A 144,179-nucleotide genomic window follows, 5' to 3' on the forward strand; every position below is an offset into this window, starting at 1 on the left:
TTGAACGCTGGAACTCTCGACTTCCAAATCAGCTTATTTGGGAAGACGTATTCACCACTAGACCAACCCGGTGGGTTACACAAACACAACTGCACTCACAATACTGCACTTCAATAAAATGTATACTGCACTGACGCGTAACCACCTGACAAACGGCAGCAACAATCAGTAGTAACATATTCATCCACTAGTTGCGGTAGTTGTGTGAGAGTCTTTCATAAATAGTGTTGGGTAGCGGTTCCATTATGGGTTCCGTTTTATGTTGCTCACTCTGTACAAAGTTAAACACCAAATTTTGATTAAATATCTTTTCTAAATTAGATGGTATGAAGTTTTAAGTAAGTAAAAAGACTTACAGACAGACATATGGAAAAATGATACATTTTTTAGATCTTTTTTTAATTTTGTAATATGTAGTATCATACTTAAAGTTTAATTTTTACTTCCTTGTACGAAGTAAAGGACAAAGATTTCGGTTTTCAGATTTCAACTGAAATATCCATTTTGAACATCCCTGAATCCATTTTGACTAATTTCAGCGTGACGTCTGAACGTACGTACGTATGTATGAATCTCGCATAATAACGATTAGCCGTAGGATGTTGAAATTTTGGATTTAGGACTGATGTAACATCTAGTTGTGCACCTCCCCTTTTGATTGCAATAGACTGAACCAAAAGTGTTCAAAAAAGCTCAAAATCCAAAACATTTTGGTTTTGGACTTCTTAACTGCAGTAATAAGCCCTCATTGAGAGCTGTTCAACGATATATCATAAGTGTTACTTATTTTCATTGGTTTCAGAGTTATAGCCAAATAAAATTTTAATTAATGAAATGTTTGAATCTCAGGGGAAGGGACATCGGTTCGAATTACATTTCATCTCAATTACAAAATATTCAATCCCGTAGAAAAGAAAAGAAAAAATAATAATTTCATTTTTCCTAATAAGCCTTTCATGGAAGAGAATTTTATTCCCGAATATCATTTTCAGGAGTGGTGAGGGACTTCATCACTTAGGGTTAAATTTTAAGCTCGTCCGAATAACAGGAAACTTCAAAATCAACGTGAATATTTTAAATGTTGATTTCAATCTGTTTTGCCTTTGTTTTAGGTTCTGCAAGGTAAATATATTAAAAACAAGAGGAAATACAATAAAAATAATATAACTGCTACAATATTTACCACCAGTAAAGATTTTACTACATCTTTAAAAGTGTTATCTCTCTTTATATTCCTAAACTCTTTTACTCAGCCTACATAAAAATGCACTACTGCGTTTAATTCAACCTCTTATCAGTTATATTGATAAGTCACGTACTACCCACTCGTTTGTTAGTTGGTTTTGATATACCACTCTTCCAATTGCTATAAGTAGCAGTGTTGCCAGATTTATTTTCTAATAACGTTATGTGTTCGTACATAAAAAATGCTAGTATAACGTTTTTTTATGTTTTGTAACGCGCTTACAATAACTATCATTATTACACACACTGGATGGCGTTGTAATAAAGTCTGTTCAACACATTGCCTAATAAAAAAATATATATTTTTATTACTCTTTAAATAATAACTAATAATAATTTTCCATTCATATTACCAACAATAAAAATAAAAATATTCTATTTATTCTTATCATAAAAGTTATACTATATCTTTTACCGATAGGTTTAAAGTTTATTTAATTACTTGCTTAATATTTACAGCAAAAATAACTTTTATTATTATTATTATTATTATTATTATTATTATTATTATTATTATTATTATTATTATTATTATTATTATTATTATTATTACACAATTAATTTTATGTTAACGTAAGAAAATTTGGTTAAATTTCTTTTTAAAAATGTTGAAAAATCCACTTTTTAACATATCTCAATTTTGCGTCCTGTATAATTTATAAAAAGAATATAATATGACCTTTTGACTCAATCTTATAACTAATTTCATTTTTACTTCCTTGTACGAAGTAAAGGAAGTATTTTGATCTCAAAAATTTCGGTTTCCAGATCTGAACACCCCTGAATCCATTTTGACTAGTTTCGGCCTGACGTCTGTACGTACATATGTATGTATCTCACATAACTCAAAAACAATTACCCGTAGGATTTTGGATTTAGGACTGTTGTAATATCTAGTTGTGTATTTTTTTTGGGAATAGAAGTGAATATTAAATAAAAATATTTGCTAATTTGTAATCTAGGTAATAAAAATTTTAATTTCAGGTACAACACACATACGCACAAACGTATGTCTGACAAAAATAAATTTTTTGGGTTTGAGAGCATTGAAATAAATTTTTTTTCGCACATTATTTACAGTTTATTTAAATTTATATTTTTGCTAATTCTTTTTAAATGTCCCTTAAGACGCAAAACATAAAAAATACCAGTTTTTTCAGATTTTTTTTTTATCAATACATGCTGCAAGAGCAAATATATCAATATAGTCAGGAAAGTAATAATTGTTCTGCAAAACTTGGTATTTTTATTGGCTATGCAATTTTGATATGATATGATATAAAATGCCGAATAGCACAAGCTAAACGAGCCTTCAGTAAGAAATATAATTTGTTTACATCAAAAATTAATTTAAATGTCAGGAAAAGATTTTTGAAAGTGTATGTTTGGAGTGTCGCTTTATATGGAAGTGAAACTTGGACGATCGGAGAATCTGAGAAGAAAAGATTAGAAGCTTTTGAAATGCGGTGCTATAGGAGAATGTTAAAAATCAGATGGGTGAATAAAGTGACAAATGAAGAGGTATTGCGACAAATAGATGAAGAAAGAAGCATTTGGAAAAATATAGTTAAAAGAAGAGACAGACTTATAGGCCACATACTAAGGCATCCTGGAATAGTCGCTTTAATTTTGGAAGGACAGGTAGAAGGGAAAAATTGTGTAGGCGGCCACGTTTGGAATATGTAAAACAAATTGTTAGGGATGTAGAATATAGAGGGTATACTGAAATGAATGACTACTAGCACTAGAGAGGGAATCTTGGAGAGCTGCATCAAACCAGTCAAATGACTGAAGACTGAAAAACAAATGTAATTTTGGTGACCGGGTGGTTTTAGGAAAGTCTTAGAGCCTCTTCCACTATTTTAGATAGTATTAAGCAATTTCACCATCTCTTTTTATCTTTATTGATTAAAACATTTCATTACTTCTGTTGGTAGCACATACAGATATTCCCTTCTTCATATCTTTTGCTGGTTTAGTTTCCGATTTTAGGAAAAAAGTGGTTTTGTTAAGCGGTACCGCTTTTTCATTTTCTTCAATTCGCTTATTCATTTATCTTTTTCTATAATTTCTCATCGGTAGTTCTTAATAGCTAATCGTATTCCATATTTTCCTTCCCTTCCTAAATCCAAATAGGCTTTCTGTAACAATCCTCATTTTTTTACTCCGTCTTCTTTTCAGAATTCTTAGAAACTTTCCATATCGAAGTGAAATTTTTCTGTTATCATCTTTATTCAGCGAACTGTAATGATAAATATACTCATTACTAAAACATATTTTATTTTATACTTCATTCATAAAATGCTGTATTAAATATCGGTATAATTGTATTCAATTCTATTAATAAAATTTCTTAATTCATAGTTAATTGCATCAGATAAAAAAAAACACAATTACGAAAAATATTTATACGAATCTATAACTAAAAAAAGAAACGAAACCATTACTAGCAGCTAACTTAGCTTTAATTTAAGTTAAATTACAATCAATTGATGAGGATTCAAGGACTTTGGCATATTAATTTGTATATCGGTCACTATAGGGGTCAATTGGCTTTATAAGTAAGCATCTCATGAAATCTTCTTTCCTTATTTATATTAAGTGTCTGTTTATTATTTTTATAATCTTAAGTATTATTTTCTTCTAAACAGAATTATTTAAATTATTTTAATAAATAAATGATCAGTTTAAGGGCAAGCTTATTTAGGGTTTTTAATTAACAAAAATTTATTTAAACTTAGACTTTTTAAAATCGATACCGAATTTATAACTTTTCAACTCTTAATTAGGCATCGATTTCAAACTAAAAATTATTAAAAAAAAGTGGCTTTAAAAATATTTATTAAAAAGAAGGTTGTTTTTTTTCAGTTTTTTAGTTTAATTTAATTTTTTATACTTTGGGTAGAATCACAGAAACGCTTTTCGGTTTTTTTCATAAAATACTTAAAATCAATCCTTTTAATAGAAATTAAAAAAAAAGAATGAATAGAAACAAAGTAAAGAGACCACTACTAAGTGTGAGTTACGTCTCTGGGGAATGCAGTAATGTAAATTGTTATAATCGAATGAATAAGTGTTATTATTGGCTTTTATCATAAATTTTTCAAATAATTTTTTTGAATGGTTATATGAAAATATCTAACAACTTCGGTAACGAGCGGTAGAGTATCTGCTTTTCAACCTGAAAGTTCTGGTTTCCTGGAATTCTAATCAGGCATAATATTTTTTTATACGCAACAATATTCATCTACTATTGAAGAAACTATAATTATAATTTAGCAAGTGTATTTTTGCCAACAGAGTAATAAATATCCAGTGTTAATCGATACGCTATTCAATATATTTACTATTCATTCAATGATGACAGTAACAACATGAAAATTTCATGAAAATTATCTTTTAAGATAATTGTGTAGGTAATCTAATTTTTGTTTTTTAAAAAAACTTTCATTTAATTTTTGTAACCGTTGTTCTAGATTTATTTCTGAACTTCAGAGCATAACACAGATAATATGACAGATATATTAAATAAAAACATGAGATGTTATAAAAATAATATCAAAGTTCATTAATTTTGTTTCGTGAATTATACTTAGAAGAAAAATAAAATTAAAATAAAACGGCTAATGGAATGAAGGTTCCTGGTTGAATAGGAGTGTAATATATTTAGGGTATTAATGTATTTATGTATGTTTGTTGCAACGTAGCAGCTAAACGGCTGAACCGATTTAGATTCCAACGCGACTAAACCCGGGTTGGAATCTTTATGTTATTGGGGGTGTCATAAGCTATGTATCAAAAACAAGTATGTATAATATATATATATATATATATATACATAGGAACACTTTGTATATACAGAGTGTTTCTGAAATGATGGACTGGCTATACTATTTCGGATTCTACTTGTAAAACTATCAAAAAATATCCTTGGAAAAAATGAACATTTCTTCTTCCTTTTCTCTCTGGCCGTCATTTTGTTATTTTTATATAAAAATGTTTATCTCAAGTTCGGATAGACGAATCACATTAATATTCGGTAACCGTATTGGTAATAAAGTTTTAAAATTAGCAAAAAATCAGGAATTAAATATCTTCGCAAATTGCAAAATGGCGGCCATGTTTATTTTTCAATCCGTTATATTTCCGTAAATATTATTTTATCAAAATTTATGATATTGCATAAAATATTAAGCCTTTTATTTTAAACAAAATGACATTTCATTTTTTAAAAATCGGTTAACAAATAGACGAATTATGGCAGAAAATTGATGTAATTTTCTGTCTGTTTTTATGTCTTCCATTTTACGTTCAGTTCGATGAAATATTAATTATTTTTATTTATTGTTGATTCTATTATTGTAAATTAGTATCAAAATGGATAGGATTAATATTAATTTCGAAAATGGATATAGACGTTTTAAAAATACTACATTATTAGTGTTTTTTTTTCTTTTAATGTATATTTATCGATATTTTCACTGATAATATATTGATACTTATTTTTGAAAATTTGATTATTTATTTAAAATAAAATTAAAAATCATATTTATTAATTTTATAACCGACATTATATTTTTGTTTATTACTTTAATGTGTAAAAACTTTATTACCTAAATGTGTAAAAGAGATTTGTTTATATACTTAATTATGAACCCTACCTCTAGGCAAATAACGTCAATGAAATAAAAACAAATTAAAGAAAATTTTAATTTATTAATTGAGGCATTAAATAAAACTTTCTAAAAAATTAATTTCATTTTTTTTCAAATTTACTTTTTAAAACGAAAATTAAGAAATACTTTTATTTTTGATAACACCTGCGTACGAATATATACGTTTGTATAGTAAACATTGAAAGTAGGATTTTAAATTTATGTAAATTCATTTAAATTTGTTATTTCTAAGTACGCTCTGTATATTTAAAAATAATACTTATTCTTAGTTGTGTACACGGAACATTATGAGACGCAACGAACGTAATACAATTGAAATTATTGCATAATCATTACAAGAGGTAGGAATACAATTATTTATTTATTTATGTTAAATTCATAGGATGAATTATTGTAATTATCAAGGATATACACGTTGTGTTACTGAAAATAATAATAGTAGTAATATTCATAGAATTAAATATTATATTGTGCTAATGGTATTTTTTTATTTTTTTGTTTTTTCCTCGTTAAAATTATCTTCAGCCATTTTTACTGTAATGTATTGTTCTTACAAAGTTTTTTTTTTATCACAAACTGTATTGTGAGGTCATTTTCATATCACTTCCGTAAAGACAAAGTATAATCAGTAAAAAGTAATAATAATAATAATAACTCAAAATATAATATAAATAATAATGGAAAGCAAATTTATGAAATGAACGGGTTAATCTTTTATTTAAAAAAATAATTTAACCACTTAAAAATAAAAGATAAAATTTAATTATTTATTTAAAAAAACAACGACAATCAACATAATGAACTGTTACACCACACAGCATAAAAAAGGAAATTATTTTGTATTTACGTTTATACTTTTAATGAATATATCTATACAAATAAACATCAATTTTGTCTAACCTAACCCTACCTATTATATAAAATTAAGTAAATATATTATGTATAGGAGAAAACTCGATTTATGTATTAAAATTATGTTTTGACTTGCCTTACCGATTTTAAAATGTTATATATTATTTTGCATACCGTACGATGGCTTCAATGTTGAATAGCGATTCTTAATGCATTTCATTAGAGTTGTCTGTTGCCTGGTATCGAAAGTTTATTCACACATCCGTATAAGTAGAAATATGAATAATCACTCATATTGTGAATAACTCTGTAAAAATTATATAAGATTTAAAAGGCGGCGGCAAAAAGTCATACGATTAACTCGGTGGGTGTCATTTAATATCTAATATTTGAATTTTCATTAAATGCATGTGTAAATCCGTTAGAAGAATCCTTTGAACATTGCAGATCATCGAGCCAAGTGAAACTGAATGACGATGGCAGATCGTTTGGGGTTTCGCAGAGTTGTAACTGTTATGTTGTCGACGTATATTTCTTTATTTACCAGGAGATTTCTCGTTCAAATTTTATTAAGATTCTTTAAAATTCCACAGGCACACTTTAATGATATGTACTGATGGCACCGGATCGCTCAGATGGATATTGTAATGGCATCGAACTAAAACTATCGCATCCATAAAACTATAGCCTTTTTGTACGGAGTGGCGCACGAAACGATCAACATTAGTTTTGGCAATAATTGTTTAGGTTAATAATTTAGCCTAGCCTTATTAACTTCTGAAATTTGCTAATTTAGATTATTAATGTATTCCATGTTGGCAGAAGTGACAGCAGTTCATGAATATTAGTTTCTTCTCTTTCAGAGTGCGGTGTTTGTGTATCGTTTCAAGATGGCTGACAAAGGAAAACTGACTGTTGAACAGCGTGTAAAGACCGTGTTGTTTTATAATGAAAAGAAAAGTGTGTGCTTTTCTTTCATTTCGAAACACAAAGACGGTTTCGTGCACATTTTTTAAATCGGTGGTCGCCCTCATTTAAAACAATACATAGACTTTACTAAAAATTTAATAGTTATGGTTTAGTTTTGAGAATAAGCGCGAATGACCTGCCAATGTTCGCTCTCCACAGAATGTTGAAGCTGTCAGAGCAACGTTGCTGAGGAGCCCGGACAAAAGAACAAGAAAAGCAGCAGCACAACTTGGGGTTTCTAGGCGATCTGTGCAGCGAATTTTAAAAACCTATTTGCATTTCTATCCGTACAAAATAACAGTGTTGCCTAAATTAACGGTTGACAACAAACATCAAAGAATGGCATTCAGTATTGTGGAACAGCGTTTGGTTTTCAGATAAGGCATTTTCACTTAGATGGGATTTTTAATAAACAAAATGTGCGTTTTTGGGTTTCCGAAAATCTACACGTGCTTCATGAAAAAGTGCATCACGCTCAAGAATTACGATATGGGCCCCTATCTCAAGTTATGGGGTAATGGGCCATTCTTTTATGAACAGACAATGAACAGTGAACGTTATCTAAAGATGCTGCGTAATAATGTTGTTTCTCAGTTTCTTGCAAAAGAGTTTCGATTAGAAAACGAGTGGTTCATGCAGGATGAAGCCAGACCGCACACAGCTTGTTGTTCTAGACGTTTTGCATGAAACCTTTAACGTAAATGTCATTTCAAACCGATTTCCTAATCGTTTTGCGTGTGGACAGATGTGGTCCCCGAACAGTCCTGATTTGAATCCGTGTGATTATTTTCTTTGGGGATTTCTAAAGTAAAAGATTTTCCCCAAACATACTCGTACAGTGACGTACAGGAACTGAAAGTGCTAATCTTTGAGGCGTGCATAACCGAGGATATTGCCGTCGAGTTAATAACAACGTAGCAGTTCGTGTTGAAGAAGTTATAAGACGTAATGTTGATTTTTGGTCTGTGTAATCTTCTTGTAAATATGTAAAAAATAATTTATAAATTTTTGAAATTCCGAGTTTAAAGCGTAAAATGGATTTTGAATTTTTTTTGAGACCCTGATATTTTTTTTAATTTCTCGATAACAAATGAAGAAATCAACCTGTATTTTTATGTGTGTAATATTCACGTAAATATATAAAAACTAATTTCGAGATTTCTCGAAATTCGATTTTGAAACGGGTGAAAAAAAATTTAACAAAAATTGCAATTTTTCACCATTTTCGATTATATTAAACGAGATATTCGTTAGATTGGGGTTTTCAAATATTCTTCAGTTAAATCTAAAAACCATTTTCGGTTTTTACTTCCTTGTACGAAGTAAAGGAAGTATTGTGATCGCGAAAAATTTTGGTGTTTAGATTTCAATGGAAATATCCTAAATCAATTTTGACTAGTTTCGTCGTGACGTAAGTACGTACGTATGTATCTCGCATAACTAAAAAAACGATTAGCTAGAGAATGCTGAAATTTTGTATTTAGGACTGTTGTAACATCTAGTTGTGCACCTCCCCTTTTGACTGCAATCGACAAGGCCAAAAATGTGTGTACAGTCGTCAGTCAGACTTCTAAATAAAGCGGGGTTTCAATTTTGAACCGTTTGTTTAACCCTCGTTGAGAGATTTTCAACGATATATTTATTTTGGTATTTATTTTCATCGGTTCCAGAGTTATAGCCAAATGAAATTTTAATTAATGGAATATTTTGATCTTATAAGAGGAAAGCACATCCTTTCAAATCCGACTTCACATACACTTTTTTTTTTGTAATTTAAATATATTGATTTATTAATAATTATTAATCTCCGATTGAAAAAAAAAATAATGAAAAAATCAGACATTAGTGAAATAAAATTTGATGTACTTTTCATTTTAATTCAAAATTTTTTACAGTGCTTAATAGTTATTAAAAAATCAATATATTTAAATTAAGAAAAAATAAGTTAAAAAAAAAGTACATGTATATGAAGTCGGGTTCGAACCGATTTGTGCATGGTTATGGATCCCACACGTTCTCACGTACACCACATAACTACTTGAGCGATGGAAAAAAAAAATTAATATATAAACTAATATAAAATGCCGGTACGGATACCACAAAAAATATGATATGATGCAATATGTTGTCCACCACAATGCATTTGTGTAACTGTCCACTTTTTTAAATAATTGTAGGATTGTATCTCACTTTCAAATTAAATAAGTTTAAATGAAGTGCAGCAAAAAATGTGTATATGTAATTTAATAGGCGTACAAGGAAGTCATGCGGCCAGTTAATTTTTTGTTTTAATTTCCATTTAATTATTAGTGCATTTATTAATTAGCGAGTCATAAAGTGAATGACCATTTTATACGAATAAACGTTATGGTAGTATTTATTTGAATTATATTTATATGCACTTGTTGTTGTGAATATTAATATTGTTGATGATGTTTATTCCTGTAAACATCATCATTAAATAATAGGTCTATACCCTAAAAATTAAAATAATTTATAAATAATTACTCATTTTTTGTGTTCATAGAATAGCTAAGTAATTTTTTCGCATTGTTGATTAATACTCAATACTAATGTTTACTTTTAATTTTCAATAAACTGATTTAGTTCAATACTTGACGTATCCCGGTAAGAATGATATAAACCCACCGGCATGGTCTAGTGATGAACGCGTCTTCTCAAATTAGCTGATTTGGAAGTCGAGAGTTCCAGCGTTCAAGTCCTAGTAAAGGCAGTTATTTTTACACGGATTTGAGTACTAGATCGTGGATACCGGTGTTCTTTGGTAATTGGGTTTCAATTAACCACACATCCCAGGACTGTACAAGATTACACTTCACTTACACTCATACATATCACTCGCATGAAGTAAACCTGACGGTAATTCCCGGAGGCTAAACAGGAAAAAAGGAAGGTACGAATGATATAGGTGTATCCTTTTGTAATGTGTGGCGTGTTTTGTGTTTTTTGTTAGTGAATCTTTTTTTTTGCAATGGTAGAATTTAAACCCGTAGTTAAGAAAGGAAGCTCGTAAAATAGTTAATAATGTATACTATTTTATGAAGAAAGAAGCTATAAAGTTAGGAAAATTAGAAGATGACAAACACTTAATAAACATTAAAAAAATGTGAAAAAAAAACCGCTCCAGTTTGTAGGATTCAAAAACTGCGAAAAGAAATGGAGGATTTTTTTAATCTGAATTGCATACGTACTCATTCAACACACCAAAAAAGCATAAACAACGTTGAAAACCAGTTAGTGGATTAGACAATTTTGATCAAGGCATTGTAAGATCGGTTAACGAGTTTCACGCAAAACATAATGAACTGCCTACATTATATAAATTACGTGAAGAGCTTTAAAAAGTACTCGATCTAAAGGTTCTAAAACTACATAACAACAGCTGTCCTGAAAGACTTGAGGTTTAAGTGATGTAAAACTGATAATAATAGGAAAGTTTTGATTGAGAAAGAAGACATCAGGTGGAAGAGAATAGAATATTTAAGAAAAATGACCGATTTCAGAAAAGAAAATTTTCGACGACAATTGTGGTCCGATGACAATGGTACAGGAATACAAATACCTGTTGATTTGTTAATCATGATTCACGGTGGAGGAGAAATAGGGTTTGTTCCGAACGCGATGTTAACTTGGAAAACGAATTGAATAAGTGGTGACTATCACGTCAACGTCAAGAACAACAATTTTATGAAATGTGTATCTGAAAAATTAATTCCTGATCTTCTCCAACAGTCAGTGGTTTTATCGATAATACGCCATACGACAATTCACTTCTAGAGAAGTTTTTCTGAATTCAAATAATAGGAAAAATGGCATGATTAATTGATTAGAAAAGAACAATATTCCGTGTAATAAAGCAATGTTAAAACCACAATTGTTTGAGAAATTCAAAAATAAAGTACCGTTTTGATGAACTATTAAAAAAATACGAATATCAGGTTCTGCGACTTTCACCTTACTATACCGATTTAAATCCGATCGAAGTGGTATGATCGGCTTTGAAAAGATATGCTGGTAGTAATAACACAACATTTTTAATGTCAAATACTAAAAAATTAATTGAGAAAGTGAATAAGGATGATTGGAAACCATATTCCGTACATGTAAAAAAAAAAGCTGAAACAGAGTATATGAAGATATGGAATCGTTAAACGACGAAATACCGGATAAATTTGTCAGACGGTGGTAGTGGAAGTGACTGTTTCGATGAAGGCACAGAAGACGGTGAATTTCAACAAGAACTTAATACAAATTTCAAGTAAGTGTTAATAATAATAAAAATAAATACAAACAACAATGAAAACAATCGTACAAAAAAGAAATTGAAAATTCTAAATAATAAAAGATTCTGAATAAAAAAATTCTAAATATTGTACAAAATAAAATTGTACATCTGATTTAGTGTAATTACAGATACAATACACATTTAAACACTAGTTAAGATTTTTTTTTTAGTTTAAAAATACATCTAAATTAAAATTCTTGTTTTACAAAATATTTATTTATTGAATTATTAATATTAATTACGTAATAATGAATTATAACTAATAAAACGATAATAAATTAAATGTACATAAATAAAAGTTCAACGATTATTATTGTCCTATTAGATGGGTGTAAACGTTTTCAGGTTCGGTAGTAATGCAGTCTCTACTTTCTTTAATACAAACTTTTATTTTCATTGTATTCACTATATATATATATATATATATATATATATAATTAAGCGGCTGAAATATACGTTTGTAAATAAAGTATGAGACTAGTTCTTTTGGCAGCCAAAGTGGCAGCACTGTAAAGTTACTAGTAAACATATGATTATATGAACAACTGATTTATATTTAATATCTTTAGTTTACTGTTGCCATGTGAGACGCAAACAAACTTTTCGTGAAACGAGTTTTTGTTGTGCGTTACAAAAATGAGTGATACTAATTATGAGCAACGTTTTGCAATAAAGTTTTGTGTTAAACTCGGTGAGAATGCTACTGAAACTTTTTCAAAATTGAAAAGGGCATATGGAAATGACGCTCTGTCACAAGCCGAAATATATAGGTGGTTTAAAGTGTTTTTAGATGGCCGGGAATCAATTGAGGACTATCCACGCTCTGAAAGACCGTTAACGTCAAAACGTGGCGACAATGTTGACCGAATCAGATAGTTGATACGGTATAACAGGGGATTAACAGTCAGAATGATTTCAGAACAATTGAATTTGAACCGTACCACAGTCCATCAAGTTTTGGCAAACGAATTGGATATGAAAAATTTTGGGCAAAATTGGTCCCAAAAAACCTCATTGTTGAACAGAAAAACAACAGGGTGGAAGTGTACCGCGATCTTCTAGGACGAATTGAAATTGATCCTGATTTTCTAAAAAAATTTTACTACTGGTGATGAATCTTGGATATTTGAGAACGACCCAGAAACAAAAAGTCAGAACAAGGAGTAACACATTTCAAATTCACCTCGTCTCAAAAAAAAAAAAAAATGATCAAATCAAAATTGTGCTAATTTGTTTCTTCGATAGTAATGACATTGTTCATAATGAGTTTTTGCCTACAGAAGTGACTGTAGATCAATATATATACCGAGAAATTCTTGAAAGACTGCGGTAAAGAGTTGTTCGCGTGAGACCAGCCATCAAAGATAATTTGGATGCTGCATCATGACAATGCACCTTGTCATACTGCACTCTCAATTAATGAGTTTCTGGCAAAGAAAAACATTGCTGTAGTTCCTCAACCGCCTTATTCATCTTGAGTCCCTACGACATTTTCCTGTTCCCGACTTGGTGTCTTTTGAGGTGTTTTTTAAACACCTCAAAAGACACCATTTTGGAACAGTAGAAAAAATACAAAAAAAAAAAAAAAAATGTAACCGACCGGATATGTGAACAAGGAACTCAGAAACCGGATATTCCGGTTTCTGAGTTCCAACACTGCTATGAAGAGTGGGAAAACCGTTTGAAGCGTTTCGTGGCTTCCCTAGGGAACTATTTCGAAGGTGATGAGTCAATATATAATTGGATTGTAAATAAAATGTTTTTCTGAACCAGTCTCATTACTTTATTTACAGACCTTGTAAAGTAGTTAATCAGGATAATGGGTTGACAAAAACTCAACAGTTCTTTACCTATTTATTATTCAATTTTATTGTATTTTACGTTAAATAGACTGAAATTATTTTTTGTAGAAATTAATACATTCTACATTTCAATAGGTTGATATTGTGTAGTGAAAAGACAAATAATAATCTTTCTCCTTAGTAAGCTTGTCTATGCCATTTTTATGTGCTATTAGATCGTCTACAGCTATTGCAGATTGACATTGTGCTACGTAACTTATTATTTATAAAAGTTATACGTTTGATTTGTTTGCTCGGGTAATAATCGATTTTCATTTTCGTTGCCAACTTTATTCCGGTAAGATTTAAATAAAAAAATAATTTCAGGAAAATATCGTTTAGTTTATAAAATAATTTTATCTTTTAAATAAGATGAATAAAATGCATTAATATAATTATATTTAAAAATGAAATGTTAACGACTGTACAGTAATTATTTTAAAGGTTTTTCTTACATTTTGAAACTTGTAATTTCAAGGTTTAATGTAGCCTAAATTATTATTAAAATTTAATGTTTTGTTTTTATTAACGCGGAAGAACTGAATTTTTCCGTATTAATATTGTAGGAACTACATACTGATAAATCACTAAGGGACCTTCATACTGTTGTTTTACATCAAGAATTATTGTGGGCGTTTCAAAGCGTTCGTTTGCCCATGAAAAAATATTCAAGTGATTGTGTTATCGAAAATAATTGTTGCATGTATTTACATTTTTTCTATAACTGATTTAAAACAATGTTTTTTTTTGTTTTAAATATACGCGTAGGTTTGTATAATCATAATTATCAAGTTAATTTAAAATTATTTAATTTTTTCCGTATAAACGTATACTTCTCTGCAGTTTCCTTATAATTCCTTTACAAGTTTTAGAGAAGGAAACATACTGGAGTTATAAAAAAATGTTTTTTTACCGGCTACTATATAATAAAAACGGAAGTAATACTGCCGATTAAAAAATTAGTCTTCCTGCTTTTTTATTATTTTCACTTTAAAAATACTAAAATTTAGATTGCAAAATTAAATTAACCAACATAGGCGTGTCTATATAGCCTATAGGGGCCCTACACCTACAATCTTGTACGTCTCTGACTTTTACGTGCAAACAAAAAAACACAAATGCATCATCATGTATGAAATACTTCCTGAAATATGTTGGTGTCAACATATATTGAAACTATACGTGCTTATATGTTTTAAAAAACTTGCTTGTATAAACAAGATGACTAACATGTAAAAATAACTAACTTGTATGTGCATACTTACTTTTGGCATTTTGTTTGTACAAACATGTTCGTGGTAATCAAGTCGGGTTTGCTTTTGTCGCTCATATTTACTGCACATTTTTTCTTTTTTTTAACTCCGTATCCACCGTTAAGCATTCTTCAGAGGATGAGATGAATGATTTGTAGCGTGTGTGAAAATGCCATGCCTGACCGGGATTCGAACCCGTGGCCAAGTACTGTATAGTACATGGCTGTTTTCTCTAGTCTTCTTTTTTTTTGTCGTTTTTTTCTAATTAATTTTTTTTCCTCGATCAATTTAAAATGAGTGACAAGAAGTTATCCTAAAGAATTTACTGAGTTATATCGTCGTTATCCTTGTCTTTGAAGATAAAAAGTAAGGAATATAGGAGTAGGATCTAAGGAACACCGTCTATTTCGATATCGTAGAAAAAAATGAAGGAAACTGAACCAAGCGCGGGTAAAAAGCTGGTCATCCGAACTGCATTCAGAAGAGAAATAAAAAAAGTTGACTCAAAGCGCAGTGGAGCTTCCGTTTAAGATGTGTACGAGCCCCGTCTCTGGTTCTACGACTTTCTTTTATTTACTGGGGATCAGGAAATACAATGTTCCTGATGAAGATGGACTAGAAGTACAAGAAGAGGAAGGAGAAAATAACAGAGAAAACATTAGTCAGGTATGCAATTAAATATTCCAAATATTTCGAAAAATCTGATGTGGATATCACATCAGTTCCTTATACGCCTATTAAATTAAATTTACACATTTTTTTTTTTTAAATGAAAAGTACGTAACATTTTATTTCATTAAAAACTTCTGAAATTTTTTCTTTCTTTTTTTTGTTATTGAATTATTATTCATCGTAAAACTTTAATTACAATGAAAGGTTAATAATTATTAATAAATCAACGTATTTAAATTAAAAAAAAAAAATATATGTATATGAAGTCGGATTTGAACCGATGTGCCTCCCCCTTTGTAAGATCCAAATATTTCTCATTAATTAAAATTTTATTTGGCTATAACTCTGGAACCGATGAAAATAAGTACCACATGATATATCTTTGAAAAGCTCTCAATGAGGGCTTATTACTGCAGTTAAGAAAAAGTCCAAAATCAAATTTTTTTTTATTTTGATACTTTCGGTTTAGTCGATTGCAATGAAAGGGGAAATGCACAACTAGATGTTACAACAGTTCTAAATCCAAAATTTCAACATCCTAAGGCTACTCGTTTTTTAGTTATGCGAGATACATACGTACAGACATCACGCCGAAACTAGTCAAAATGGATTCAGGGATGGTCAAAATGGATATTTCCGTTGAAATCTGTAAACCGAAATTTTTCGCTATCATACTACTTCCTTTACTTCGTACAAGGAAGTAAAAATATATTTACAATTTTTTTTTGTATTTACAATTATGTTGCGATATGGTATTTATTTCAATGATATTTTTAATTCATTGAATTATTACAGTAATTACAGAGTCGATGACAAAAACGTAACTTTAAAGTTAGTTTTTAAACTTTTATAAGTTTATAAACATTTCTTTAAATTTAATGACTGGAATAAATAATAAGTACAAAAAGTTATGGTATTAGATCTTGCCACAAAACGTTTCCTTCATTATTAAAGTACTTTGAAAAACACAGTCCTTGGCTTGGCTTCTTTGCAACACGTCTGTAACGGCTTACATGAAGACTCGTAAACCAATTATTTTCCTCCAATCAACCCTCCTTGTTTCACCATTCTCTGTATTTTCTAAATCCAAATTTTGTGGTGGAATGTAGGATTGCCTGGCTCTACATTTTAGAAAGATACGTTACTAATACGAATCTGCAACAGTTTCGGACCTTAAATTAATTGTGGTATGAAAAATTCTGAACCTTGAAGCGATTATGCCAAATTTGTTTTCCGTGACACGTCTCACGAGATAATTTATAATTAAATATAAGTTCATCCCTATGAAGAGTAATGTTTGGAAACGGTTTCATTATGTAAGTAGATAATGAGAAAGCACTTTCTCTAACAATCACGTACGGTAAAAGTTTTTTATCACCAGTGTTTGGTAGAGGTGATGCCCTCGGAATCTGAATATCATTTCATTATCCATCAACTTTTTATAAAACTTTGTGAATTCAATGACACCTCCATCAGACACTCTTCCATTAATTCTCACATCAACCATAAAAAAATTCGTAATTGAGATTAACCAACCCGAACAATACAATACTATGTGACTGTTTATGATTGTAGTAATAACTGCCTGAATTAGGTGGTGCAGTTATCTTGATGTGTTTCCCATCTAACGCTCCAAGGCGGTGTGGAAAATTACAAAACAGGTCAAAATCTCTTTTAATATCTAACCACTCTTGTTTGGAACTCGGAAACTGAAACAAAATATTCCCATTTTTGTTTCAGGATTGTGATTAAAGCAGTTTTCAAGTAATTCAAGAGGGATTGCCTTTAAAAACAAGGAAATTAACAAAAAAGGGTAAAGTTATACCACAAACCAATCTTTAACAGAAGGTATATGCCGTACTTCCCAACCCCGTAGGGGAAGACGCTTTGTGACGCTTCCGGTCTCCACCCCCCCTCCCCTTGATGGGGAGCCCTGGTGGACTTTAACGGGAATAGTCTTTCGCCCTCTAACTTTTTACATCTCATAGTAATAAACCAGCCCTAGTTGGGATACCACCGATGTAAATGCTTCGGTAGACATTTACATTGGTGATTTTCAAACTCAGCTTTTGCCTTCGCTGTAGGCCTCGTCCAGACACCTTGAATGTCCTACATCGTATCCCTCTGACTAGCTAACCGAGTTCGCGGAAGCACGAACCCTGCGCCTAGTTCTACCTTTAATTTGAGCCAATTTCTAATAAATGTCTCGAAATACGAGCAATTTAACAAAATAATACCACCAGAAATGTTGTTCGCAACAACGAAATTTAGTCCTGGTTCCCTTAGTGAACTCGACTTCAGTTCATATCCCTGACTTTGTTTCATTATAAACTCCGGTCTGGTCTACCAGGAAGAGGCGGACAGATCTCCTACTCCCACTCACCTCCATCGCAGAGTCCCGCGTGACAATTACTTAATTTCGACCATCATCGAGATGCATATACCTCACGACTGCATGGGATCCATGCCTTCAGGAGTGCAGTCGCCATCCCGCCGACGGTGTCGTGTGCTCATTTAAAACTTCCCTCGTCAAAACGCCGCTACACCTCACGACTGCATGGAAACCCATGCCCTCGGCAGTTCAATCGTCGTTCCGCCGACAGCTAAATAGTCAAAACAATCACCACAAATTTAATCTAACCGTGGCTCGATGTCAGCACGCCTACCTTCGGCCAATCAACTGTCCAGGCGGTCCCTAGCCACCCGGGGTGCTATTCTATACCCCTTCGGCCATCCTGCTCAGGGTATATGCCGTACTGTTACAATCTGAAGACGCCTGCGAAATGTAGCCAGCAAATTGAGACTTTTGAGTAAAGAACAATGTTTATCCGCTGAAAAAATTGTCAACGATACATTGCTTTTCGGAGAGTTAGAGAAATTGAGCCTTGAATTTGCAATACAATTTGGCTCATCAATTTTGAATTTTAATGGAGCACGAAATTTTCAGTCTCCCTCGTACTCTACATATTCATCTACTACGAGCAAAATCCTCCTATGCCACAAGATTCTGATTTTTTAATTTAAAATATTACACTAATAAATTCCTCTATGTAATCTATTTGATATTTACAAGATAAATAGAGTAAACAAAAATAATTTCGTAAATATTTTTTTACATGTTTTTAATATGATAAATAAATTAATTAATTTTCTTTAACTGAATTTAAATAAATAAAATCATATAAACATATAAATTGTAATATTAAATGTTTGTAAGATAAAAATATGTTTTTTATTGGTATAAAATCATCCGCATGTATTCACATCGTAACATTTTGTATATAGTTTCTGGTATAATAATCCGTAGGAATTGGGGGGAGATTTTACACATGAAAATTTTCTTCGATTTCGTACGTTCTACCGATCGCAAGAAACCTCAATGTTAATTTTTCTTCTGCACCGATTGCTTCTCTCATTACAGTATTTCTTTTAGTTACCATTGATCTTATACATCGAATAACATTTTAAAAACTGCTTCATCGATTGTAAACAAATTTTCAGATCCTCGTGCGGGGAAACTTTAAATTCATTAAATAAATTTTTATGCGAAAAAGTTGCTCGTTTTTTCCACCATTTGTTAGGTTTACTGTACAACATCAACATTATTACCGTAGCACTAACTTTTCTGTGTGACATGATAGACAGAACAGTACTATGCGGAGCAATCTTTTTTCCTAGTGCATATTTAGTTGTTCAACTTGTATTTGAATGTACATACAAATTGTACCTTCTTCACTGCACACAAAACTCAGTATTGTTTGCACAAACAATACAGAATAAACATCGTATTGTAGTTACTATTAATAAACGTTGACTTTCTCTGATAGTAATGATGTTCATTAAATAACCACTTCATATAAAGAACTTAATAAAAATTGCATTTGTAGATCTGGATGTTCCCTACATTTCTACCGGTTTTGTTAAGTGTTACATCAAAATATATTTAGGCCATGAATGATAACTTATTTACTCATTTCTTTAATCAGTAAGCTTTGCATGGAGTTTTTAATTTTTAAAATGGCTACGTTACTTTCAAGGAATGTATTGAAAGTAACGTAGCCATTTCAACTCTTCAGGTTAGCTTCTATTATTATCATATAATGAGTTAAGAATAACCACACTTCCAGGCTTAAAAAAACAATTTTGTCAAGTTTCTACTTTTAAATTTTATTTATTTATTTTATATTCATAATGTGTATGTTGTTGCAATCTGTTTAACTTGTGTACAAAAAGCAACCCCATGGCCTAATGAGATGAGGAGGATGATGTGCGTGACATGTAGTTTGTACAGACTCAGGGGAACAACATTCCTAAGGTGTGGTTAATTAAACCTCAACCACCAAAGTACACCGGTACTACTGTCTAGTATTCAAATCCATATAAAAATAATTTTAATTTTACCTTCCTCAGAACCTTTGACTTAAAACAATCATTTTACCATTACACCAACCTGTCAGTACTGTTTTCTACTTAATTGCTATTATCGTACTGGAAAGAGTTACATTTTTATTCTAATTGAGGCGCTAGTAGCGTATCGGTTCTCAATTCTACATTTTATTTCGTGTACTTTTGCGCAGCTGTTATCATGCATTTGTTTTGATCGTTCCTTAAGTTGCGTATGTGTTAGTTTTATTAATTCTTTGTGTTATTTATTGTTTTTATAATTTTACTATTATTTTCAGTCATATTTTTATTTCCAACTGTTTTTGTCCGTGACTATACGTAAATAAGAACAGAGTTGTTTACCATAACCTAACTTTTTATGTGAGTAAACTATCTTCGTGTTATTTAAATTACTAGTGTTTTATAATATTATTGATATAACAAGTAGGTAATATAAGTTATATTTACAAGTATAAAATGGCCTGTTTATCACGTGTAAATGACAGCAATATAATTGAACTTTTAAATATTAATTTTTACATTGTACGATAAGAAAAGTACATGAATATGCCTTTAAATTGGTTTTTTGTCATATTTCATTGCATAGATCAATGATATGTAAAAAAAATGGGCAAAATAGCAAAGGTTTAGTAATAAAAGGCACAATAAAAGAATTGATTAACAACCTTCCACCAATAGAAAAGTATAAGTCTTTATTAAACATTTTTAACCTTTTGTGGCAGTGTCATCAGTTGAACAACCACAAACTGACATGCTTTTAGTTCTTTTACGGTTATGATGTATCTAAGGAACAAAGGGGTATTAATCAAAAGACTTTTCTTTGAGTGACGATGAATCACAGTCAGTCCCTGTAATGATGTAACCGACCGGATAGGTCTAGTGGTGAACTGATAATTGCAAATCAGCTGATTTTGAAGGTTCAAATTGTAGTAAAGGCAGTTTTGCACAGAATTGAATGGCCCTGCAATTAATGTGTCAAGTGGAGCTGGAATGTCTTGAGAAATTTTCCTCATTTTTCTAGAAAGCTTTGTCCTAAAAATTTGTTATTCGTAATAATGACTATGCTATTTTTGAGGATAATATCCCATTACTGCTTGATTACGTACCAAAGCATAATCGTTATAATTATGCCCCTACAAGATATCCTTAAGTTGTTGAACTGATTCATATGTATCTTTCATTTTCGCTTCTTAAAAATAAAAAAACTCTTGTCTTGCTCAATTGTGGGCAAGACAAACTTTTCATTTCTATTTCGCAGTTTGAAATGGGATCAATTTTCACAGTACAATCCACTACATACATCCAATTAACAAGTAGAACCTACAAACACGCATAAAGTTTGAAATGATTCACCATTGTGCGTATGCAAAATACACAAAGTCAACATAACTTCATATTGTGGTTATGTTGTTGACGTTAAATTGAGTATAACTGAAGAATGACTCGACCAATCTTCACATGCACAAGTTAAGCATATCAAAATTTCAGTGAAATTAATGAAGTAGTTTTGGAGATTTTGAAGCCACAAAGTTTTCTGGAACAACTAAGTGCAACTCTACCATCCTTCATCAAATCTATCAAAACGCATAGCTTCTGATAGATACAGAATATATAAATTTCAGTGAATCTGATGTAGTAGTTTTGGAGATTTTCAAGCCATAAATTTTATACATAGGCCTATATATAAGGAAATTATATTTTAATTGAATGGTATTCTTTACATCATGAGGTTAACGTAAAGAAAATTCAATTCCTCTCCCCTCCAATCACACTGTGCGACCAAACGTAATTCGGCACTGTTCTTCAAAACGTTGGTAAAAAATAAGTAAACACATTAAAGTATCAGAAACTAGTGGTGCTTATAATATAAAATGATTGTCCAATCGCTAGTATGTTTACACTTGATCTATTTTGAGACAAACTTAGATCATATAAAGAAAGAAAATTGTTACCTCTGGCTATTCTCTCCTGTGGAATGTGTATAAGTAAAACTGTTAACTTGTACCTATCCATGCTGTATTTAAAATGTTATTTTTCTTTTTACTATCATATATTTCAATTACATAGAGAATAATGTGTTAAGGTGTTGTTGATAGCAACACTTAGCTGTTTCTATCATCTGATATGATTTGCGGCTAGGTTAAATGAAAGCATATTACAATTAAAAAATATGTCCACAATAGAAAAATCTATTCTGAACGCATTATTCCCAAAGTGGTCTAGGTGGACCCCCAGGGGTCCACGGGAGTCTCGACGGGGGTCTACGTTGGCGTGACAAAAAAATGGGGGTTCACAATTCGTAAGCGGGGGTCCACAAAAATTCATTCCATATTCAGTACAACGAACGTGTCGAGACTTGCAAAGCGCTGCCGCCGTCCGCAACGCTTGTTCAGACGTGCAAAGGGACGAAATACGACTTGTGGTGTGTGTGTGCTAGCAATCTTGCATGAGCTTGTTTTATTCTTCACCAATATAAATACGATTGCCAAGTATAAACGTTACTCATTTGTTTCCGGAATTTCGAAAATAAAAGTAAAGTGAATAGATGTTAGCGTTTGCCAGTGTCGGAAAAAGTAGTAAGTACTTACCTGCAGGGGGTCCACCGGAACCAGCAAAATTTTGAAAGTGGTCTATGAGAAAAATAAGTTTGGGAACCTCTGCCCTAGAGGAATAAACACACTACAAGCATCCAATTACGTTTTTGATTGACATTACTACTTCTAATCACATAATAATGATACGTATGGATTTAAAATTTACTTGCAGTGAGGGAGGCTTAAATTTTTTTTTTTAGTTTCGAAGCAAAGGTTATTTTTCACTACATTGTATGCATTTAACTTCAGAATGCAAACGCTGGTCTGTAATGAGTTACACCTGCATGCAGTAAAAATAAGTTTTATCTCAAACTGGATTTTGGATGAATGGTTGTGAACTTAATCTTTTGAATGGAGTAGTATGTCTTAATACTGTGTGTGATTCCTCCAAAATAATTGTCTTTTCTTCACAATCACTTGTTTTCCTTTTATTGGGGTAAAAATTCATTCCAAAATGAGATTTTAAAGATATTGATTAAACTCTGATATACATCCATGTGAAGAATGTCAGGTCTGATAACTGCATCTTGGTGATTGTTGCTTGTGGACCAAAATGGGATTCCATTTTGTAACTAGTAAACCTAACACTTTGAAGTGACTCTTATCAGCCTAAAAGAATTTAGCAGCATTTAATATGTACTCGAATTTAATATTCTCTAAGTAATGATTTTTTTGATAAGTTTCTGGAATGTAAAGTAATACTTAACTTTATTATAGAAGGGCATTGTTTCACAACAGGAAAGAGTTCATTAATTGTGATTGCAATAGCTTTGAGGTCTCACATCTTTCATGCGGTTAAGAAACATAAAGTACCTTAGAAAAAAAAAGTACTAATCAGTTTCATTGTCTTGAGAGATTATATTGCCTATACAGCCCAGTATTTGCAGTACCACTTGTATTCTTGAAAATCACCTGCACATTAATATTCTTAGTTAAATGAAGTGCACTGGTATATTCATAAATATCAGATACATGATGAAGAAAGCAACAGTATAATCCAGATACATAATTGTTAATCTCGAAAACAGTATACTGTTTTTAACAATGACAACCTATTATAAGAGATATATAATCATACTATACACACTCTTTTAGTAATAAATAGTTTTGATAATAGATTAATAAACAAACTTTTAATAAAAAAATTCAATACCATTATTTTTGTAACAGTAATAATGTGCAGTAGTTTTTCTTCGCATTACTTACCTAAATAGGTGAACCACAATAAATTACACCTACCATTTTATAATAGCAGGCAACAAAATTCCTGTAATGATGCGATTTAGATATCCAATCAGAGCTGAAATGGTCTCTCATTACCTTAAAACGAATTATTATAGTGAAAAATTATATCCATTAATATGAAATTTACGTATATAATTTTTCATAAGAAAAGAATACATGTCACTAAGCGACATATATTCATTCCTTTTTTATTTTTTGAGTTTTTTGCTACTAACACAAATTATATGGGTATTTATATTTCGATGTCATAACTATAAATATAATCTTCTAATAAATTTTAATAAAAAGGTTTACCTCAAAGTTGGATCCATTATTATGTTCAATTTTAATTTCGTTTAATACAAATGCTGTTGTAGTGTATGTATAATTTATACAAGATCCTTAGGAGGTGGAGTTTTCAGAATAGTTAGCTTTGAAACTGTGTACATTTGTTAGGAATCATATTTTACTTGTACAAGTCTTTACACAAAGTATGATTACAACCTTATCAAATTTTAAAATGAATTTGTTTAATTTTCAAGCTCCAGCACAAGCAAAATATGGCGTACTATTTTTTTTTTTTTGTAATTTAATATATTTTTTAATTCTTTGATATTAATTTACAGTTTAACAATAACAGTAAAATTATATTTAATAATTAATACTATTACTGCATTATATCAGATTGTAATACCCTTCCAGATTAGATAAGAGAAATGTTACTACTAGTATTTAATTTCATTTATCAGGAAAATATAGATCTTAATAATTATATTAAAAATAAAATGAATAATTTTGAAATTATACTGCAGGTGGGTAGTTTGATGTTAACCTTTAATAACGCAAGTTCTTTGACTTTTTAGAAGGATGTTAACACAATTGAACTGCAGTAATTAAAACATTAAAGATAAAACAAGATAATTTCTGACTATGCAAATGTAAATTCCTGAACAGCTAAAATCTTTGAAGTATTAGTCAACAAAGAAAATATAAAACCGTACTGAAAAACTTTTGAAAAAGAACTTCCTCATGAGGTAATTTTATACATGAAGTCAACAAGTTTTAAGCACAATTTTATATTTTTACAGACAAAATTTCTGTTTTACAATGGATTTTTTTAAATGTACAAAATTTAAACAATTGAAATTTACCCACAATTATTATTTTCTCCTAAGAATAAAATTGTATTATTTGGTTATTTTGAGTTTCGACAGTAGTTTAATTAAATAAAATTTCTGGAATACTGTTTCATGTCTTTATTTTACTACAGAATTTCATTTTTTTTTGGCAACTTTAAAAAACTTTTTGGTACCGATCTAAAATACATAATTAAGTCCTAAAGTTTAAGTGGTGTCATTTTCAGAGGAAATATTAATATAATATTATGACAGTAACAAATCTTTATTATGATTTCAAAGTCTCTGAGAACATTTATACAATTTATTGATAAGCAACATATTTAACGGGCGATATGCAAATATGAGTTTTACTTAATGTCACTAAGTTCATTTTGAGAGCCGACCACAATGGCATGAGTGGTAGCGTCTCTGTTTTTCATCCTGAGGTTCCAGGTTCAAATACCACTGGGATGCTATAAAAATTTCATTCATCTCATCCTCTGAAGCAATACCTAATGGTGGCCCCACAGGTTTTATGAGAAATGTTAAATACAATCTTGGTATATAGCCATCTTATAAAAAATGTATATATATATTTTTTTTATAATATATTCTTATTTTTAAAATTTGTGTAAATTTTTTCATCTTGATTGTTAAGTTATTGGGGGTTGAAATACAATAAGAGCCTAGTTTTTAAAATTTTAGTTGAATGTTTATTGTGGGCCTTCTTATAAATTTTGATGTCTGATATACAAACGTAAAATCATTTAAAAAAACAAATTATGTTTAAATTCAGGTTCAATTCCTTTTGACATCCATTTAAAGTTTGGTAATATAATATCTTTTCAGGGATAACAAAAAATATTCAATTCATAAGTGTCAAAAAAACTTAATAAAGTAATGCTGTTATTCAGGGTCTCACCCCTTTCTCAACCATATATGGTATTTTAATCTTTCAATGAACTACTTTCTTTCTTTTTCCTGCTTAGCCACCGGTAACTTCCGTTTAGATAATTCTTCAGAGGATGATATGTATGAGTGTAAATGAATCTTGTAGTCTCAGTTGACCATTCCTGAGATGTCTGGTTAATTGAAACCCAACCACCAAAGAACGCCGGTATCCACTATCTAGTATTCAAATCCGTGTAAAAATAACTGGCTTTACTAGTATTTGAACGCTGTAATTCTCGACTTCCAAATCAGCTGATTTGGGAAGACGCGTTAACCACTAGACCAACCCGGTGGGTTTCAATGAACAACTAAAAGGTTTTTGTTGCACCTAATATAATTTTTTTTTTTACACAGTAATAACTTTCTGGTTTTTTACTTTGAAAAACAAACCTACACATATAAATATATTAATTTTTCCCAGTAAGAATTTGATCGTCTATAATTTATATATAATTATAAATGATTACACATTATTTGATTTACCTTAAGGTAATTATTAAAATATCATATAATCTATGACATCATGGATGGTAGGTAGACAGTCTGCATATTACTGAGTGAATTTATCAACATTAATATTATAATTAACATGTTATACATTTGGCCAACAATGTCAAGCAAGCATTAAGTGTGCCATGATTTTACTCTGCAATACGTAAAATTCAGAAAATGTTGAAAAATATTTATTCAAAATTACTACATATGATAATCACAAAATTTTAAAATTAATTATAAAATGTCCCACGTTAAAATCACGTGAACAATATCAGCATTATAACCCAGGCAGCATATTCTAACCCAATTACTCTACTGGTATAATGAACCCAGATAACGTTATAATTTTTTAATCAACGGGTTAAAAAAATCAATTATACATTCATTATAAATTAATTTTTTGAAGGTAAATTAAAAAATTGTAGGATAAAATAAGTGATTTATGGAAAAGAAAAAAAAAACGCAATAATTTGATTCAAAAATTGTGATATTGTCATAAATCCATAAATATAATATAATAAACTGTTGCGAAAAAAAAGCACCACATAATATATGATCTCATAAATAATATATACGTATAAACATTAAATATATTTAACAAACAATGTTCGATACAGATAACTTTTATAAATATTAAGGAAAAAAATGAGAAAATTTTCACAATTAATAAATCAATATCAGTTATAATAATAAATTATATAAATAAAAATAATAAAAAAGATTATACCTAATACAAAATATTTTATCTTCAACATGGAAAAAAAAATTGTTTCCCCAATATGCATTATTTTAATAAATAAATAAATATTACAAAAAATAAACCAATATCTTTTTATAAATTTATAAAAAAATATCAAAATATCAAACTTTGGTGTATGTAAACAGTTTTTCGTCAATTGCAGTTTTCCATTAATAATTATTATTAATGAACAAAATGAAAAAAAAAATTAAATATTTCCGTCAAAAATTAAAAAAAAAAGACAGAGTACAACTGAATGATTCAAAGTTTCACGTAACTAAAACATTATCATTATTATTATATTGGGGAATTTATAAATAATGAAATAACAGCATTTAATAATAATTATAACACAATATATATATATAATATAATACACCATATGTTTTGAATAATAATAACATTTACATATAAATAATAAATTAATATTTTCTTTATAATAGAATATATATATATATATAAATATAATAATATATAAATAATAAACGAAAAGTTTATATAAGTAATACAAGAGTATATATATAATCATAAACATATTAAAAAAAAAAGAAGAAAAAACAAAAATAAAACGCTACGTAAAAATTATCAATACTTCATTAAAAAAAAATTATGAACATACATATATATACCACAATAATAATTATTAGACGAAAGCTGCTATTCAGTATTCAATTTGACAACACTGTTAATGTTTTTTACATTACCATATGTACTATACAGTAGGAAGAAGTGTTATCCACCAATTACTAAACACTCCCCTCCTAAAAAGCGATGTTGTCATTAGGATGTTTAAAGTCAATAACAGATTGTTTGACTTAACTAAAATGTGGTACAAATACATAAAAAGTTGAACAAAAATAAGGGTATGATTGTTTTTTTATAGAACAAACGTAAAAAAAAGCGGAAATAAGAAAAAATTAAAATATTAGAAATATCTTTCTTAAATATACATTTATAATTTCTTAAAAAAGCCGAATGAATTATTTTTTACAAAAAAAAAATATATACAGAATGGTTGAAGATAAAAACATCCCACACAAAAAGAAAACCCGAGAAAAAATTATACACATTAATTGTCAGAGCATGATTTTATTTTTATTATTATTTCTAGAACTGGGGAGGCTGTAACAGCAAACATATTTTCGCTTCGTCAAAAATAAATTAATACATCATCACAAATTTATTATAACTACTGAATATACATGATAAAAATTATGAATGTTTATGACTTATATAAAAAATAATTATAGTTAACATGGTAATCAAAATAAATTTATTTACAAGAACATATATAATAGCGATAATAGAATATATATAATATGTAAAATATAAATTAATAAAAATAAAATAACAAAAAAAGAACAGATAACATAAATATCATATTTTATATTTAAATTAATAAACAGTTCAAATAAATTATAAACACGCACCAATAATTATTATAAAAATAATAATTACTGAAAAAAAAAAATTAATAAATAATTATTTTATATTCGTATAATTAATTAATTATACATTATAATTAAACTGTGCCTTCACTTAATTACTTCTTAATAATAAAAAAAATAAATAAAAGAATTTTAATTTTCAATTAAACAAAAAAAATATGACAGCCTTTAATTTATTCGTACTTATTAAAAGGAAAAAAAAATCATATTAATAAATAAGAAAAAAAACTTAAATCACTTAAGTATATAAATAAAGTTTACAACGAGTTAAATAAATTATATATATATATATATATTAAAAAAAGAATAAATAGTCAGGTACAATTAACGAAAGTATAATTAATTTAATATATATAGGTTGTTTCAAAATATATTTTGTGTAAATATGTCTGGAATGTTCCGAAAAAAAAATTATAATGAAGTAAATTCTAATACATAACCTCAAAATACATATAGGGTGGGGAGGGATTTATAATAAATTAATGATTACAAATTAATAAACCTGAGATTAAAAGGAATTTATGTATTAGAAGTAGTGGATAAAGGAAAGAGATCTTGCTGTATTAAATATCTTCCGACTTCGAATATAATAAAATAGGGTATTATTTTTATAAGTAGCTGATAATAATGTTACTCAAATCCTGCAATCGAAAATAATAACTCGTATACAAACAGTAGTTTGTAGGAGTGGTTTACAGTGCTGCTATAGAAACGTACGGCACAAAGTCAACATTTTGCTACTACGTTATTGGTAAATCACTGATCTCTATATATAACCATCAGTGTGGTAAATGAAATTACGGGACAAGGTAATGTTTATATGTTTCTCAGCAAACTGAATAACGTTTTGATAGGTAATTTAACCAAATAGTAAAGTACTTTTTTTGTCTTACGTCCTCTAAAATCATTATTTAACATAAAAATAGTTTTATTTTTTCTATGCAGCTACGTAAAGGAAAAATATTGATGAACAAGTTGTTAATATAAAAAAAATCCAGGAAAGTAACCGGTTTTGTACGTAAATAAGAAAAGCAGACTAGCTAAAAAATTCAAAGCTTGAAAAGATGGTAACGCCAGATGTTATATTATCATATGTAACGAATTTTTGTATAAATTTATTTAAAAAAAAAACCTATACTAGTGTCCAAGGAAGATTCATAAGTAAAGTTTATTAAAATTTTTTTGTTGATATTAAGACAACGCTTAATGTTACCGAACACGTTATGGTATCATGTCTCGGATCTCGATTAAAAAAAAAAAATTAACAAGAAAATTGAAATTTAAAAGCACATCCGCTGTCGTCCATAATGATTTAATTTGATATAAAATAATTTAGTTTAATAAAAAAAAATTGTCTTTAGAGAGAATTTTCATGAATCGCTGTGTTTTCGTCAGTCGGAGATTTCATGGTTAACTCTAATATAATATTAATAAATTTACAGTAGTACTTTTGCATTAAAATACAAAACAGTACTTTCAAAAAGTATTGAAAATATACAGACATTTAATTTCAATACCTTAAAAAAACTTGAGCAATTTTTATTAAATACATAAACAAAACTACTGGAAATTTTTTTTTACAATTACAAGGCACTTTTTCATTTAATTAAGGAAAAATATTTTATTTTTATTAAAATAATTTGTAAAGGCACATCAAACATGTTATCTTACACAGCCTTTGTAATTCTACGTATAAAAAAATCACAAATTGAAAAAGGGAATATAAAAAAAATTATAAAGAACTTTTTAATGAAAATTATACTTTTTTCTTTATATAATAAAGTAAATTACAATAAACAGTTATAATAAATAAATAAAATTATTTCATAAAATGTTAAGAAGTTTCATATTTTAAATTTTCATAATGTAAAAAAATAATATTAACAACACAAAACTAATACACAAAATAAAATAACACTTATTAAATAGCTGGGGGGAGGGGGCAAACTGAACATGTAATTAAATACAACTTAATAATAGTAATAATAATATGATTAAGAATATAATAAAAATAATAGAAAATTGAATAAATAATTATATTGTAACAGTCTGACTAACAATATATAATAATAATAATATATATGTAATATTATAATACCATATTTATTTAAAAAAAAAAAAAAAATAGATCTGGTAAATACAAAGAATATAAATGTATATATGATTACTAAGAACAAGAGTTTAATGTGTGTGTATATATAAGAAAATAAAAAAAAATAATAGATGTTACAATGATACTATAATTGCAAAATTATACCGATATAGAAAAAAGCATATTTCAATTAATATATGCATAATTATACGATAGGAAACAAAACTGGAGAAAAAAAATTAATTGGATATATAAATGTTAATGAAACTTGTGGTCAAAGCATTTTTTGATGAAATGATAAATATATGTAAGTAACACTGGTCCCGGCGTTATTAATATCAAATTATAGACGCGATTAAAATATAAAAGTGAAAATAAAATACTGTTTCATTCGACGAAATGCGCATATCATTATAAATACTTGAAACTGCGCATATAAATAGTTTAAAGGACTGTTTTAGGTAGAATGGAGATATCAACAACAAGAAAAGAAATGCGTTACTCCACTTGTCAGAAAATATACAATCACGAAAATAATTATAATAAATAAATATACGTCACAAAATTTCTATTACACTTCACGTAATAAACTGCATATTTCTGCATACCGGGACCTTTATTTTAAATATACATAACTCATTTTACATTTAATAAAATTTATATTAATTAAAACACGTCAGTCGGAACATAACGAAATTACTTTTCTACAAATACAATTAATTTTAAACAAGCATATAAGAGCATTTTAAAACGATTAAAAAAAGTGCTACAAAATTTAATCAAAGTATATTTTACAGTATATTAACATTTAAAACTTTTTTTTTATTTTTATTTGAAGCGGTTCAATAATAAAAATTAACTATTTTGAAAATTAAAAAAAAATATATCTACTACGAAATAAAACAAAGAAATAAATTGACACATGTAGGGATTTAATTTTAGAATACACGTATATTTTTTGTATTTTATGCAACGTATTAAATGATATATATAAAATAAATACATCATCAGTAATAATAATAATAATAATAATGGAAGACAGAAAGTGTTGATGATAAAAAAAGAAAGAAGTTTTTGTGTTAAATGAAAAACAATGATTTCACTTTTTAAATTTTAGGCGATCAATTCGCCTATTCGGAGTGTAAATTGTACAACTTGACCGCTGATTTTATTAAATACAGGTAGCCTCGTTTCAGGACTTGCAGGAGGTGGGGGTGGTGACTGTGATGGGCTTAATGATGTTGGGGTCGGTACGAGAGGTGCAAATGAAAATGCGGTATTGGCCGACGGCGGTGGGGAACCGCTACCGAGGCTAGAAGGGGGAGATGGAGTATCGGCAGATGAACCTAAACCGGGTGCGGGTGGAAGACACAATCTGGGTCTAGACGATTTAATAGGGATACCCCCGCAGCTTCCTCTAGCTTCATCCGCATTATGTATGAAATGACAGCGAGGGCCGTACGGACAAAATCCGACGGTATGAAACGTGCGACATAATTCCGTCTTGTACTTCGGATGTCGAACTAAATTACGTAATTCATGACCGCCGTGTGCGAATTGGCATTTATCACCGTATTTGCAAGAACCGCTTTCTTCAAACGGTCGACACAATTCTGTTTTATACCTCGATGTATTAACAGATAATGCTGCTGCTTTCGTCGGATCGGATTGGCTGCGGTCAAGACGTCTGTGGCTGTTTAGATTATCCAACAACAATGTTGTTACCAATGATGCGACTGAATTTGCTACCGGGTGGGACGCTCGTCTGGATATGGTTTCTCTGTCTTCGCTCCAACGCATCAACGCCATCTTGCTGCTGTTATCGTTCTGTTGTCGAACGAACATCATCGAGCTAGCGTTTGACGATGAGATCCCACTGCTTCCACTGGAAGGACTGCCAGGGTTACTGGTACTACCGCCAGTACTGTTTCCAGATAATCCAGGAGCTGGGTGCTGCAACAAAAGAAAAATATTCGAACTGTGATTTTTTTTTTCTACGATTAATTAACAAAAATGTTTTGTTCCCGATTCTGGGCGCGGATGCCCAGTGAAAGGAAACCATAGTAGAAAATACAATATCCTAGTTATAAAATATTACCGGTTATATTGCGATATATTGCCACAAATGTCTCAAAAAAAATTACTTGTTTTTATTTTTCAGTATTGAACAATTTTGAAATCATATTCACAGTTCTGGATACAGGAATGATTACAAAAATATTTTATACTTTAGATAATTTAAGCAGTATAAAGTGTTGACACTACAATTTATCAGTTATTCTTATATATATGTACTACATATAATAAATACCACTTACTTTTTTATCTTATTAACGATAAGAATAATTAAGTCGTTAAGAGTTACTATATATAAATAACATAAATTGAAAGGAAGAAAAAAACGTTTTTTCATTTTAAACGCGATAAAGTAATGTAACAAAAGAAAAATAACTTAAAAAAGTAGATAAAATTAAGTTTATTTTAAATAAATTATAATTTTTTATACGATTAATTTATTTAAAAATAATGTAGTCTAGTTACGTAACAAAAATTTTAATTTAATCTGCAAAGAGAAGGGGAGATATTCGTCTATATAACACAAATAACAATATTTAATTAACCCTACAAATTTTCCGTAACAAAATTATCTTAGTATTTATGTCGCGAAGTAAAATTTAATTAATTATAATATCGAAACGAAAATTTTTATAGTTAAGAGCAGAAATACATTTTTTCGTCGTATTAAAAAAAATAATCTGAAAATATTTTTTTTTAAATACTAAAACGAAAGATAAAATTAAGACTTCTACTTATATATTATATATATATAGAAGTCTATATAAGTAGAATATATATATATATATATATATATATATAATGTGTGCGTGTGTATTTTTTTTTAATTTAAGGGCAATTTTCTTGAATTATTAATTAATAAATAAATATTGGAACTCAAAAAATTTAATCCAATATAGTATTCTTGTAAATATAATAATATATATCCCATAAAGGAGATTTTAAATGTAAAGTTTGTTAATTTTGATGTTCAAGCTAAGCTTTTTATTTTAAAAGACGGAAAAAAGTACTTTTTTATTTACAGTACGAAAAATTTTCACTTTGATTTACTCTTAAGAAGAATACAGTTAGTTAACACATTAGCAGTTTAAACCTACCGAATAGTGATGATATATTATAGTTAACATATCCACCTTGTTCACCACACCACACTGTATATGGATATATGATGAACACAAAGAAAAGGTAATGGATTTTTTGTCAATTTTAGACGAACAGAAATAGCGCGTTACGTTATACAAGGAAAATAAATTATTTTGTATTTTTATTCGCCTAGCTTTTATAAGAGATAAAAAAAATTACTATTAAATAAGAATCAATTATTATTTCATAATATATAATTTAATTTTTTATTTACCAAATAATAATACAATAAGATTTGATTTAGCCAATAAAAAAGTAAGATATGTAACGTTAAGAGAATAAAATTATTAATAACATAATATTGTAGCCAAAGAGAAAACGAGATTTAAAATGAATTGTATACAGAACTGATGGAATAATATTTCACAAAATTTTATGAATAGAAAAGTAAAAGGTGAATAACCTCCAAGAATATGTAACCAGAGTAGGTGTTAGTTGTTAGTTAAGAGTTAGAGAGAGCTCTTTCACTATTATAGACTCAAACACGCTAGCACACAACTAAAACTTATAACTCTACTTATATAGAGTATTAAGGCTGTATTATAAACCACAACCAACTACTCACTCATACACACGCACACACACACACACACGAGCCGAACGAATACAACTGGTTTTTGTATTAAAAGCTATTGTAACGTAAAGATAGTTGAGAGAAAACTTTGTTGTTGGCTGTTACATTAATATACCTTATTACTATATTTGTTGGAATAGTATTACTGTTTTATTTACTTAGCTATATATATCTACATCGTAGATAAAAAAAAAGCTATATAGCTAGCTAGCTTGTAAAATGAAAATTATTGGTAGTTATCGAAATAACTTCGTGAATAAAACTTTTTTCTTTAAAAAAAAAAAGAAAGAAGTTTATACGTTAGTGGAGGAAACGACTTCACTAAAAATAAAAATAGAATTTGCTGTTTTTTTATTACTTGTTTATGGCATGAATCAAACCAAAACTTATTCTAAAAAATAAAAATGTGTCTAACTATAAAAACTACTATTGTAGTTTTTTTTTCTAATTTTGTGAGTTCTTTATTTTTTTATTTATTTAAACAATATTATTTCTGCAGGTGTTTTTTTTTTTTTTTTAAATGATTAATTATAATTTAATACATTACTGCCGGGTTGCCTAGCAAAGATTGGCCGCAATTATGTTTAATTAAATATATTTTAATTAAATTATTTTAACGATTTGCAACTATATTTTTTTAAGTGAATTAAATATAAATAAGCGTCATTTGTAAAAAAAAAAAAAAAAAAAAAAAATGGTTGCCAGCTATCAGTCAGCCGCAACCTCCAAATTGCCACGTGTAGTAAACAGGTATGTTATTGTTAATCATTTACGCTCATCCTGTTTTTCAAAAAATTATATACTAAGTTGAAGTTAGAAATTTTTTTCTATACACGATATCGTGTAAACAACAACGCAGCGGGACTATAATTTTCATTCAAATGGCGGTTAATTCACTTAAAATAAACGTATTTGCAATGTGTTAAAATAAATTAATTATAATATATTTAATTAAAAGATAATTACGACCGATTTTTGCTAGGCAACCCGGCAGTAATGTATTAAATTATCATCCATCGTTCATTCAGTTTCGTAACAAAAAAAACATACCTGTAGAAATCACAGCTTTCGGATCTAGTACTAATAGTTCTTTGAGATCTTTATTCCCAGAATTAAATAAGTTTATTTTACGGAATCCTAAAACGGTTTTCAGGTGGCTTATTAGAACTGAAGAAGCAATTTTATTTTTTAACATATATTTAAACTGGTCAATGCTATAGAAAAATTCATTAAAATTTGGTACGCCATGCCTAAAACGATAATCTGATCTCCCGAGGAATTGTGGAAGGAAAATAAACATTTCCCTTTCACAATTGCTCGATGTCCACTCACACTATATAGAGTCCATCATCCATCACGCATGATTTCTTTGTTTCGTTTCGAGTTTCCTCTGTTGAGAGTAGGAATAATTTTTTTAATACTACCATTTTCGGTTACTTTGACACAATTCCTGTTCTTTTTTCTGGGATCAATCACAACTATTACTATGTGTTTTGGTTTGGCGGAGACTGTTTTATCTCTCTGTACTAACCCAACTCCTTTATGTTAAGATACAAAAAAAAAATCAAAAACGAAAAAAAATGGTATTATAAATAAATTTAATCTCTTTGCCGTATGTATGCGCCATAAGGTTAAATTTAATAGAAATTTCGAAGTAAATAGAAGCAACAAAAAAAAAATCGAAATATTTTAATAAAAACAACAGTAAAAGCCTCCATAACGTCTATCGTAACGTGTTTCATTGGGGTGCTTTTGGGTTCAAGTCTTAATCAGACAGTTTCACATACTACTTGCTAAATGATGTGCGAGTTTTAGTTACGTTTGTGGGATTTAGAAAAATGGAAAATAGTTTTTTGCGTAAGGACTCTTTTCGTAGTTTTATATTTATTTCTTATTTACTGTATTTGAAATAGGTTTGTGGCTAAAAAAAAAATATTAATTCTTAAAAAAAAAGAGACTGAATTATAAAAAACTGTTTTTTTACGAACGCAACAACACTTTCATTATTTTTGTCTTTTTAATTCCTTTCTTTTATCTTTTCCGTCAGCTTTCACAATATTTCTTTTAAATTTAATGTGTATTTGAACGCGCGAGAGCGCATAAAACAAACATACAAACCACTATCGAGAAATACTAAATACATATATCAACAGAAATTCTGCCAATCCTTCTTTATCTATAATTAATTGACGAGTGACGTCAGTACCACTTCAAACGGAGTGAAAGGGCAAACAACTGTTATATGTACACTTCTTTTTTACAAAGTTTTTTATTTCAACAACTAAGTAAAAGTTATTCCATGAAAGTCTTAGGGAAAAACGAACAAACCCTGTGTGTAAACTGAAAAGAAACGCTAAAAATGTCTTTGATATTGTGTAAATAGTCTCACAGTAAGCCTTAAAGGCTATTTTAACCCGTCAAAATGCATTTTAACTGGTACACAAATATGTAGCATACGAAATATCAAGAGATGATTTCCACCAAGAATCACGTATTAGAAACGGTTAGTTTTTTATCCTTTACAATAGGAAAAATTATATAAAATTTGTACTATACAACTAAGCAAATTTGTAACTATCGATTTTGTTTTACATAGACAAACAAACGGCCAGGTTATTATTATCCTTAGTTAGTGGTAGACTTATATCGATAATTTGTTTTTATTGTTTAGCAATCATTTTTAAAAGCTTTCTATCATACTATAAACTATTACTTTAAAAAACCTGTTTTTATAAATAGTTAACAAAATAAACTTTTTAGAGATGAACAAATACACTACAAAGGGCGGCGGTTTGATAATGTCCTTTCTCAATTCACGGCAACAAAAATTACGTAATCATTTGAATGTAAATACTTTTAATGTTTCAAGATAAAACATGAATATTTTGAAGGCTAACTACTTTATTTATTTTGTAACTTACAAATTTACAATCTAAAATAAAATAAAAATTAAGAAAATAGATAAAAACCATCTAGTATGAATAAAAATTTAACATACAGGTAAATGTTATGCAATTGTGAAACTAAACGCACCTCGGTTAACATTCGGAATAGTAATATTTACATTAACATATTTAAGTTTCTACATTTTTTTTGTTATTACTTAAGATTACCCGTATTTCATCAAGGACAATTAAATTGATAAATGAAAAAATACCAGACTTTTGCCAGGAATTGAAGCGATTGACTAACTGTTCTAGAAGCCAACTCATATGAACACTAGTTCACCCAACTGATATGTTAATAATTATATATACACTATGAAAAAAAAAAGAAAGTTTTACCTGATTCTTAGTTTATTTAACAGGTTTCAATTAAATTAAAAGGTTTGCTAAAATTTAATTAAGAAAAACAATTATTTGTTCATTCGTTATTTCAAATGCCAGTTTGATGGAAATTCATTACGGTTTACCACTGAATTTGAAGAAACAACTAAAATAAACAAGGCAGATAAAATGGAAAACCGATTGATTGAGTTATGAATTGGAATTTATGCTGAACCATAAAAGTTTACATTCTGTTAAAATTACTGAATTTGAATATCAATATTAATACACTGTTAATGCTAAATTAACGGATCTACCAAGTAAATATTTGACCGAAAATTTGGAAAAGTAAACGTTGAAATTATTATTATTATACATACAACTTCTTGCGAATTTATAATCAATTTTTCCCCCAATTTCTAAAGAACTCAGTTGTTTTAGACAAGAAAAAGAATTTTTAACCATACATTTTTGCTTATTATTATTGTGCTAACTATTAAAAATAGCTAATTCACATTTATTTGGTCGGGACCACCTCGATAAGTATTTTTGCATGTCTTGTTCATGAAATAACAGTACAAATAGGCAGTATTATATAGTTTAAGAAGTAACACAGAGTATCCTACAGATAAGGCACGTCAGATAAAAATGTATTAATAAAAGGAAATCAAAAATTAATGACGCACCTGATAAAATAGACGAATCTACAAGTTTAAAATTTAATTGATTGTAGTAAGCTTTGATTCGGTGGGATATTCGGAAATTCTACGATGAATATTATATCGGAAGTAACACCTTTGCAAATAAGGATCTTATTTTCGAGTAGTTAATGAACATCCCGGATTCCAATCTCGGTCAGACATAGTATTTTTTCATTCTCTACAAAACTACAATTGCATTCAGCTCACAGTAAAGCTTTTTAAGATCTGATGTGGTAAATTAATATTTACCAAAAAAAAATTGTACAAAAAATGAACTTTTGCTGTATATATATATATATTTCACCAAAAAATATATTATTCTAATTTAACACTGGTAATACTAAAGGCAAGGGATATTTTTTCTTTCTTTCCCTACTCCCTTGGGCCGGACGTACAATGAAGTACAGCTTGGCCCAGGGGGAGTGTCCTTTGAACTCTAAGGAGCGTCCCCACCTACCGGCAGAAGGTCCCAGCATGGCAGGTCGGTCCCCCGGTTGGATCTTTTACATGCCTGCCTCTAACCCCAGAGAGGAGTAACCGGGCCCGACTATGTCGTTCCCCCTCCCGGAGACCGGGACTCGGATATTTTCGTATTTCTGTCTGTAATCACCGGAGAGAAGAACCAGACCCGACTACGTCGCCCCCCAGAACCCCACTCGGTGGCCGGGACTCTGTCTTTATTTTATATTATTATATTATCCGATTATCAAGCAAATTCTACACGCGTGCTATTCTACGCTTGAAGAATATACTTGATCTCCCAAGAAGTATGGATGAAATGGTCAACGAATAAAAGCCTTGAAATACTCCTTTCGTTCGAGTTTTTGTCTCGTTCCGCGGGTATTTTTCGGGTAGAACGTTTTTTATGTTCTTCAGCTATTCCGATTATGCTTTGATCCTTAATTCTAAAATTTTTTTGAGCACGCTTTGGATACAAGTCTGTAACAGAATTATAAATCTCACAAATTATCGTAGATTCGCACGCTAAGACTTGTGAGAATCTAGAGTTGCTACGTCCTTCGAATCTGTATGGTTTACTCTTCCTAAGACTTCTCTAGGGATTAAATCTCATAATAAATACACTAAAAACTCCATCGACGGTTGAACATCATAATTTACCTTAAAACAAGATAAATATAAAAAAATAAGTTTATATTGGTATTAGGAAACAAGGACCTGATGATATGTATATATATTTTTTAATATTCCGATAACTGGTATATCCTTCGTACAATTAAAAAGAAAAAATACTTTTTTTTTCATTCAAACGTTTTTTTTTTTTGGACAGTGAAATAGAAAGTGTAATTGCTATTAAAATTTAATCTTTTTAGACCAATAATAATAACCTTTAAAAATCTTTTTTTTTGTATTAAAAATGTATCACGTAATAATTGATAGCTTAAAATTATTTCGTACAGGTACATAATAATCGTACGTTATCGTAATTTTAATGAAAATAAAACTACTAAATTCTATTTACATTGCGTAATTTTTTACATACCATAAAGAACATAAAACAATTACGAAGTTAATTCTAGAAAGTCGTGTGTACATATACACATTATATGAGTAGAAGACAGATTAGCTTTATCATGTCATTTAAGTCATGTGATACAACACAAGTGGTTTAGTACGAGCGCTCGCGTTCGCGCACGTATATATGTATGCGTTTAAAGAGGTTATTGAATGATAAAATACAAAAGACAAGTTCTATGTAGGAAGGAGGAATGGGAATGCAAAGAAGTGGAGAAAGTTTTGAATGCAAGGTTTTTTAAAACTTACGCAAGGAGTGATATTCCATACTTAAATAGTCGGTTCAACATAATAATACAAATAAACAACTGGTAAACTTGTACTACAAGTAACCAGTTTTAATTAAAATTTTATAAAAAGTTTCAAATGCAAGAACTGATTAATAAAAGAAACTGTTTTGTAAGAATTCGAATAATTTAAATGTTCTATGTCATTCTCTGTTTTTTTATTATTATTATTATTATTAATATTTTAAAGAAAAACCTAATGTTTAAATATCATTAATTTTAACGAAAATTGAAATGCTATTCTTATTTAATTGAATAAAATACGGGGAGTGCTAGGGAACAGATATATTACCCTAAAAACATCTAATCAATTTAAAGGAAGAGCTTTTTATGTCACCTTATCTATTACCATTTAGTTAATGTTTTTAAAAAAATATAATTTACATACGAGTCAGAAAGAAACATTATTACACGACCACAGTGGAAATTTTATCCTGTTTTCATGAATAAAACCAGTCTCTGACAAATAAAAAAATGTCCACTAAAAAACTTTATGCAAGACCAATAAAAAGTTACCTAACATTTATATTTTTTTTGGGGTGGGGGGAATTATGATGAAACTACATAGTAATATTTTTCTAAAAGTTCATGATTTATACATTTAATATAATAATATTAAAATTTTAAATCAACCTAAATAGGTTTTGAAAGATTAAAAAAAAAACCGATATTTTTAAACTTTGATTGCACCCACACCACCAATATTGCTCCCCAAAGTAATTTTTTTTTGGGGTGTAATAAAAATGTAATATTTTTATTACATTTATTATATAATGAAAAAAAAGAAGAAAACTACTAAGTTATGGTAGCAAAATTAAAATAAAACTTTAGTTTATATGTATGTTTTTTGTTAAAAGAGTTTATTTCTTGTCATAAAAATTCACAAAAACGTCGTTACAACAGTCTCATATAAAATAAAATAATAACTATTTCCGTCCACCATATATATATATATATATATATATATATATATACACATTACACGAGTTATAATACATACACACACTAATTATACAAAGATAATCTGATGCATTTAATTTTCTTAGTATTGCTTGTTTAATCAATGCTATCGCATCTCTCGATGATTATATTATGTATATTTGAGTACAGGCATGTGTGAGCGAACGCGCACGGGCACTCGTGTATATATCTTTGTATGGAGTTTAAAAAAGTCAACGACCTCGTTAAGCCCCTTTAATATCATTCTGTAAAGAAAGAAAAAAAGTCACCTGCATCAAACATAATTTAAAATATACATAAAGTAGATTAATAAGATAGAAAAGGCTATAAAATAGGATATACATAAGTATTTTTACAAGTGATACCCGCCATTATTTTTTATTTTTATTTTTGAGATGACGGGCATCGACTGCTGCGGTCATTTTGGCCATCTTTAAAATAAGGACCCCAAGATAGACTTATTAATAGTAAATCGTATCGGTTTCCGGATTTCGTTTTAATAAGTAAAAATATATACTCTGTTGCTCATTGGTATTCAAAACTGTAACGAAATAATACAAAAATTCGGCTCAAAAAAGTGACTCTTTCAATCTGATCACGGAAAGGACCCTAGAAATAAAATGAAAATTATTATTCTTGACAAGCACCTTAGGGTATTTATACAAGGGTCACAACTATTAAGGTCCTAAGATAGATAGTGTGAAGAAACAAATTAATGTATCTCTTCCGTCGAGAAAAAAAATACGCTATTTACAAACCTATCTCTACTTAGCAGGGGATTTCAAACTAGAATCATTTCCAAAATATTATACAACCATTCTCATCAATAAAAACAAGCAAATCGATATTAATTACCTAAAGAGTGGTTTTCCTATTACATTCTTAAGAACAGCATATATTGTTCCTTATTAAATTCCACAGATATACGTACGTATAAATAACTACAATAACAACAGCAAATTACTACATTCTATTATTTTTCTGCTGTTCAAAGAGGAATATTTGGCGGGAATTTGACACCTTTCTTTTTCTGTTTAGCCCCCGGAACCACCGTAAGTTATTATTTCAGAGGATGAAAGAGGATATTTGTAAATGTAAATGAAGTGTAATCTTGTACAGTTAGAGGTCGACCATTCCCGAGGTGTTGTTAATTGGAACCCAACCACCAAAATACATCGGAATCCACGACTTCATTGGCGCCCCACCAACCTGTCATTTATCTACTGGTCGGTATGAAGTACGGTAATTTTTTACGGCTGAAAAATGTCATGCTCTTATTATCAATCGAACCCAGAATCTTATGGATAGAACTTAAACGAATAGAGACGCTAAACATTCAATCACCTTTTTCATATTCATCCGATAAAAAACCCTTTAAGATTTTCTTTTTCCGGTTTAGCCTAAGGTAACAACCGTTTAGATAATTCTTCAGAGAATGATATGTACGAGTGTAAATGAAGTGTAGTTTTGTACATTCTCAGTTCGACCATTTCTGAGATGTGTAATTAATTGAAACCCAACCACCAAAGAACACCGATATCCACGATCCAGTATTCAAATTCGTGAAAAAATAATGATTTTACTAGGACTTGAACGCTGGAACTCTCGACTTTCAAATCAGCTGATTTGGGAAAAAGCGTTCACCACTAGACCAACCCGGTGGGTGTTAAAAAAAAATCCATAGCAACTTTTCCTAACGTAGTTTTGTTATAACACGATGGAATATTTTGTATTTATTTTACGTAAAAAATAAATAAATAAATTAGTAACACACTAGTTATTTTATTACTACTACTTTCATTACAATGAAATGAAGAAAGGTAGATAGATTAAAATTCGAAAAGTTTTAGAAGGCGTTGGTTGGACTGCAATGTACGGTTGGATTTCTCCATAACGTGACGTCCACAAAGACCAAACGAATGAAATTAAGGAGACTGTGGCGCGACGCGCTCACTTTCTTCTTTGTTTACGTTGCACTCTTAACTACACTTTCTCCACTTTCTGTTTGTCACACAATATTATTACCTCACACAAAATAATAATATTCGAGATAAATTACTAGCACAGTAACGATTATCGGTATACGTTAATTATATTTTTTTATATGTTGATAAACATAGTCACAAAACAATAAAATAAATATTATCTGACAAATAAACGGAACTTTTTTTTTGATGGTGAGGGGGGTTTTATTCCTAAGGAAATGAGATTTTTTTAAAAATCAAACAAGAAAACGTAATTTCTGTTTATTTTTAATTTGTCAATAATTAAAATGCGGTCCAACTGTTATTCCCCCATTCGTTGATTAAAAACACATTATTTACTTCAAAAATTACAGCCTCACTTTTTTTTGAGAATTTCTTTTATTTATTTTACCTTACTTTCGCATGAAACAAGGTGAATTTAAATTTGACATGTATTTTAGTATTTTATTCGGTAACTAAACGATAAGTTGAATTTAATTTGGGGGGGGGGGACTTTTTAAAAATTTATTTAACAGATCGGATCAACGAAAAAGTGTAAAACGACTTCATGATGATGAAAAATCCTTCAAGATGATGTGCCCAGAAAACCCTTTTTCTCAATGGTCACGAGATTTCCACACAATTAAACTAGCTAGCCAAAATAAAATAGTTGAATCGCACAGAAATCGAATAGAATTCACTGTTGTAACCGGAGGAAGGGAAGGGGATAACGTTCTTGAAACTAATGTGGATGTTCGATTACTCTGTAAAGAATGTTCTGCTTGCTATGTTACTTTAACAAGAAAACGTTTCAAAGCTTATATTATCTTTAAGAATGTTTTTGGTAAACAATCCGTGTCTTCAATGTAAATCTGAACGACCATCACTTTACACAAGTTGAAATGTATAATCAAAAATAAAATTTGTAAACCGTAAACACATAAATCCTTAATCGACTGAAATAATTTTTAAGGGAACAGAGTGCTTTAAAATTGCCAATATTCTTTGATTTATATATTGTTCGTATTCCCATCTTTATTCAGGGAACTTTCATTAAAGCATAAAGGGAGGTGGGGCTATAAAAAAAATAGAATTTGTCAAGGCTCACAATTTTTTAAAAGTTTCTTAGATGAACACAAACAGTTGCACGCCTTAACGCGCGCGCGCGCACACACTCACACGTAAATGAAACGATAGGGTCGACATTGAAGGTCATTTACTCCCACTTTTTTATAAACAATACTTAAAACACATCAGCAGTTTCAAAAACATCCGGTTTACCTGCTGGACCCTGTATTTATAATAAAATATACCGTACAATACAAGCCAATTAGTTAGTATTTCATTTCTTTTATTATTTCTATTAATGAATATATTCACATAAAGCTGTTATTAACCGCACGATATTTTTCACGGACTCCGATGTAACAATATTACACAAATGCAGTACTAATTTCGTTAACAACAATAAAGCTATTATGTCCTTTACCTAAATATTTTTAATAAAAAAATAAAATTAAATATTTACGAAATAGCTTTTATTTCGTGAAACAAAATATTTTAATTTTTCTAGCTGTTGTATTCTTAAGATCTGAAAAACGTGGTACGAGGGTTTTTAAAATTGATAATTTGATTTATACATTACTCTTTAATGTACCTTTTATTCGTATTTTTACCAGTCGTTCGTATTTACTCTGTAACTGTGTTTATGGACTTAGATTGCTAATGTATTTATTTGTTACCGTTACATTATCCTTGTTAAAAATCTTAAAAAACAAACAAGACTACATCATCGCACAAACATCGGTATACATAAGAGGTGAAGCGCGACGGCTTACCAACGGCTTAAAGCGGTGACTTTATTGATGAATACTTCAACAATTTATAATCATATAATAAATAACATTATGACAATAGATATGTGTTTTGAAATGTATATACTAAAAAAAAAAATCATCCGATCAAACAAAGAGAAGACAAATTATGTGTGTATACTATAATAAAATAGTGTAGTGTGCGTCTCCGTATGTACAAACATGCTGATCACCTTTTACAACAGTATGAAGTAATTAATTAGCAGCATGTAAAGTTCATTGACATCACAACACGTACGCGCGCGCGCATCTCGCCTACAGAAAAAAAGAGCGGACAATGATGATGAATTAAAAAAAAATCAAAAGAACAATGGGTAAAGAATAAAGAATATTTTAAAACAGAAGGGGGTGAAGTGAAGAAACAAGAGAATGAAGTAGAATTAAACAAATGTCTGTCAAAGAAGTGTTCATTTTATCACCTATTTTATTCTATCCTCTATATAAATATTACAACAGAAATAACAGTTAGATGAATTATACAACTAATAGTTTGTAATTAAGATGAATACTGAAGGTTCCAAGTATGCTTCATGCACGTGCTAGTGTGTGAATGCACATACATGCGCGCGCGTTGTTTCAACAATCTCAACACAGATTGAGTACTTTTATAACTTTTTATTTTCCTCTTTCCTTCCCATAAAAAAACAAACATACAATAGTAATTTTCTATTTACGAGAACAGCATTTTGTATTAATAATAATTATTATTATATAAAAATGGACGATCTAATGTAAATAATCAATATTTATAAGCGTAGCCACTAAAAAAAATCTTTACTTGAATTCGTAAACTATTAATATCTAAATAGTAAAAGTTAATTGTACAAAAGCTGTGGACTTCAATCAACTTACAGAAGAGAATCAGGCAGTTATTACATCAGCAATCTACATAAATTTGTAAACGAGTACTTATCAGTTCATTTAAAAAGAATTAACAATTGCTGCCAGTAACGCAATTCCTAGAAACTAAAAAACAGTCAATTTTATCTTCGTAATTCATAAATTAAAATTTTAAGAATTAATCGGAATTAAAATTAATATTTCAGTTTTTATTAAACTGAATTTTAATCCAAACTTATTTTTAACTGAAATATTCCTGTAATTAATAATCAATAGATTTTTGAATTTACATGTAACGTACATGTCATACCATATACGTAACGAATTTACTTAATTATTAAAAAAAATAAAAATTTCTTTAAAATTAATGTACTTAATTTTAAAAGAAAGATCTACTGTAATGTTTTAAGTTATTTTTGCTTCCTTGCAGAGCAAGAAACAAATTAAAAAGTACTTGCAATGAATAGAATAGAAACTATCAATAGCCCCACCTCCAAACCAATCAGATTTGCTGTAAAGGCTATGATGATGCTGTACGCCATTACAGTTATTAGACAAATCATGAGTCGATAAGCTGATACGATTATTTTTTACGGAGAAGAAAATATTATAGTTCAGAGTTTCTATAAGTTTAACAATAAAAGAAAACTTTATAAATATTAAGATCTATAATCCAACAAACTAAATAAAATTTTGAAGCCGCTTAAACTGGAATTTATAACCGAAGCAGATAGGTATATTTTATAAACAAACTAATATCGGTAGTTATCAAGCACCGATTAAAAGCATGAACACAAGGAAAATATATACTCCTTTTATTTATTGTTTTTATCTTTCGCATTTAATTAACACTACCGGGGAAAACAGAGATAAAAAACCCAATATCTAATGTAATATCATCAATGTTTTTATCTTTTTAAAATTGCTTTATTAAAATATGTATTTTTTTAAATCCGTATTCTTATCACACATATTTTACATCACGTTATAAAACTTCAATTTTATATTAATAAGTTTTGAAGTATCCGATAATTATAAATACAAAAATTTACATAAATAACATTAATACCAGAAGAATTACTGTTATATAGATTATCACACTAAAATTCCATTTGACTTCCTGATGCGCTTTCGGCTATTCTGCCATCTTCAGGAGAAATTTATAATTAAAATATATATATATTTTAGTAATAAATTCTTCCTGAAGATGGCAGAAGAGCCGAAAACGCTTGCGGAATTAAGTGGAATTTTCTTAAAATTATGTATAATAGATATATACCAACAGTGCCATGTTAGAAAAACTTGTTTGAAAGTGGTAATACCTCATAATTTTTAGAAACTTGAAAAAATTAAGAAAACCTACAAAAAACCCCAGATTTAAATGTAAACTCGGTTGGTTTTTAAGTTACTTGGAAATTTATGATACCATAAAATGAACACAATATAATAAATTCTTCAACTGTTCTTCCAATCTTTTGTTAATTCTTAGACATTCTAATCTAAATCGAGTTCGAAAACGAGAAGACTTACACGTTAATGCAATGCAATATAAAAATATTTTCCTTTCTACGATTAAATTGAATATTTTTTTTTTTATTTCAAAAAAAATTAGGGAGCTCATGCGGTTCGAAACAAATATAAACGATTAATAATTTTTTTTCAAGTTTTAATTTTCTACAGTATCCTGACAAGAAGGAAATACACTTAAAACAAAAGGGTTCATTCTTATAAATCAAACGGTAATGATATTAGCCAATAAGATATGTTTTCAACTCTCAGCGAATGAAGTATAGTGTATGTATTGCAAGTATGCAGCAATGATGATAATATCCGTGCAATACACAAATATAATTAAATTATTAAGTGACGAAGATGTCCTTTTTTACCGGTGTATTCTTAATACTATAGCGTTCACAATCGCGTTAACTGAAAATAAATTGTTCAATTAAAAAATAAGTACGATTAATTAGTATTCTTTACAAATAACGCGTGTGTTCTATTACAACAGCTACAGAATAACAATATTTATTTAAATATATTAGTTTAAATTTATTTATTTAAAATCATAAAAAATAGTCGTTCTGTACTAACACTTGAAGAGGTGTACATTATTACTTTTATACCCAATAAAAGTACCAAATACGGGTAACTTACCCGGTTGCGAGTTTTAACCGTACTACGTCATCACGAAAAAATTTAACCGAAAACAAATCGCAGGTCTTCACTAACTTTATGAGCTAAACAGGTTACCGTTTACATATTAATACAATGCTTCTATGATAATTATACTTTTAGTAGCAATGACCAGACGGATTACAATACAAGCATGCAGTTGCGTACAGTTTTTCCTTTCGACAGTAGATTATGTCGCTAGATTAGAGTCGTTCCAATGACTAGTAAGTAATATATATATATATATATATATTTTTTTTTTTCTTTTTTCATAAGAAAAAATTATCACTACCCGGACATATTTTAGCTAAAGAAAGCTGATTGTAGAAAGGTGTAAAGATGAAACCAGTCTTATAACCTATCTTAGGATAATGATATTCTAATGGGAAAAAACTTCTCTGTATTCCAATAAGCAATCTGTCGATTCTTTTACCAAATGATACATATTCTTTTAATTTAACACTTCCATAATTTTTATTACAGAAAAATTATCACAGATATATAAAGTATATAAATATAACATGAAATAATTTTTGATCACCCTGTTACAATATAAAAATGAAACGCAAAGTAACCCCTATTACGTAATATACAATGAAGACAAATAACTACAACAAATGAAAGAGTAGATACTTAAATTAAAGCTGCTGTTACTACTATACATATATTACAGACTTTACAACTGACTGCAATTGACTCTAAGTTGTATTGAAACCAATTTCTCAATAAAGGAAGTGTTTCATCGTCAAGACAACCAACCTAACAACAGCTAGTACGACTAAGTCTAAATATATACATACGCCTAAACAAATGTTTAGTGTAATAATATCTTGATATGTAATAGCATGACGAATCATGTTGACGTTTCAACTCGTATACGCGATATTATTTTCACATTAATGTAATATTATTACTTAATAATTTAATACATAATAATTATTATGTTAAGATAAAATAACATAAGTGTTATATCAAAATAATTTCTTTTTTTTTAAATTTAAAAGATGAGTAACAGGTACCAACCATGGTTCCTGCCGAAATCCATAAGTACTTACGGTATATTCGGGAAGACGTCATTCGATTGGCAACTAAATAAAAAATAAAGCTTCATCACTACGTAAACCACGTAACTCAACCTCTTGGAGAATGTTGAATATGTTAAAGGCTAAAGATTATAGAAGTATTAGACCTAGAAATAGTTTTATTCGGAAAGAGGGTTCTATTCTTGAGTTGTACATCATCTAACTGTTTTTGTTAATGTTTATGATCTTTTATACATATCTGATGTCATTCTTCTTGTTCTTTTTTTTACGTAGTGGTTTTATTCATATCACTGAACTTTTCACGGATAATTTTGTTGAGTTTTAAATATGCTATCTTCTGATTTGCTGTTCTTGTTTGTTTGTTTTTTAGAAATGTATTTAATTAAGGTGTTTCAAGGAAACTTCTTTATACTTTCTTTTGTAATGAAATTTACTTATGGATTTAACTACGACATTGATTGTAAGTATAATTTGAGGTAATAAAATATATAAATTTTATATAAATGTTGGAGGAAAATTTATGTCCCGACCTACGATATTTGTAGATTGTCAAAAAGATAATTTAAAAATTAGAATGCATTATTAATACAATTAGTAAAATTTCTCCTTACAAGAATAATTAATTGCAAACAACTAGTACGAACTGAATATTTTCTAATAAATTTATGTAAATTTTGTAAGCAATACTTGATGAAATTAAAGTTTATTATATAACATTATTATCGAAATAATTACTCCAGATATGTTGTAATACTCTTTACAAAACGTTTAGGCGAGTGCGTTATCCGGATAGATAATGGAAGGGAAAAGACAAAGCAAAAACAGGGCGCACTATTCGTCTTTCTAAAAACATGCTATCTAATTATGAATCCACTATCAACTGTTGTTTAGCTGATGTTCTTCGAAAAGATTAACTAGTTACAATGTATAAATAATTACCGCTTCTAAATTCCAGCACGGATTAATCGAACGGGAGAAAATTTTAATACCATACTTATATTTCTGTAATGGATGGAATTAAATGTAGTATTATGTACTCTACTTTATGTACGCATTTTTAAATCAGATATAATGTAATTTTTCCTTTAACTTCTGAAGTAACTAAATTTTTCAGGGCATTAATCAACTTATACAAAAATAAACTGGAGATTTTCCTTTGTTATTTATAAATGAGTTCAAAGATCGTGTTTTGATAAATGCATCTCAATTGGGAAATAATAAAATTACAACTGTTCTAAGCAAAGAAATCATCAAACGCTGATAAAATTGTTAAATTCGTATTAACATGATTCAGGCTGAAACCTTATTTCTTTTTTAATAGGAATATTAATTAAAAAAAGTACTGTTTATTTCTTTTTTTCATTCTAATTTATTTGATTTTTAATTTCCTGTAAATAAAATTAATTTATAACAGTTCATTTAATGTAGTAATAAAAAGAATAATATTTAATAGCAACACGTAAATTTAGAATAATTTTAATACTATATACATATCTATTTAATTTTTTTCCAAATTAATTGTTACAGTGTTTATAATTTATAAATATAGGTACAGTACGATATAATACAAATAATACTGAAAACAATTTCTTACTTCAGTTTTTATTTATTTTAATAATAAAATAGTAATAATAAATATATGTAATGTTTACTTTCACTTGAAACTAGCTTCTTGCACTTTCACTGAATAATGAATGACGTGGTCTTACAGCAACTCACAACTTCTATTCTACTTTCTTTTACGTCTTGTTTAATGTTAAAACAAAAGAAGGTTAGATTAAAAAAAAATATATTATTTATATATAACAATAATATAAATCTTATAGTTAATAAAAATTTCCAAATAAATATACTAGGGCAAGTTAAAAATTATATACACTTTCGCCGAAAACACCTTCAAAGAGGTCACAATATTGTCTTCTGCGCTTATGAATTTGAATTACTGCGATCACGTGGCCGAAATTTGCTCAGGTTAGAAATTTGATCGGGAAATGATCTCGATCGCATCATATGGTTTCCGGATATTATAGTGTAACACGTCCGCTTCGCTAGCAGATTGCACAAAGGACAAACAACGAGCAGTGCCGATTTCTCTGATCGGAGGGTGTGAAGGGACTGAAATTCATCGTAAATTTTTATCACAATATGGTGACTACTTTATTACTTACTATTTTTTTCGTGCATCGACAAGTTTAAAAGTGGACAGACTAATGTGGCGCACAAAGGGCAGGACGCACATCGTCCTCCACCCCTGACGACAAAAGATTCAACCAACTCGAGAGATGGTTTTGTTGGGGAATAGGCGAGTTGTCATCGATGAGGTAGTGAGGTAGAAACATTTTATTATTTATTCGGTTAAACCGAATACGGATTTTAAGCATAACGTGCTTAAAAACCGTATGTGATAATCCTGCTTCCGGTTATTCTATTTGATTCATTTTTTTCGGTTCTTTTATTTATTACAGAAAACCTTAACCATCATGGCCTTGAGAAAAGACCCAGAAACATTTTCTGGAGCCGTGTCCCCCACTTAGCTACGAATCGCCAATGTTACTCAGAGTAGTGCGAGAATATGAAGATGGTTCAGTATAAGGTATGCGAGATAATACAGGAAAGGAAAATAAATAAAGATGCGACTGTGAAAAAGGAGACAGAGATGTTAAAGAGAGTGGAAGAGCGTGTATAGAAAGAATTAGGAGTCACAAACGCTGACAATAGCAAGATTGGAAAGATTTTTATTCGACCAAACCCGTCTAACAGCTGAAAACTTATGAATTTTAATGAAAAATATTTGCAGAGGTAACTCATTTTCATAACCAAAAAGTGGTACACAAGATATTACGACCACGTTTAACATCCCCTATCGTTCAAAACAAATTACATATGAGAACGAAGCTATCTAGGTAAACATTGGATTATGAATTTTGCGTAGTCGTAAATCTTGTAATATAAACATTGTAAGATATCCTAAATATACAAAATTTGTAACTTTAAGAAGGAAATGTACTTTATTATAAATAAATCTTTGTTAAAAGCACCTCTCCAATGCAATCTACCCTTATATGCAACCTGATAAGCCAGACCTACGTTAAATAATAAAATCTCATATAATCGATCAATATTTCAGTCATGCCCAAAGCGAATTACTTGACAACAAATTAACCAGATTTTATTTTAAATATATGTACATAAAGCACTATTTATAAAACTTCATTTTTATAAGTTTTAAGTATAAAATTTTACTCGGTTTACTTAATACCATTGTGATGGAATGATAGCGTCGTACATGAATGCGTAGACTCGTCTTGAAACTGACAGTTTTTCTACCTACATTACGGTACCTTATAAGACCTTATAATTTACTGGTTTTTGGAATACACAGTATAATTTGGATTAATGCGAAAATTATTTAACTGATATATGCTTTTACTTTTATATATGCATTTTGTAAGGACAGAAAAAATATCTAAATACAAAGATAAAGTGAATAAATCACAAGAATTAAAAAAGTGGTGAATTTTTTAATTAGAATTCAGCGTATATATCTGAATTTTTTTTTTTTAAACTTAAGATTGTATGGTTTAAATTAAGTACGAATTATCATCCTTTATTATATGATTAAACGTTATTATAAAATTTAAACAAAGTAATTTATAATAAATTATTGGTCATTTAAATTCAAATAAAACCAAAAAAAATCACATTAAATTTTAAAGGGGAGTTGTGTTAAGTACTACTTAAAACAGTTGTGAATATATGAAATAACGACGAACGCTCTCTCGTACGATATAATTATTTATATTTAGTTCAGTGACTTCGTCACACGGCGTATACAAAAGTATTTTTATTGTTGCATTATTTTTTTTTTAATTTTCTAACAAAGAACAAGAGAAAAAAACATCTGATACAGTAATACCTATAACACATACATATAAGAATACAGTTATTAAGAACACCTGATTAAATATAACGTAACCAAGTATATGTTTTAAGTATTGCACATGTAGATGTAAAAGGATTATAAAAAAAAATTGCAAAAATTATTTACAAAACAAATATTAAGGTCAAATTATACATTTTTAATTTTTACAAATTATTTGAGCAACAACGTTTAAAAGAAAACACGACAGTCCTAAAGACAGATTTAATTTGAAAATTTTGGAATGATTAAAAAAGATGAATATTTAATAAAAGTTATTTAAGCCTGTTAGAAAATGTTGGCGAAAAGATCCCTCAAAAAAAATCCATAACCTTTGAGAAAGAAATAAAATAAAAAATTAAAACTGGTAAAGGAATTACTCCGGTATAATCCCACATGTTCATTATGAAAATATTTTGATCCAACGGCATAGAATTACGATAGTTAATATAAAAAGTTTACTTTTATTCACGGCTTCTAAGCCTCCTTAAGAATTAATGTTTTTTTGCATTACAAATACCTCATTAATTAAAAAAAAATTCGAAATTATTTATTCATGAATCGTGAAGCAATTTTTTTTTTCTACATTATGGTTAATAGTTTTTTCATTTACAAAACAACATATTTTTAAATGCATTCCAACATAAATCTCAAAACATTTCTTATTAAATTTTTTGACAATTTTTAAAATATAATCAATTATTACTATTGTATGAAACAAACTTATCTAAGTTAGTTATACACTCCATAAAAAATAAACGTCAATAGAAATTATTTAAGACTTCTCGCGCCATTACTTTCTACCTATAATTTATATAATATTACTTTTTTATTGTTTTTATTACAAAGTTAAAAGAAAATATTGGTAGGCTATTTAATTTGAATTATTACGTGCCTGGATTTATATCACTAAAAAAATTAATTAAAAAAAAAATTTCAACAATTCTTTAAAAATAAATGTAGTTCCAAAAATAAATTAACTTTTAAATAAAAATTTGCGTTAAAAGAAACAAAATAAACAATATGTAACCGCATTTTAGATGATATATATATAAAATGGAGTGACCTTGAGAGTAGAAAAAAATTTAAAAAGCAATGTTTCATCACGAAACAAATACGTAAAAGGAATGGTTAGTTCTTTTATTACTTCTTTATATTATTTCTTATATTTGTAAAAAAAAAAAAAAATAAATAAAATCAACGTGACCGTCAGATTAAGAAAAGAGATTATAATAGACAAACGAAAAAAGTAACAATAATAAAAATATTGTATAGTAATAAAACTTTGTACCATGAAGTAGTACACTATTTTTTTTTTTTTATACTACAGGATATAATAATGTTGTAATGGTTAAGGATGGGTGAAGATGATGATGATGGTGGATAGTAATTTTTTTATTTTTTATTTTTTTTGTTGTTACACTGCTTCTACACCACTATTACTACCACTTTATAATGGTCCGTGTCTAGCACTGTTGTCTAGGTTACGGGAGGCAAACTATACGCTCCAGTTGTTTTTCAAGGTCTTCCTTGAATAACAACAACAACAATAATAATAAAAGAAGACCAGAACGAAATGAAGCAGTTCACGAACGAGTCATCAAAAGTATTAGTGAAAACTAGATGGTAGTACAAGTATAACAAAAAAAGAAAAGAATGAAACTGACGAACAAGAGGAGAAAAAATAAAAAAAAATAAGAGAAAACTTATTCTCTCTTAGCCAGAAGGGATATTTATTCGTAAGGGTTACAATTATTATACTATGTATTTAGAAGCTATTTATTTTTATTTATATCATTTGGATATTTAAAAACTGAGGATCTCGAAAAGAACAAAACAAGTTGTTCTAAAGTCTTCCAAGAGGGGCACATGCATCTCTTTTACTACCTAAAATACAGTTTCATTTTGTCTTACCAGGTGTTTACAAACTATCATTCTAATACAAAATCATGTAACTGGAAACGTTTTTTTTTGTTTCTTATTCCAATTTTTTGTTTTTTATTTTTAATTAATTCCCAACGTATAAATAACAAATATAAAAAACTAAGTTGTAAAGAAACCACCGGGGTTGGGTCTAAATGTGGATAACTCGTCATCATGAATCATCTAAATTTGAAATGTAGAGTTCAACGGTTCAAATCTAGTAAAGGCAGTTAGTTTTATTTCGGATTTGAATACTATAGTGGATACCGGAGTTCTTCGGTGGCTGGGTTTCAATTAACCACATATCTCATGTATGGTCAACCTTAAGACTGTACAAGACTACACTTCACTTACTTACTATTACTTACTTACTATTCATGGACATATCTTCTTTTTTTCCCTGTTTAGCCTCCGAGAATTACCGTTCAGATATTACTTCAGAGGATGAAATCTGTACAGCCTCAGTTCGACCATTCCTTAGATGTGTGGTTAATTGAAACCCACCTACCAAAGAGCACCGGTATCCACGATCTAGTTATTCAAATCCGTGTAAAAATAACTGACATTACTACGGGCTTGTACGCTGACCTCTTGAACTCTCGACTTCCAAATCAGCTGATTTGAGAAGACGCGTTCACTACTAGACCAACCCGGTGGGTGTACATATCATCCTCGGATCTAATAATAATACCTTACGGTGGTTCCGGAGGCTAAACAGAAAAACAAACTTAATGCTGACGCATTAAGTTGGCGTCAGCCATTATTAAATAGTATTATTTGGTTAGACAAATAAACAATAGAGAATATATTTCCAAGCAATATTTTTTAAAAAAATTAGAAAAATATACCAAACTGCTTGTAAAAGGGAAATGAAAGACTAGTTGACAATAAAAAATTACAACGCAAAATGTTAATAAGATTTAATTTTTTTTAATTGTTAATTTTAATATATACACATTAAAATATAAATGAACCAAGTTTTATAACATTTCTTATTCTTTTCCCTTCCCTCTTAGTACTTTTTTTAAATATTTTATTTAAGCCTTTTTCCTGAATTATTCTGGGGGTTTTTTTAAGCTCCTACGTAAAAAATTCTACTTTCGTGATTTTTTATTATTTTTTAAATTCCAGATTTCTTTTCAAATCCAGAATATGGACTTAATCCTGTTCCTGGATTAAGTCTTTTTATTTAGGTTATTTATTTAAATATATTTTATCGATGAAATAATAATAATAATAAACTACTAACAAACAGTTAAAACTGTGATACCTCGTGTAATTATGCATAACCACATCACATATTATTAATAAAAATCATAATGCCCTGTTTTACTCGATTTTTTAACATTGATTTTATGCCTAAGACTATGAGTTAGATCTATTCTAGACAGTATAAACTTAAAAATAATTTGTCATAAAGGTAGGTAAAGTTTCTAATCAAAATTAGTTATTCATGACATCTGCAAATTATAGGAAAAATTGGTTAGCCGTTCTGTTACGTAAAGATAATCATAAATTGAAATATTTTTCAGTTCAGTGTGAATCAAAATTGTATTAATAAACATTTTATCTGAGATTAAAAAAAATTCCAGAAACAAGAATGATTTATTTACACGGTAATTAGTATAAGGTATGAGTAAAAAAAAGTGCAATTCTTTTCGCGATTGATTACTGTTAATTCTATACATTTTGTTTTTTCTACAATTTTAAATTTAAAGATAAAAAATTGAAAAAAAAAGTTTGCTTCATAAAACGATGTTGCCAAACTGCAATTTTTTTTTAATAAAATTAGTAAATATGTTAAAATTAAAAAAAGGAACATTTTGGCAACAGCGTTCACACCTTTAATGTAATTTTTATTCTAAGATTTGAATGAGTATATACAGCTGTGGTATTCGTCTATTTTTTATAATTAAAACCCAACTAAGGTAGTTAAAAATAGATTTATAATTATACACACAATGAGAATCATCAAAATCTTTTTATAAAACAGTTATTTTTAACCTTTTAAAATAACTGACCTTGTTTCTTTTGTGTGTTTTTTCCTAACAAACACGTTTACATCTTTAACAGTTGTTATGTTCTGTAACAAATCAACGATTCATTTAACATTTACTGATATAAATAAATCTCAAATTTTATAAACACGTAAATACGATACTGTCATAGAGAATTTTTGTTTTATGTGCCGAATTTTAATGTATTTTAAAATTTTAAAGTTTAATATTTAGTTCTTTAACGGGCGATTTATTTATTTAATTTGCCCTTTATAATTTTGAATTTACCAGGTTCAGGATTCTATACCCAATTTTCATGCTAATTTTTAACAATTTTTTTTTTTAATAGAAATATATAATATATATTTTACTGTAGTTTTTCTCAACTTTTCAACAATTGTACAATTTTTTTGTTAAGAAATCACAGTGGCCTGGAACGGTCAATCATCTTGTTGCACATGATTGAAAGGTCATACGATATTCGTTCCACCGGAATGGATATATCGATCATCTGAAAATAACTAAGGTTATGTTTTTACTTTAAATAAGCTTTTACTTATTTTTTACTATTAATATAGCATTTTCTAAAAAAAAATTCCGAATTACATTATCAAGTAGTGCCGTAAACACAAAGATTTATCTTTCTTTCTTTTTCCTGTTTACCCTCCAGGAATTACCGTTCAGGGATTACTGAGGATGATATTGTATAAGTATAAATGAAGTGTAGTCTTGTAGTCTCAGTCCGACCATTCCTGAGATGGGTGGTTAATTGAAAATCCCAACCATCAAAGAACAACGGTATTCACGATCTAGTATTCAAATCCGTAAAAAAAGTAACTGCCTTTACCAGGATTTGAACGCTGGAATTTTCGACTATCAAATCAGCTGATTTGGGAAGACGCGTTCACCACTAGACCAACCCGGTGGTTATTAAAAAATTTATCTATCCTAACATAATTAATCAAATAAAATAACCATTCTTTAAATCACAGCAAAAACAGATATACATCATAAAATAATTTTTAAGGAAATTGTTAAAGTTTTTGAGAAACATTTCCACTATGTTAACAGAATTGTACATTAATTTTCTTTAAAAAAAATTGATCACATTAATAAAAAGAAAATTCCAAATTAAGACAACGCTGTACTGTAATTATACATCAACACGAGAAAAAAAAAATCATTCAATATTAAATTACACAGGTACTGTTTGGAATTTTTTTTCAATATTTATCAAGTTAGATAAAAGAGGATTGAAGACTTTAGATTAGAAAACAAATCTTTGCATATTTACTAAACTATCATAAATTTTCATATTATTTCAACATATTTTAATTCATTAACAATAAAAGTTAATCTATTTAAATATATATATATATATATATATATATATATATATATATAGTATTTAATTTAAAAAATTACTAACTTAAATATTTAGAGCTAATACAAAACAAAAAAGTTAATAATACAAATTCAAAAATCTTTTAAATTTGTTACTGGAAGTTATGTATATGTATACAACTTACGTACGTGTTAAGAATATTTAAATTTGTTGAGTAAGCCACACCTTTTTATTTATTCTTATTTACGTTAGTTACTTAGTTATTCTGACAGCTACCATATGCAAAATAAAAAGAAAATTAAAATTAAAAATTAAATAAAAGGGTTTTGACAATTACCATATGTATAGAGAATAAAAATAATGGGAAGGGTGAAGAGACTGTATTGATGTAAATTTTTAAAACGTAAGCTTGTCACACACTGAAGATGCCTAACCTTGAGAATTTTAAAAATATATATTTATAATTACAATTTATTATATTAAATAAAAAAATAAAATTATTATCATTGAATTAAGTAAAAATAAAATACATAAAAAAAACAACGACGTTTTTTAATACAATAAACGATTCAAACTTTTTTTATTACTTAAGCTCCAAGGTCAAGTTATAAGCAATATGAAACATACTGTACATCTCTAAACAGTACTATTATTATGTATTTACCAATGAAAGATTAACAAATGAATAAAAGAACAGGTAAAAAATAAGGTAGAACAAAAACTTCGTCATTAGTGGATTCTTCATAATATGTTTAGTGCTGTTTAACATAAAAATACATGCAACAACTACAAACAACTCAACACATTGTCATTAAATACTTGTTAATACATCATAAAAAAACCGTGCACTCAACAGGAATCAATGAACTATGAACTCTCTCAAAATCAAGGTTAAAAGGAAACAAAAAACATAAATTAAAAAAAAATATATATATATATATACACACACAGACACACAGTATAATCAATTCATTTACTATTCTCTAAAATAAAGAAAAAATATTAACGATTTATTTTGTTTTTCTTTCAGGAATCTTACTGAATGACAGTTAGATTAAATACTGAAAATAATTTAATAGAATTTTTTTTAATTTGAATTAAAATATTCTGATGTAGACACCATATGACTTCCTTGTACGCTACCTGAAATATTAGGTTAGAGTAAAAAGTCCCTTTATTACTATTTAAATTAAATAAATTTAACATATATACCTAGTATTATGTTTTTTTAAAATCATTATGATGTAACGATCAACAAAATGGAAACAAAAAAAAACAGAAGGTAATCTTATAGCGTTATTTATTATCAAGTAGACTGAAACAAATGCATAAATAAAAATAATTATAAATCATAATTGTCAATTAATATTAATCAAAGTTTCACCAAATTTGATGTGGACACTACATGACTTCCTTGTAAGCATATTAAATTTCTTACACACATTTTTAAAAAAACATATTTTATTTCACTAATAACCGATTTTTATCTGCCGTTATTGAATTATTACTTACTGTAAAAAATTTTTACAATAAGTTAATAATAATAATTAATAAGTCAATATATGTAAATCGTTAAAAATTCGTAAATGAAGCCGGATTCGAACCGATGTGCCTTCCCCTTGTAAGATCCAAATGTTTCATTAAACATTTTTATTTGGAACCAATGAAAATAAGTACCGCTTATGATACACCGTTGAAAAGCTATTAACGAGAGCTTATTACTGCAGTTAAGTTGAAAATCCAATTTTTTATTGGATTTTGGGCTTTTTTGGACCGCTTTTGGTCCAGTCGATTACAATAAAATAGGGAGGCGCAGAACTAAATGTTACAACAGTCCTAAATCCAAAATTTTAACTTCCTACAGCTAATCGTTTATGAGTTATGCGAGCCGATAAATACGTATGTAATGTACAGAAATACGAAACTATAACTGAAATAATATTATGTTACCGAATATCATTATGTAATGTTTAATCACGAGGGAAATTTAATTTCCTATAAATAAATAGAGGATTTAAATCGCATTTAACTATTTCACTTAGAGAGAAGATTAAATATAATTATCTTTTTTTTACCGAATCAGTTTTTACATCCAAAAAAACTTTCTTCATTAATAAGAAACACATTATTAAATATGTTTTAAGAAATAAATTTTATATACGTGACAATTTCAAAGGCTGAAACTTACATTTGATTGAGAAGTTAACACTTAAAACCGTATTAAAAGACTATTTCTTCTGCGTTATTAAAGAGTACAGATTTTTTTAAAGAAATCTTACGGAAAACTACAAAATTTACAAAACAGGTCTTTACTTGTTTTCTCGGTAATATTTTTAATGTTTCGTAACATCGTTTAAATTTATAATACAAAAAAGAAATAATGTTAAATATATTTATAAACATTAATTTTATTTTATTTTTTTCCAGTGATCCACTTCAATATGACCGTCAATTTAAAAAAAAAAAAGAGAAAAAAATTAACCACGGAATGGTAGTAATACAACAAAATGAAAATACAAAATTACTTCTGACAATTCTAAAAATAAAAAAACCATCTGGTTCGCGTAAACCTTACGAACACACTCCCTCTAACTCGAGTAAACAAAAAACTCTTATGATAGACCGGTCGAGGTTCGTATCAAATTTGTTTTTCATCAAAATTATTTTTCAAACAATTTGTTCTACAAAAAAAAAAAAAAATTGTTCGATCAAGTAGTTCGTAAGATGCTTTATGAAGAAACAATTTTTTTTTTTTTGAAGCATGCTGTCAAGATAAAGTTAATTTATGTATGCTTGATTATTTATAAATTTTTTGCAATATTTATGCAAAATATTCAAAAAATAATCAAACAAGTTTTGATTTCTGCACACTAAGAAGTACACCAAATACAATTAATTTGATATACAGGGTTCCGGTGCAATGTGATTATTTAATGTTTGCAAAATATAATGAGAGCTGAAGACCCTTCTAGGCTACAACAGGAATATTATTCATATACTTTTGGATACGCCACGCTTTTTCAGTGTAGCCATCTTCGATATATCAATCGCGTTAAAAAAAAAATTAAATCGTGTCTTATAAAATAAAATAAAAGTGATTAAAATTAGATCTATTTACTTAATTAGATTTATTATATATAATATAAGATTACATTAAAATTAATTGAAATAATGCGAAGATATTATCATCGCATGTAAATGAAAATCATTTTTATACTTTTAAAATAGTTTTGAACTCTGGATTAATTGGTCACAATTTAAACTTATTTTTATAGAAATAATGATATATTAACATTTATTATTAATGATTATTACAATAAGAAAAAACTAACCGATCGACCTTGAAATTGATAAAAAAAACTGGTTTTTCTGCTTAATTTTTTTTTGATAAAAATAAACAAAAACCGGTTTATTTTTATCAAAATATAATTTAAAAAAAAAAAAGAGAAATAAAAATCCGTTTAAATAATGCGATAATTAGTATTAAGATAAGGCAATGAAAATTTATTACTTACTAATTGGGAAAATATAAAAAAATTTATATCGATAAGGAATGTTTCGTTTCGACGCATATTTGCTAGGAACGTAATTTTTTTTTTTTTGTCTTCAGTCATTTGACTGGTTTGATGCAGCTCTCCAAGATTCCCTATCTAGTGCTAGTCGTTTCATTTCAGTATACCCTCTACATCCTATATCCCCAACAATTTGTTTTACATACTCCAAACGTGGCCTGCCTACACAATTTTTCCCTTCTACCTGTCCTTCCAATATTAAAGCGACTATTCCAGGATGCCTTAGTATGTGGCCTATAAGTCTGTCTCTTCTTTTAACTATATTTTTCCAAATGCTTCTTTCTTCATCTATTTGCCGCAATACCTCTTCATTTGTCACTTTATCCACCCGTCTGATTTTTAACATTCTCCTATAGCACCGCATTTCAAAAGCTTCTAATCTTTTCTTCTCAGATACTCCGATCGTCCAAGTTTCACTTCCATATAAAGCGACACTCCAAACATACACTTTCAAAAATCTTTTCCTGACATTTAAATTAATTTTTGATGTAAACAAATTATATTTCTTACTGAAGGCTCGTTTAGCTTGTGCTATTCGGCATTTTATATCGCTCCTGCTTCGTCCATCTTTAGTAATTTTACTTCCCAAATAACAAAATTCTTCTACCTCCATAATCTTTTCTCCTCCTATTTTCACATTCGAAAAGAAACGTAATAGAAATAATTATTTCATACAGTTTACAATAAATAGAAATTTTTACAATAAAAAAAAATACATTCTCGATCAATTATTATTTTTATCGATTTTATAGCTGAAAATAATTCCAGATTGTTCCAAATTAAGCGTTAAAAAATGGAATAAAATGGTATTTTATACATTTGTTTCCTCTTCATAAATGAATTTGGGAAAAGCTTATTTGAAATAACCAAACCTGATTGTGGGCAGTTTTTAAATTTTATTTCAACATCTAAAAATAATCTTTAATTGAAATTGAAAAATCCTTTTACAATTTTCTTTTGAACTAAATTCTTTATACCTGTGGAATAAGAAAACTAGTAACAAATTGTTAAAATATAATCATACTCTACACTTGTATCCTGGCGTTTTCAACCAAGTTTGTGTCATTTTTCATGTAACAGCTGTCAGGAGTTTATTAATTTTTTTTTGTTAGCTGAATCATAAAATAATGAAAAACAATAATTATTACATGAGGGATGATGAAGTGATATATGGAAAAAAATAATAAATAATAAAAAACTCACTGTTAGAAAAGGTAGGTATAATTTTTCCAAAACAATTTTGTTAGCCGGTGCTTTTTTTTTAGCCCCTGTCGACTAACGGTTATTTAATCTTTTCCAAAGAGATGAGAAAAATGGCAGTTACAAGAATACAACATTAGAATTACATTAAGATTAGGTACATTAAGATAACACATGAGCCTTAAATCTATAATTTTAATTTTTTGTTTAGTTTTTTTAGAAAACAAATCTTTAGTAAGTAAATGAAACCGTGGAGAAAACTGAATCGAGGATGAAATTTTCGATTTTTTTCAGTAATTATAAATACGATTTTTCAACAAATAAGGACAAATTATTCCATAACACTGTCGTCGCATTATAAGATATAAATACAGAATAATTAATCTTTCTTAGTTCTTAGTTTAAAGTATATCAAAAGTTTGGTCGATTTTTATGAAACAAAGTAAAACTTTCAGTTATGTACTTTTTTTCTGTCATGATTACTTTAATTGAATAAAACAAAAGATAATAAAAACATTCAATTATTATTATAAGGCATTTTTTTATAGTTTACTAAACATTATGATAAATTAATGTAATAAACGCAGAATGCATAAAAGGACAAATATATAAAAAAAGAGCAACGAAAAAAAATTAGTATTAATAATATTCCTAACGATAAAATTATGCAATATTGCATATATGAAATCTAAATCCATCATTTGTAAAAGGTTACCTAACCAAACCATATCTTGAGTTGAATATATTACAACTATTACATACATATACTTAATAAAATTTAAATAATATATATATATATATATTACCTAAGAGTCAAGAGTCAATGAACCTAGTCAACTCTGAAGATACGATAGGTATAATAATTATTATAAACTTTTAGCGTTAATATAGGTCAAGGTATAATAATTATTTTTATTTAAAATAAAATAATAAAAGCAATGTTTATGAATAGGGCGGGGATACATGCAGAGAATTATTTTTTTATGTTGTTTAAAAATAAATTTAAAAAATAAAAATAAATGACAAAATTCGACAAATAGATGAAAACAATAACTTTTTTTTTACAAAACGATAAAAATATGAAATTTGTTGAAATAAGTCAATATAGGAAGTTAAAATATTAAAAATATCCAATTAAAAAAAAAATTCGTGTTCTAAAATAAAAATACTGGCAGCACATTAATTGAAAAAAATTACGAATACAACTTTTTCTTTTTTAAACAACAATGCGAGTTTAATTTCATCTCTAATAATTTGTTTTCATCAGAATTACTTGCAGTTAAGTTGTAATAAATTCTAATTAAACTGGAAAAAAAAATCAACCTAATGCAGTACCAACTACGTATTATCAGTAAACCATCATCTCAGTATCATACCTTGAAGTAAAATAATTATTCTATAATACTGATAAATATAATAGATAACTCAACGCATACAAATTATAGACTGCACCGCCCATATCTCCGTTGACGTTCTGAAAGAGCCTCTGCTTTCTATCGGAAAGGTTCTTGGTTTGAATCCCGGCCAAGGTTAAACATTTTTACACACAATGTACTCATTAATATACAATTAAAAAAGAAAGAAAAAAGTAGTACTATTAGCTACAGTTGTGAATCAGCCTGCAGTCAACGGAGAAAATAAATAGATTAATTTTACGTAAAAAAAATAAGACGTTTATTATTTCAAAGATAGAATTAGCTGATATGTTAGGTTGGGTTGTTTTAAAACATTTAAATGTAGTTTAGCTAATCAGATCAAGCCTCTTTTTTTTGCTTGCTTTCAATTAAAATGGACTCTATCATAGTTATGTAAGAAGTAATGATTAATTCAATATATTTATGCACGTAACTTCCTTCAATTTAAAAAAAGTATTTAAACGATAATTTTAATTAGTGTAACATTTTGTCAAATTTCTTTAATTAAATATATATATATATATATATTAATTATAACACTCAATATTTATGAAACTTTGACCAGATTTTGTTAGTGGAAAATTTTATATCAAGAGTTGTTTTTTTTTATCGTGGACCGTAAAAAAGAACCTTTTAATTTAACACAATGTACAGTTGTGATTTTTATCAATGAGTTTATCAGTGTATGCAAACTAAAAATATATTTTAATTATGAGCCGAAAAAATAATTTACTGTTTAAAAAAAACAAATTTTTAATAATTATAATATAAGAAACACATTAATAACTTACTAATACAAAAAAAAGTTATCTTAATAATAAACAAACAGTTGGGATAGCAATCATTAAAATCAATATCGGCGATGACGTTAGTTAGAAATAATATTTAACGGAGAAAAAATATTCTAATGAATGATCTTTAAATAATTTTATGATACAACAATCATTCGTTCATTAATTTTGAATTTCTTGAAAGACAATAACTTATTGTAAAAATGAATAAATAAAATAAGTAGTAGAGTTTGTCAGATAAAATAAAAAATTATTCAATTCATAAAAAACAGTTTAGTTTCTTTACCTAAATTGCCGCTTAAAGCATTTTTTATTTACTAACCGTAGAAAACTTAAAGGAATTAAATTAAAAAATAAATTTAATAAAACTAAGTAACAGTTTAGGTAGGGAAAGTATATAGAAGGTGAAGAAAACAAAATTGGCAACACTGCGTGACCCACCTGCCCCCAAAGCATGTTCGTGTTGAACAACATAAAACACGCTTATACAATTCCAAGGACAGGATGATTTGCAACAATGAACGCATGACCACAGCACGCACAACCCCGAGCACGTTATTACCTCCGCACTTAATCTAACATCTCTAATCACGATTTCATTTTTTTATTATTCTCTTTTCAAGGAAATGCACTAAAGGTTTTGTTTTCCAATTGTATTTTAATTACAGATTTGTAAAATAAAAAATAAAGTAAAGTAAATTAAATTAAATACACTGTTTTGTATATAAAAAAAAAATATATAGCAAATCATCAAAATGAAGTACAGAGAGAGAGAGAGAGAGAGAGAGACTTTCATAAATTAACATATTCAAACTCCATCCCGAGGAACAAAAACACACGAAATTAAGACATTTGTTTTAGTGTTCGCCAAAGTGGGATGCTCTTAAAAAATAATTTTTTCACCAACATAGGATGATCAACAAGTTAATAGATAAGTGTATTTAACAGAGAGAAATTTCAGTTTATGTTTTCAGGCTTAGTCAGTCACACGTTAATTCTTTCATACACAAGGAAAAGAGAAAAATATAATTTTTAACTTGCATAACTAGAAGAATAAGCAATAACAAAATGTAATTTTACTATTGCAAAAAAACACCCTTCATATTTTCAGATTATACTGAGGAAATTAACTCATTATTTCTTTACTTTGAGTGTTTACTCTCTCTCTCTCTTTCTATTATATATATATATAGGGCAGGTTTTAGGCAATTCATAAACCCTTAGGAAAAATTTAAGTGCAGAAAAATAAAGAAAAGGGATATTTAAAGATAAATAAAACGTAATTTTGATTCACTAATATTTTTAAATAAAAAATAATTTTAATACAAACAATAAAATAAATTTAATAAATTACCACAAGTGCTCGTCAAAAGGAAAAATCATTACTGTCTGTAAGTTACAAATAACAAATTAATCTATGATAAAAATATAAATGCATAACAATACAACAACCTGATAAATCAAACAATGAAACAGACTATGATCAGAAATAAATAATTATGGAAATTCCCATTCGTGATATAATATCTTAAAAAGATAAAATAGATAAAGAGATAAACTGAAACAAACAAAAATATTATTGTAAATTAAGCTAAAAACAATAGTGTAAAAGCGAAAGCAAAATTTCATTATTTATACTTTACTCATAATATGATAACAGTTACGAATGTAATTAATTACAAACTTGATATATTATTATCCCATACAATAATACCTTCATAATAAAAATAATAACAGTATCAGGCATTAGATATAATTAATTTTATTAGCCAACACAAGTACGACGTAGAAAAAAAAAAGAATTAAAATTGCAATAGTAATAACTACTCGATGATCTTTTTATCGTTAATTGCGGTACAGTATTAACATCGTTTCAGAGTTATTAATTCTTTTATATAAAACCTCTTTCCACGCATACATTGTTCGAAACATTTTGTACGACTGCTGGAGGCAATCTTGATAAAAATGCCCAAGATATATGTTTCTTTGATGCAATAATAATGCTCTAGCCACTGTACGAAATGAACAAAAAACCTGTCTCCTTTATAATTATGGTTAGAGCGTATATTCAAGTTAAAATAAAACCGCAATTATCACCAGTCGGTGGTTTCTTCAGTTGTGGCGAAACTGGCAACTACGAAAGGTGGATCAAAAAATAAGTTACACCCTTGCCGTGTTCTTGATCTGAAAGCAACATATTAATGTCTTGTAGTGGCAATACTGGTTGCGTTGTCTTCACTATTCTCCAGTAGCTATTCTGTACAACAATCACTGCGTGTGTAGTTACATTATCAATATGGCGTGTCCTCTTTCGTCCAGTAATCCGATTATTGTGGGCAAAAAAATTACAATTGTGAAATTCATCGCTAAATTGTTGGGGTATACAGTGAAAATGTAATGTCACGTCTCATGATCACAAAATTATGCCAAATGTTCAGATACGAAAGAACAAATGAGTGACGAACTGCGTGCTGGGCTTCCTTCAACTACAAACACTACGGGTAACGTGGAAGGCGTGAATGAAATTACCGTAAGTAACCGGCGCATTAAAATTATAGAGATTGCAAGTGAACTTAACATCAGCTATGGTAGTGTGTTAGCGATTATTCAGGATCAGTTTGGTTACCGAAAGAAGTGTTCACAATGGGTGCCACATCTATTGAAAACAGCCAAAAAAAGTGAAAACATCCCCACATGTACGAAAGGTTATGCTGACAATCTTTTTCGAGTTGTTTACAGTGAATTTATGCTCCGAGGAACAACAATCATGCCGAATCTAACTGCGACTCTAAATAAATTAATTAAAGCCATTAAAGATCGAAGACCCAGATGATCGAGCGATGGGGTTTTTTTTCTTCACCAATGAGGTCCTTATTGAGGTTATGTAACAAAGGAGTTATTGCAAAAATTCAAGTAAGAATTATATCATCCGTCTTACAGCCCTGACCTAGCACTCTGCGTCTACCACCTGTTTGGTCCTCTCAAGCGAGACCTGAGAGGGCAGCGTTTCGCTAATGATAATGAAGGAAGCGGTCCTCCTTAAATGGTTGAAGGAAATTGGACGAAATTTTCAAGTGGAATTGAAAAACTTGCCACAAGGTATGAAAAAGTGTTCTGAAAAACTTTGTGATTATGTCAAAAAACAGATAAAAATATGTAGCTTTTTGTTTTATGTAGAAAAATTGTTTTATAAAGGGGGTGTTACTTTCTGATCGTCCCTCGTACATATATGGGTAGCCACTTACATGGATACGTTTTGCTTTCATAACGTACTCCAAAAGCCGCTATGAAAATTTATTAGAATGTTTTAAAAAAATCTTAGGTTTTTTTAAACATTACACGTTTATTCAACACGTTCTGGCATTCAAGTTATAACTACGTTTTCCCCCGGCTATGTTCCCAACGCTTTCTGACGTTCTCATTGCGTTTTTTAACAACGTGCCGGACACCGTTAACAATTTTTTGTAGCCGATCAAAATTTTGGCTAGAATATGTTTTGTGTTTACATGCATACAAAATCCCCGAATTTCTTGCTCAATTTGGGCCCGATAATGTGATCACAAAATTCACGACGTGGAAACGAGCCTTAAAGGAAGAGAAAACTCTTTAAAGAAAAAAGAAGAACAAATTCATCTTGCAGAATAAATTTTCCTTTCAGCGAAAAGAGAAAATTTTTTCTATACCTAAAATTTGTAGTAATTTTCTTTATCTAAAAAATATGAGAAGTGCAAAAGTATATTTTTAGTTATGAAAATCGGAAAATTAGGCATATAAAAAGTAATTTTATTTGAAATCGATTTTTATTATTCCAGATCATTAAATGTTAGTTAATAAACACCAAAATAGCGAATTTATTACTACACGTAATAAATAAAAAGGATAAGAACTGGTACGACTAGTCAAAAATAGCTTTATCAATTAAATAATACAATTACAATTTATAATATTTATTACTTTATTATTACCGGATTGAAATCATGATTGTTTTTTATCAATAAATAAAAAATTATGAACATAGCAGACTTTATATATATATATATATATATATAAAGTAGACTAAATGGAATATAAGTTTTATTTCTTTTGATTACAATATCGTTGTTATTATTATATATTAAAATAAATTCAAAAAAGAGAAACTAATTTATATACAGAAATGCAACCTATTAAATCTAATAGAAAAAAGATATTACCGTAGAAGAAGGCCATTTATATCTACACCATAACATACTTTATACGTCGACAACATAGCATATCTACCTATATAGTTAGGTTGGATTATCTATCGATAAAAAAAACGTACAGTACGTAACATAGATAAGCTTCTGAATACTGTAAGTGAGAGCAAGAAACAAGCAAACGAACCACCACCGGTAAAAGCCATTAACCAATCTCGTTTATTATTGCAATGGAAGGTGGACGAGACGTTCACGACGACGCCATAATAGTAGTAACAATAATAAAATTTGAAAGTGAAAACCGACCAATCAACTAAAATAAGTGACCAGAAAAAGCAACAACAAACCAGAAATACAACAGAATAACAAACAGTTTATTATCTATTTTAATAATAAAGCAATAAGGGACGATATGGACAGAATTACACACATCAAAATGTGTGGAAAATTACAACTAATACTGTCATACTAACGACTGTTAAAGAACAATTTAGATTCGGAGTAACAGTACAAGGTGAAAAGATAAAGATGCTACGATTTGCTGATGATATAGTAATTCTAGCAGAGAATAAAAAGGATTTAGAAGAAACAATGAACGGCATAGATGAAGTCCTACGCAAGAACTATCGCATGAAAATAAACAAGAACAAAACAAAAGTAATGAAATGTAGTAGAAATAACAAAGATGGACCGCTGAATGTGAAAATAGGAGGAGAAAAGATTATGGAGGTAGAAGAATTTTGTTATTTGGGAAGTAGAATTACTAAAGATGGACGAAGCAGGAGCGATATAAAATGCCGAATAGCACAAGCTAAACGAGCCTTCAGTAAGAAATATAAGTTGTTTACATCAAAAATTAATTTAAATGTCAGGAAAAGATTTTTGAAAGTGTTTGTTTGGAGTGTCGCTTTATATGGAAGTGAAACTTGGACAATCGGAGTATCTGAGAAGAAAAGGTTAGAAGCTTTTGAAATGCGGTGCTATAGGAGAATGTTAAAAATCAGATGGGTGGATAAAGTGACAAATGAGGAGGTATTGCGGCAAATAGATGAAGAAAGAAGCATTTGGAAAAATATAGTTAAAAGAAGAGACAGACTTATAGGCCACATACTAAGGCATCCTGGAATAGTCGCTTTAATATTGGAAGGACAGGTAGAAGGGAAAAATTGTGTAGGCAGGCCACGTTTGGAGTATGTAAAACAAATTGTTAGGGACGTAGGATGTAGAGGGTATACTGAAATGAAACGACTAGCACTAGATAGGGAATCTTGGAGAGCTGCATCAAACCAGTCAAATGACTGAAGACAAAAAAAAAAAAACGACTGTTCCATAAAAGATTGTCATGAGTCAAAAAAATTGATATATGGAAAGTGGCTCATCAAATTACTGTTAAGATTTTCGCACTGTATCATTTACTGCTGGTGTAAAGAATATATAACGGTCAAACTCTGTCACGAACTGGTAATAAACCACAACACATGCGTCGATTGGAACATTGAGATGTGCCAATTATGAAATTTTACTAAATAACCCATTGGCGATTGGTGGATCTAAAATAAATATCGAAATTGAGGAAACGTGCTTCATTAGAAAACATAATAAACTCAATACTTTTTTTACTTTCTAATGAATCTGCAGAGAAACAGAGGCTCTGTTTTTTTCGTAAAGTGCAAGATAGATCCGCAGAACTATCTTGCCAATTATCGGACAATGCATTTCACCAAGGATGGAATTGTTTTCCGGCAGCATTATGTACACCAGACTGTGAAACACACAGTGCATTTTGTTGAACCGCAAACTCGAGCCCACATTCAAAACGATTAAAAGTGTGTGGGTGAAAGCCAAAAATCGGAACAAGAAACATGGGGGGGGGGGGGAAGCCAATCGATGATAAATTCATACTTCATTGAATATATGTAGCAGCAGCGGTATCAAAATTATGATTTATTTCATAAACTTCAATGCAATGCGGAAAAAAATTACGAACGATAGAATTTTGTATACATATGTATTTTATCTTCCCGAAAATGATCACTCTCCAATCCGACCGCGACCACATAATTTGGGCTAATTCCATACAAAGCGATTACACACACACTTCTTTGTAATTTTAACATCAGTTACAAAATGAATTATGTACATGCATACTGTACAGAAAAAATTATCGTAAACACAAAGCAATTTATCGAATTAAGCCGGCATACTGTCGCCTATTCCGATAAAGCGATATATCACGTATACAAAACGTTGCATATATATTCCTTCACTTCTCTTCAATGAAACTTGTTTACAAATGTATTTCCTGTAGATGAAATTATACGGTAATAAATTTGTTAATTTTATCCTGTGTGTTAATGTACAACTTAAGTTCAGTCAACAACCTTAACTGTATGCGTTTGGTAGACTTGTAAAATTCTAGTGCAAAATATGGTTGTAAAATGTTACAAAAAGTTTTTAAACAATCTGTTTTAACGTTGGAGGTGCGAACTAATGTGATAAAGACAGGGAAAAAGGCCTTTTCCGACGGTGTTTAGCCATTAAATAGAAATATGAAAAAAATTCAGTTTCAACAAACTTTAAAGAAAAGAGGTTTGAAAACGGAAATAAAGACTCAAAAAGGGAATGTTCACAAGAATTTTAAAAAATTTATCAGCTTACTTTTGCTAAATTTAATGAAGCACGCAGTAAAGGGTTATCGGTCAGCCGGCCGGTAACAAAAGGAAAAAGCTTTAAAGCTTTATTTGCGAAATCTTTAAATGACAAATTTAAAGTTAGTAATTTAAAGTTGGCTTCATAAGTTTCGTACTCGAAACAATTTTTTTTTTCGTGCGATAAGTAAAGAAAGTACCTGCGCAAGTGAAACTGATGTTAATGAATATCAGATGATGTTAAGAATACCAGACACAAAATCAAATATTACGATTACTCAACGGTTTTAATCTGGACAAAACCGGTCTCTTTTTCCTTGCCGTACCTGATAAAACCTTGGCAGTTATAGGTTTAGAGTGCATCGGTGTCAGCGAAAAAGAATGATAACATTTAGCTAACAAGGTCCTTAGACCAAGGTATTTTTCAAAGACAGACGTGTCAACAATAGTGCACATGTATGCCTATAAAATATCATGGATGACGAACCTAATTTTTTAAGATAGGCTAAATAAATTCAATGAAAAAATGAAACGAGAACACAGAAGAACCGACATTGCTTTTAGATAACGCAGCATGTCATAAGCCTAACTTCGAATTATCGCATGTCGCGAATTATCGCATCGGAACACGATGATAACTGGGGGAAAAATCTGTTTTTCCCCAGCAAATGAAATAGTTGAGCTCGAAAACACAAATGAAAATAATGATGAAGAAGAACCGGAAAGAACACGGCACTCCGACGTTTTTATTAGGCCTCTACACGTTACTTGCCGCTTAAAAAAAAATGGCGTCTGAATTATACTATATACTACTAATGGATTTATTTGATAAGGCCGAAAATCAAATAAAAAAAAAAGGCTAGCAGTGAAACAAACCAAAATTGGCATTATTTAAAAGAAAAGAAAAGAAAGATAAGAAATTTTCTTATTTCAACCAGTACTTAAACATTATTTTAAACATGTTAAATGTAAATGATCTAATTAAGTATATGTTATACTGTATTAAAACATTATTTTACATTTTCATTCAGCATGTTATTGAACAATACATTCAACCACATCAAAAAACATTCCACAGACTAGCTTCCTTAAATAATCTCAACTTTTACGGTATAAAACATTCTCAATGTCACAATACCGTATACGTGTTTTATGGTTCCTCCTATAAACGACCATCTCCCGAAGCGAACACTTTTTAACCAAACCGTGAACGGTCGTTTAGGAAGTTTTACTATATATACACATATGAGTAAATTTGTTTTATGTATGTTTATTCCCTATTGTAAACAAAAAAAAAAAATCAAGTCAAGAATATTGCAACGACTCAAATACTGAATCGTTACTTCTGTGAAAATAAACCGGTCAGATTATTTTCACAACAAAATAATGACGCAGCGAGTCGCGGTCAGCGGGCCAGTCACTGCGGTGTTGCCGGCAATATGTAACAATGATGCCATTCCCTAGCCACTACTGAAGCGCGTTTACACTGTTCCCAAAAAACACAAACGATGTGGTCGAGATGAAACTGTAAAAGATTACACTTCATTTACACTCATCCTCTTAAGTAATCCCTGACAACGTTTCCCTAAGGCTAATCAGAAAAGAAAAAGTTTTTTTTTATTTACGCGTTAAGATGCATTAACGAATTACATACAAACAAACAAAATTTGCACAATTATAGTTGGATTCTTTAATTTCGTATGTTAGTGCCATTTTTTTTGGAAAACCTTTCCCCTATACGACTTGCACATGAAATTTTACAGAAAATTCCAGCAATTTTCATATTCTTTTACTCTGAAGACTACTTTTCGGTTGAACGGCTACCAAACAACGATTCAGCCGATCAGTTGACCCCAACAAAATTTGTATTCATTTGGATTCCTCCACCAAAACATAGATTTTAACTAATAAAAACCAAATTTGAACCCAAATCTTCCAAGATCAGAGAGAAAAGAAGGATGTATAACTTAAATTATTTATAACACAAGAATTCAATTAACGGAAATAACAGTTTATTATATTAATAAAATAATAAATAAGCGGAAATGAAAGTCAATTAAACATTACACGGCATTATATATAAACTATAAGATTATTTACTTATGTAAATTTATGTTTTATACGCAGTGTCATAGTAATAATAATAATAATAACGGCCCAATTCAATTCAAGTAAAGACAAAAGACAAAACAATAGGAATAAACATGAATAATATATAAATAAATAATCTTACTTAAATGCGATATCACACATAAAACACAACTATGAATTGAATACAAACGTAATTTATTCTACCATCAAAATGTTTTTATATACCATTTTACACGTTTAAATAACATCAACAATTTTAATTGGATATTTTATGTAACATAATATACATATATAAAATAATTATCGACTATTACCAACGATTCTATATACCAACAATTTGATAAAAAAAGTAGTAATTCGAAACTAATAAAATGGTTGGCAAAATTTTTACCTCTAATTGGAGAGAAGAATATGTTCAATATGAATATTTTCACAACCAAACAATTTCCGTGGATAGACAAGTTTAAGACAAACAAAACAAAACTGTGTGGAATATAACTAATATTACAGAACACTAGTAAGTTAATGTAATCGTCATTTTTAAATGTAATTATTATTCCTGAGCTTCTATTGTTAACATATTATTCAAGAGCTTAAAACAGATTTCTGTTATTTATTTTCAGTAAACAATAAAAACAGAAATGTATTATTTCAAACTGAATAATTTTAAATATCTGCTATATCTACAATTCTTTTAATTTTCTGGAGGATAATAATAATACTCTGTTCCCGTTTGAATAGAAATTTCTCATCTCCGGAGGGATTTTGAGATTGTAGCCCATCGCCTAGAGTTTTCCTCACGTTTTTTCGTACTGCAGTTTATCAGAGGATAGCGGTCCTTATTTCTATTCATCCCTTTAACCATATTTTTGCTTCTGTAGAATTAAGTAGGGTCTTAAACCTATTAAGTCCAATACCTTCCGATAAAACCGATGTATCTTTGTTGGGATCTGAAAGGAAACGATCCTGTTACCTGCCCGATGCTATATAACAACAGATCGACAGTTGATCGCTCGAAATACAACTGGAAAAAATATCAAACTATTCGGAAAATTAAATTCTAAAATAAGTTTTAATTAGCAAATTCGTATCAATATACGGATTTGAAAGTCGTTTTAATTAAGTAAGAAAGATTTTTCAGTATGTAAAACAAACACTATATATAAATTAAAAAAAGAATATATAGTAGGTATTATAGATGTGTAAATGTTACCAAAGATTTCAAAGATAAATCGAACGTGTGGAACTTAAAAACAAAACACCGGATTCAAATATACTATTACGGTTACAATATTCAATACTAAGTATACCGTAAATAATGTTGGAACAGTTAAAGTTCAACTAATGTAGATAAGTAATAAACAAATAAATTCAGACAATAAATAAAAACCATAAGTTTTATCTGGTTTACAATGAATTTGAACGGAAACAAAACCGATAAGATAATAGAAGTTTATTATTTATTTATCTATCTGAATAAAATAATAAATTTAAATAAATTGATATTCTTATCACAGATAGAAAAGAACAAATAATGGATATACATGAATTCTATCTCTAGAACCCTCACTTCTATCTCTCTCTGTGTGCGTGCGAGCGCAATAGTACTCTGCAATTTAGAAATTGGGGAATGATTTCATAGAAAAAAAGAAATAAAGAAAAAACTGGGATTTCGAATGGGGGAGGGTAGAAAAAATAAATAAGTAGTTTAAAAGTTGAAGAGCAGGTAGTTTTATTTTTACAGACGCGCGCGCACACCCATCCCACGTCAGGTCCCTCTCTTCTTAGGGCCTTTTATATATATGTAACACATCAGAAAAAGAAGGAATGAAAGGCAATGTTTTTAAAAAGAAGGGTCAAACGGACAAAAGAAAGAAATACTAAAGGAAAGATTGGTGAAGAGTGGAGGGGTGAATAGGAAAAAAGAGAAAAACACCTGCACCGTTATGGAACAGGTAGTAAAAGTATGAGGAGATATATACACCCTCTCTCTTCTGGTTGTGCTCTATACAAAAACGACGAAACCAACCGTACAATCATTCCCCCAATATATTTATACGTATAGACAACCTCCCTTTTCTCTTTGACATATAACTACTATCCCTCGCTTGAAACTCTCCCTTCAAACTTATGGCAGATCCTTTAAAACACACCCAGACACAGAATAAACCAACCAAAACACTGAATACGATAAGATATTGTTCTCCCCTCATATTATATCTCTCCCCATATAAAAAGAATCCCCAATCTGAATTGAATATTAAGAAAAAAAATAAAACGACAAAACAAAATGGAGTCCTGTAGTTGAAATATTACGAAATTAAGAACAACATAATAAATGAAAAACATTACATCTACTGTAAGGAAGTAAATTTTTGTCACGTCATTTGTTTCATACATAATTGTATTAATTTAATTCTAGCTTTTAGTTTTCATAGTATAAAGCTTATAGCCCGACAATCACATTAGGTCAGTTTGGGATTACAGCTTCTTTATCAAACAATAATATATATCTCACATTTAATTTTTAATATTTTTTATCTAAGCTAAGAATTACGCCTCTCAAATGTAAACAAAAATAGCTACTTGATCGCTTTGTCCCTCAATATTATTTTTGGATAATGAAACTTTTGCAATATATTAAGAGTATGAAATTTGTATTTAAAAAATAACTAAGCAGAACCAGGATAAAAGCATTCAAAATGATTTATAAGTAAATTAGGAACGACGGTCTGGAGAATTGTTTGCAATAGTATGAAGCTAATTTTCTAATATGAACATTTCCTTTTATTATCAATATCGGATCTCATTTCGTTTCTCAGTATCTACTATTTCCTATTTTTCTTTTCCTACCAGATTAATTGCGTCTTTGAAACAAAATAAATTTATATATATAATATCTAAATTTATTAACTACATTATCAATTATCTGCTTCGTATATTGTTATGTCTTTCTTCTGAATACATCGGATTCACGTTAACAATCCCATTTAACATATAAAGAGCATTTCAAAGAGAAAAAAAGTCCCTTTTCGCAAGTCGGAAGGCGGAGGGAAATTTCACCGGTGCTAAGTAGAAGGATAAAAAAGATTTCCACCTTAAAGTCAAGAAGGAAAAACTTAAAATTTACTCAATACGACAACGGTTGCATAAGAAAAGATTCACATGTTAAACATACGACAAGCCTGCCTCATCCTTCTTACAATTCCAGCCACATTTTTGTCATATGCCGTAACGGTTGGTCATATCAAAAATTGTTTCAAACAAAAGTTTTAGGTAGTTTAAAGGACTAACGAAGACCACTAAACCGATTAAAGGAAATATATGCCTATTAAAGGAGGTATGATTTCTTTGTTTTCGAAATCCCATTTTCCACCATCTGGGCGGCCAATGGTTGGTGATATCGATAAACTTTAGGACCTTATCCAAAGAATAATAAGAACTTTAAATTCGATATTTTACTTGTTATGACGTTTTTTTCTCGAAAAAGCCGCCTCCCTCCCATTTTCACCCCCATGGGCCAATTTTGCCATTAACTAATACGAGATATTAGGTCGTTATATTTTATGTATCAATTTGAAATTGACTGGCGCAAAATTACGGCGGTTATCGTATCCACAAGAACGTGAATGTGAAATATAATAACTTAAATAATAAAATAACTGAAATATAATATAACTTTTGAACTGACTGTGATTTTGGGGCCTAGGGGTGTGAAACGCGAAGATATGTCGAAATTTTTTTGAAATCGAATCATGGTACCCGTTACAATAAGTAGCTAAAAAATCAACTAATGAATAGCGTATAATACATAAAGAATATAAAAACGTTATCGGATATGATTAGGCCTAAAAATATACGATTAAACCACAGCTTCAAAGCGACAAAATAAGTTATTGAAATGAATGGAAAATACGTTAACAAATAAATCAATACACTTAAGACGATTACTGATAATGAAGAAAAATTAATACCTATAAAAAAGCAGAAGTATAGAAAATATTCCTAAATGTAAAATGCAACTATAGAAAATGAAGTTATGCACTATATCACAAGAAAAAAATGACAGTTTTAGCCATAAATTTAACGAATTTTATAATTTATTATTCTACAAAAAAATAAATTACGAATAAATACCTATAACATTTAAAAAACATATTTTCACTGCAAATATTTTAAAATGACGGATAAAGCAAAGCCGAGAAAAAAATAGTTATTTTCTATCATTAAATATCATTTAAACAAATAATAATGGTAATTATTGATAAAATTAAATTACATATACACATTACTATTTACTGTAAAACATTTTTTACTAAGCGAGGTAAATTAATACATCAATGTATTTAAAATAAATTAAAAGGTTAAAAAAATAGATGTAGGATTCGATCCGATATGCCATCCCCTTATATTTCTTTAATTAAACTTTTATTTGGCTGCAACTCTGGAACCAATTAAAGTAAATATCACTTACGATGATATATCGTTGAAAAGCTCTCAATGAGGGCTTATTACTTCAGTTAAGAAAAAGCCCAAAATCAAACTTTTATTTTTTAATTTTGAGCTTTTTTGGACACTTTTGGCCCAGTCTATTGCAATCAAAAAAGGAAGTGCATAACTAGATGTTACAACAGTTCTAAATTCAAAATTTCGACATCCTACAGCTAATAGTTTTTGAGTTATTTGAGACCGTGACATACGTCACGACGAAACTGGTAAAAATATTATTATTATTATTATTAGATATTTCCGTTGAAATCTGAAAACAAATCTTTCCCGATAACATACCTACTTTACTTCGTACAAGGAAGTAAAAAAAGGTAAAATTATTGTCTAACGAAAATAAATTAATTATGAAAATTGCTAAATCGTGCACAGAGAAATATGTAAATATACATTTGACGATGATTATTAAATGTAAAATAATATTACCGTTTTAAATTCTTACTAATATATGTATATTTTATTAATAAATAAATTAGATTTTTTCATAAAGAAGTCATACACGCATTTCAACGTTGCCAAGTGTACATTGCTATCTTACTAACATTATTATATCGCATTACATACATTGCATATATTGGATTCATATTTCTCGTATTTTAAAACAATATAAATAATTAAACAAATATTCTATTTAAAAATATAAAACTAATAAACACGAATTAATGAAGACAAAAGTAATCGATTCGTTTTACTTACCGAGCAAGTATGAGTATCGGATAATTTAAAATACACTAAAATATTCTATAATCCATTCATGACGAAGAATATAAATATATGCTGTACACATTTACAAAGACATATTAATATACAATAAATACATCTTATTAATATAATATGGGAAATAATGAGTAGCGTAAAAAAAAGTACAAAAATGCGAAATTTTTAATTGGGTAAATCAAATTTTATTTTTACAAAAATCAAGAAGCGTTTGCAGGCATTCACTCTGCATATTGATTATGACCCATCACAAAAAAATTATTTTAATCTTTTAGTAATATTACTGTTACAAACATTAATCTATATATTAAAAACAAATTGACCAACACACTAAAAAATTTAGTTTTTCTACAATTACTCAATAACTAATTTAGTTACAGACTAGTGTTTTAGTTGGGGTCTAAAACACTCATTACATCATGACACAGATTGCACTCAGTCAATTATGAAAGGAGATTTTCAAAGGAATATAATTTTTCTCATACTCAAAGCCTTACCTTAACTGCATTAAAATCGAGGTATCTCAGCAACTAATTAAGACACAGAATTCGTATGAGTTTTAAACTTTCCCCCCCGTTCAAGTCACATTAAATGAGCCCACACAGACTTCGATCACTCAATTCCTAAAATCGATTTGAGGCATCGTTAATTAGATTAATACATAAAACAGGCACGTATATATCCTCTCAGATTGGTTTAACGAACTGATAATAGATTCTGGAGGTAAAAAATTCCTATACAGTTAGCATTTTGCATGATCTTCAACAAGGCGCAAGGAATTTAGACACGTAGAAGTTAACCTACCTGTACCTGTTTGTAGCTACGGACAATTATATGTTGCTCTATAACCAGCAAAATCTTTTGAAAATGTAAACGTGGAGATGAAACCTAAGGGTCTACGCACAACTAATTATTGCCTGGAAGGAAGTGTTATGAACCTCAAAGTTATTTATGGGCGGATTGCTGCTGAGACTGCAAGGTTCCCTAGACTGTTTTAATTTTGACAAAAATCAACATTTTTTTTAGAGGAAGTAAGAAAGGAACGTAGATAATTACACATAATAAATAATAGTTCATTTATAAACCAAATAAAGCAGCACTATCACGGCCTGTCTGTTATCATGTACACAATTTTGCGTATAATTCTACTACGTTTTCTATTTTTTTTTTTCTTTATTTGTTGAGATTTATTTTTTATTATTATAATAGTATTTGGTTATAAATAAATTTATTTCATTACACGTATCTAAAAAGACAATTATACGGTTTAAGGTTTTATGTCGATGGTCCAATATAAATTCAATCTGTGCATTTTTTAATTAAAAAAATAAAATAAATAATACTGATCACTTTAATAAAAAGTAATCAATTCTTGTTAACATACGATTCAAATGATTAAGACAAAACAACTGATCAAAATGAAAACATAATACTTCCGAAATCATTGAATCTGTATTTGTTAAAATAAATATATAAAGAGCGAAGAGAACAGTTCGATTTAAAAAAAAAATTATAAATAGTCAAAATATTCCAAAAAAATTTGTTTAATAAATTCTACAATTTTTTTATTTTAAAATATTAATGATTACGTTTAAAAAATCAAAGTATTGATACACTCTTACGTTTAAAAATTCGTTCTTTTGAATATAAATACTCTTTTATATATTTTATTTCATTTGTACCATTTGACGTCCCTCGTGCTTTCAAGAAAAAACTACTAAATATTGGGGAAATTTTTTTTAAGATAAAAAATTACTTGAAAAAAGACAAAATACGTATTATACGACTGGTTTACAATATAGACATAATTATCTTTATTACAAATATATAATTTATTATAATAATCAACAGCTTAATTTTTTATAAAAAAAGCAAGAAATAAACAGTAAAGAAATACGCCCATAAGAAATTAACAGATTATGATTAGAATTAGAATTTACTTATTGTTATTAATAGTGTTAAGGAAAGAAAACAGGATGACACTATTTCCTATTTCTACAGTATATGAGGTTTTTGTTTCTCACAAGACAAAAAAGAACTTTACAACATGCAACGCTTCATGTAATTAATGAATACCAGGGGCACATCAACAAATTTATTAAAGTAACAAATTTTTTTTAAGCATTTATTAGTTTATTCGCAGATTACTAACAAGTGAATAAATTATTTAAGTATTATCTTCCTAGCATTATAAAAATAATTCTGAAATACATTTGACGTCGCTAAAATGGAATTTATTCCCTTGCTATTTTAATCTTCGTATTTAACCGTAATTTATGAAATGAACAATTTTTTCATAAGTAAAAATTTGAACGGCAAAACTAAATATTAAAATGCGTTTCAATAATGCATAAAATGCTATAATTTTTCCCCACCACACTATTGACGACTGCTGTGCAAGCAAATGCAGCTCTCACAAATTTGTTTACTTAAGTGAGAGTTAAGATTATAATTCAGTTTATTTTTTCAAACAAATACTAAATTATTTAATATTTAAAAAAAAAAATTACTGCTTACTAAATTATTTTAAGCTAATTTTTATTATTTACTTTCATACATTTGCATTCATATGATTTTTTTTTTTAATTAATTTTGTAATTTTTTTGTATTTATTTTCATACATAGACATTCATGATTATTTTTTTAAAAATTAATCTTGTAATTTGTTAATACCGTCTGAATTACAGGTTTTAATTATCTTGTTTCTCCTCCGATTCTTCCAGATCAAACCATTCACGATGGAGAACAGTTTTTTAATATTTGTATAAAATTATGTATAAATCAAAATATTTAATTATAACTGAATTTTGAAGCATTATAGGTATAACAAAACTTATACATTATTATCCAGAATTAAGAAAAGTTTTATTATTTTAAAAATATAATTTTTTTAAAAGTAATACTAAATTTCACAGCCATCGAAAATTCGATACTAAAAAATCGATTCTGATTAGTTATAAAAATTTTGAAATTTTAAGAAGAAAAATTGTCTGTTAAAATTTAAACCCAAATCCAAATTTATTATTATTCTGTTTAACCTTAAGTATAATTTTCTTTTTTTTATTAAGCTAGAATAATTTTATTATATTTCTTAAATTTTCACGGCTATATTACCAATATTTTTCTAGGAGCATAGATGAAAGCTTTTGATAGAATCAAAAAGCGAAGTTATTTAATACGAGGAATAACGCGTATAAGAGTTAGGAAAATTATGAGCTTATAATAGAATACAAAATTATACATTTTTACTTATCTTGCTTGGTGCTACATACAAATTAAATATAAATATACACTACGACAAAATACACATTTCATGGAAACTAAAATATTTCAAATTCAGCAATATTACAATCTACGCGATTAACTAAACTAAACCATTACGACCGCAAAAAAATTCTTAATACAAAACCGAACCACATTATAAAAATATAATATAGATTAAGCAACAAGAAATATTATGAAATAATTGTCAAACAATAAAGTTTACAAACGAAATACTTAGCTTGAAACATTACAGTACACTACAAACTTAATAAAATATTAATCTCTACTGTATTACGATAGGACCTTATAAAATACTATTTAAATTGCAGTTGTGTAATCGAAAATTGTAATTTTACTAATAAAAAAATAACAATTATCAGTTCAATTTAATTAAATTAGTTATTAAATACATTTGTTTGTTAACAATTAAAATACCTAAAAACTGAATGTATTGTATACCGAACTGGAATGCCAAACAAAAATCAAAATGCTTTACTAAAAACAAAATGAAGTATATTAAAAAATGATATGCTCTTAAACAATTAAGTAATACTATAAAAATTAAATAACCTTATTTTTAACTGAAAACGCAAAAAAAGGCTTCTTGGTTAAAAAGGGAAATTTCACTTTTTCCATTTAGTATTAACCTATTTTTAAGATGATGACGTTTGAAATACCATATTCAAAATCACTTCATTAATATTACAGCATATATATATATATATATATATATATATAAACATTCAAAGGACTCTTCAATTTTGTATATATATATATATATATATATATATATTTTATCTAAAAACGACAAACTTATTAAATCTGTTATTTAAAATCTTAATTTAAAAAAAAACAAGATAAAGGGTAATGGGTAAAAACATATACAATATCCTTAATTCGTTAAAAAAAACAGACAAGGGCATACATGAAAAAAATGTATTTTTTTGAAAACAGCATTATTAATTTTAATAAAATCTGAAAACCATTCCAGCTTAATAGCATCCGTTAAAAAATAATTTTCTTTAAATATAAAAATTAAAAAAATAGTGTAGTTTCTCCTCTATGTAGTACTTAAAATACAATTATTTTTTTTATCTATCAATCCACTTATTAGTAATTATAACATAATTGAACTAACTTTTGTAAATCATTTTTTACAATACCAGTTAAGTCATAAAAACTAAAAACATTAAAAATTATGTGGATTTCTTTAAAAATTAAATAGTTCTTGTTAAGATATATTTAAGTATTTTTTATTTAGGATCAATTATGTTGTAAAAAATAGATGCTAATCAATTTCAAAAAAAGGGGAACGGTAACGCGTTTTAAAAATTTACTTATAAAACACTTAAAGCGACCTATAACAATCTACGGTAAGTCACTCGTACAGAACAGATATTACAATTTTGCTTTACAAATCATTAATTGTAATATATTGAACGTTAAATCAACAAATTTTACGAACTTTACATACGCGATTCAGAATTAACAAATCAGCCTTAGTTTCAAATGAAGTTAGATAGCCTAACTAAAAAAAGTTCACAAAAATTAATTTAAAAATATTTACACATACAACTGAAACATGATATATTAATTTTTCAAGTTATTAGACAACAAAATCGTTGAAATACAAATTGCTTTAACACAAAAAAAAAAATTAAAAAACCGCGGAACATTAAGCATCTTATTAGTAAATAAACTAATTAGCGATTAAAAGAGAAAAACCTCATTCACTTAATTAAAATTACACTCAACTTATTCTAGATTTAGATATATTAATTATGAACAGACAGAATTTTCTATTTTCAGTTTGAAATATAACTATATCAATTAAAATATAATCGGACAACGATTCATATCTAAACATATATTATTATCAGTACAGATAAGTTTTTTATCAATTAATTATGGAAAATACGTCAACAAATGTGTTAAATCAAATCAACAAAAAAAAATTTTTTAGAAAATAACATTAACTGATTAACAGAATTATCAACAATTACACAAAAATAAAACAATGCTTGCGTGTACAACACAGAGGTCCAGATAACGAATTGTATTATTTGATGAAAAAAAAATAAAATAAAATTTGGGGAAGATTGCGAATAGTTTTTCCTTACTTTATTAAATTTAACAAAATTACATTATTTTTTGTAGAAAAAAAAATTACTTTAAAAATTATAACTGAATCAAACCAAAGTTTCTTAAAAATATTGTAACTTACTTTAAGTAAAAGTTCTCCAAAATCGTAAGCTCTTGAGCTAGGCATTACGGCCGTTGACATTTCAATTCTCCAGCCTTAATATAAACACAATCACTTTTATCACTCGGACGACACAATAACAAAATAAATAATACTTTCGTATCTGATTGAATCGAAAAGCTTCTTGAAAACACTGTTTTGATTTAAAAAAAAATAATAAAACAATTATTCAAGAATTCTAAGTACAATCACTCACTATTAATATATAAAATAAATAAATAAAAGCACTAATTTATTCGTTCAAATAAATAAATAAATGCACCGAAGCAGACGGCCACTCCACATCGGAATGGCGTTCTCCTCGTAACAGCAACGCACAGACGACTGGCGCTCGATATAGCAACAAACTGCATGTTTAGGCGCGTCTAGGAAATGGTTCAACAGGTCGATGGAGTGGGGATAATAGTGGTGGGGAGTTAATCAAGGACACCCGCTATACACTTTTAATTTTCATCTTCTGTTGTGTTTTCCTTTCGCTTTCTGTTCTTTACTAACTTCTTTTTCTTCTTCTTTTCCATAATTACTAAAATAATTCTAGCTTCACCTAATATTTACTACTATTTTTTTTCTTTCTTACTGTACTGGTTACATTGTTGCCATTTTTTCTTTTTGCTGTTTCTCATATTTAATATTATTTAAAACTATATTGTAATCCTTTATTTTATTTTACTTTATAAATTTATTTTAAATATAATTAAAAACTATCATTACATGCTTAATTTTACAACAATTAAAATTATTTGTTAATATTAAAAAATTTTATTATAAACTTACTTTTTTATATACTTTAAATTCTCATTTGGTTTAAGAAGTATATACAGAGCGTTCATAAATGTTTCAAAAAGTATTTCACTTACCTAAATGATAAAGTTGTACGAGTTGATGCAGGGACTAAGACAGTTTTTGTTAAAATCTATAATTGTTCAACATGTGCTCCTCTGGTGACACGGCACACATCAACACGAAAGTCTAACTCTTGCCAAACTCGTTCTAACGTGTCATTTTCGATAGAGTTGATCGCATCGATTATGCGATCCTTTAGCTCAGCCATATCGTGCGGCATCGGTGGGATGAACACCTTATCTTTCACGTAACCCCAGAGAAATAAATCACATGGCGTGAGGTCTGGTGATCTTGGTGGCCACAGCATAATGTGTTGTCTTCTTCAGTCGCACGTCCTATCCAGCGCCGAGGTAATGTTGTGTTAAGTCGAACCTCGTTATGAAATTGGGCAGGACAACCATCTTGCTAGAAAATGAAGTCGTTGAGTAGCTGAGGAATAAGCCGTAATTGTAACATATCCAGGTATATCATGCCGGTTACTGTCATTTCCATAAAAGAAACGGACCATACACTGCCTCACGAGAGATCGCACAAAAAACGTTTACTTTCAGAGAATCCCGAAGGTGTTCCACATAGGCGTGTGGGTTTTCAGTTCCCCAAACTCGCACGTTATGACGGTTTACTTTGCCGCTAATATAGAAAAAGTAGCTTCATCGCTGAAAATTATCTTGTTTACAAACAACATCTTTTCCTGTAACTGTAAACAAAAATCGAGCCTACGTGTTTTATCTCCATCAGAGAGACGCTAGATTAATTGAAGACGGTACGGTTAGCATAATAAACGTTTACGGAGAACTCTCCACGCTGTTGTTTTCGGAATTCCTAATTCTCTGCCTGCAGCCGCAGTCGATTTTGACGGGCTGCGAATGAAACTTGCGCACACACACGTTCGACATTGATTTCTGAGGTTGATGGACGACTAGTTTATTTTCGCTTGCACAAGAAACCGGTTTCACTGAATTGATGAATTGAATTGTCACTTGATGGCTCCTTATGAAATTTCAACCGAAACGTACGTTGCACAGAAATTACTGACTTTGACAAGTGAAATTCTAACACACAAAACGACTTCTCGCTCCCCGTGGCAGCCATTTTCTCTACTGTCGACGCCCAGCAAGCAAATGGTTAATTAACTGCCTATTTATGTGGAAAAAAATTATTTGAAGTACTCTTTCATACAGAACTTGTTTTATTCTTTTTAGTGAGATAGTTTGTTTTGTTAATGAATTTTCGAAACTCCGAAGAAAATTATGAAACGCCCTGTATATTCATACTTGTTGCCTTTTATCTTTCCCCTAAGTTTGAAGCGTAGTAATAAACATTTCTATTGACTTAAATAATTTCATTTAACTTTTTCTTCAAAAAATTTAAAAGAAAATGAAAGAAGTTATTGTTTTTTTTTACTCGGCTTTAATCTTAAACGATTTTACTCTACTGTGAAATACATATATGTCCTATTAAATAACTTAATAATTTATCTTTTTTCATTGTTTTCCTTATATTAGGGCATTTTTTAAAAGGAATAATTTTTCAGTTGCCGGCCTATATATAGCAAAAATTTTGAATCAATCAGGGAGATTATTTTTAAAATTCAACAAAATTTTGGTATTTTGTTACAATATTTTTCATATTGTTAAAATGTAGATAGGAAAACGGCCATTATGACTTCGTAAATTGAAGGATATTTTTTTCAGTTGTTAAGCAGCTGATTTTTCGAAGTCGAAGGTACTATGGTACAAATCCTAGTAAACGTTAGTTGCTTTTATACGGATTTGAATACTAGACCAGTGGATACCGATGTACTTTGGTGATTGGGGTTCAATTAACCAGACGTCTCAGGAATGGTCGGCCTGAATCTGTACAAGACTACACTTAATTTACATGTCGTACATATCATCCTCATCTCATTGGGCCGTGGGGAGGGGATTGCTTATTGTTCACTAGTTGAACAGATTGCAACGTACACATTAGGGGGAAGAAAATATTATTTTTTTAATATAATAACGAAATAAAAATTGAATAGGCTTAAAAAAGGGTTACAAAAATCAATATCCTCAACTTTTTACCATCACTAAGAAGCTAATTATTTAACTTCAAAATCATCGACAAAAATATAAGACTACTGTGACGTTCAAATAAAAATAAAAAATTAATACGTTCTTCATTGTCATTCTAATCTTATGCCCTTAGTTAGGTTATCTTACTGACCTGCCAAATGATTCGTTTTCATTAAAAGAAAGCCGCTTGATTTTTTTCCTTAGTTAAATTCTTAAGTTAATGAGGAATCATTAATAAACATAATTATTTATTATTAAATATTAAAGTTAATTTTATTTGAAACCACGTAATTTATTATATATTTTATAAATAATTAAAATTCTTTGACTCAAGTGCATCTAATTAACGAAGAAAATTGAATAATGAAGAAATATTACTTTTAAATGTTATTAACTTAAAATTGTTAAATTTTTTAAGGAATGTTGTTACAATTAATTTAACACTAGAATTCAAATTCAGTATTAAAATAAATAAAAATAACTAACTAAATACGGTTGAAAAGTAACCAAAGATGATATAAAAATTAAGATAACAGAAAAATGTTATAATTTAAGTTGTAAAATTTTATTTAGGAATAAAACTCCGAAGGTTAGATGAAGAAAAAAGATATCGAAGCAGGTTAACCGAAAAAGGAAATTTCATGAAAAAAATTATGACAAACAAATATTGTTTATAGAAGATTCAATACTTACATAGGTTGTAAAAAAAAAAAAACAAAAACAAGAAAATAACCTAATTATCAGCAGTTTTATTTTTATTTTCCAAAAAAGCACATGTATGGGCATATTAACATTAAACAAATAACCCATCGGGTTGGTCTAGTGGTGAACGCGTCTTCCCAAATCAGCTGATTTGGAAGTCGAGAGTTACTAAGTAAAGTCAGTTATTTTTACACGGATTTGAATACTCGATCGTGGATACCGGTGTTCTTTGGTAGTTTGGTTTCAATTAACCACACATCTCATCTCAGGAATGGTCGACCTGAGACTGTACAAGACTACACTTCATTTACACTCAATAAATATCATCCTCATTCATCCTCTGAAGTATTATCTGAACGGTAGTTACCGGAGGCTAAACAGGAAAAAAAGAAGAACATTATACAAATGTTTTGTTTACTTTTTTCAAATTTTATCAATTACCATATTTTACATATTTCTTAGTCTGACCGAATGAGGACTACATGAAACAAAATTTTGAATTTTTTTTTCTAGACTTTTTCTTTCCTGGTCTTCCAGAAATATATTTTTTTCTTCTCTTTTCTAACCAGACGTTGTCGGTTTCTTTTTTTGGAAAACTTTGAATTTTTTTACCAGTTTTCTAAATATTGTTCTCTATTTTTTACTACTTCAGATATTTTCATTTCTGTTAGAACCTTTTCGAACCAATGAGATACATTTATGTAAATGTAACTGAAAATTTGTTTTACGATCCTGTTATCAATGTTCTTTTAGGATGGGCAGAAGAATTTGTCTCTTCTTTTTTTCTGTTGAAATCTAATATTTTCGCAGTTTCATTGTATTGGTATATTTATTACTTCTAAATTTTTATCTGTTTTTGGTCCTAGGATTTTTCTCAAGATTTTCCTTCCTTTTTTACTGTATTTATTTCATCTGATTTCAAATTAAACATAAATTTTAATGAGTATAAACCTTCTGGTTTGATTATCGTATTTTAACAACTGTTTTTGGTTGTTATTGAGATTTTTGTTTGTTTTAAATATCTTTTGTTATCGGTAGGCCAGTTTAATTTTTATCATGCTTGTTTGATGCTAAACCATTGATTTAGATTATTTCTCAGTTATATTTAAATTTATTGACTGTGATTTTTCCGTATTTCGTATTTAGAATAATCTTTGATGTTGGTAAAGAATTCTGTTTTTTCAAAGGAAATTTTCAGTCCTACTTTGCGATTCATTACTTACTTGTTCCTATGCAGTTTTGAAATTCTCCGAGAAAATTTTAATATCATCGGTAAAGACTTGGCAGTTAATGGCTATTCTTTTCAATTTCGGACCCAATTTTATTTGGTGGTATTCCAATTTCTTTCATCTTCTTTTCTATTCTCTTATTACTTTCTTTAGGACACAGTTAAAAAGAGTTTGTAATAAACCATCTCCTTCTTGCATTTCTTTTAATTTTAATTTCTTTTAAGAGTTCTCATATGAATTTTACTACAGGTGTTTTGTTTATCAGAGTCTGTTTAGTAATGTTAATTATTTTGGGATCCATACGGAATTCTTTTAGGATGTTAAAAAAGGAAGTTCTATCGATTGATGCCTTTCTGGAATTTATAAAGATGATTACATAGTTTTATGTCTTGACATTCTATTCCTTATTATTGCTTTAAGGTTCCAGAATTTTTCTTTTTCTAAATCCACCTTGATATACTCTTCAGTTTTTTGTTCATATCGGTTCGATTCAACTTTTTTTTTTTTACTGACGCCTTAGTGGTATCACAGGCGCGGTTCGTATTTACCTACTGTACCTAAGGTTCAGGTTTCAATTTCCAGCAAGTACCTGATGGGACTTACGGCGCAAGTTTTGAGTATAAGTTCCTTCATATTTTTTTCGTAGCTTACAAATTTCTTTTTAAAATAAAATTAATCGTAAATCGGATATTGGCTGATAGAAAATTATAATACCGATGATATAAAAATATCATGAAATTACTGTACCTCTAATTTAAATTTTACGTTAAAGAATGTAAAAACTATTTTTTTAAAGACGATAATTATATAAGCAGGATTGAATAAACGTCATTTAGACCCGCTTTTTGGAATACAGTAAGAGTGACATAATACTTTAAAAGCTAATGTGGGAGTCCCTGAAGTTATACGAATATAAAATTATAGTAATCTAAAAATTGTTCGATGCAGCGAAACAATATATAATTTTATTTCAAAAATAATTTAAAAGAGTGATTAAGTGCTTGACTGAAGTAGCGTAGCGGTGGTGTGTACTCAACCAAGTCAGTACTTTTCAAGGACACCTGTTGAATTGTTGTTTTCTGGTTTTATTTATACATATATGAGAGTGGGGAAATATAGTATGGAATAAGATACCTACTGCGCAATCTGTTGGTGTCAGAATGAATTAATCGTTGAAAAGCTCGTGAAATTCCACTTTTACATATTAAACAAAAACAAAAATGATATAAATAAATACTTCCTACGATGTTACTGAACTTATCGACTCTTGAATAGATCTTAAAATTTAATAATTAATTTAATTTAAATTCTATTTTACTTAAAATGTAATATCTGATAATGTTTAAAAAAATATGCTTATGAAAAATAAATATAAAAAAATATTCTAGATTTTTCTTTTTTACTCGTGAAGTTATAAAATGTCTATAATATTAAATCATCTAAAATTACAATATTTTGGGTTATTTGGAAAAGAAAAAAATTACTCGACTATCAATCACTATGAGAAAAAGTAGGATAAAAACAAAAGGATTCATAAATCAGAATGTTTTTATCGATTATTGCCTAAAATTTTAGAACCGCTGAATACATCTGAATTCCAATTTTTTTAACATAGTTCAAAGATAGCACCGTAGTTGCGTGAGCCAAATAATTTCATCACAGAGCATGTTGTTTAAAAATACATGTTCTGTGGTGAAATCCTTAAAATAAAAATAAAAGTAGTATTAATTTTATGAGACTGAACACATTCAGTTACAAATAGCTACATGTTCCGTGAGTGAAATTTAGAATATAGTCTGAATTTTATTTTGATATTTGACTATTGAATAAATTGCGGGAGTAAGGGAGGGAGTGTGAGAGTTTTATAAAAAAAATAAAATAATAATCTTTTCTTTGGGGTTACGGGCATTGACTGCTACGGTCATTAGCTCTTTTCTGAAACAAAAAATAAAAAAAATATCTTTTCCTTCCTGATAAATTAACTAGCGATCTAATCAGACGACTAGTCTTGTCACACTGACTATCCAGAAGTATACTTGACATAGGACATTAAGAAACCCGAGAATCCAAGATGATAAGGGTGTATAGGGCTCTTGCCACTTAAAATCATATATTTCATTTCTAAAATTTTGTCAAATCCATCAAAACGGCTTAAAGTCCTGAAATTATTAAAAACTCATCCTTACATTAAATTAGTCAAAAAAAGTTACAAAACACACACATGCACATACACATGATCTATCACCCAGGTTTATCCTTAGGCCATCATTTTTTGCTTCATTCTTCTGACGCTTCCACCTCTAAAACCAGGCCTCGGAAATGGTATCTTCCGTTCCACCTCCGCAAAAAATCACGGAGGATGTTTTGCTTCCGTCATCAAATGATACCGACCCAGATGGTGCGGTAAGTATTGCGTCAGAGTCTAGGCTTGATGCACTTCCCGCTAAAATATTTGGGGTGGATAAAGTGTTTGCCTTTTCTTTTTTTTTAGAGCCCTCCTGTTGGGGGCTCCATTGTTGCATGTCCAACACTCTTATTCTGAAAAAATAAAAAAAGTCACCAATCATGAAACAGTAATTAACATTTTATTACAATTACAAAATATTGAGTATGATTTACCAAAAAGAAAACTGTAAAAATTCCTAATTTTGGTGATATTAAACCCAAGTAAATATAACTGAAAGTCAATAAAGTATACTAATTATTTAACTCTTTAATGATAGACGTTTAAAACAATTTTAAAGAAAAGATAAATTATTTTTTAAAAATAAATCTACTCCACAGTTTGAAACATTAAATTGTTATAAATTTATAAATAAATTCAGTGTTATTACTAAAAAAAAAAAAGGTTTCTGTCGATGATATTGTTATTTTTAAATAAATTAAAAACACGCAGGAATAAAATGTTTAATTAATTTACACATTTATTTGTATTCCAGTAACCTTGGATTATTGTACTTTCGAAATGCAGTGAGATTCTTTACTTGCCGGAATGAGCGAAGGCCTACGCCAAATACTTGTTATTTATGCTACGTGAAATAATTAGAATTGTAGGATGTTAAGAATTAACAAAAGCAGACTACGACAAAATAAAAACAATAACATTCGATATTTACCTAATTGTTACAATCTATTGAATTTATAAATAAATAAATCTTTTTTTTAATCCAGATTCAAGAGAACGAGTTCTCAGTATTATCGGGTTTATTTTTCGTTCAAGAATTGATTCTTTTCTTAAATCTAACAATAATCATTTATTTGAATTTAAAATTATTTAGCATTCCATTCGAGTGATATTTTTCTATTACACCTACTCTAATATATAGAAATTTTAACTATTTCGGTATACAATTTATAATTCATACGTATATAATAAATTGATTTTACTATACTAAAATTTCAAAATAATTGTAAGGAAATTAGGCACCATTCATACAATCACCTGTTTTAAAGATCAATTAAAATTAAAAAGATTAATCTATAATATAAATAATAATGCCCTGAGGTAGGTAATCCCCACGTCCGGAACACAACATCTACGTTCCACGTCCAGGGCGGCAACAGCTGTACTTATGTACAATACATATAGCTGGCTAACGGGGCTCCGAGTAAATTCCTCGGATGTATTACTTTATTGACTTGTCTCCATCTTCAGGTCAACAGACGGATTGGATTTTTCGGCTACCTGCAGGATATGAACAATTTATTGATTAGGAAGTGGACACATACCAAACTTAGAGCTGGCGATGTGGCGGCCAGGGTCAATGTTATTGCAGGTGTAACGGAGACCCTTCCGTTGTCCACATGCCCCCTGCGATGGCAAGCATGTAGCAATGGTGCCCATGTATGTCGGTGCATGGGAGCTCTGAAAGCTTCGGTGAGTAGGAGCCTGGAGTCAGTGCAGAGACTGCGCATCCGCTCTCTGTCAGGACATATGCCGGTTCCACCGGAGTACCGGATCGGACCTCCAAGGTTAGTAGCTCTGGAGTGGGGGTGTACCCCGGCGGCTAGCCTTGCTACAGAAGGGATATATGTTTATGAACATTCTTGAACAAACTAACGTGGCACAGGGTGCACGTAAACACCCTCGTTTAGAAACCTCCGATTCGCCACAAGCGAAGAGGAAAAAAGTAAAGAATCTGATAAGATAAAGAAAGATGCTGATAGAATCAGTAAAGAATTAAAGAAAAGTCTATTTGGCTATAGCGCACCTAAGCCAAGATTTTTAATTATTACAAAGGAGAATGGAAACTTTCAAAAAGTTAGTCCATTGTTAATCGCAAGAGAAATTACTAATTGTGCTGGTGGTCCTGTCAAGGAAATTCGTAAAACTTTTAATGGATTGCATGTCGAAACCATCAACGACATGCAAAGACAGAAAGTTTTGGCGTTGAAGAAGATCGGTGAATTTGCGGTTTCTGTCCAACCGCATAGCACACTGAACTCATCCAGAGGAGTTGTTTGTCGCGATCTTCTTAATTGTACAGAAGAAGAAATTGTACAAGAAATGTCAAGTCAGGGAGTGACTCAATGTCGCAGACTTACTATGAGAAGAAATGGTGAGATTCTTCCTTCGGCCTCGCATGTTTTGACATTTAATAGGCCGAATCTTCCTGAAAAGGTACGAGCTGGCATCCATCGGCTTGATGTACGAGCTTTCATCCCGCAGCCGATGAGATGTTTTAAGTGTCAACGATTCGGACACACTGCAGCAAGATGTGAAGCGCAGGAAATATGTATATGTGGAGAGAAAACACATGAGGGTGACCTATGTAAAGACCCTCCAACCTGCGTTAACTGTAAAGTTAACGCATCACAATTGTCGTTCAAGAAACTGCCCTACGGATAAATTAGAAACAGCGATTCAGGAAGTTAAAACGCTTCAGAAGGTCAGTTATCCTGAAGCGAAGAAAATAGTCAATCAACGTACACCACGACCATCGACTTCTTACGCAGAAGCAGCGGCTGCCCCTTCCACATCAAAAATTAATGTGGAGCAGTTGCTTAACACGATGGCACCAAGTCTTGCGACAACGATTGAAAGAATCATTGATTCAAAGATTGAGTCGACTCATCAGAGAAAACAAAGTAAAGATAAGAAGGCTCATCCCCGGACTGACGCCGTTGACATCAAAGACGCACCAGCACAGTTTAAATCACCAGCTAAACTTGCGATTATTGAGCCACCGACTGAAGTAAGAATTAAAAATCTATCTGCGGAAATGGAGGTGCAAGTTAGTATAGAAAAAGCATCAGACGCAGATGAAATAAAACCTGTACCAATAGAGCCTCCAAAAGCGCAAAGATCAGCTTTGGTGAGAACATCTATTTCAGCTGGACCCAGTACTGCAGTAGAGATAGAGTCCGGCTCATCCGCCGCGGAGACATCATCGCTTATAAGTTTAGATTCTTTAGCAAAGATGCTAACGGCACCGGCGAAACTTTCATCAACAGACGTCAGCCGTAGAACGTCACTGGGATCCGAAATAGAGGAAGACGATGCCATGTCTGAGGCCTCAGCTACGCTGTCATCAGAGGTTGAGGCCGTCAGAAGAATGGAGAAATGCAAAAAAGGATGGCCGAAAGGAAAGCCTAGAAAGTAATTTGCTGGATCAGAAGTTAAAAGAAAAATGTAAAATTTTGATCATTTTTTGACACATGAAAATGTGAAATATTGAACCCTTTTTTTATTTTTATTTTTGAAGTGGGATGGGGCTAATGACCAAAGTAGTCGATGCCCCTAAAAACCTCAAAAAAAAAAAAATAACCTAAGACTAAAATAAAGTTTTCTGTGGCAGATACTAAAATTCTCTCAATTCGAAGAAATGTACTAGACCTAATATTGAGATTCTTTACCCAGTCAATAGAAAGTAACCGATAAATAAAAAAACGTTTTAATACAAAATTACAGATTAAAATTAAATACTAAAAATACATGACATAAATTAGTGAGTTTAATTAATATTTTAAATTACTTTAAGTGGGTTAATATTTTTTTAAAGTTTTTTAATTACTAAATTAAATAAAATACATTATACAATTGTTTATTACTAGTTTACTCATAATAGTAATTACTGTTCAATTGGATCACAGAACCTTTCTTAGTTACCTCTCTCTCTTTTTCTGTTTAGCCTTCGGAACTACCGTAAGGTATTACTTCACAGGATGAAATGTATGAATGTAAATCAAATGTAGTCTTGTACAGTCTCAGGTCGACCATTCCTGAGATGTGTGGTTTACTGAATTGAAACCCTTTGTTTTTTTCCTTTTCTCTGCTCTGCTTGGGATGGATTTGCATTAAAGCTTAGCACGGCCCAAGCAGAGTATCCGTTGACTCGAACGAGCCTCCCCACCGCCGGCCGTACGTCCGGTACGGTAGGTCGGCTCGCCGTTTCGGAGGATCTTTTGAGATTTCTTCTTTTTTCCTAGTCTCTAACAAACCAGAGTGGGGTTGTCCGGACCCGACTAAGTCGTTCCCGGGCCCCTCCCTGGCGGCCGGGCCTAGGTCTTTTCGATTTTTTTTTATCCCTTTATTTGTTTCCTCTCTTCATCTCCTGATTTTCCATCGTATTTTCTGCCTGGATTAAAACTATCCATAGAGAGTTTTTTCTTTATCTACCATCAATTTCTATTCATAAACTTATAAGATGATTGCTGTGGGTTTCGTCTTTCTTTGCCACCGGCCAACCAGAGAGGGGTAATCTGGACCGACTATGTCGCTCCCGGGTCCCTCTCCAGCCGATGGTAGTTTTTTAAGCTTATATTAGTTCCCAGAGCCAACCCTTGCTATCTGATTCTTGCTATTCTGACTACTAATTGATACGACTATCATTACATGTTGTCCCAGCTTATAAATTCTATACTTTAACGATTTATTGAATTTATATTATGAAATTTTTGAACGACGTACTTTTTCTAAATATTTTTAATTAAAGCTTGTTAAAAGAAGTCATGATCCACAGGCTACATTGTTACGAAACGCACAGATGTTTTGCGCCAACACTTTGTGGCTGATTTCTTCGATGTGGAGAAGAGATATGACACGGATTGTCAAAGAGGTGTATTAAATGCCGGAGAAATGGGATGTAGATCCCATTTCTACATCAAGAAAGCGTGGTGGTTGGTTTTGTATCAAGATTCTTCAACAATCAAAATCTTTGCATTCGAGTAGAAGAGTACAGTATCCAGACTACTTACAATGAAAAACGGTATACTATCGATAGATATTCTTAGCGTAACGTTATTTTCAGTATCTATTACACCATTAGGAACCCAACGGGTCGGTCTAATGGTGAACTGTCATCGCAAAACAGCTGTTTCGAAGACGAGAGTTCTAAGGTTCAAATCCTAGTAAAGGCAGTTACTTTTATACGAATTTGAATACTATACTTCATTTATATTCATAAATATCATCCTCATTTATCCACTAATAGCTTACGGTGGTTCCGGAGGACTAAACAGAAAAGAGAGAGATTACAACATTGCAAAATGTGTTAAGTCCCGCCATGTGTATATTATATATAGATGATTTTGCGTTTTGTGTCATCACGCTCATTATCGTCGAACGTCTATTTCAAATTCCATTCTTTCATTGAAGGTCGGGCGAAGAATACAGGGTTAAATATAGGATATAGATAGTATAGAATGTAGACTTCAAAATTTTAAGAGTAAAAAATCAACTTGTTCTTTCTTAAAAATATCAATAACTGCTTTTGTTGTCTGAAAACAGTTTGGCATTCTAATATTAATGTTTCTTAGGTGAGATTAACCTCTTTCTAGTTGTTCGAAAAAGGAATGGTCATTAATAAAAAATAATTAGTATATTTTTGGTAAATGGAAGAAAAAAAGAAATTCAACCGTAATTAGATGAAACCATAATTACGACGGGAATGATGTGGTGTTTGAAAAAAAGTTTAAAAAAGTCCTACGTAAATATTGTAGAGAGAAAATGTACCTACAGCCCTTTAGAGATTTGTGTAGGGGAATGTTGTTTTTAAGACAATGTCTAACAAATCTATTTCCAAAGAGGTTCTATATCACCCTGTCCGATGCAAAATATTTAACCGTTCATTTAATTACAAATATTAATTCCCCAAGTAGTAATCATGATTATTATTCTTATTTTCTTACTCGGCTTATCAAAACGTACATGTTTTTTATTTTATTTTTACAAATAATATTCTGAATGGAATAGATATTACTTGAAAAATATATGGAAGTTAAAAAAACTAGACCAAAAATGCCCAAATTTGGCTAAGCTGATGTAAAAATATTGGTTATTATGCAATTAATTAGGCGTATTTTAGGATTTTGTTGCGCATTTTATTAGGTTTAAATTTATTTTTTAAAAAAATATTTTTTTATTTTTCTTCAGTTTTATAAAGGATAATTTTATTAATGATATGAAATCGTATAAAAAAGCGATTAAGCTTCAAACTTAATGGTAAAAAAATATAGTAGCCGTAAGCTTTAAAATACTGGGCACCCAAACGTAGGCTAATGTCTATTACTTCCGTTCTGTGATGTGCTGCCTGGTTTGGGGTGCAGCGGTGAGTCAGAAAGAACCGGATACGTCTGGAGAACGTTCATCGGCGCACGTTGTTGGAAGTCATAGGAGGGTATAGAACAATGTCATACAGTTCGGTGTGTGTATCGGCCTCGGTTTTGCCAATCGATCTTCAGGTTAGGCACTGTGAGCTTCGTTATGAGGGCATGAGGAAGAACGAGGCAGGGACAAATGTGGGGGAAGCATGGTGAGAAATGTAGACGACAGGAAATGACGCTGCTTAGACTAAGAGATTAATTACTGATTTAGATACTTGGACCAGAAGATGGTGTGTAATATTTATGAAAAAGGGGAATTTCCGTCAGACTTCAAAAAAAGTGTTATAGTTATGATACCAAAGAAAGCAGGGGCAGATAAATGTGAAGAATATAGAACAATTAGTTTAACTAGTCATGCATCAAAAATCTTAACTAGAATTTTATACAGAAGAATTGAGAGGAGAGTGAAGGAAGTGTTAGGAGAAGACCAATTTCGTTTCAGGAAAAGTATAGGGACAAGGGAAGCAATTTTAGGCCTCAGATTAATAGTAGAAGGAAGATTAAAGAAAAACAAACCAACATACTTGGCGTTTATAGACCTATAAAAGGCTTTTGATAACGTAGACCGGAATAAAATGTTCAGCATTTTAAAAAAATTAGGGTTCAAATACAGAGATAGAAGAACAATTGCTAACATGTACAGGAACCAAACAGCAACAATAACAATTGAAGAACATAAGAAAGAAGCCCTAATAAGAAAGGGAGTCCGACAAGGATGTTCCCTATCTCCGTTACTTTTTAATCTTTACATGGAACTAGCAGTTAATGATGTTAAAGAACAATTTAGATTCGGAGTAACGGTACAAGGTGAAAAGATAAAGATGCTACGATTTGCTGATGATATAGTAATTCTAGCCGAGAGTAAAAAGGATTTAGAAGAAACAATGAACGGCATAGATGAAGTCCTACGCAAGAACTATCGCGTGAAAATAAACAAGAACAAAACAAAAGTAATGAAATGTAGTAGAAATAACAAAGATGGACCGCTGAATGTGAAAATAGGAGGAGAAAAGATTATGGAGGTAGAAGAATTTTGTTATTTTGGAAGTAAAATTACTAAAGATGGACGAAGCAGGAGCGATATAAAATGCCGAATAGCACAAGCTAAACGAGCCTTCAGTAAATAATATAATTTGTTTACATCAAAAATGAATTTAAATGTCAGGAAAAGATTTTTGAAAGTGTATGTTTGGAGTGTCGCTTTATATGGAAGTGAAACTTGGACGATCGGAGTATCTGAGAAGAAAAGATTAGAAGCTTTTGAAATGCGGTGCTATAGGAGAATGTTAAAAATCAGATGGGTGGATAAAGTGACAAATGAAGAGGTATTGCGGCAAATAGATGAAGAAAGAAGCATTTGGAAAAATATAGTTAAAAGAAGAGACAGACTTATAGGCCACATACTAAGGCATCCTGGAATAGTCGCCTTAATATTGGAAGGACAGGTAGAAGGGAATAATTGTGTAGGCAGGCCACGTTTGGAGTATGTAAAACAAATTGTTGGGGATGTAGGATGTAGAGGGTATACTGAAATGAAACGACTAGCACTAGATAGGGAATCTTGGAGAGCTGCATCAAACCAGTCAAATGACTGAAGACAAAAAAAAAAAAAAAAAAAGGACCAGAAGAAGACACGGGGAGAAGAACTTTATTACATAAATGGTTTCCGGGCACGGGATATTCAAACATTACCTCAACAGATTTGGTAGACGTGATTCTCCCTGTTGCACGTTTTGCAGTGGGGAGGACACAGCAGAGCACACCATATTTGAGTGTGAAGAATGGCACTTATGGCGAATCCAAGCAGGTATTCAAAGATTAAGACCTGAGAACGTGGTGTCCTTCGTGTTGGTTTCAGAGGATAACCGGAAAGCTTTTGACACGTTTTCAATGAAACTTTTACGCGCTAAGGACGCTGAGGCGAGGCGTCGTGGCCTTTAGCGTAGGGAAGGGCGGACAGCCCCATCCGCTTGTGCCGGCACGCTCAGGTGTGGCTGTTCCGGTGAACGGGTGGGGATTCCGAGGGAGATTATTAGGACAAAAAATAAAAAACCGAGACCCGGCCGCCGGATGGGGTGCTGGGAACGACGTAGTTGGGCCTGGTTATTCCCTCCTGGGGATTGGAGGTAGGCAAAGAGAGAAAAGATTCAACCGGAGGGGGGCCGAACTGCCGGTGGGTGGGGAGACTCCCTTAGAGTTTAAGGACGCCTCCCTGGGCCGAGTTTTACTTAACTGTATGTCCGGCTTAGGGGAGTAGGGGTAAAAAAAAACAAAAAAAACTTGAAAATACTGTCTATATCTCATTCAAACATGGAATTTAGCTTAAAATATAATTAACTATTATTAAATTAAACACTACTAATTGAACATGCAAATAAATTAAAATATATTGCCCAAATAGTCTCATTCACATGCTCCTAATACAAACTAACAATCGATTGAACCTTAATAGCGTACATTGTACATTGGCAAGGTTGTGTTAAAATACAGATTTAAAGGTTATTGTTTATTAAATTATGTATGATATTGATTTTTAAATAAACAATGGTTTGAAACAAATTACTCTTTACAAATTCGTATTTTTTCAAGTAAAGAAAACTTATATCTGTGCTCTAAAAATTTAAAAGAATAATAAATAAAACTTATTTATTTATATTCTTTAAAAATTGAAATACAATTTCTTAAAAGTAGATAAATTATTTTAATAAAATTTTACGCTTATCGTGTCATGAAATTCATTTAAAAATCGTGATGAATATTTTACATACATATATTTTCTTCTTTTTTTTTAAAGGCGCTTTAATTTTAAGGGCACCACTGCACCGTATGTTCGACACGTGTGTTTATATGTGACCCATTATCTCAACAAAAGATATTTCAAACTTTTTTTTTTTTAATTGAAAACTTTTATCTACATTTTTCACATATTACTTTTATCTTTTCATTTCATTTGTAATTTTAATAATTTTTTTTAATGTCCTGACAAAAATAAGAATTTTAACAGTTTTAATTTTTTTAAATATTTTTGGGCACCTGATGTGTAAAAAGATATGTTAAAAATATTCTGTAAGGGCAGGAAACCTACCTTAAAATTTCAAATATGTATTTCTCATAAAAGCTGGGAAAATGGGATTTAAATTTAGCAAAAATCTTGATTTTCGGAAAACAAGGATAAACGATTGAATTTATTATTTACCTTGTTTTAATAATTCCTTGATGCATATGAAGGATTGTCTGGATCTAATTCTAGCTCATACATATCTTCTAGCTTCTTCCTAGCCGATGTACCTTTGTTTTATTTCATCATGAAAAATTTAAAAATATTTGTCGCTTTGTTTTACCCGTTCAAAAACATATTTTTCCTCGGATGTAGCTTTAACTCGTTTATAACTCCACACTTAGCAATATTACCTACATTAAAATTATTCACACCTTCATGCACTCCAAATTTTAGTATATTTATGCCCGCAAATGTTCCCAAAAGAACATTTGCGGGCATAAATATAAACAGTCCACACAGAATTATTGAAAGATTTATTGGGATTTTATGTTTCGTCCAAAGTACACTTTTATAACAAAATATTGTTTAACAAATCCTGAAATATTGTTTTATAATACTCATTATTTGTTTAGACAAATGAAAATATTTATTGCGGTCTTAAACTTTTCCTCCCGATTGCGCTTTTTTATATTTACACCATATTTTATTTTGATCTGTTGTACACAGATGTTCTTTCAGTATCCTCATTAGAAGCTGAAATGTGAAAATATACTGATCAAATTTCTTTTTCATAGACTGAATTCTTTCTTCTGTAATTCTTTACTAATCCATAATATTTCTGAATTTTATCGCTTCATTTGATAAACCCTTTTTACGCTGAGATAGTACTGGTGTTTTAGCCTTCAATGATAGCAATCTTCAGTCTATTATTTTACGAGCGTGACAGATACATTCTATTTTTTCAATACTTATTTCATCCCCATATGGTTTTGATTCATTTACATTTGTGAAAGAACGTGCGTCTCCCATCACCGATATACTTCAAATAGCGAACACCATAATCAGTTAATGACCGATTTAAGATTCCAAAGGCTTCCACCAAAACCTTCATTCCCCCCACTAGTTCCAAAGTAGTCGACAGAACAAGAATTTTAGTTATTATTATTTGATTTGTTTTTACACTGAAAAAATTTAGAAAATATTTCGGCATTTGTGAACTTTAGGTGGTCCACAGTTTGAAAAAACTGTGGTACGATTCTACATGCTGATTACTAATATATTATTCTTTTGATGTTTTTGATATCGGGTGATGATTAACAATAACCCAAAAATTTGCTACTTATAATTATAGATTCAAGAAACTTAACGTACGCTCGCTTCGTTATCTAACCTCGATTAATTAAGCGTAATGTTTTGATTATTTAAATGAATAAATAATTGCAATAATTACTGGATTTATTATTTAAATGCTCAAAACATTACTGTATTAATTAGTCAAGGTTACCGAGCATAACGAGCGTCGGTTAAGTTTGGTTAAATTATATTTATTGTTAATATTGGTTTATTGTTAATATCACTCTATGTAACAATTATATTACAATTTTTATAATTATATTACAATTTTTATAACCATTTATATTTATTTTATAAATATAATTTAACCAGTTATAAAAATTGTAATATAATTATAAAAATTGTAATATAATTGTTACATAGAGTGATATTAACAATAAACCAAAAATTTTCAATTTGTTTACCGCGGTACCACCTAAATTGTACAAGTGCCAAAATTTCTACATCCAATACCTTTCCTATAGATAACAGAAGTGGCAGATACAATGCCACTCACCGATGTTTGGCCTCTTTTCTCACATCAGCCATCTAACGTTATAGCCAAATCCCTACCGTTTTCTTCTACAGCTAATCTCATACAGTTTTTACAAACATTTTTAACAGAAGAATCTAAACATTTCTCACGAAGGAAAAACCTTAAGGGGGACTACATAAATTCATCACATCGCAAGGCATGTCATAGGTTGCTTTCCCTTTTCCAATTCATTTCATACCGTAAACAAGTCTCAAGTTTACATCATATATAACACTGTTGTTATAAGTAACAGATATTGAGCTGTCGAAACTATTCTATTTATTACAAACTTTGCAATTGATTTTACTTTTCTCAGCTAGGCTGTTTTTTTTCCAATAATCAATAATAATTTTAATTATTATTAATTAATTTTACAATATTAATTTCTTTCAATAATCAATTTCCCCTTCACGTTCGTTACTCACAAACAATATTTTGTAATGATTGTTTAAATTCTTTCAAATCAACAATAGAATACTAAAAACTACTACTATATTTACTGTAATTTTCATGAAAAATCACCTAATTTGGTCCTAGAACTTTATAATGAAGTTGAACCTTTAAAAGTTGAAGGCGGCGGTGTTTCTAGGTTAGAAGAATGAACTGTCGTTCCTTTCATTTTTTCCACCGTTAGTTACACCTGGACCTTTGTTTTTTTCTAAACACTCATTTATGCTTAATCATTTGGGAAAATAAACTACAATCACAAAATGTAACCGCTAACTTGAAACAATCGTGTCTGTACTAGAATAACTTCATACAAATGCCAACTAAATCTCACCTATTTTTAGGTTATTGGAAATATATAAAATAAGGAAAAATAAAATAAATAAAAAAATAGCATAGATTGCAAAGAATACATTATAAAAATTGGAATGACAACACTAATACTGAAAAAAATGGCAGACCGCATGAAAGGAAAACATTCCTATAAAGCAATTGAAAAAATAATTAATTATAAAATATTTCTAGTCATCTGATTAACAGGAAATGACCACCATCTTGAAGAGCGCATTTCAAACTTAACTTAAACGAAAAATCTAAAATTCGATTTTTGGGCGGATTTTACGTGCAGTGGTATTCGTAACACTTAGTAACTCCTAATAACGTTTTAATATAACAATAATCTTATCGGGGTTTGATTTCAGCTTATAAGCCAAAAGAAGACGTGGGAAATTTTTATCGGTACTTAAAAAAAATCTGATGTGGACAAAACATGACTTCCTGTACGCTTATACACATATTTATTACAGATACACATTTTTTTCTACATTTAAACTTCATTTGAAAGTGAGATACGATCCTCCAATTCTTTAATAAAGTAACACAATGTTGGTTTTTATTATAATCAAATATTTATACAATTATCAATTCAACAATCATACATGAAATATTAGGATAGAGTACATTATTCGTGTTAATAGATCAGTATTATTCGTATCTACGTGAGTTGCTGATTAACAAAAGTTTTAAATTTCTGGTGTGTCGTGTAAATGAAAGTTAATAATAATAAACTATTCCGTTTAGTGAACTCCTGTATACTGATTACAAATGTTAATTTCGACGTTACGGTGTAAAATATTCATTTTTTATTATTGGATTATTTGGTGAATAATCAAAAATGAAAAAGAAACAATCATACTGAAAAAAGAAAGATAACATGAAGAAATATATCTCAAAAAAGACAAGAAGATGAATATGAAGGGAAAGAAAATATTAAGAACAATGGAAGAATAAAAAAATTTAAACAAGATGGTAAATATAAAGAAGAAAATTTTAAAACCAAAGAAAGAATAAAAAGATTAAGAGAAGATGATAAATATAAAGAGGAAGAAAACGTTAAAACCAAAAAAAATAATAAAAATATTAAGAGAGGATGATGAATATAAAGAGAGAGAGAAAATTTGAAAAGTGGAGAACGTGTACACAAATTAAGATCAGAAGAATTATATCAAACCAAAGAGCAAATAAATTATTGGCAACAAAAAACAGATAAACGAAATGATCAACTCCGACTTAGGGAGAATACTGACTGACAATATCAGAGGAGTAGTGAACTGAAAGATAAACATTTTTTGCAATTTTATAAAGATCGGGCATGTATGCCTCAGTGTATACGTTGTTCGTGTGAGGGTCTATTTTTCAGTCACTCTGTGGTTAACTTTAATGTAGATAAAATTAAACAGAAATTCTAGAATAATTAAATAAAATTAAACAAGAAAATCCAAAAATAATACGATTCTAAATTAAGATTTTCAATTAATATTAAATAATCTCATGTTTCACCAAATCTACTACATATACACCAAATACAGAGTTATAAAAGAATGGTGCGGTTTCAGTAATTCATAGGAAGATTGTAGGGAAATTTCTAGGTGTTTTACTGGTATCCCTGAAAGCCTCCACCCAAAAGTTTGTTTATCAGCAGTTGTAACCACAACGTCAGTTCTTGTATTGTTGTTGCGGTGAGTTTAGTGAGTTACTATGTTCTCGGATAAAGACAAAGCAAAGTGTGTTTTATTGATACCTGAATTAAAATCCGTAATTTTAGTTCAACGTGCGTTTCGACATGAATTCGGAAGAGATCCACCACACAAAAATAACATAACACGTTGGTTCAAACGATTCGAAGAAACTGAATCGGTTAAGAAACAGAAATCAACCGGCAGACCAAGTGTACCAGACGAAACGGTTGAACTAATTAGACGATCGGCAATTAGAAGTCCATCTCCCGTCGAAGCGTCGAATTAGGTATTCTAAAATCAACAGTTCACAAAGTTTTACATAAAAAACTGAAATTACACGCTTATAAATTCCAGATACTGCAGGAATTGAAACCCGATGATGGTGTAAAACGTTACAATTTCGCTATTGAAATGTCGGACAGAATAAGTGAAAACGAATCATTTTTAGATGATATAATTTTTACAGACGAAGCTACATTCCATGTGAATGGATGTGTTAACAGACACAATTCACGAATATGGGGCTCTGAAAACCCACACGCAATTATTGAGAAACAACGCGATTCGCCTAAAGTTAATATTTGGTGTGGTGTGATGAAAAATCGTGTAATAGAGCCTTTCTTCTTTGCTGAAAAAACAATTAATGGAGTTTGTGTATCGTGACATGTTAACCGATTATTGCTTTCCTCAGCTGGATGAACTCGAAAACATTCATCGACTTCATTTACAACAAGGTGGTGCTCCTCCGCACTTCAATCCATCGGTCACGGACGCTTTGAACGAAAAATTTGGAGATCGATGGATAGGCCGGCAAGGACTCGTACTTTCGCCTCCAAGGAATCCAGACCTGACACCTTGCGACTTTTTCTTGTGGGGGTACATCAAAAGCGTTGTTTATACACAAAAAATTCGCGACCTAAACCACTTAAAAAACAGGATTAATGAAATAATGACAACCATTAACGAAGAAATGTTAACCAATATTTGGAGAGAAGTTGAGTATAGTTTGGACATTTGTCGAGCGACTAGGGCGCACATATTGAAATTTATTAATTATGTAAAAAAATTGAGACGAAAAATTTCAAAAAAAAAAAACAAACTGTAAGTAATTCTGTTTTAATTTAAACCATGTTCAAAACCGTACCATTCTTTTATGATAACTGTATTTCGTGTTCGAAACATCGATCGCCGACTGGTCGCCTCACAGCCTTTGACATCTTTGAGGAGCATCATCGTTGACTTCTCCGAGCTAATGAACGATTTATATCGATGACGCTTTTGCTCGTGTATCCTGCATGCTTGAGTGTCTTGGAATTCAACCTGCTTCCACGAGCATCCCTTGCCCGGCAGGAAACCATCGACAGCATAAGCAACGGTGCGAAACCCGCTGAGCAATCTAGTCCTCATAAGTGAATCAAACTCCACCACTCACAATAATTGACCGACACATTACCCTGCGACAACCACTTTACAGTATCTTCCCAAACTCATGGTTGTCCTTGTATTTGTTTAAAGTAAAAAAAACCCGACGCTCGTCTCCGTACCTTCTAAGGTGGGCAACTCACCAAGTGCATTACGTACCTGCAACTTATGTGTGCGAAAAAACCAACCTATTAATTCACTGCCATCATCGTTGAAGCCGCTATGCCACAAAAGAGACTTAAGGTTCACAATCGCACAAACAAAGAATTACAATATTACATTGTCAATGAATTTTTAAATAATACTTTTTTTTTAAAAACCTTGATTATTTTTTTGGATCCAGTTAAAACTTGTATTTAAATTAAATAATTAAAATAGACTTAAATCACATGCATTTTTAATTTTATATGTTTTTATATTTATTTTATGTAATTATTATAATGTATTATTACTTACCGATCAGAATAAATATTTATTGTGAATAGGGCTTATTGAATTATTTCCTCGATATTTTTTACAATAGTATGCGGAAAAAGATTTATTTTGTTTCACTTTGTAAATATTTGTAAAATAAACAATTGGAAAAAAACACATATTTATTATTAGTCGTATTTATTCTGAAACTATCTAAAACTTTTCTTTTTTTTTTTTTTTATTATTTCACGACGTATAACTGACTAATGGTCATATGTTGACATATATTGTAATTCTTAAAACTGTATCAAGTTATTAATATACAGTTTTTAACTCGGGTTTACGAACGATGTGCGTTGACAATGTCATTGTATAAATTCCCAGTCTAACAACTCGTTTCCTGAACTATCTTATTTCCTGTTGTTTTTTTTTTTTTAGTAACTTTTTATCTTTCCGAGAACATTCAGACTAAAATATTTTCATGACTATTCAATTGCGCATAGTTTTAATTACGCACATTTTTATCATTTGAAAATTATTTGTGACGATTCTTATTAAGCAACATACTTATTTTTGAGGATATACATATTTGAGAAAAATGTAAACTTGTTCTGTAATTTAAATATACGGCGTAACATCTTACTTTAATTTTTTTATTTTAAGAATATAAACCACATAAACGTAAAATAATTTGAAAAAAAAATGTTAGATATTAAAAAATAAACCTTGTAACGTTTTAGTATTGGTTAGGCTTGTTAGACCGTACATAATTACAGAGTACAGTATAAATCCAAGTTATTATCTATATGGCCTACTCAGTTAGTGGCCTAAACTAGTAGCTAAAGATTACGTTGTTAGATTTCGTAAGAAAGCTACCTATTATAATGGATACCATGATTCGACTTCCGGAAAATTTCGACATATCTTTGCGTTTCACATCTCCCAGACCCAAAAACCACCGTCAGTTCAAACGTTTATATATACATATAATATATATATTTCACTTTCTTGTAGACACGATAACTGCCGTAATTTTGCGCCAATCAATTTCAAATTGTTTCTTAAAAATAACTCGTCCCAAAATCTTGGTCGAGTTCGTTAACGACCAAAATCGGACCATGGGGGTGGAAATGGGGGGCTGTTTCGAAAAAAAACAAAATATCGCTATAACTTTCTTATTAAGTAAAATATCGAATTTGTTTAATGTTCCTACTATTCTTTGGAAAAGGGTCTAAAACTTATCTAAGTAAAGTTTTTTTATAGCACCAACCATTGGACCAGGGTTTGGAGAAAATGGAGTTTCGAAGACAAAAAAATCATACCTCCCTTAATAGGCAAAGTATGGAATCGGTTTAAAGTGATTGTTAGTTTTCTAAATACCTTTGTCTGTAAAAATATTTGATATGACCAACCTTACGGCAAGGGATGATAAAAATTTTACTGGAATTGTAAGAAGATGGGGCTTGTCGTATGCTAAACATGTGAAACTTTTTTCACATGCAACCATTGTCGTATTGAGTAAATTTGAAGTTTTTCTTAATTTTAAGGTGGAAATTTCTTTTATCCCCTACTTAGCACCAGTGAAATCTACCTCCGCCTTCCGGCGTGCCGAAAGGGATTTTTATTATTTGCATAATAAAATTATAAATTTAGTTAATTTTATTTTATACAATTAAACCCATGAATTTTCAGCTGATTGTACGCAATATAGCAAAATATTTATAGGTTAAGTGATTTTGACGTAGATTCCAAAGGCAAAAATAGATTATGATTACGGGAAAAATTTTAACCATTACATTTCAAGTAGCCTATTTTATCTAACATTAATATATAATACCTATTTTAGTCTCTATGGAACATCGGCTCAGTCATAATTTATACGTACGTATAACATGAAACATTTTTTAACCAAGACATTTGTATTTGTTAATTGAAGGAGTTTCAGAACGTCATGAAATTAAAATAAACAGGAGGGGGATAATTTAATCAGTAATTCTTTACCTCTTATTATATCTTAGTTCAGAAAGTAACTAACTGTTCCCTTCTGTTTAAGTACCGAAAACTTGAATAACTCAAGTTTTATTCTTCGCAAAATTAAGTTTATTTTGTTGTTGTTTTCTTTTTTTATCTTATATATAAATGCGAAAGTTTGTCTGTTTGTTTGCGACAGCATCACGCGAGAAAGGAAAGGTTTTAAGCTACAGATCGAGGCCCTAGCCCCGTTGAAGGTGAAGCTATTAATGATAATCAATAAGAAACAAAAATTAATCCTTCTACAACTTTATTATTTTATTTCTGTCACCATGGTAACAAAAATATAATGAAGTGAAAGGTTATATTTTTTACTTGTATAAATTAAAGCAAGTATTGTGAACGTGAAAAATTTTGGTTTTCAGATTTCAAAAGAAATATCTATTCTAACCATCCCTGAATCTATTTTGGCTAGTTTCGCGTGACGTATGTTCGTGCGTATGTACGCATATATCTCGTATAACTCAAACGATTAGCCGTAGGATGTTGAAAGTTTGAATTTAGGACTGTAGTAACATCTTGTTGTGCACCTCCCCTTTTGATTGCAATCGACTGAACCAAAACTGTCCAAAAAAAAAAAAATTCAAGTTTCTGGATTTTTAACTTTTTCTTAACTGCAGTAATAAGCCATCATTGAGAGCTTTTCAACGATATATTATAAGTGGTACTTATTTTCACTGGTTCCAGTTGCAGCCAAATAAAATCTTAATTAATGAAATGTTTGAATCTTACAAGGGGAAGGCACATCGGTTCGAATCCGACTTCATTTCCGACTTTTTGTTAATTTAATTATATTAATTTATTAATATTTATTAACCTCTGTATATAAAAAAAATTACAATAAATAATAAAAATAACAATAATAACAAAATGTATATTTCTGAATGAAGATAACTACAAAAAATTACGTAAACAACATTTTATAGTTGACCATGAACTGGTCGTCTGTCAGGTTGAGTTCTAATATTTAAAAAGTCTACTATAAACAGACACTAGATAATAATAATTTATGATTATAAAAAAATCTATTATTTATAAAAAAGACGCAAAGTAATAAATAATTTAATTCCCAGAACTAAACCAAATTCTACTACGGCTAAATGAAAATTAACTAAAACTAGACATAATAAAAAAACAAAAATAAGAAATTTTATTAATGTAGTTTGATTATGACCTCACCTTAAATTATATATTTCAGTGCAGCGGGACTCAGCGATATATACTTCATCCTAAATTCGAAGCACCTCTATAGCACACCCACACATTCACATACTTCCATATTTGACTTTTATGTATTAAATTCAGCTACGAAACTACATCTGTAAGACCAACTACATCTGCAGTTTTTTATCCTGTCTTTAAACATGCATTCGGAATTTATCCATCACCCACAGTTTTTTTTTTTATTTTAATTTTTTTAAATATTTTAAAACGTTTTTTCGTCCATTTGCCCATTGTCAAGTAAAAGCTACTAGAGCATTGTAAATATGATAGAACCAATAGAGCTAACTCAAAGGGTAGCGTTGCTACTGTTATGCAGGTTCAGACGTGTATAGACATGTACAAACGCGATCTAGTATAGCACACGTTCATCAGAACGATGCCAGTTATGAGATAATTGTGAACCGGTAAACACAACATTGTGAATGCTTTGTGTGTCAGAATTATTGTGTATTATATATTTACAACTTTATTTCTTTTAATTAGTCGTTAGTTACAAAATGCCTAGTTTTTTAAATCATCCTAACAATTTTTGTTATGTTTGTGGTAAAGTGACGCTGAAGTTCCAAAGGCGAAACCTTATTCCATTAGTAAAAAAGTGTTATGAACTTTATTCTAGGTGTAAAGTCGGGGACCAAACAACGGCCCGGGTTCCACATATCTGTTGTTTATCGTATTCTAGGCTTCTAATTGCATGGAAAAATGGCACACGCCAGATGCCATTTGCAACCCCTATGATTTGGAGGAAACTCAAAGATCAATCTTCTTACTGTAATTTCTACGTAACAAACATTAAAGGGATTACGTCAAAATCAAAACATACAGTGGTGTACTTTAACTTGCAATCTGCAATGAGACCAGTTCCACACTGCGAAGAATTGTCCATACCAAAGCCTCTAGAACACGTGACATTTGATGAAGAGAGCTCAGAGTCTGATGGAAGTAATGAAGCAAAGGAAACAGATTCTGGTGATACAACTTTTGAACAAAGCAGTTCATCTGAGCCTCATTTACTGACTGAAGAAATCTTAACGATCTCATACGAGATTTAAAGTTATCCAAAAAACAATCTGAAATGGTTGCTTCCCGGATGGAATTTTCTTCAAAAGAATACAAAGATATGTTCTTATCGTAATCATCACTTTGAATTTAAAGACTATTTTTCTGAAGAAAATGGCTTAGTGTTTTGTAATGACGTTTCTTCTCTTATGGAGACACTTTTTAATGAACATAACCCAACAGAATGGCGCTTGTTCATAGATTCCTCTAAAGTTAGTTTAAAAGCTGTGCTTCTGCAAACGGCACTAAATTCCCACCAGCACCTGTGGTTTACTCTGCTAGTGTGAAGGAAACATATGAAAACTTTAAATTTATAATGGAAAAGCTTCAATATGCACGGCAAATGAAATCCTAATATGCTAGCCGATTATTGTTGGACCATCATGAGAGATGTTCCACAGGCGAAATATAGCAGAAAATTGTCATTTCTTCAAATGTTTGAATATTGTGTAGTTAAGAATGCAAAAAGTACTAAAATGTTTGAAATTATAAATGCCTGTCTCTTGGAAACCTTTCGTGTTGGGGAAAATATCATGTTTGAATTTAGGAGAAAAATCACATATTTTTCTTCCTGAGACAAAAGAAATTTTTTTTGTTCCCCAGTGTTGCTTCTTCCCCTGTTAAGACACTATTGCCCAGTTTAGAATTTCTTATATACGCTAATACCGGGAATCTTCCGATAAAATGTGATATGTCTTCTTCCTCCAGCCTATTGCATAATGTGCATAACCACTGACCACCCTCCCTACCCGGACCCCGCGTTCTAAATATTACCGACATTTCGCTCCTGTTAAATTTACCAGTAAAATAATTCCGATCTTCGAGTAAATTATCCAGACGATATTGTGAAATAACGACTTTTCCCACGCGCCATCCATTTCTCATTTAAATCCTTCTTCGTGCATTCATTTACACAATTCAGCTGTACATTCCAATCACACGCACCATCCATATCCTCGCTAAACTTCACATTTATACCTTTCCGTCATCGACTTCCACACCCTATACCATCCGATATTGTGCTCGATAACTTTAATAGCAAGTTTACGCGGCCAACGATCTTCTTTTAAGTTTAATATCTTTATAATTCATACTAAATGTAAAAAGAAATAAATTAATCTTAACCGTTTCCAAGTATATTACATAATTAAGAATGGACTGCGGCAAACAGAATATCTTTTTAATAAAAAAACCTTTAAAAAAAACCCTAATTCATCGAACATATAATAACCCCAAATTTACAATAAACAATAATTCAATAATAGCAATAAAAAAAGAAATATGAAAAAAAATGAGAAGTTATTAGTGAAATAACATTTTATGTACTTTTAAAATTATGTAAATGTAATTTAATAGGCGTACAAGGAAGTCATGTGGTATCCACATCAGATTTAGTGAAACATCTGATTATTTATCATTAATTGAAAATTATATACGACTTACATTTATTTAAAGAATAATCAAGGGATTTTTACTCTAAACTAATAATATTTCAGGTAAGATTTCTGAATTAATAAGTTTATAAATATTTGATGTTAATAAAAACTAATATTTTAGCAATCGTGTAACTCTCCACTTTATTAAAGAAATGGATGATGGTATCTCACTTTCAAATGAAATAAATTTAAATGAAGTGCAGTAAAAATGTGTATATGTAATTAATTATGCGTACAAGGAATTTATGTGGTGTCCACATCATATTTTTTTCTTTAATGGATATCTGTAAAGTGTTTAATATTTTCGCACCATGACAATAACGAACATATCGGGAGTCCAGACTAGACGGCTAGTATCTTTATAAAATTTCGAAGATGATTTTGATATTATATTATTCACAATGAATATTTTAATTCATTTGATAAATCTATTAATTCTCAGGGTGTGAATGTATCATATGGTTTTTCAGATTTCCTACGGTGTGCATGTAAAAGGAATGTTTACATTATAAAAAAAACATATTGTAAAATATTATTTAAAAAAAAAAAACATTCCATTCCATAATCTTCCTGGTGGAACATATTCTGTTACTAAAAAAATCAGGTAAAACAAATTTTTCCGGATTCGATCGGGTAAAGTTAAATATAATATTAGTGACCGTTATACAAACCGGCCGCTTCAAATTCCACATCACATACCTAGGTATAATAATCCTAAAAATAATTACGCGAACAGGGCACTGCGCACGTTAGATTAGGATATTTTATAATAGACGAACTGCGTACCGTTTACCTTAATTAAATAAATAAATATTAATATAAATAATACTGTAATAATTCGAAAACGATAATTAAAAAATGAACTCAAATTTATCTAATATTAAATTATAAGAATATAAATGATACAATTTTACTTATAAAACTGTAAATCATACTTTTAAAAGTATTGTTTATTAAAATACCCCAAGACTGTTCTGTCATTTTCTCAAAAACGAGTTATGATAAACAAAATGTAACCGCAGATTCTTACTCAGGATCGAAAAAGTCTTGAAATCGACACCCAACCCGGTAACTTCCAGGGTAGGCCGGGGCATGGTGGTGGAGAACATTTTTTTTGATTGGGGGGGTGATGGGTAGGTAATTTGTATGAGTCCAAAAATGTGGTCGGAATTTTTTTTGGGAGCGGGGATTTTGTGGCAAGGGTTCAAACGGTGTGGGGGGGGGTGACGTGAAACGTCTAGAAACAAAATGATTTGACCGAGAAAGGATTTTTTGGGTTGGGGGGTCAGGTGATAGAGGAGGACCAGATCGGTGGAGATCCGGGAGGATTTGGGTCTAGAAGGAACGGGTGGCCGGAAAAATATTAAAATGGAATCCCCCTTATAATTGAGACGGCAAGGACTTAAAATATTTTCGCCTCGAATGCGAAAAATATGCGAAGTCCTTGTTTACTACAATTAAATATCGTCACACACTTGTACTGTCTTGTCTTTCAACTTAGAATTATTTTAACTAATTACTAGGTTAAATACGACCAATTTCCTATACTACAGTGTAGGAAAAAAAGAAAAATCGAAATAACTAAATAGTCCGTCGTCCGAAACTCACAAAATTACGTGTCCATATCCATTAATGATACACTAATAAATTCAATCCAAAGAGCCATAAGATCACCAAAAACCTGTCCAAATCACCAAAAACAATGGAGAAAAACTACACACGTGCAATCACTTGTGCAATCCCAACTCGAGTTCTTTATCCCCTTCTTAGCACCGGTGAAATCTACCTCTGCCTTACGGCGTGCCGAAAGGGATTTTTTTTAACTTGCTGTGAAACTGGCTGTTGGTGCATTATCTGGTTTGTGTTTCCATCAAATACTCATTGGGTATTTACATTATAAAAATAATAATATTCTTCTGATAAAATATAAATATTTTTTAGATAGTGACCAGTGGGTAGACTTGGTGCGCTATTCCTGCTGTTATCTACAGATATACCTAGTAAGGGACAAACAGCAAGGGGCAAACTAGTACATAGTTGGTGAAAACCCATATAAACATACATTTGACGAACTTTGTTTGGAGTACAAGAAGAAAGCTTTACCAGGTAGGGTAGTTAGAACATTGCAAATTAAAAACTTATCAGCACAGACCTCTTTACTTCATGTTACATTATGTGACCGGTCCTGATTCTTTATCGATACTGGATGGGAAATATGGAATATGTTTTAAAATATTAAAAAAAAAATTATCTTTTAAATTTGTAAAACGTTTTAATACATTAACAAAAACAAAAAAAAAAACAAGAAAATTAGAATTAATTGTGCAAAAGCCCCAATAGGATTATGGGTTGAACTTAATATAAATTGCATTATGATTTAATCTCTATTTTTTAATAATACAGTTCGTTTTTCTGTAATGCATTTCGTTGATAAACTCACTAATACTAGATCAACTGTGCTTTGGTTTCCAAAAATTTATGCCATACCATTTTGATAGAACCAAGACTAAAGTAATTTCCAGATATTCTAAAAGTGTTAAAATCGAATTGTTTAAAGGGTTGTACATTTGTACAAGATGATTATTTTACATTATCTTTTATGAATTCTACTAATATCCAGAAATGTGTAATAGAATTACGATGGTTATTTTTTTTTCAAGGTCCGATCGGTCACAAAATTAAAACCACAGTGAAAATAAAAAAATTTTTATTTGTAACAAGTACTTACATAGTTACGCTATTCTCTACATAGTCGCCACTCCGATTTAGACATTTGTCGTAGCGTGGTATCAATTTTCCAATACCCTCGTAATAGAACGGAGCCGCCTATGTTTTCAGCCATGATTCTACGCTGGTCTGCAGCTCGATGTCTGTGCCAAAATGTTGTCCTCCTAGCCAGCGTTTCATGTGAGCAAAGAGGTGAAAATCGGATGAGTCAAGTTCGGGCTGTGTGGTGGGTGATCAAACATTTCCCGACGAAAACGCTGCAGGAGCTTCTTTGTTACAGCTGCAGTGTGCGGCCGAGCATTGTCATGGAGAAAGACAACGCCTGATGATAACATTCCTGTCCGCTTATTCTGAATTGTCCTTCGTAGACGTTGAAGAGTCACGCAGTATGAGGCTGCAGTGATGGTCGTGCCACGTTTCATGAATTCCGCCAACAGAACTCCATTCCGGTCCCAGAACACAGTAGCCATACACAATTTCTGTTGGAGAAGGTTCGCTTGAACTTGTTTGGTTTACTGGGAGAATGAGAATGCATCCACTGTTTGGATTATTCTTTTGTTTCTTCAGTTTCGAAATGGACCCATGTCTCGTCTCCTGTGGCAATTTTGTTCAAAAAAATCTTCTCCTTCATTGCGGTAGCGCTGGAGAAACGATAGGGAGGCGTCCATTCTCATTGTTTTGTGATGGTGAGACAGCATCTTGGGAACCCATCTCGCACCCAGTTTGCGGTACTGAAGTCTCTTACTCACAATGGTGTAGAGAGCTGACCTTGAAATTTCAGGAAACGAATCATTCAATACAGAAATTGTGAAACGACGATTTTCTTGAATCGCCTCATCCACTCGCTCAACGAGATCATCGGTTGACACTCACTTCCTTCCCTGACCGCCTGCATCATGAACATCTGTACGTCCTGCTTTAAAGTTCCTGTACCATTGTCGCACTTTGCTGTCACTCATTGAAGTTTCACCGTACACATTACTTATTCGTCGATGAATTTCAGCCGCATTACACACCTCAGCCTGAAGAAATCGAATTACCGCACGCACTTCACATTGTTGGGAGATGGTATTGTTGTAGACGTGTTTACGTGCTAGCTGCGTGTTCAGAACTAAACGAAGTGACGCAACGTGATTGAAGGCCATACTTGAGACGCTGCGCAACACATATGCACAAAGGTTCATACGATTTTTGCGCGAGTTTATATTTCACGACCGATCGGACCTTGAAAAAAAATAAACCTCGTATTATTAATCTGTAAATGTTGTTAGCACTGTATAAAATCCAGCAAAAAAAAACACCTCGGTTTATACAAACTGTAAGAAAGCAAATATAGTGGAAAATGAGTATATAGACTAAAAAAAAACAGAAAAAAATTTAGGTAGTAAAGTGAAACTAAGCAGAGAATATTGTGAGTGAATACGGGCTGGTCAAAAGGAATGAAAGAGGGGACCGATTTATTGAATTGTACACGCAGTATAATTTAATTTACTAATAGCCAACAACCAGTTTAGAAATCATAATAGAAGAATATACACTTGGAAAAAACCTGGCGATACTGCAAGGTATCAGATAGATTATATCATGGTTAAGTAAAGATTTAGAAACTAACTCGTCGACTTAAAGCATATCCAGGAGCAGACATTCATAGCGACCATAATTAAGTGATAATGAAATCGATTGGTTTTTAAAAACCTAAAGAAAAGGGGAAAGATGAATCGGTGGAATTTAGAGAAGCTTAAGGAAGAGAAGATAAAGAAGATTTTTGAAGAGGACATCGCAAGAGGTCTGAGTAAAAAAGATAAGGTAAAAAATATAGGAGAGGTATGGGAGAATGTTAAAAAGAAAATTCTTAAATCAGCAGAAGCGAACTTAGGCGGAATAGAGAGAACTAGTAGAAAACCTTAAAATAGTAAAAAAAAAGAAAAGACAGACTTATAGAGCACATATTAAGGCATCCTGGAATAGTCGCTTTAATAATGGAAGGACAGGTAGAAGGGAAAACTTGGACAGGCAGATAACGTTTCGGATATGTAAAACTGATTGTTAGGGATGTAGGATGAAAGGGGTATATCGAAATGAAGCGACTAGCACTAGATACGGAATCTTGGAGAGCTGCATCAAACCAGTCAAATTACTGAACATAAAAAAAAACAATAGTGTTAACAGCATTCAAGGGCGGTCCGTATTTTATCGTGCAAAATTTGTTGTATTTTAACTGCTAAGTTTTACTCACACCTTGTAATTGGATAAAAAAAGGGATTATGATTGGTTGAAATTCATTGCCTATTCATTGGTCAGTTCCTTTTGCTGCTATGATTTTTACGATGAAAGAATTAGAATTCTGTACAAAGGAATTGAGAGGAGAGTGGATGAAGTGTATGGAAAAGACCAATTTAGTTTCAGCGCTAAAATTGCTTCCTTCGTTTGATAAAAAGGAAGCAATTTTAGCGCTCAGATTAATAATAGAAGGATGATAAATGAAAAAACAAACCAACATATTTGCCATTTATAGACCTAGAAAATTCATTCGATAACGTAGACTGGAATAAAATGTTCAGCATTTTAAAAAGTTTAGAGTTCAAGTATAGAGATAGAAGAACAATTGCTAACATTTCAGGAAACCAAATTGCAACAACAATAATTGAAGAGCATAAGAATGAAACCGTAATAAAAAAGGGAGTCCGATAAGGATGTTCCCTCTCCCCGTTACTTTTTTAACTTTACACAAAACTAGCTGTTAATGATGTTAAGAACAATTTAGATTCGGAGTAACAGAACAAAGTGAAAAGATAAAGATGCTACGATTTGTTGATGTAAGTAATTCTAGCTGAGAGTAAAAAGGATTTAGAAGAAACAATGAACGGCATGGATGAAGTCCTACGCAAGAACTATCGCGTGAAAATAAACAAGAACAAAACAAAAATAATGTAGTAGAAATAACAAAGATGGACCACTGAATATAAAAATAAGACGAGAAAAGTTTATGGAGGTAGAAGAATTGTGTTATCTTGAAAGCAGAATTACTAAAGATGGACGAAGCGGGAGCGATATTAAATACCGAATAGCACAATACCGAAATGAAACTACTGGCACTAGATTGGGAATCTTGGGAAGCTGCATCAAACCAGTCAAATGACTGAAGACAAAAAAATTAGAAAATGAGATACATATACAAACAGAATAAAAACTACAATGAGAGTAAAATGACGAACTTAATGATTCTACGAAATGGAATCAAGTCAATGAAGTAAAATACTTATTTGTCTTTTGTCTAAGAGATTCTTTAATAGTCTGATGATTATTTTTCATTTATGAAATCTGTACGAATATATAGACAAATGTTTTCTTAGAAAATATTCATATTTTTCATTAATTACGTGAATAACGAATTTTTTTAAGATAAAAAAGAGATTTGATACCAATATTTAAATTTTCTGCAGTAAAATAATTTTTTTGTTTTATTTATGGTTTTCTCAGAATTGATTAATTAATCGTTTCTAAGGATTAAAACCTTGAAAAGAAATAATCTATAGTTACGTATTTCTATGATATTTTAAACAATTTGTTTCTATGATTACAATATTTTTTATTACGTATAAACATCAGTAGTTGTTTGGTGTCAAAATATATCATTATTTCATGACATATTTAGTACATAAATTGATTATAAACACTTTTTTCTTTTCTTTTTTTTTTATACAAAATATTAATTATTCTTAGAAATTTAAATTAAAGAAAAATATAATTAAAATAAAGCAATCGATAAAATTATGTCGACGAAGACCAGATTACAGACGACATACATACACACCTACAAACGTCACGTAGGCTGCAGAATAATGTAAAATCGTTTCTCACGGAATTAAATTCTTGAAATTTAAATCAGCAATTTGTTTTTTATTAATAATAAAGATTAAAAAGATATTTATTTATCGATTGACATTTTTATTGCGCACTTTTATACATGAAGACGTATATAAATAAATAACAGGTTATTTTATTACATATCGATATGCTGTAAAAAAAAAAAAACTACTTCTTATCAATAAAATTAATAATCTAAATCAATAAAATTGAATTTTCTTACAATACATTTTCAAAACCTTTTGAGTTATCTTTTTTTGAAAGAATTTTCTTCGTGCACTCGTCCCTAAAAAGATGACATTTATAAATGTATTTTTTAACCTGTATGCTCGCATACGTTAAGTACCATTATTATAATGTGATTTGAATCCCACTGTTAAATCTCAGTAATTTCCGAAAATTCTCAGTAATAACAAGCAAATCATGCCAGGCTTATAGAAAGAACGGTATGCAGTTGTTTCGCGTAGTATTCTTCATTGAGCCGAGTTTATCAGCATAACAAGCCCACCGAAATACATACTAACAAGCTACAACACTTTCATTCTGTTTATTGGCAGTTTAATGAACTTGCCGGCCTCCGTGGCGCGAGTGTTAGCGTCTCGGCCTTTCATCCAGAGGTCCGGGTTCGAATCCCGGTCAGGCACGGTATTTTTCATATGCTACATTTCCATATTCCACGCACAAGCTTCAAGTTTATGTAGCGATATCATCAAGCATTAAAAAAAATTGAAAATCATTATTCTCACAAAAGCAACCCTCAGCTGTTTTTTATTTTTTTTTTTTACACTAGTCACAGCCATAAGAAACATCGACAAATACTATAAAGAAACGAAAGAGAGATTCTGCAAGTGAACTCAGAAAGGTCTATAAATTTTAATTGACTTATCAGTTAACAGTTTGGAATGGATTTACTACACTACAAAATAAATAAAAAATTAATAAAATAACTGTTCTGTCCTTATTAAAATATACATTATTCAGCGCAATTTAGGAATAAATAAAAACGAACAAAGCAAAGCAGCACGCATTAATTTTTTCCAAACATTAGTGTAGATATTACAGTTATTGATAACCTTGAATGAACACGTCGCCGCGATGTAACGTCAGCGGGTTCGACAGTTTAACAATGGCCACCGTATAGGAGAAAGAAATATGCGTTCTATGGTTTCATGAAAGCGGATCTGTTATTACTGTTGGTAGACGTTTTCGTTTGGAGTACGGCCGTGATCTTCCTGATAAAAACTCTATTAAACGTTGGTACCAGCAGTTTAAGGATGCAGGAAGTAAAGTACACAAAAAAGGTGCTGGCGGACCTCCCGTCTCCGAGGAAGTTGTGGATCGAATAAGAGATACTTTTCAGAGAAGCCCTGGTAAATAGACTTGTACGAGTTTAGAACTGGGAATACCGCAATCGACAATCGTGAAGGTTCTACACAAGACCCTAAAACTTCATGGATACAAAATTTAGATGGTGCATGCAATTAAGATAACGATAAACCATGCTGTTACAATTTTTGCGTGGATATTCCTGATAGAGTGAACAAAGATAATGCGTTTTTAGTAAAAGTAATCTCTTCTCTCATGAAACTACCTTCCATATTTCTGGTCACGTTAAACATAATTGTCGGATTCGGGGTGGTGAGAACAACCCTCATGCTGTTGATCAAACATGCGTTGACTGCTTATGAAGTGATCGGAGCCAGCGGTTACTAGCGCTTGATATCTAGACATGTTACAGGAGTGCGTGATACCAGAAATTGAAAATCAGCTCCCAGTTTTTACTTCCGACAAGATGGGGCACCGCAACACTGGGGTTTATATTTTAGGATCTATCTTCATGAACAATTTCCTCAACGTTGGATTGCCCGTGATAGACCAATTTCCTGCCCACCTTGATGCCCTGACATAACTCCACTCTATTTCTTTCTTTGCGTTTGTCAAAGAAGTACGCCACGAAGGATGTTAACATGAACTAAAAATAAGAGTCGAAGATGTATTTTTCGTAATGTATGGCGTAAAAAATAATATCTCTAGAGGATATTGTTTTATTATTAACACCTAAAATGTGCTGAATAATTTATGGTCACCTATATATATATATATATATATATATTAATCTCACTTAGATGTTATGACTGGTAAGCTGGTATAGTGATCAGTATAATAACTTCTTATAACGTAATTATGGGTTTGATTCTCAACAAGAGTGCGGTAATTTTTTAATTATTTCAGTCTCATAATAATTATAACAGAATGATCTCTATAACTGGGTACATGTCGGTCGAGTGAGTAAATAATGATGACATTGATGAGATAATCAGAAAAAAATATGCGATACCCTTACAGGAAATCTAATCCTGACTATTTGATTGAGAACTCACTTAGACATGCTATTACTAAATCTGATCAATTAATTCTGTTTTAATTTGGATTCTTTTGATATTTCTTATCTTCCGATTAATATATTTTAAAAAGGTAATTATTTATTTTATTTATATTTACCAGAAAGAATAAGTAAATGCCGTAATAAATATTTTTCGTGATAGATAAATCTTGTGATGAAAAATTACAAACTTTGTTAAGATTCGAAACCGAAACATCCGGATGAACGTCAGATGTTGATAATTCGTCACAAATAAATTAATTTTATAAACAATTAGAAGATATTTCAATCATCTGAATCATTTATTGTATTTTATTCTTATTTTTCCGGTAAAATAAATATTTTAACGTAACGAAAAATTGTAATTTTGTTTGCTGTATTGTAAAAAACAAGCTTAGTTTTTCTAAACGGTACTTGTTTAAATTACGGTACTTGTTTCTACAAGTACCGTAATACTTCCGCAACTTTTAATTATAAATCTTTGTTTTAAATTTTAATTGAATCAGCAATATTTTTATAAAATTATTTTAATTAAATTAATTAATCTAGTTAAAAGGGAAATTAAACAATAAAAAAAATTTTCTGAACTAGTAAAAAATTGTTGTCTATTATTCTTTAATAATTACTGTTAATTGAATGAGCCAAATTTATTGGCATCTGTTTTCTTTTATGAATATTTTCTTCACTTATAACTTTATCCTTTACGTTTTTGCCGACCCATTCTTTCTTTTCCTGTTTAGCCTCCGGGATTTACCATTCAGGTATTACTTCAGAGGATGATATGTATGAGTGTAAATGAAATGTAGTCTTGTACAGTCTCAGTTAGACCATTCCTGAGATGTGTGGTTAATTGAAACTCAATCACAAAAGAACAACGGTATCCACGATCCAGTATTCAAATCCGTATAAAAGTAACTGCCTTTACTAGGACTTAAATGCTGGAACTTTCGACTTCCAAATCAGCTGATTTTGGAAGACACGTTCACCACTAGACCAACCCGGTGGGTTTATGTTTTTGTTGACCCATGATTTCTTTACGCCCCGTCAAAATATTATCAAAATGCACTTATCCACAAATTTGCTCGATATGGACAAAATCAATGGAAAACATATACATAAAAAACATCAAATTCCCGGTAAATCAACATTAACATCGTTTGAAATAATAAATTTGTGTACTAACATCATATTTAGTAACTTACGAAAAAATAAATAAAAAATGCCACCACCGGGTTGGTCCAGTGGTGAATGCGTTTTCCCAAATCAGCTGATTTCGAAGTTGAGACTTCCAGCATTCAAGTCCTAGTAAAGTCAGTTACTTTTATACGGATTTGAATACTAGAACGTGGATACCGGTGTTCTTTGGTGATTGAGTTTCAATTAACCACAAATCTCAGGAATGGTCGGACTGGTCAGGCTGTACAAAACTACACTTCATTTACACTCATATATATCATCCTCATTCATCCTCTGAAGTAATACCTGAACGGTAATTCCTGGAGGCTAAACAGGAAAAAGAAAAAAAAATCAGAAATGGCCACGAACACTTCGACCACGTAATTGAATTAAATTGGGTGAAATTGAGCTTTTTAGGACGCAATTACAAACATGGTATCCGAATCGTTAGACAAGTTTAAAATAATTTTCCTCCACTTCCTCATATTTTTAAGACAATTTAAAAAAAAATCAATCTAAAAACTTTTTCTGAAATCCTTTTCTTTCCGTTTAAAAGTAGCCGCCGTATATAAAAACTAGTTAAAATGATTTGGCTAAGATGTCAAGTGGCGTTTTTCTTAATTCGTTAAAATGTTATTTTAATTATGAATAAAAATACTATTTTAAATAAGAGTTGAAATTAGAAACGACAATAATTTAAGAGGAAAACTGTAAAATTTCTATGAAAATGATGAGCGAATGCGGTATTTTTGTAATATGTAGTTACTATATTACCTGCACGGTTTCGTGTCCATGGCCTTCAATATCAAGGTTATATTAAGCCTTCTATATTTATTTTGACCTCGTGCACGCGATTGTTTGTGCTATTCATTATTCTTTCTTTCTCTTTTTGTCATATATAATCGTATCTCTTTTTCTTTTACATTCACGCACGCACCGAACAAACATGTCCCTTTTCTTACATGAATAATTCACGCACTTAATCGAGCTGCTCAATGACGCAATATCACGCATTGTTATCGGTTTTCTACGAAACTCTCCTTTTCCTAATTACTATACCGTGAATTAATTCAATGGAAATCGTTTGACTTTTTCTTTTTATCTGATTAAAATTGTTTGAGGAAAACTCAGCGGCATTTTAAGACAATCATTCACGTGCTCGCTGGGTAAACGGGTAATTTCAAAGATTCATCTGATTTAAATATGACATCCTGGAAGATTATTTAGAAGTAACGAATAGAATTCAAAATAATTATTCGTACTTGCTAATACACTTACATGTTTTTATTTTATAGATTCCTTGTTTACGGAAAATAAAATAAAACTGATGAGCGATTCCATTCAACGATAGTATTTTGAGATGATTTGTTTTAGATAATGTTGTAAACCAGCTTTTCTAGTGGGTTGCGAAGATATGAAAGGGGGGTGGGGGTCGCGAATTTAGCCTACATCTTTACGCGTAAACAATAATGAAATTATTACTTTATGAGAAAAAAAAATCATTTATTATAAACATTTTACTTACATTTATAATTATACATGTAAAAAATAATTAATTAATGAGGTGGTTGCATTTGTTTTTAATTTAAATGTTTGTTTATCAATCTGTTAAGAAACACACAAAAGCAAGTTGTTTTCGAGTGATAAAAGACGATTCCTATGTTTAGTTTTTAGCGTGAACCATAGACAAAAATTCTTTCCGCAGAGGTGGAATATAAAAATGATTTTACTTCGAGAAATCATTTTTATATTCCAGTATATACTCTGCCAACTAAATTTTTTTTATTTACGAAAATGACGGAGAAGACCAAATTACAAGGAACACGAACACATCTAGATGGAACCTGTAAATTTCTAATGTTTGTGCGCTTCATATATTCATAAGTTCATACCCTACGCTATCAAAGTTGGTAAATAGTATTAACTAGGTTTCATTGGGTTGGAGTTGGGGGAGTCGCAAAATATTCATCATTAATTTTCTTTTTACTTTTTGGGGATTGTGGATCTAAAAAGTTTGAGAATCACTATTGTAAGCATTATCAGCAGTTGGTAGTCAATGTGTGACAGCTTTGAATGTTGTGTAGTATAATAGATTGATAATTTACCATGAAAAGTTTTACTATTAAAATTGTTTCAATTATAAGCTGTTTTTTTCGTTAGTTGGATAATTTTGATTTTATTCAATCTTAATGTCTCACAGTCATCATTCTGTGGCCAGGTTCCAGTTAACAATATAACCTGGCCCGGTGATTCAGAGAAGAAACATGCTAAAAGGTCACTTGTTATGTGCACAAGAGATGCACCTACCATCATAAATTGACTAAGCTTTGTAAGATATAAGGAACTTTTTAGGCTATCTTATGAATAAATCAGTCACATATTATGAATAATGCAGTGGATAATAGAATACTCAATAGTAACAATATGTAATTTGTTACATTACATGGAATTATATGAATATGGTGGCTTCTGTCACAGGATAAAGAGGAAACAGATGTTAAAAGAGTTCTAAAAGAAGTCTGAAGAATACAGATTGATAGTAAACATAAAGAAAATCGATTGAATAATACTGGGAAATAAAAATACAAGAACAAAAATAAAGCAGCAAAATATTGAACTCATGAGCCATGTCTATCATATCAGGAAGATTAGTTAACTTATTGTTTAAAATGTAATTGGGAAATTACCAAAAAAGAACACAGTAGCAAACCAATATGTTTTAATATGAAAAAATACATGTGTACATCTGGATAAATATCTGAAGAAACATTTGGCAGAAAGCTTTATTTGAAAAAGAAGTTTTATTTATGATACAGGAATATGAACTCTCTGCAAAAGATGAAATAGAATGGAAATGTGGTTATGGAGTTACTTTAAAACAGATAATTTGTGTAAGAATGAAGAAGCGCTGAAATAGACAAAAATACAACAACAAAAAATTACAAAAATATATTTGATTACATATAAAAAATTATTTTTTAAAAAAGCTTTTATTTAACTAATATTAATATTAACATTAATAAAAAAAGGAAACAAATTAGAAAAACCCTCTAAAAAGTAAAAAATAAATTATATAAATATCTAATAAATAACCAATAAATAAATATAATAATTATTAAATTTTAAAATTAAAAGTAATGAAAATATTTAGTTAAATAAAAGCGTGGCACAGTTTTTATAATTTATTTAAAATAACACAACATTTATTTTTACAACAATTAATGCGCCACGCTTTTATTTAACTAAATATTTTCATTACTTTTAATTTTAAAATTTAATAATTATTACATTTATTTATTTTTTATTTATCAGTTATTTATTAGATATTTATATAATTAATTTTTTACTTTTTAGAGGGTTTTTCTAATTTGTTTCCTTTTTTTATTAATGTTAATATTAATATTAGTTAAATAAAAGCTTTTTTAAAAAATAATTCTTTATATGTAATCAAATATATTTTTGCAATTTTTTTTGTATTTTTTAAGGCTAAAAATAAAAGCTTTTAAAAAAGTAAAAATATTTATTTTTACACATCGAAGTGTCATACGTGTACCAAATTTCAATCATTTTCATATTATAGATCAAAAGATATAGCAGTTGCAGGATTTGATTATTCCTAAAGCGAGTTAAATAAAAGTTTTTAAAAAATAATTACTGTATTGTCAACAGAAAAAGAAAATATGAAAAAAATATTACTATTAGGCTGTAAATGAACTGTAATCAACTAACTGATGACATTTTGGTGCAAGGAAAATGTGAACAGACATAAGGTTGTTATACAGAAATGTTTAATAGGATGAAGATTTTGTACGTTACCTAAATTTATGGTGAGAGGTATTATTTGGTTATATTCATCATTAAAAGGAACATTTGCTAACGATGGATGCCATGAATATAATGAATTGTTTTCCGTAGAAACAGGCACATTCATTTCTTACTTTATGCTATCTATCTTAGTTTTTCTTATGGTTAAATAAAGCATCTGAAATATAATGAAATTAATTTGGATTAGTTTCTCTGAGAATAATGATATTCATTCTACAGCTAGATTGTGTGATGAATTATTGATTTAAATTCATTTATTAATTTTAGGACTATGAATAAAGTCCTAAAAGTCAAGGAGCCTTTGCCATGATAAATGTGCAAAATTATGTTAAGCCCGTTGAAGAAGTAAAATAAAAATATTTAACTCGTTTAGTAATCTTAGCATGGAAGTTTTTATTATTGGGTATGGCCATCCTACTTTCACGAGTGATTTGTCTCATGAGAGTCATGTATAATTAATTGTTAAACTTACGATATCTAATACACATATTAAGAGGACAACCTACATCAGATATATCTATAACAATAGATTTAAAAGTACAGTTTTTTTTAACTAAAAAAATACAACATTCATTTTCTGTAGTAATAAAAATCATTGTAATGCTAATATTACTATCATTATAATATCATTTAATAAAGGGATGTGTACAAAAATAATAATGTGTAAATATGATATGGGCAAGAGGGTTATAACACAGCCCTTTATAACAAGTTCTATTACTCCCCACTTAATCTAGTACAGCCTCCTTTTACTACTACTACTATTACTATTCCATATGGTGTTCTTTACACTTCTCCTTCCATTCTTTATAACAGAAGTTAATGTTAATTGTTGAAATTGTCATCTACCCACATCAACAATTAGGGTCTTTTATCATTTAAACAAGAGATTCATACGGTATAACATTTTATTCTATTATGTTTTTCTTACAAGTATAAGTAATTATAATATTTTAACGATTATTTAAAAGAAGGGAAAAATAAACAAAAGAGTCAAATAAGAACTTCCATCATATGGTGTTCTGTTTGTAGATAAGTCACTGACATCTGAAGCATCAATTTCATACTGAAATTCGGTTCTTGTTTTTGATTTGAATATTCTTTTCTTACTGAACAGGTTGACTGCCACAATGAAAAATGCAACATTTTCCAAGGCTGCTATACTTATTTTGCTAAACATATCCACCAGTGTTGCTATTTTTTTTTTTCAGTTTCAATAAAGGTTTTGTTTTTTTCCTGTAAGTCTCCGGAAATTACCATTCAGATATTACTTCAGACGATGACTGAGGATAATATGTATGAGTGTAAATGAAGTGTAGTTAATTGAAACCCAACCACCAAAGATCACCGGTATCCATGATCTAGTATTCAAATCCGTATAAAAATAACTAACTTTACTAGGACTTGAACGCTGGAACTCTTGACTTCCAAATTGCTGATTTGGGAATATGCATTCACCACTGGACCAACCCGGTGGGTTAGGTTTTTCCTTATCCTATTACTAATATTTGATACCAATTTCACTTTGCAACTCTTCTTTATGAAATATTCAAAAATAAAGTTGAGACATCAATTTGTGTCTCATAGTCACCAATTGATTTCTCAAAACGTTTAACATATTTTAATTGAATTATAATATCTTTTACTTATTAACAACTGACTGTATTTATTTTTAATTTTACAACTCCAGAATTGTTTGAATACTATTTTTATTAATTGCTGAAATTTTTTTTAACATAAATTACTAAAAGTCACTCTCTTCTGCAATAGAATCACATTTTATTGATAACTAGCAGGGCCGGCAATGCTTCGCTATTGCTAGATTTGAGTATATATATGTATATTAAATGAATAAAATTGAAAGTTTGGTAAAACATTAAAAAGATTAACATTTCGGAACTTCATAAAATTTAACCTTTCACTTTATCTATTTTTCTCTATTTCCCTTCTTCCCTTTCAACTTTTTTCTCTTTTTACCTTTTCTCATATTTCTCTTTTCCCTTCTTTCCCTATTTCCCTGTTCTGTTTTCTGTTCCCCATTTCTCCTCTTTCCTTTTAAATCGGACCAGTAGCGTAAATCGGTCTAGTAGTTTTTTAGTCTGTAGCAGACACACATACGAACATTGCCTTTTATATCTATAGAAGAAGAAAATATTTCTTTCTTTGTTTAAATATCTCGACACCGGCGCCACCTAGCGGGTATAGTTTTTGCAAAATATTTCTCTTTTCGCATAACTAATATGTATTTTGAATATGAGCCAAATCGGACCATAAATACAATTTTTCAAAATATCTCGACCACAGCGCCATCAAGCGGATCCAAACTAATTCAGAAACCTTCGCGGGCGTGCGCACAACAACTTACCAAAGTTTCATCACAATCGGATGAACAGTTTAGAAAGGCGTAAGAGACATACAGACAGACAAATATTCATTTTTATACATAGATTATAATTTGAATTGAGATTTTTAAAGTAAAATTTGAATTTCGTGTTTTTAAGAGTACTTGTTATTAAAATCTAACTAAACTTTATCAGTAAACAACTAAAATTAATTCACATTCTATTACATTTTAAAATTATTTTTACTTTGCTTCTAATTGTGATTTTCAAAAAACATTCTTTGATTTAAAATTTAAAAAAAACTTCTCTGCTACATACAGAAACACAAAAATATACAGAATTTTTCTTTAAAATAATATGTAATTTGATACAAAAAAATGTAAAAATAAACAATAATATTGCATCTTAAAGTGTGAAATTCCACTAAGACATCATTTGATGTCTCATAGTAGTATTCGATTACGAAACTGAGACATCAAATGATGTCTCATAGCAATAATGGATTTACACAACTAGCTCTGACGTCATTTGATGTCTCATAGCTGTCAACCTGTTAAAAAAAACTTTAAAAAATCGATGTACTGTATAATAATTTTTCCAGACACATTATCTAAAATTAATTTATGATGAAACTGGTGTTGAATTATCATTATTTTTGTAAAAACAACTCTATATTAATTATTTTCATGTTATCTTATCGTATTAAATAGACGATTCGGCACCAATAACAATATATTATCAACTTTTCACTGTGTTTAAAAATAACAAACACACACCCGCACTCGCGCACGTACACATTCTAATTATATTTTTAATTTCTTATTACATATTTGTTTCATGTTTAGACTGCAACTCATTAGGATTACAGTATCTTGATTTAACTCCTAAATTATTTATTTATTTAAATTAAATTGTTTAAATAAATAACACATATTTTATACATAGAATAGGCATATTTAAATATTATTTACTTTAAAATTGTAAAATATAAATAATGACAGTGCGTTACAAAGAAATTTCTTATCGTGACAGTGAATGAAACGATTGAAATCCAATTCAAAATCAATTCCTCTCCCAGATATTTCAAATATATTGTAAAATTCTATGGATTTCTTAATAGTAAATGTTATACCTACGGTTATGACATAGATATATTGACTGATAAAAATTTGTTAAATCAAAATCAAAAGTCGAATTCAGAAACTTGAGATGTGAATCGGTTGGCTATACAAAAACTAGAATTACCTAAGTAAGCGACTCTGGTATTTAAATGCGTAATTTGTTTTTTTCATAATCGTAATAATCGAGAGAATATCCACTTTCTCTATCCACTTTAATAATTTCCACTTCCCACCAATAATGGTGTTTGTTAACATAAAAAATTTTCAAAATTTAGTTTCTTTTATTTTTATCTTTTTTAATTGAGGGAGGACGGGGCTATTACGAACATCATTTTTTTCACTTTAGTTAAAAGAAAAGAGATCCGATCGGTGCTGCAGGGTAGCGGTATACCGTGTATGCTCTTGACGCCAGTTAGTTTTGTTCCAGCGTCACGTGTATACGTAGAGGATTAAAAAAACTGATTTTTATAATTTTGTTATTAAAATCGTTCCACTAAATAAAAGTTAAGCAAATACATCAATATTTTGAGTAGTGAGAACGTATCCTAAGATTCTACATTTCTTTCGCTATTGCAATCAAAGCTTGGTTGCCAATGTTATTTTTTTTAAGCTATGTTATATAAATTTACCATGAAGAACAAGTTGGGACTATTCCTAACGAATTGTTCGGGATTGCCCGAATGGTTTTCTGAATTGCTCCTAATGTTTGGTTTGTTATAGGAGTATAAATCGGGATATTCATTCCTATTTCTTGTTTAATTGCCTGAGTAACTTCAGCTGTAGCATCTCCATCTAGGTCTTTGACATAAAACACCGACTTCCTCCAACCTTATGGTTTTTTCTCTATCACTGCGTTCTAAACCTTGGCACCCAGTCTCATTTTGACTTCATTACGCTTCTCAGGAGAGCCGACGACACGGATTTCTAACGACTCTGATCTCCCTTTTTTTGACCGAGAGTATATCTGCAGCCATGTCGGTCCCGATATTTCTTTTAACTTGCTTTAGCAAGTCGGCATACTTTGGTCCTAATATCGTCTTTCTTTCCTTCGCCTCTTTGTCGACCCGAAAAAGGGGCCATTTATCTTCAGTTTAGTCTAATCTAGACTCCGAATTAGATATTCCAGAGATTTGCAAGTTTTGTCTCTCGTGCCACCATTCGGTTCATAGAATGTAAGTTTACCACGCTCGATGATGTGGATTAGCCGAAATGCTTTAATTAGGTTTCTAATCATTTCATCACTTTTATCGTCGATCATTATTACGAAAGTTATAAGGTTATCCGAGTCTTCATCCTAGGGGTAGAATATATCTGTGCTCCTTACGTCTCTGAGCATAGTGCCGCTAGATGTTTAACCCGAGTACTGACTCACATACACAGACGAATAATGGCCTAAACCTTGAAGACAGAAGAAAACACAGTAGATCAGAGTTCCGCGATAAGGTAGAGAACGTTTTGGAATCAGGAGACATTGGAGATTTGGAGTAAATTATAAAAGCCCGTTGGCCGAAGGACACATTTAAAAGAGTTGATGTCACGTACGGTTTCCCCACTGATGATCTAGAAGGAGCCCGTGTATATTTACTGACGCACGAATATTGGGCTAACTGTTTATTCGCGAAAACGATACGAGAATCAGCTCCCGGGATATCGAAACGACTAGACTCGGGTAAAGCGATGCCTAGCGGCACTATGCTTAGAGACACAAGGAGCATATATATTCTACCCCTAGGATGAAGACCCGGACGACCTTATAACTTTCGTAATAATGATCGACGATAAAAGTGATGAAATAATTAGACACCTAATTAAAGCATTTCGGCTGATCCACATCACCGAGCGTGGTAAACTTACATTCTATGAACCGAATGGTGGCACGGGAGACAAAACTTGCAAGTCTCTGAAATATCTAATTCGGAGTCTAGACTAGACTAAACTGAAGATAATGGCGACCGAAGCGAGCTTTGCGGTCCTGGGATAGACTCCTTGGAGTCCCTGAGTTAGCTCGGGGCTTTGACTGGGCTCTGAGGGTCCAAGTTCTTTCTAGACGGACCGACTAGTTTACATATACAATGAATACGATAAAAATTATTAACATAAATATTGTTTATTTAAAAATTCATTGACAGATTAATATTTTTTCTATAAAAGAAAATACTTTAATTGTATTTTAAATAAATTTGTAGAAACATTTTTAAAATGGTTCGGTAATTTATTAAAATTTGCAGCTGAAATGTACTCCCAAACGATTATTTATGAGCGCCAAACACTGATCTTTCCCCTTTTTGTATTTTGAAAAGTCGTTCTGATTTTATAAGGAGCCCCTGTTCGATATGATATACACTGAAAGGGAATATATATACGTAAGCAAAATTAATATTTAATAATGTTGACAAGCTTAATGTTTTATTAAGGCGTTTCAAAGAAAAATATATATGTAATAACATCTAGAGCTTTTTTTTTACTTATTTTTAATTTTTTCTATAGCTAAATAAAGTAAGGAATTTTAATAAGGAAATAAAATACCAAAGAAAATGAAACATCTGAAAATGCTTATTCATGTGCACATTTCTTAATAATTTAGAGTATGAATAATAAAAAGTATTATATTAACCAAACAGATAGATTTACATGTTTACAAGGATAATTTTAAACAAAAATAAATTAAAGAAAATTTATTGAACTAAATGTCATTATGATGATCTCAATATGTTGTTATATGTTGAATGGATACGTGTTAAAATAACAAGTTCTACGAATCGGAATACAGGGTTTATGAATATTGAATAGTAAAATACTATATAATTCTATTCTCAGAAATAAATCCTGAAGTAGTTATAAAAATAAAAAAAAACAAAACATTGTTTCTCTTCCAGTCTTAAAAATCACGTGGTTGTTATGGCTAAACGCCAAAAGGAGTGGGCGAACAAGATTTGCCGTATGTTGTTTTAAATACATATGGTCTAAAGTATTTTTGCTGTGTTTAAGTTTCCCGGAATTTTTTTTTCTGTTGTACGTTATTGTTATTATGACCGTGAAATTCTAAATAATGTTAGGCCTATTTACTGTATGTAATTTATTTTATTTAAATTTTTTTATATTAATATTTATGTAATAAAAGTACAGCATAATTAAAATAAAATTCCCTACCTGCCTACACACAGCATTTATTATTTTTTTGTTTTACAAAGGATTTGTTTACAAATCAGTGATTGAACTGGTTTGTTATAATTTATTATTTGATTTTATTCTGTGCCAGTCTTTAATATTCCTGCTGCATCCTATGTCCTTATTTATTTTTTGATATAAAATATTTATTTTTCGAGATAATGTACACAACTTATTGTTTCCCAAAGAATAGGTTCTATTAATCTATTACTTTACACTGTCAGCCTTTCTTATGAAAATGAGAGTAATCAAAATTTGTATTCTCTCGCTGTAAATGACATTCATTATACAGTTTCAGATAGATTGAAGGTATTACTTATGTTGTTGAATATTACATATGTTTCCATAGGCTTGGCTTTCATGATGAGTAAAAAAGTAACAGGAAACCACTTCATTTCAATCAGGGAAACTTCTTTACAAATTTTACACTATACAAAACCTTACACCCTCTACATTTGAATTAACTTATCCTGGATGTATTTTATATTTGGCTAACCAAAACATTCTTAATTTTCTTTGATCCTTTGTCTAACTTTAATGATCTAATGCATCCATGCATTTGAACAAACTTTAATCTTGATCTTAATTAACATATCTAAATTTTAGTTTTATTCAGAATACCACATTTTTCAGAAGTAATTTTTTTAAAAGGCATAATTTTTTATCGTTTTTGAATCATCATTTTTAGATGATACTAACATATTCAGTCCATACAATCTTTTTTACAAAATTTATAATGCTACAAATTTTTTTTCTGAATGAATGTTATCTTTGCTTTTTTTTGGTCTGTTTTTATTATCTGCATTATTATATTTTGTACATTGGTATTAAGTCTAGTATTTAAACAGTAACTAAATGCTCTACAGCTGTAGAATAGCTCCAGTGAGCGTGCTGCCAATTCCACAGAATAATTAAAGGAAGAATAAGAGGATAGGGTAAATTATGAGTAAAGGAACTGTTTACACTAAGAAGAATCTCATAATGAATTGATCAGACCCACATGAAGTAGTACTTTACTTTATTCCTCTACTTCAGGATCCACCTCCTTTTTCCCTCTAGGCTCTTTAAGGAGAATGGAGGAGGGGTCTTGTCCTTAATTCTTCAGAATGTCAATATGTAAAGCTGGAGCAGTACATTTAGTTGAGTTAGCAGTGATCACTTTAAACATTCGTTGCAACAAATTTTACTTCCTGCATGTGCTTCTTTAAAGCTGCTTGGGTCAATGGTAATGTAAAATTACTATGGCTCTTATGAAGTAGATTATTAGTAAATTTATACTTAATTATAATAGGTAAAATTTTCCAAACATTTTAACTGTAAATGTTAATTATATACAGTGCATTTATCCAAAAATTGAACTGTGTTACACTACTAGTGTGTATTATTTGAGATGGGTTTGCTTTATATTGTAACAAGATTGGTACAATGGACTAGAGTAACGGATTCCTGCCAATTAAGAAGAAAGTAGTAGAAAATATAATAATGGGAGAATCCAGAAAGGGGCTAAAAGAAACCCTTGTAATAAAGGTAACAGATCTGTTTAACAATCATCTTTTCTAATACTGCCCACTGACACACCTAAACAGATGTTATTCCATGAGAAGAGTTACTGGACTAGGGTAGGAATTTCATGGGAATGTGTGAGGGAGGATGATCATTCTCATGCTTTGAGTTGGATCCGGTCCAGCAGGTAAACAGGATAGGATTAATATGTTCCGGGGAAGACCAGTTGAAGTCAGTCTAAGCAAGACGTTGTGATGTGAATCTGTGAGGAGAGTTCTGTGAGATGTCAGTCAGGGAGAGTATTCTGTGAGGAGGTCAGTGAAGATGCGAATTTCTAGTGAATTAAGTTCGACGTGATTAAGGTGATGTCATAAGGAATTCTAGTACATAAAAACAAGAAATGGCTCGGTAAGTTATTGTTAGACTATAAGTGAAAGAGATAATGTACTAAATTTCATTCATAAACTGTTAGGGTAGTTTTATTTGTGAACAGCAAAGGTATCTGCACTGAAAGAACTTTATACTTGTCTTATCTATTGTACTATTGTTGTAATTCAAGACTAGTGGTTAAAATTGTTAAGACTTGTGGTCATGCTAATGTCTCTTGTCAATGGGATGAATTCTGCTTTTCATTATTTAACTACCTGTGAATAAATCTTCTAAATTCTGTTTTGTTATTATTACTATTATTATTGTTTGCTGTTGTCATTGTTATTATTCTGATTATTATTTTGGTTGTGATTACTATTTTTATTATTTGTTTTATTATTGTCATTTTCTATTATTATTATTATTGATTTGTCTTGCTTTACTTATGTTCTTAAACCAACAATAATTATATAAACATTTTAAATTGTAAATCTCTCAATATCCTGATCGAGCTGTGAACACATGACAATATATTCATAGAAATTGAAAAGAAAACTATTATGGCTGACATAAACCAATGCTATCATTGTTTGAAAAACTGAATTTGATGTGGAAGATTATCAAAAGGAGAGATAAATAATTTCTTGCTGCTCATTTGGAAGAAGAAAGCAGAAGTACTGAGACTTTGAAGAAGAAATTTTGGATCTTAGGAGATTGTGGCAAAACATCAAAAGGTTTTAGAAAAAATATACAGAGCTAATAATTAAACTTTTTATGGAATTAAGGAGAAAGATAAGAAAGAAATAAGATGTAAAGAAACAAGTAGTCGGTTTTTGTAATAATAGACCAGTCTGTTAAATGATTGCGATTTAAATAATACTGAAAGATTAGGAACAATTCCTCACCAAAAACATCTTATTACAGTATCCTTTGTGTCTTATGTTAGAAATATGAAAATTCTTCAAAACTGGGGTAAAATTAAAGGGAAGCAAAGTTTTTGTACTGCATTATTTGAATAAATTATCTAGAGAGATTAATAAGCATTAGGAGTAGTACAGGTTGAGGATACAGAAAAAATGGTATTATTAGAGATGGTAAATTACTTGTTATGAAAGACTCATCGATAAACATAATCCAAATTTAAAAAAAAAAGGAGATGGGATAAAGTTAGATAATCTGTAGGAAAAAAAGGAAGAAAGGGAAATCACAAAGAAGGATCATCAAGAAGTATCTCTGTTTTTTTTTTGAGCTCGAAAAAAGCTCCACTTCCTTGATCAGGTCTAAAGAAAGAAAAAATGTAAAGATAGCGTAAATATTATGGCTTCAATGAATCTAATATTATAAATAAAATGTACAATCTGGAATTTCAAGAATTTTTAAAATTAAATGAAATATTTCTGTTATTTGAAATGTTTTTGTGTAATTAACATGATTTTTCTAACTTAATTGGTACATGCAAGGATTATGAAAATAAAATTATAGAAATATTCTTGCAAAAATGTTTACTTTTAAAGAATTAGGTAGATCCATTTTTGTGCTAAAAAAGTGAAGGAAATATATTAATCTCAAAACAACCTTAGATTGTGTATTAGAGACTAGTTATGAATCCAGAACTTTAAATAAAATCTCTGTAATTTCAATTGCAAAAGCTGTAGGATTTTAAAAAAAATTGTATAATATGAATGTAATAAGAATAATAATTTTGTGATAATAAGGGATATGAACAGTCTAACTGGTAACAAATAAATTATTTCAAAGGATTTTATAAAGATACTTTTTAGAGGGTTTATAGATACTGCATTGGATGCAAGTGAGAAAGATTTGTTGTCCTTTCTTGAAGATTATAGTTTAATTTTGCTGAATGGTTGTGCCTTACAACTGGGTAATTTACATTTATTAGGCCTAGAGGATCTTCTATGATTAATTTGTCTGCAGTTTCATTTTTTGAGCCACTGCTATCACCTTGAAGTCCAGCCACTTGGTTTTCCTGACCACCTAGGTCAACATAGGTCACTAGGTTCAACATAGTATGCCTTCTAAGATTTGTGACAGAATTATACCACTACCACATAAATTAATATGAAAAATTCAAAATGAAATGTACAAAATTAAAGTGGAAAGGTTCATGGGTATCTGTAGAATTTGGACAAACAACCTGCTCATAGATCTTATGACAGACATAATAAGCAATTATGTTTCATCAAATACATTTAGCAGAGTAATCTCACGGTTCTCAAAGAAGACTGGTTTGATACAGAACATTCAAAAATGTAATTGAAGGTTTTTAAATTGTAAGTATTTACAAAAAGATGAATGCTGGTTATACAAGAAGCCAGTATATAGAATATAATAAAACTAATAAAAAGGTTTGTGTAAAGAAAAGAAAGAAGTAAAATTGTATTAGTTGTATGATCCACCATTTTCTTGAAAAGAGTTCACCCCTTCTAAAAGAAAAGTTCTTGTTAGAAAGGAATATTGCTATGGCTGACTGAATTCTTTATTTCAGGAAGTTACTAATGCCTAGTACTACATAAAATAAGATATCTTATACAGAGCCTTATGTATTGGATGATGTATTACATGCATTCTTAATAAGTTGAAACTAAGCAAATATTTAAGTAAGTTTATTGAAAATGTAGTTCCTCGTGATGTTAAAACAAGATATTTATTCTTCAAAATCACCTTAGAAATATTCCTGAATAAGTTATTTTCTGTGTGCAGTAAGATTTTTTAAAGTAGCAGTGTGTCTGATTCTTTTAAAAGTGAAATAATATTTCCTCTAAAAAGAAAAGTTTAGTTATGTCAAGAATTAAATAGAGGCAATCATTTAGTAATGCAATCAGAAAAATTATTACTGAACTTTTGTTAGGAAAACTTCTCTTCTTGCTCTCTCACAAGGAAAAGAATTATATGCTCTGAAGGATATCTCTTGCAATTTATTCATCTGCATTCTCCTCTATTCTTAATTAAACTTGCAAAATCCTGAGAGCATTTTAATTGCTGATAATTTTCACTATTTTTTGGTCTCTTTTTTGCACCTTCTAATGATACTTCAAGCGCTGTTTTAATCAATCCTTCTCTTCCCATGATGTCTGGGCAGTTATTTTTCCTATTCTGAATTTTTCTGATTGTGCATTTATTCTCGTTCACTTTTCTCATTACTTCTTCATTTTTACTTTGTCAATTTAATCTTCTATAATCTCCCTTCTGCCTATATTTCAAATGCCTTCAGTGTTTATTTTTTTCCAAACCTTCCTTTTTCTTTTTATCCATGTTTTATATTCGTATAGAAACATAACTCGTATTCACCACTCCAAACATAACTCTTCACAAGATGCTTCTTCAAATTTGATTACAAAATGTATTACTGTGTTACTGTATTATTGTGTTACAAATTGTATTATATAATAACCGTTAGTGCTTTCCGTTTTTAATGCTCTTACTCATTTCTTCTTTTATGCAGACATTCATTTGTTTCATTATCTTCTATCCTTATTACGTTTGTTTTATTATCTTCCATTTGAATGCTATATTCTGTCAAAATATTTTCAAATTTTGAAATCATCTGTTGAATATCTCTTAAAAAAATAAACAAAACTTTATTTTGTTTATTCTCGTTTCTCTTAGACTGATCCTTTCGTCTTCTTCTAAAACATTTTTGAGCATATTTTTAAATATAAAAAGGCATCTTTTAAATATTTAAAAGATGTTAGCTTTCTTTATGGATTTATCTGCAGCACTTGATTAAATAGATCTGCAAATTTTATATAACTGTAAATATGTGATTGATGACTGGATGATATCATCTTAAATGATTGTATTAACGAGAAATATATATGTGGCAACTAGTGTTTCGATTTTGAGTCATAATGGCTAATCTGAGTTGCTTTTGAAACATGTAATAGGATAAAACAAGGATTTATTTTACTTTCTTCTCTTGTTCTCATTATTTTTGAATGATGATGATTGCCTGGACGGTGGAGTCAACATGATAGCTGTTATTATAAAATTGTTAATTATTACTGTGTGCCAGTGATGTTTTGTTGGTTTTGGATTGAACTTCATTGCAAAGGATAAACAACGCCATAGTAAAATGTTGTTTGAAGGTCTACTTGAAGGAATGTCTACTTTGAAGGTAACTTTAATAAATGCAAGATGGTATATTTAGAATTAGTCGTTATCTAGCACCAAGCATGATTAATGGTGATTCAGGAATGTGTAAATTTATATGTTAAAACATAATAATTAACTGGGAATAAATTTCACATTATCATTTTTGGGCAGAATAACAGGAAAAATCCTTAAAAGTTTATTTTCCATAAATATTTTTAATAATATAATTTTGAATAATAAAGTACTATTTTTAACAAAATTTATATAACTAGTAAATTTTAAAATTTGATATGACTAGTCAGTCATGTATGCATGTTAAAAACCATAACTGTAATGATTGTAATTGTCCTGCCATGAGTCATACATATCACTTCCAAACATGACAGCCATCCTTAAAAATAACCGTGCTTACCTGAGCCATTGAGGAATGAGGTAGTCTTCTATTGCCTTCTTCACTGAGCAAAATATATACAGTTGGATATCTAATTGCCATCCCCACTGTAGTGAAATTATATTTAATCCTACAGGTGACTCCATTCTGAAGGTTTCTCACTACAGGAACTAGCTGTAGAGTGAACATTATTACTCTTAGAAAATACTTATTGTACGTTACGGGATTTCATTCATCTCAGTCATAAGAAAGACTGACCCACTATAATTAGTGTACACCAATAATTGGTGTACTGGTGAAAGTACACCATAATTGGTGTACTGGTGAACTCGTCATTGCAAATCAGCTGATTTTGAAGTTGAGAGTGTTAAGGTTCAAATCCTAGTAAAGGCAGTTACTTTTATATGAATTTGAATACTAGATCGTGAATACTGCTGTTCTTTGATGGTTAGGTTTCAATTCTTGAGATGTGTGGTTACATCTCAAGAATGGTTGACCTTTTTTTGTCCCCCTACTCCTCTGGCTCGGACATACAATTAAGTAAAGTTCAGCCCAGGGGAGCATCTTTTAACTAAGGGGGCCTCCCCACCTACCAGCAATAAGTCTGGCATGGCAGATCAGCCCCCTCGGCTGGATCTTCTGTTTTTATTTTATTTGTGCCTTTTGCCTCTAACCACAGGGGAGAGTAGAGCCAGGCTTGACATGTAGCCCCTGGATCCCCCCCACCCAGTGGCCGGGACTCGGTCTTTTGTTTTATTTTGTTTTTTAATTCCAGTTATCTCCCAAAGCACCAGTTTCACCAATCCCTTCAGCACAGATGCGAGTATACCATCTGGTTCTGTACTCTCGATTTTTAGATTACGACCTTTTTTTTGCCTTGTCTTATAGACAGAACTTCACCCGCCTGTTCACTAGTGACCAATGTCTTCATCGTATGCAGCAAGTCTGCATATGTCTTACCCTGGGCAGGTAAAATATATTACCTCAAATCTGAGGTTGAATTTTGGATGGTGGAGGGGGGTCAGAAGGGTGCGGAACAGTGCAGAAGGGTGTGAAACGTGAAGAAAAGTGGTTTTTGGGATTTTTGGAAATTTTTTTTTGGGGGGGTATTTTTGGAGTGAGGTTTTTGGGGTCAGGGGGCCCGGAGGGATGTGATCGGTGAAGATCCGAAAGGGATCGAGTGGATTAGGTATGGTTCAGGAGTTATTTAAGGATAAAGATTCCCCCTTATAATGAGCCTCAGGACTTTGAAAAATTATCAGTGCTGTAGAAAGTATTAAAAGTGTTATTTATTTACAGTTCACTGACGTCAAAGTCTTGGTAAGACGTCAATTATATGTCAATCAATCACCCAAAAAACTCAAAATTTTAAAGACTTATCCGGTAACCTTATAACAAGATTCCTACAAAGTATACGTTAAAATTCACCAAAAAAACAATTCAAAAACATATTAAACACAGAGTTAGATACAGCACGACATCTCAGTATGAGCATCCACACTTGAATGATCAACCAGACAAGAATGGTTGACCTGAGAAGTCTACACTTCATTTACATTCATACATATCATCCTCCTAATTAATACTTTATGGTGTTCCTGAAGGCTAAAGAGAAAAAGTAAGAAAGAATATGATAAGACAGACTGGGAGATATAGAGTAAAGCAGCAGTTTAATGCAGTGAAAACCAATTCAAAAAGCTATTAAATGCAGAGCTAGATACAGCACGACATCTCAGTATGAGCATCCACACTCGAATGATCAACCAGACAAGAATGGTTGACCTGAGATTATACAAGTCTACACTTCATCATTTACATTCATACATATCATCCTCCTAATTAATACTTTACAGTGGTTATGAAGGCTGAACAGAAAAAGAAAGAAATAAGACAAAAGAGTAAGAAAGACATAAGAAAGTATATAGAGTAAAGCAGCTGATTAATACAGTGAAACAATAAATTTAATGTAACATTCCAGATGTTTCAAATGAACTTCACACAAATGTTTACATTTTATTTATTATATTCAAATAAAGAGATAGAAACAGGAATAGAATTTTTCAGACTCAAATGGACCATCAATATTGTGTTCAAGGTAAAATCTGGTTTATTCGACTGTAATTCTTGTATTTAATTACATCATTATTATTATAATTATTATTAAGAACCACTTGAGAACAGTGTCAAATAAAACACACATTTTTCTAGTGCTGTGTAATGTACGATAGTATCCAACTGAACCTCTAAATTGTCCAGCCCTAGAAATGGAGTGAAGGTTGATTTAAAATGATTATTATTACTAGGTGCTCTAGGTGTACTTTTATTAAAAATTATTTTTGTTTGATATCCAACTTAGTAATTTTAAAAACAAACAATAAAATTTTTGTCCAGTGATACTTATAATTTCAGAAATTCTGACATATTATGTTTTCCTCTTTATTTATTATTATTGATTTTATTTTTGTTACATTTCCTTAACTTTGTTTATATTTTTGTTTACTTTAAAATTCAGATTCTGTTATAACAATTGACTGTAGTATTTATTCATTCTGATTTTGGGTGTTTCCATTTTATTGCATATTATCTCAATATCACTTGAAAAAATAAAAAAAATATTGATTTCATCTTAATTGAAGTTAAATATTTAAGTCATACACTTTAATTTAAAATGATTATTATTAGGTGCTCTAGGTGTACTTTTATTAAACATTTTTTTTGTTGATATTCAAGTAAGTTGGAAAATAAGAAAAAATTCAAGGACTTAAATGTAAAACTAAACAACATTTTGATTGTTAAATAGTGATCATTAAAATAAATAAATTATAATAAATTAAAAATTAATTAATGTAAATCATTTAGTATTTAATTTATAAGTTAAGTAATTAATGTTAAAGTAAATTAATTTTATGTTAATTTCTTCTAATAATAAAGCAACAATTTTTTTTCTTTTTCTACAAAAATTAATTATTATATGTTCACATATAATGTTCTACATTGGCAGGCTTTATTACAGTTTTTACCTATTATTGTACAGTAATATCTGTTCAAATAATTATTTAACTTCAGTACAGTTAATTATTTGTGTAGGTTAAATTGCGCTTAATACAAAACTTTTTTCAAATTATTCACTCTTAGATCCATGATACATACACTTTTTTCAAACTCTAAATTAAACAAGCAAAGACAACAAAACACATTTATTCATGTAATCAGTTGAGTTCTTGCCTTATAATATCTTGTAATTAAATTCAATTTTTCTTTTGTTTGCTATTTAAATTATTATTAGAATTCAATTCTTCGTGAAATAAAAATGTACCGCAATAATTTAACGCAGCTTTAAAATTCGACTTAATTTATCTTCATGAAACTTCGGCAAATCATAAGGATTAGAGTACTTTTGCATCTCATAAAAAAATAGCATCCGCTCCGTAATTTATTACAGTGAAATAGTCGGATATTTTAATGGGGAAAATTGTAAGTAAGTATTAATTAATGAGATTTAGGTGCATTTTCAACGTATGGACAAACGTAGAACAACGTATGGATTTCTTTGGGAAGAAAGCAATTTCCCATCTTCCTACAGATCAGCTAGGTCGCCAGATTTTTCTCCCATGGAATTTTTTCGTTGGGGTTATTTAAAAGAAAAACTGTTTAGAAATAATCCTTATACAATTGTTCGAAACAAACGGAACATTCAACTCG

The 144,179-nt window shown here is 29.9% G+C and overlaps 1 protein-coding gene across 1 annotated transcript; it reads right to left on the minus strand.

Annotated features, from left to right (window-relative positions):
* Positions 1 to 27,069: 27,069 nt before the first annotated feature.
* On the minus strand, positions 27,070 to 85,638 carry Tis11 (Tis11 zinc finger protein). Its single transcript, XM_075376730.1, has 2 exons — positions 85,103 to 85,638; positions 27,070 to 32,832 (listed from the first exon to the last, which is right to left on the minus strand). The coding sequence occupies exons 1-2, from the start codon at positions 85,160 to 85,162 to the stop codon at positions 31,993 to 31,995; spliced, it is 900 nt and encodes a 299-aa protein (XP_075232845.1). The 5' UTR covers positions 85,163 to 85,638; the 3' UTR covers positions 27,070 to 31,992.
* Positions 85,639 to 144,179: the final 58,541 nt, after the last annotated feature.

Source organism: Lycorma delicatula, chromosome 10, assembly GCF_047948215.1.
Source record: "Lycorma delicatula isolate Av1 chromosome 10, ASM4794821v1, whole genome shotgun sequence".
NCBI lineage: Eukaryota > Metazoa > Arthropoda > Insecta > Hemiptera > Fulgoridae > Lycorma > Lycorma delicatula.

What these genes read in the sequence shown, in the direction of transcription:
- Tis11 (XM_075376730.1), bottom strand. Translation starts at nt 85,162, where the DNA reads ATGTCAACGGCCGTAATGCCTAGCTCAAGAGCTTACGATTTTGGAGAA. An exon ending in TTGGAGAACTTTTACTTAAA is followed by an intron (nt 32,833 to 85,102) that starts GTAAGTTACAAT and finishes CTTTTGTTGCAG; the next exon opens with CACCCAGCTCCTGGATTATC.